The sequence below is a fragment of the Molossus molossus genome, unplaced genomic scaffold (assembly GCF_014108415.1).
Source record: "Molossus molossus isolate mMolMol1 unplaced genomic scaffold, mMolMol1.p scaffold_m16_p_30, whole genome shotgun sequence".
In the NCBI taxonomy this organism is placed as follows: Eukaryota; Metazoa; Chordata; class Mammalia; order Chiroptera; family Molossidae; genus Molossus; species Molossus molossus.
In genome coordinates, this window is record NW_023425367.1 from 1,715,215 (window position 1) to 1,859,393 (window position 144,179).

Consider the following 144,179-nt stretch of genomic DNA (forward strand, 5'->3'; position numbering starts at 1 on the left):
GGGGATTGTGCTCACAACCTGGGCATGTGTCCTAACCGAGAATCAAACCGTCAACCTCTTGGTGCATGTGTTGATGCTCAACCATTGAGCCACACTGGCTGGGTGGCACTTTTTTTTTCAGTCCTCACCTGAGGGCATTTTTACATTTATCTTTAGACAGAGCAGGAATGAGAGGGAGAAAGAGAAAGAGAGAAACATCGATATGAGAGACACATCATGTGGCTGCCACCCACATGACCCCAACAGGGGCCAGGGACAAACTTCACCAAGTTACATGTCCTTAGCAGGAACTGAACCTAGGAAACATAGTGCTTAGTACAGAGTGAGGATAGACAGAATGGACACTGAAGAAAATACTGTATAAAGGTTGTCTCACAAACCACACAGCTGGGCAGAACTTGAGCTGCCAAGAATTTGATTTCATAAACTACTGAAGGGCAGTAACTCATCAATTCTAACAAGGAATAAATTGAAAGGTGAAGTGGAAGGAAACCATACAACCACATTGTCTCAGGAAGGGTTTGAGGGCTTACTATATCTAGGAAGTGAGCAAAGGGGAGACACTCTCTAGAACACTCTGCCTTCCTACATACAGAACTTTCTGCAAGAATGGAAATGTTCTCTACCTGCACTGTCCTGTCTGATTAGCCACTGGAGGCTAATGAGCATTTGAAATGTGGCATATTTGTCTGCAGAACTGAATTTGAAATTTTATTTAATTTTAATTTATTAAAATTTAAATAGTCACGTGGCTCATGGCTAGTGGACTGGACAATGAAGTTCTATAACAATGACCTGATTTTTTCTTTAAGTTCTGGGATCTCCATTTTCCCTCCACCCATGAAGTATTACTTAAATTCCAATATATAATGCAAATATTACAAATATAGCAAATGCTGTTTGTGTGAGTTGTATATGTCTGCCTAACTTTCCCATTACCTGAAATAGGGGCCCTTCAAGCATCCCCAAGAAAGACTAAGTTTTGAGGTATGGAGGAGGGAGCTACACAGAAGTTGGCAATGAATTAAATGGTGGATCTGGGGGAACTGAGGATGTTTCCAAATGTCTAACTGAAGTGATCAAGCAGAATATCAGGATGTGATGCTATTAATGAAGAAAAGAAATAAGGGAAGAAAGGGAGATGAAATGAACATGTTAGTTTTGAAAATGTGGTGGTAGCCAGAATAGCCCCCTCTTACACACCAAGATGTACACATCCTAATCTTGGGAACATGTGAATGTTAATTTACATCAGCTGATCTAAAGATACAAAGATGATCCTGGACTATCCAGGTGGGCTCTATGCAGTTTAAAAGTGGAAGGGGGGCACAGAGAAATGTGACTATAGGATAGTCACAAGATGCAACATTGTTGGCTTGTGGCCACCAGTCACAGAATATGGGGGGCCTCCAGAAGCTGGAAAGGACATAGAAACAGATTCTCCCAGAGAACCTCCAGAAAAGAATAAGACTCTCCTGATACATGGATTTAAGTCCAGTGAGACCCATGTTGGACTTGTATGCTAAGAACTGTAATGCAATGCACTTGTATTGTTTTAAGGGACTAAATTTGTTACAATAGCGGTAGGAAACAAATGTCAAATCTGAAAAAGAAAATCTTGCAGGTATGAGAAAAAAATACTTAAGAAAGTGTCAGCAAAATGGTAGAAAGTGCATTCTGTAGAGTGGAAATAAAGGGAGTTCATTTACCATGGCACATGGGTTTCAAAGCACCAAGTGAAAAGTTGGAGCAGGGCAGTCAATGGTGCATCAAGATGAAACTACTTAGAGCAATATGGGGATGACAGCACTGACAAGAACAAGGGCTGTGGTTTTTTACAGCCTGAGTACCTACCCCCAAGCCCAGTATATAATAAAGGCTCAATTTTTGTAGAGTGGAACTGTGAGGAGGGGGCTGTAATTTAGATAGTGTGAGATGACACTGAGCTATAGAAAAGGGAATGCAGAAATGAGGCATGATGGGATTAACCAGCTCAAATGAGGCCCTGTGGAGGTGGGAGGTTCTCAGAGGCCTGGTGGCTGAAGTCAAGTGATTAACAGCACTTTGTGAGAAGCTGCTTAAGTGATAAAGTACACACATAAAGAAATCTTCCATTCCAAGGGACAGGGCTTGTTGCCTGAGGTAGGGCAGTCACGACTGACCTGTAGTGAAAACAGCAGCTGTCTCTGGTGCTGCGACCTGCGTAGCCAGTCAAACCAGAACTGAGGAGGGGCGATGGGGGATTAAGAAAGACACAGAGAGCCCTGGCCGGGTTCGCTCAGTGATTAGTGTCGGCCTGCAGACCAGAAAGTCCCAGATTTGGTTCCTGCTAAGGGCACATACCTCGGTTGCAGTTTGTTCCCAGCCCTGGCTGGGGTCGTGTAGGTGGCAACCACTCCATGTGTCTCTTTCACATTGAAGTTTCTCTCTCTCTTCCTCCCTCTCTCCCTCCTGCTCCATCTGAAGATGAATGCAGAAATGTCCTCAGGTGAGGATTTAAAAAAAAAAAAAGAGAGACACAGAGACATTATACAGATAAAAGCTGGGACCAGGTGGGACACTGCTCTCAAATGGAGGAACAGTGACCCAGAGCTATTTCACCATGTTTATTATATATCATGATAAAGGGAGAAGAAGTTCAAAAGCTTCATTGTCTCTAGGCAAGAGATGTTTCCACTGGTGTCTGAGCTCAAGGTCCAGGCTGTCAACACATTCTTACCTGTGGCACAGAATGTTCCTGGGTGGGCCTTGCCATTGCCACAGGACCAACAAAAGACTTTAGCTCAGCTGCCCTCCACACTCTGGTAGCTAAGGTAACTTGAGCTGCTTTTGGGAGAGAAACTAAATAAATCAAGGTGGTGCTACAAGGAGCTCTGGACTACCTTGAACTGAAAAAGGACACGTACATAACATAAGAATTAGGACACTAAGTAGTAAGGAACAGAAAAATGGGGCCTGGGACCAGAAACTCCGGAGGCTAGCATTAAAAGGGCAAACACCCAAAATGAGCTGAAATATATGGAATATGTTAAGAGAAACAAAGTTTTTTTAGGCTAAAATCTGGAAAAAGAAAGTGGGAAAGGTCAACTGCTTCAAGCACCTGGTGTACATATAATAGAGGACACAGACTGGCTGAACTTCAGTTTTCTCAGAGAATGATTTTCAAACATCAAATGTGAAAGAAGCAAGGTCAGGCAGGCTATGAATTGCAAGATGGATATATTTTAAAAAATCTGGACATTTCAATAAATACAAGTCTTCAATAAATACAACTACTTATCTTGGATTAACAAATGTGATTATATATCTACTGATCAGTGACATTTGAGACGTCACAGAAACAGAAAATAGCCATATCATCAGTCTTAGTTCTATTTTCAGAAACAAAAAGGCTTATTTCCTAGTCTATAATTGGGTACTTTCAAATATATTAAAACACCAACAGAAATATATAGTAAATGGCTTTCTTTTTTCAGACACCATACTAGAAACTTTTATCACATATTAAGTCATTTAAAGTGAACTCCTAGACAAAAATAGAGTAGGTTATTCTTCATTCATGTACTCCTGGTTATAGTGAGAACAATCATGTCAAACTTAAATTTTCTGTTTTGGAAGGGAAATACAGGAAATAGTAAGTCCTTTTGGGAAGTAATTTGGTATCTATCTAAAAACAACTGAAGACTTTTGGCTTGGATGATAACAGTTTGTGGTATCTCCAGGGTTACAACAGTGCCAGGACCAAGGAAGCACTCATTTTATGTTGAATAAGGGAGGCATCTCATAGCTGATTTCAATATTAAAGTGTTTACCATCACAGCCTAGGGTCTCTGGGGAGCCTTAGACTGTGACCTTAACTTAGTCCAGCTCAACATTTGAATCAGTAACTGTGAAGTGAAGCAAATTTATCACATACAAAGATAACATGCCAAGGCAACAAATTTATCAGAAGGCAACATTCAAAATTAAAAAAATATGCCCATGGCTAAGAGAATTAAGTGTGAAATTAACCATATATAATTTAATAGGATGCAAAATAAAGTGTTGTACTTGTACTTAAAAAATGAACTGTACAATTGGGTTTGAAAACCTAGCTTAATAGCAGTTCATCTTCAAGAACTGGGAAATTTTCATTTATTACAAGCTCAGTTAAAGAGGCAGCACTTTGATACAGTGGTCAAAAAAGCTAATGTGATTCTAAGCTGCATTAAGAGAAGACAATTTACTAATAATTCACCTCTGGGGAAGTACTCAGTTCTGGGCATTGTATTTTAAAAGAATCAATAACTGAACTGTGTGTATTGGGAGGAGGGTGGGGTGTATGCCAGGGATTGCTCTGGACAAAAGGTACTGAAGGAACTGAGGAGGGGAAAAGACACTTTGGCAGGGCGGTTTACAGCACAATCTTATCTATAAAGATGATATGCTGTCTAATAGAAGAAGGCTTTGACTAGGGATGGCAAACTGGGTTTCCTTTCCTGTGCCAGTTCTAACAAACCAGTAGTGACTACTAAGAAATCTGAGTCTAAACAAGGCCAGATCTGGGAAAAAAATCACTATGATCAATTATCCACTGTGATGGGTTTGGGGGAGGGCAGTGCCTATGTGAGTGCCAAGTATTTACTCTTTTAGCCACCATCCAAATCATACCCATTAAGTCCAAGACGAAGTCACAGTTTTTCCAGAGATGTTCCTGAGGGTTTCCATTTTCAACCACTTTTTTTTTTCAATCCTCACCTGAGGACATTGCATTTATCTTCAGATAGAGCAGGATGGAGGTGAGGGAGGCATCTATGTGAAAGAGATACATCACTGGTCACCAACCACATAACCCCAACCATGGCCAGGAACAAACTGTGACCAAGGTACGTGCCCTAAGCAGGAACAGAATCCAGTACTGTAGTTATTTTTTTGTTTGTTTCTGTAGTCTGGGCCTATATGTTATAGCTCACTGTCCTTAGAATCCAACTTGTCTTTAAGCTGCCCTAATTAACCACCTCAGAGACAGCAAGACGAACAATGGGGAATATTATAGAGGGCTTTAGCCCCATAAAAATTAACTAGAGTTTGACCTTCACTGGGAATTTGAAAAGCAACATCCTTCAAGAAAAGGGAGGACAGAAACGGCCCCAAGGCCAGAGTGTCCTGCATGCTCTGTAAAGAAACTGATAGGGAGAAACTGAAGCTCCCTTTACTCCATAGAACTGTAACTGTTCAACATGTGTGTATTGCACCTGACTGACCGCTGATATCTGTCTCGAATTTGTTAGTTTTTAAAATTTGGATAATGGAATGAACAGCAGGACAGATGTATGCATTTGTTAGTTTTTAAAATTTGGATAATGGAATGAATAGCAGGACAGATGTATGCAGACCCAGTTCCCTTTCGTCTCAGCTCCTTCCCCCCTCCGTTCCCTCCTGCTTCTCACGAACTGCCTCGGCTTCTGTACAGGCAGCTTGCTTGCTCTGCTAAACTCTTGAATGACCCTGCCCTATATAAGCAACCCTCCCCCTGAGCTCGGGGCTGCAGTTCTCCTCTGTGTAGGTTGGCTGCAGTCCCTGCGCAGGTAATAAAACATCCCCCAAAACTGAAAAATGGAGTCTGAGTGGGGTCGATCTCCTGGGTTACAACATATAAAAGCCAGAGAACAAAGAGATTTTGATGCTGAGCTCAAAATTTGCAATTCAGTATGCCTGTACGTACGCAATAAAGCCATTTTGCTCTACATTGGCCTTGTGTTATGGATGTATCTCCCACCTGCTCAGACCTTTCATCTGGTCCACAGGCTGATACTCTAACCACTACCAAATTGGCCAGGGTTCTTTTTTCTAAACTCTTTACTCAGTCTATAGTGCATCTTAGTTCTTATCTAATTTTCTGACTGTTTTCAGAATGCAGTTGTCCCTGGCCACTTTGTGCTCCAAAGCTTCACTCTATCTCTGTTTTTTTTCAAATACTACTATACTATATTTGATAAAAACCGCGATAGTGAAGCACGGGTACTCAAAGTTTAGCTACCTGAGTTCTGCCTCCCCAGGGCATCTGGAAATGTCTGGAGTCATTCAAGATGGTCAGAACGGGGGTGGTGGGGTGGTGGGGTGGTGGGGGTGGTGGGGAAGAGCAGCTGCTGGCATGTGGTGGGTAGAGGCCAGGGATGCTGATAACCACCCGTGCACAAGGCTGCGCCCACAACAAAGACTGCCGGCTCCAAGTGCAACAGTGCCGGGTTAAGACACCCTAGGTTAGCTGGGTAACCTAATGAAAGGCAAAAGAAGCAAACCCCAGAGTTTGAGGACTTTTTCCGGTTGCAATGCGTGGGCTGTGATGGAATCAGCCGGCCAGGGATTAGCCGGGTTGGGCCCTGCGCCCCAGCCCAAAAAAAAATAAACAGGGTCTACACCCAGGTCACGCAAGGATTGGGTATCTCCTGGAACGCCCGCCCCCCAGCTCCCTACCGAGGCCCCTTCCCCCAAATCTCGCTCTAACCCCTCCCGCGCCGAGACGCAGACGACGTAAATATCGTAAATATCCAGTGAGTTCCCGAGGCAGAGACCCTCGCTCCGCAGCTTGTTAGGACGCATCGCGAGACTCTGAATTGACGCTCTCGCGATATGTGGGTGGGGCTTCCGGCGGTTGGGTGGGGCGCGCTCAGTCAGGCGTCCTAACGCTTCACACTAGGATGGCTCGGTTTGGCGGGCTTCTGGGAGAGGGCGGGACCGGCTCTCAGCTGTGGGGACTCACGTGGTGCTTCGCATCCTAGGCCCTCGAGGTTCCCGGCTTCTTCCCTCCAAGTCGCTACAGTGCGGTTGCCGGTGAGAGTCGCGCTCGCGCCGAGTACACGACCCCGCCCACCGTTAGGAACCCGCAGGAAGGAAGTGCGTTTTCCTGTCAGAGTTCCTAGTTCGGAGTGGGCGGCCGAGCGTTGAGTATCCTAGTTCCTGCCGCTTCCCGGTCGCCCAGGTTAGACTCCCAGCGCAGGGATTCCCCTCGTCCCCGCCGCGACGCGGTGGGCGGGGCCGGCTTGGCGGCCGGCGGACGCCGGAGGCTTCACCCGGTAGAAGCGCGGCCCCGCAGGGGGCCCCGGAGGGGAGGGAGCCGCTGGTTGGTTTTCCTTAAAGGGCCCGTCCCCGCCCGGCCTTTTCGGGCTTTCCCGAGACAGGCTCTAGTCGGTTTCCCGAAATTCACATCCCCCTGCCTGCCCGGTAACCCGCCAGCGTCCTCGACCCACCATGCCCCCCAAATATGACGTGTTGAGTCAAGACGAACTGCGCAAAAGGCTGTACCAGACGTTTAAGGACCGGGGTGTCCTGGACACGCTCAAGGTATCGGATTCAGGCCTCTCTCTGGTCTCTGACTGGGACAGGTCCCCTGAGCACGGAGCCCGCCGTGAAAGCCTCCGCGGCTCGGTGGGGGAAAGAATGGGATCCGTGGACGGACTGGTGAGGACGTGGGACGCTTTGTGTGCCTCGTGGTCCCGGGACCGTGTCTCCAGTCCTTGAGCGTTGAAGGGGCTCAGAAATGCTCCAGCACAGGGAACTGACAGGAGGATGGGAGCCAGTCACTTTGGAGCAGGAACACATTGTAGTCAACTTAGGCTTGTTTTATGAAACTGGTTTATAGGTTCCTGAATAGGTGGTTTTCTAACAGTCACGAATGAGGGAAGGACATTGGCACCTCAGAAAACATTAAGTGTACTGCTTACCGTAGAAGAGTTTGACCAATGAGAAGTTTCTTTTTTTTAAAATATTCATACATCGGTGTTTCTCTCTCTCATTTTCTTTCTCTAAAAAAATCAATAAAAACATTTAAAAAGTGTTTAATATATTGAAAATAATAAAGATTTCCTTTGGGCAGCAAATACTTATTAACAGCAATAAATACGGTTATTTCAACTGTGTTTTCTTACTATTTACATTTCAGAAGTATAGTTTGCACTTAAAATGGGTAATTAAGGAAAAGTGAGCTTGTTTTTATTTTTCTTCTCCCTCCATTGTTTTTTTTAATTTAAAAAATAATACTTAAGATTCATCTGAAAAATGCAGAAACACATAAAGGAGGAAAGTTATCTCTGATACAACTACTCATTGGCATAATGGATGTGTGTATGTGTGTGTCTTAATTTGTAGTTAAATATTATGTGGTGAGCATATTCCTGTGTCTTTATTTATTTTTTATTAATTTTTGTTACAGAGGGTTCTCCTTTTCTCCCCACTGATTCCCCCTGCCACCTCCCTGCCTCTGCTTTCCCCAGTTTATTGACCAAGTCCACTATTCATGCACACATGCGTATAAGTTCTGTGGTTTATCTCTCCCCCAGCATCCCCTCTTCTGGGGATTGTCAGTCTGTACCCCACTCCCACTTCTCTGGGACTACCCCATTCCTCAGACTGTTATATTCATTATATTCCACAAAAAAGTGACATCATATGATACTTGTCTTTCTCTGTTTGGCTTGTTTCACTTAGGATAATACTTTCCAGGTCCCTCCATGTAGTCTCAAAGGATAAGAGATCTTTCTTTCTTACAGCTGCATAGTACTCCACTGTGTATATGTACCACAGCTCTTTTATCCATTCGTCTACTGGTGGACACTTGGGCTGTTTCCAGATCTTAGCTATTGTAAATAGTGCTGCTATGAACATGGGGGTACATATATCCTTTCTGATTGGTGTTTCAGGCTTCTTAGGGTATATTTTTAGAAGTGGGATCACTGGTCAAATGGCAGTTAAATTTTTAATTTTTTGAGGTAACACCATATTGTTTCCAGACTGGCTGCACCAGTCTGCATTCCCACCTGCAGTGTATTAGAGTCCCATTTTCTCCACACCCTCACCATACTTGTTGTTTGATGACTTGTTGATGGTGGCCATTCTAACAGGTGTGAGGTGATACCTCATTGTTGTAGTAATTTTCATCTCTTCGATGATTATTGATGGTGAGCATTTCTTCATATGTTTCTTAGCCATTTGTATGTCCTGTTTGGAGAGGTGTCTATTTAGTTCCTCTGCCCATTTTTTAATTGGGTTGTCTTCCTTTTGTGGAGTTGTATGAGCACTCTATATGTATTGGAAATTAACCCCTTATCTCATATATCATTGGCAATTATGCTCTCCCATACAGTGGGTAGCCTTTCCGTTTTGATGATTGTATCTTTCGCTGTGCAGAAGCTTTTGAGTTTGATGTAGTCCCATGTGCTCATTTTTTCCTTTGTTTCTATTGCTGTAGGTGATGTATCAGAGAAAATTCTGCTGGGTATGATGTCTGAAATTTTCTTGCCTACAGTTTCTTGTAGGATTTTTATGGATTCATGAGTCACATTTAAGTGTCTTATCTATTTTGAGTTTATTATTGTGTAGGGTGTAAGTTGATGGTCTAGTTTCATTTATCTGCATGTAGCTGTCTAATTTTCCGGCACCATTTATTAAAGAGGCTGTCCTTACTCCACTGTCTGCTCTTGCCACCTTTGTCAAATATTAATTGAGCATATTGCCTTGGGTCCATTTCTGGGTTCTCTGTTCTGTTCCACTAGTCTATATGCCTGTTCTTTTGCCAGTAACAGGCTGTTTTGACTACAGTGGCTTTAAAGTATAACCTGAAATCTGGTATTGTGATCCCTCCAACTTAGTTCTTCCTTTTCAAGATTGCTGTGGCTATTCAAGGTCTTTTTTGGTTCCATATGAACTTTTGAAGTAATTGTTCTAATTCTGTGAAGTATGCCGTTGGTATTTTGATGGGGATTGCATTAAATCTATAGATCGCTTTGGGTAATATGCACATTTTAATGGTGTTAATTCTCCCAATCCATGAACAGGGTATTTGCTTCCACTTTTTTATATCTTCCTCTGTTTCTTTTTTCAATGACCTGTAGTTTTCTGCGAATAGGTCCTTTATTTCTTTGGTTAAGTTTATTCCTAGGTATCAATTTTTTTGCCGCAATGGTAAATGGGATTTTTTGCTTAGTTTCTCTTTCTGTGAGTTCATCATTGGTGTATAAGAATGCCATCGATTTCTTGACGTTAATTTTGTATCCTGCTACTTTGCCAAATTCATTTATTAAGTCTAGTAAACTTTTGATGGAGTCTTTGGGGTCTTCTATGTACAGTGTCATGTCATCTGCAAACAATGACAATTTCACTTTCTCCTTTCCAATTTGGATCCCTTTTATTTTTTCTTCCTGTCTGATTGCTGTGGCTAAGACTTCCAGTACTATGTTAAATAGGTGTGGTGAAAGTGGGCCTCCTTGCCTTGTTCCTGTTCTTAAGGGAAATGCTTTTAGTTTTTGCCCATTGAGTATGATGTTGGCTGTAGGTCTTTCATATATGGCCTTTATTATGTCGAGATATGATCCCTCTATTCCCACATTTTGAGCGTTTTTATTAGAAATGGATGTTGGATTTTGTTGAAGGCTATTTTGACATCTATTGATATGATAATGTGGTTTTTATTCTTCATTTTATTTATGGGGTGTATCACATTTATGGATTTGCAAATATTGTACCAGCCTTGCATCCCTGCAATGAATCCCACTTGGTCATGGTGGATAACTTTTTTGGTGTATTGCTAGAGCCAATTTGCTAGTATTTTGTTCAGGATTTTGGCATTTATGTTCATCAGGGATATCGGCCTGTAGTTTTCTTACTTTGTAGTGTCTTTTTCTGGTTGTGGAATTAGAATTATGCTGGCTTTATAAAACGAGTTTGGAAGTCTTCTTTCTTCTTGAATTTTTTGAAATAGTTTGAGGATAATGGGTGTTAGTTCTTCTTTGAATGTTCGGTAAAACTCCCCCGTGAAGCCATCCAGGCTTGGGCTTTTGTTTGCTGGAAGAGTCTTGATTGCATCTTCAGTTTCTTCTGTTGTTATTGGTCTGTTCAAGTTTTCTATCTCTTCCTGATCCACTTTTGGGAGACTATGTGTTTCTAGAAATTTGTCCATTTCACTTAAATTGTCCAATTTGTTGCCATATAATTGCTCATAGTAGTTGTTAACGATCTTTTGTATTTCTGTGGTGTCAGTTGTTACCTCTCCTCTTTCATTTCTGATTTTGTGTATTTGGGTTCTCTCTCTTTGTTTCTTGGTGAGTCTAGATAAGGGTCCATCAATCTTGTTTATCTTTTCGAAAAACCAGCTCTTTGTTTTATTGATCCTTTGAATTGGTTTTTTGTGGTTTTTTTTTTTGGTTGCTATGTCATTTATTTCTGCTCTGATCTTTACTATTTCCTTCCTTCTACTTGCTATGGGATTTTTGTTTTGTTTGCTCTCTAGTTCTTTAAGTTGTGAGGTTAGATAATCTATTAGAGATTTTTCTTGTTTTTAGAGTTACGCCTGTAGTGCTGTGAACTTCCCTCTCAGAACAGCTTTTGCTGCATCACATAGATTTTGTGTTGTTTTGTCTTCATTTTCATTGGTTTCCAGGAAGTTTTTGATTTCTTCCTTGATCTCCTTGGTGACCCATTCATTGTTTAATAACATGCTATTTAGCCTCCATGCATTCAAATATCTTTGTATGTTCTTGCAATTGATTTCTTGTTTCTTGCCATTGTGATCTGAGAAGATGTTTGATATGATTTCAATCTTCTTGAACTTGTAGAGACTTAGTTTGTGCCCTAACATGTGGTCTATCTTTGAGAATGTCCCATGTGCACTTGAGGAGAATGTGAATTCTGTAGTTTTGGGGTGTAGTTCTCTGTAGATGTCTATTAAATCCATTTTGTCTAGTCCTTCATTTAGAGTCTCTGTTTCCTTGCTAATTTTTTGTCTAGAGGATTTATCCAGTGATGTCAGCGGGGTGTTGAAGTCCCCTGCTACGAGTGTATTTCTATCAATTTCTCTTTTGAAGTCCTCCAGAAGATTTTTAATATATTTTGGTGCTCTTATAGTGGGTGCATATCTTTCTGTTGGATAGATCCTTTCAATATGATGTAGTGGCCTTCTTTGTCTCTAGTTATGACCTTCATTTTGAAATCTATTTTGTCAGATATGAGTATTGCTACCCCAGATTTTTTTTTTCCCTTTTGCTTGGAAGATTTTTTTCCATCCCTTCACTTTCAATCCACGTGAGTCTTTTGTTGTGAGGAGGGTCTCTTGTAAACAATATATAGATGAGTCATGCTTTCTTATCCAATCAGCTACTCTGTGTCTTTTTATGGGTGCATTCAATCCATTTACATTTAAGGTGATTATAGATATGTAGTTATTTATTGCCATTTTTGTTTAGTGTGGTTCTATTTTTCTTCCTATTTCTCCTGTTAATTATAGCAGTCCTTTTAACATTTCTTGCAGTGTTGGTTTGTTGCTAATGTAACCCTTAGCCTTTTTTTTTGTCCGTGAAGCTCTTTATTTGACCTTGTATTTTGAATGATAGCCTTGCTGGATAGAGTAATCTTGGATTCAGATCCTTGTTTTTCATGACCTTGGTTACTTCATGCCATTCCGTTCTGGCCTGTAGTGTTTCTTGTGAGAAGTCAGCTGAGAGTCTTATGGGATTTCCTTTGTAGGTAACCTGTTGCTTATCTCTTGCTGTTTTTAGGATTCTCTTTTTGTCTTTAATTTTTGGCAGTTTGATTACTATGTGTCTTGGTGTGGGCCTATTTGGAGTCTTCTTGCTTGGGCCCCTGTACTTCTTGAACTTTAATGCCTTCTTCCTTCACCAAATTAGGAAAGTTTTCTGTCACTATTTCTTTGAATATATTCTCTAACCCTTGCTCATTTCCTTCTTCTTCGAGGACTCCTATGATGCGAAAATTATTACGTTTCTAGTTGTCCCAGAGTTCTCTTAAGCTGTCTTCCTGTTTTTAATTGTTTTTTCTTTGGTTTTCTGATTGGTTGATATTTTTCTTCCCTGTCTTCTAATTCACTGATCCGGTCCTCAGCTTCCTCTTCTTTGCTTTTTAGACCTTCCAATGTGTTTTTCATTTCTGATATGTCATTTTTTATCTCTTCTTGGTGGTTTTTAATTTCCAATTGGCTTATTTTTAGCATCTCTATTTCCTTACACATGCTGTTGAGCTTCCTCAAGATCATGGCTCTGAATTCTAGTTCTGTTAACTTGCTTAACTCTACCTCATTTATCTCATCTTTGGTAGAGGTCTCTTGTTCTTTCATTTGGCTTTTGTTTCTTTTTCTCACCATTTTGGCTATCACAGTGGGCTTTGGAGTCTGTCAATTTTTCCCTGTGGGTCTTGGTGTTCTGCTGTTTGTGGCTCTCTCTCCTGGGTTTGGATGAGGCAGGGAGGACCCACTTTAAACATCACTGTCAAGTCGTAACTTTCCTGGTTAGAGTTGCCATCCTAGGGAATGGTAGTTATCCTCTAGCTTTTTTTGCCTGGAGGCTATTAGTAGAGGTCACCTAAAGAACCTTGGTTTCTGAGTTGCCTGAAAAACTCCCTCAGGTGCGCAGAGTAAGAGGATTTCCTGAGGGTGGGGCAGATGCTAGTTGTTAATGGGCCTCAATTAGCATTTCAGTGGCCACCAGGTGGGGTTGAATCTCGGAGGGAGGGGCTGCCGCCTCTCCCCAGGGCCCTGGGGAGGAGTAAGATGACCACAGTTCTGCGTGGCTGCACTCAGCAAAAGCTCTGAGCACCCTTCAAATCCCGAGTGTCCTCACACAGTTCCATTCCATCTGCCCTCCCTCTGCCGGAGCCCAAGGTGATTGGCTGCTGCCAATCTAGCCTCCGTCCTAACTGTGCATTGTGGAGCCGCCTGGGACTTTTAACCTGAGGGCGCTACTTCCAGCTAAGGGCAGCCGAGTCTGCACCCTAGCCCAGGGTGTAGCACCCAGCCAAGTTCACAGGAGTCAGCTGCGGTCCCTGGATCAGCCACGGAGGCAGCAGCTTCCAGCCGAGTCCCCTGGTCCTAGCCAAGTGTGCTGGCCCAGCCCAGGGCGCTGCCGACCCTGGGCTCCCAGCCCCCTCTCGCATCCTCACAAGCCTACCAGGATTGAGTCAGTGTCTCTGGTTATGTGGTCCTCCAAGCTGCCTTTCCATGGCCCCTTCCTGATGATTTGTCTTTATTTTCGTTGTAAATCCAGTTTAGTCCTGGGAGATGGTCTGTGTAGCTTCCATTCACTCTGCCGCCATTTTTTCTCCCAGTGTCTTTAAAAGTTTCTCAAATTTCTTATTTTCAGTGGCACCAGGCTCATGTTTGGGTGTGTGTGTTATTTATGTAGCATTTCCCTGTTGAATATTTAACTTGGGCAGCAAATATTTATATGTAAATTAACAGCAATGAGTTGGATTAGTTCAAACATTATTATATATATTTTACACTTAAAATGTTGAATAGGTTATACCCAGGTCTACACATTCTTCAGTTCCTTTTCTCATTTTTTGCCTCAGATAGATTAAGTGGCATTACTTATATTCTTGTATGACTCTTTATCCTGGAAAATCAAGTCAAACAGCATAGGCATTTGTTTTTAAGGCTCTTGTTATCTCGTTCTAGAAAGATTGTAATAGTATATATTCCACCAACAGTTTGAGAATGCTCTTCTTTTTCTAATATTATTATCACCACATTTTAAAAAATCAGTCTATTTTAAAAAACTCTTATTTTAGTGTTTATTCCTGTGATTATTAATGAGGTTGCACATATTTTCTGGTCATTTGTCAGTTTTCTGTGGATTGGCAGTTAATGTTCCTTGCTCATTTTTTTTTTTTTTTTTAGAGTGTTAGTGTTTTCTTATTAATATATAAGAACTTTCTAAACTATAAATCTTTTTTCAAACATTTTTGTAGCAATACTTTTATCTTGATGTGCAGTTTCAATTTGGTTCTAAAAATGTTGATGTTATATTTTTATATGGTCTATGAATTTTTTTTTTTTTTGCTGATTATTCACAGCAAATTTTTCTCCCCTAATAGTATGAATATTCATTTACAAGTTTTTACAAAGGCCTCAGTTTTAATAATTAACATTTTAACCCACCTGAAATTAATTCTAGTGTATAATGCATTAATATATCTTCTAATGTAGGGTGGTCATTATATTCCTGGGTGTGGCATATTTTACTTTTCTGTGTTTCTGGATTAGATTTAATAGTGTTTCACTTCCTGTCAGTAGTCACAATTAACAGTAATTTATCATTTTTGAGCTATCAGCTTTGGTATCAGGATTATGCTAGCCTTGTTCACTATATATATGCAGTATATTCTTGGGAGAAATGTTTGCTGTTTGTAGCTGGCTGTTGTTTCTGGAATTCCAGTTTGATCAAAGGCAGGGCAGAGTTTTTACTCTCTCAGTCCGAACTAATTTTTATTTTCTCAGTTCAGTGACAGTGGGCTGGGTGAGTTTTAATTTTTAAAATGTATTTTTAAAATTGAATTTTTTAATGATCTAACTCATATTCTAGTTGGATTTTTGAAAATAATATGTATTTATAGTTAAATACAACGTCATAGATATCTATTAAGTGAAGTTGATCAAATTTGTTTAATATTTTGAGTCTACTCAATTTATCATATTCTGAGAGAAATGTGCTGAGGATCCGCAAGTCTTTTCTCTCCCACTTCCCCTCCTGTTACAATAATTTACATATTTTTAACTTAGGGACCCTGCAAGGTTTAATTCTGAATGGATTTCTCTCTTTTCATTGGCTGTCTCCACCCTGTCTTGCAGTTTCTTCTTCAAGTGCTAGATGGCATGCTTTTTGTATTTGTTCAGGTGGGAATTCATCTATAATGTTAATTCATTGTTTTCTACTCTTATTTTTTTTTTCAACCTGCTTATATCACTCTTAAATTTTATCTTATTTCTGTACTTGTTTGCATGATCCTGAATTACATTTATCAATTAAGCTCGATCTAAATATGTTATTTCTTTAGCATATTACAAATCTCATTAAACTATCTCTCAATTTTATGGATAGAGAATGATATAATTCCTCTTTTCTTGTTTTATTATTTCTGTCACTGGACTGTATTAGATGAGGCAGAGCATGTGTGTTCTGCTCAGAGTATCTGGTACTTATCTTATTGTTCTTTCTAGCTGAAGACTAGAAGGTATGTGTATTTGTTTCTTGCTTTTATTCTAATACAAATACATTAGATATTATTTAGTGTTGAACCTCATGGGTATAAGCAATGTACCGTTAAGTTCAGCCCAATTATATGTTTCCAGATATCCAGTAGTTCAGTTAATTTTGAGATTTTCTTAAAACCTAAAGGCTTAATAATAATAATAGTTATAACCTTGAAAAAATTACTCACCTTGTACCTAAATTCCCTTATTTATAAAATGTCTTGAGATGTAAACACTAGATACGAAAGTGTATCTTAGTAAGTCTTCTTTGGGTTTATTGATTTGTCTCTTGCATATGTTATTTCTTTTTGCTCAGTAAAACTCAGTAGTTTTATCCAGTATTATTTTCATATCCTCCAATAATCCATAGAGAAGGGAGGAGGCACCAGAATTTTCTGCTATACTTGCTTCTGAGCAAAAGTTGCTGAAATGGCTTATAGAGAAGACAAGTTAGTCTACGTGTGTTCTGGCTAACCACCAGTTCCCTTGGAACCTGGTGAAAGCTGCCTTCTTTAGCCAGAACCCGTGGGCTCCTTGTCTCACAGGAGAAGATAGAATATGCAACAAAGAAGTTCTAACTTCTGGTCAAGGATCTAGGAAATAAAAAGAAGGATTCTATTTCATGTGGCAAATTTGTGTACTATACCTCCAGTGCAACAATCCTGTTGAAAAATTTTTCCCTGTTGTGTCTTGTCTCTTTTGTCTTTGAGCTAGACACAGCTAAGAAAGCAACTGGTTTGCGAGTTGATGCAGCCTGTATTGAGTGGAGAAATGCAGCCCCCATCCATTTCAGTGGAAGGAAGTGCCTTCTTAATAGGCGCTTCTAACTCTCTAGTGGCAGATCACTTGCAAAGATGTGGCTATGAGTATTCACTTTCAGTTTTCTTTTCGGAAAGTGGCTTGGCAGAAGAAAAGGTAAAGTTTTTACTTCCCATTTCTGAATTTTCTATTAACAGCCTATTTTTTCCCCCCAGATGATAGTAAGTGCTCCATAATAGCTGAGTGCTCCTAGGCTGGCTTGGTCCATTTCTCAGTCATCTTTTATGTAGGGCAACAAAGGAGGACTTGCTTTGAGATTCCAGTTTTTTGGAATCTTCATTAGTCTTTTATTAAATTATGGTGTGTAGAATTATGAAATGCTTTATAGCTAGAATTAATATTATGTCCCACGTACTTAACTAAGATTTATAACTGCCATTGATGACTGTCTCTTGCGAGCTTGGCACAGGTATGTATGTCCCAGATGAGGAACCAGAGTCTACAGAGGTGGGTGATTTGCTCAAGGTCACGAGATTTTGAGGTGGAAACACAGGATAGTAAATCTAGATCTCTAAAAGGTGTTCTTTTTGCAAAAAAAAGGCAGTCTTTAGATAAGAGAAGTAAAGAGTACATTAATTTTTGTAAATCTCCATTCTCAAATATTAAAATACATGATTTCTCTCTTCTTTCATTATTTTAGCTATATTCCTATGCCATTGAACATATTCGTAACACTTTTTGGTTACTTTAAAGGCATATATAGAAATCTTTTAAAATATTTTTTTAAATAGACTTAGTGTTTTAGAGCAGTTTGGGTTCATGACAAAATTGAGCAGAAAGTGGGAGTGCCTGTATGCCTGACCCCCTCACATGTGCACATCTTCCGCCATTGTCAACACTTTTACAATCAATGAATTTACACTGTGGCATCATTATCACCTGAAATCTGTAGTTGACATTAGCATGCACTCTTTGTGTTGTCCCTATGTTTTAACTCTCTTTATCTTATCTATAATTGTCTAAAGTTTCACATTCAGAAGTTTTAAGAAGTCATAGCCAGTGTTAGTGTTTGGAAAACTTAAAATTTAAATAAACTGCATTTATTCGTTAACAGCCAAATTTTGTTTATCAACAGTAGGAATTATTCTTTGGTCCATTAGTGTCTAAGATTAATTACATTGCACAATTTTGTTTATTGAATGAGCAGTGGTCAGTTATATAGGATTACAACAGTAATTAATCTAGTTCACACACTTAAAGGGTTTTACTGCTATAAAATGCCATGTAGAAAATATTTTCTTTAAAGGAAAACCAATAGAAATTCATATCAGTATTCTCAGAGTAGATATAGTAAATCATAAATACTATATTGGGAATATATATTGAGAATAACTACCCAAAATGTTTGTTTAGAACTATTTTCAATATACTTTAGTCATTCATAGTTGTAAGGACAGTAAAAATTTAGTTTATTTACATTTTGAAGCAAAGTACTACTGTATTTTGAAAAAATTCATTGCTATTGAAACACTCTAGAAATACTCTTATTTAGATTTGAGTATTTATTATCTGTAAGACATTAACCATTTCTGTGGTGTCTGGTTGGCATGTCATCTTCATTATAAACTATTTGGATGTTTATTACATGATCAAGAAAAGTATTTTAGCCCTGGCCATTGTGGTTCAGTTGGTTGAGTGTCAGCCCATGTACCAAAAGATCTCCAGTTTGATTCCTGGTCAGGGGTTGTAGGCTTAGTCCCCAGTAGGAGGCATGCAAGAGGAAGCCATTCGGTTTCTCTCTCACATCTGTGTTTCTCTTTCTCACTCCCTTTCTCCCTCTCTAAAATCATATAAAAAATTTATGTTTTGACCTCAGTATGTTTATTATAATCTATTTAATAGTGTAAGAAGAGCTTCAATTTTATATTATTAGCATAGTTACAATCTTATTTCCTATTTAATCACGTTAAGAAGCATCACTCTTAGTCTGATATTTAGAAACAATTTATTATTTAAATGTTGATGTAAAATATGTTTGCTTAATTTTTTTTTTCCCTGTAAGGTATTGACTATGCAGGATCTATTACAACTCTTTAAAATTAACCCTGAATCCAGTCTCTACAAGTCACTGGTAGGATTTTTAAATTATTATAACTTGCTTTGATTTGTTTATTTCACATGAATAGCCTCATAAAGGTAAAATATTTTCTTTAACAGATTTCAGGATTTGACAAAGAAAACAAAAAAGGTAAGAGCCTTCATCTTTATAGAAATACAGTAACATTTTTGTCATGTAGTTACCTTATAAAAATATGAAACCAGTCATTTTTAGGGAGAAGAAAAGGTAATCTAATTTGAATTAAATTATACTTTTTTTTTTTGCTGACAATACCTAACCTTTTAAATAAACAGAACAATAGTACATCTGCTGTTTTGAGAAATATAGATCATTTCCTCGAAACTCATCATCAAATACGATAGTTGTAGACACTATCAGTAGCCCTACAAATGGACTAAAAGGTTCTCTTTGGAAATAATACCCATTATCTGGAACATTTCTGCACAAAAAAACAAACTAATGTTTGGTCTGTGTATCTTTATATCCCAGATATCTCCCTCAAGTACAATTTATAGAGTATTATATTAATATTAAACAGTGAAATATCTGTTCAGTAATGTGTTTTTTATTCTGAAGTGTTTATATAGAGCAGAGAAGTTACTTTAAATTTGGTCTTGATAATCTGTAACTGCTGTGGACTGCAAGAGAAAACATGTATATTGGTCTCTGCCCCCAGTTCCTGGCACAGAGCTCTGAAAACCCTTGCCATTTGCTTGGAGACAGTAGTGTCTTTCGTTCTTTTCTTTCACCCTCACAGGTGCCAGGAACAATAATCACCAGGTGCCCACGTAGCAAAAAATTATGCTTCTGAAATCTTGGCTGTGGATTTTGCACATAGAGTAATCAAGTTGTCATATGTGAGCCACTCGTGACAATAGTCCTTCTTAGGAGTGTCTTTTTGTTTTAATGAAGCACCTCTGGGTGGGTTCCTAGATAAGGGATGATCTCCTGAAAAACCAATCCATGATTAGAAGGTTGGACTTTTCATCCATTCTCTTGAGAAAGGAGCGGGGCTGAAAAATAGAATTGACAATTGATCACACATACGTGATGAAGCCTCTATAAAATCCCCAAAACCTGGGGTTCAGAGAGTTTCTGAGTTGGTGAACACATGAAGGTAGTGGGGGAGTGGTATGCCCAGACAGGACATAGAAACTTTATGCCCCTTTCCATATACCCTTTTACCCTACGCATCATTGTCATCTGGTTGTTCATCGTCATGTTTTTTAATAAACTGGTAAACGTAAGTAAATGTTTTCCTGAGTGGGACTGAGCCCTTTACCTGTGGGATCTAATGCTATCTCTAGATGGTGTTAGAATTTAGATCAATTGAAAGACATCTAGCAGATGTCACAGAGAATTGCTTGGTGTGGGGAAAAACCCCACACATTTGGTGACCAGAATGTTGGAAGTGCAGTGTCGTGTAGTGTTCTGTATGAAAGTAAAGGAGACTCCAAGGGAGGAAAGATATAGTAGGGAAGAGCTGGTTTTTCCTATACAGAAGGTGGAAGACAGTTTTTATTTTTTCCTTCACAGCTACTGGGGGTGCTAAATCATGTACCAGAGTAACGATAGACTTTGTAGCATGAGTATAAGCTGGTAACTTGCCTGTATTGCAGAATTATTCTCTCAGTTTTTTTAAATGATCTGCAACATTATGTAATGGTCCTTTTGTGTTGTGTACTCTTGGATATCTTTTGCTAGCATTGCTGCTGCCCCCACTAGGACATTCATTCAGAACTTAACCATTCAGCAAACATTTGTATATCTACTTTCTGCCTACCAATAGTGTATGACTTAGTTGCCTGGTCTCTTGGGAGTAATGCTAGCAGAGGACAAGTAAATTGGATCACAAGATAGCCTGCAAAGTAGGTCATCCATATGGAAGTTCAGTTTGGTAAGTGATTCTGTACTCTGGATTCTAAGCCAGTGCTGTCTTGGTAGTTCTCTGGGTCTCTGCTGTCCACTGTGGTAGCCAGCTGACATATATGGCTGTTGAACATTTGAAACATGGCTAGTGTGACTGAAGAACCAAAATTTTAAATTTAAATAGCTATGTGTGAATAGTGGTTATCATATTGGACAGCACAGGTCTAAGGTGTACAGCTAGTGTAATTCACTTATTATAGGTATTTATATTATCCTTAAAAATAGCTTTCTACCTTTGCATACTCTCTTTAAGTGCTTCTGGTTCAGAAGGCCATCTGGCTAACAGCTCTCCAGCTTCACCCAGCATCCTAGTGGCAAAGTTTGGATAGAACTCTGTGCTAACAGTAAAATAGCTACTGTTAAAGTTGTCTTAAAAATTGGTGTCTTCCAGTTAAGAGAATAAGACCATCACAGAACATGAAGGAAGATATTTTATACCTAACTGTTGTCAATTCCCTGACAGGGACCTATGGTCTTTACTTCCTATGTCTGTACTCCATGGGTGCTGCAGATATATGGAATGACCATAGTACTTTTACCTTAGATTTCAATCACCTGTCCCCTCACCACTAATTTTTCCTTTTGGAGATAATGCTACCCAGAAAATAGTTGGTTAGAAATTTTGGATTAGGCCAGAAAACTTGGACACTGGTTCTTTGCTTTTTGGAAGTTAAAATCCTTAACCTGTGATTGGCAGAAGAATAGATATATGGATTAGTGGGACAAAACAGAGAGCCCAGAAATAGATTTGTACATATAGAGTTAACTGGTTTTTGACAAAGGACAAAGCCAATTCAGTAGAGGAAGGATAAGACGGTCTTTTCAACAAAATAGTACTGGAATAATTAGACATCAGTATGCACTGAAATTAAATGAGACCACACCTTACACTTTATACCAAAATTAGGTCAAAACAAACCACAGATCAAAATGTAAAAGGCAAAAACTGTAAAGTTTTGGGAAGAAAAATCTAGGTAACCTTGAGTTTAGTGATGAGATAAAACACCAAAAACATGATACATGAAAGAGAAAGAATGGATTAGTTGGCAATATTAATATTAAAAATATCTGCATTATGAAAAGCACGGTTGAGAAAATGAAAAGACAAATTATAGACTTGGAGAAAATATTTGCAAAAGATACATTTGATAAAGAACTTATATCAGAAATACACAGCCCTGGCCAGTTTGGCTCAACGGTTAGAGCGTCGGCCTGCGGTCCGGAGAGACCCGGCGGTTCCCGCTAAGGGCACGTACTTTGGTTGCAGTTTGTCCCCGGCCCTGGTTGGTCGTGCGGGTGGCAGCCACTCGATGTGTCCCTTCACGTCGATGTTTCTCTCTCTCCCTTCCTCTCTCTCCCTCCCACTCTATCTGTACAAAAAATGGAAAAGTATCCTCGGGTGAGGATAAAAAAAAAGAAATACACAGGATGTCTTAAAACTCAGTACTAAAGAGACAATGCAATTTAAAAATGAGCAAAATTTATGAAGCACTATCACACCAAGAAAGATACCCAGATTATAAACATATGAAAAAATGTTCCACATTTGTCATTAGGGAAATGTGAATTAAAACAATAAGCTGCCACTACACACATATTAGAATGAACAAAACCCAGAATACTGACAATGCTACATACTGGCTGGAATGTAGAACACCAGGAACTCTTTCTTTGTTTTGAGGAGTGCAAATGTTGCAACCACTTTGGAAGACAGTTTGGCAATTTCTTATAAAGCTAAATGTAGTCTTACTATTATGCTGACAATCATACTCTTATGTATTTACCCACCAGATTTGAAAACTTGTGTCCACACAGATACTAGCACATATGTTTGTAGTAACTTTATTTGTAATTGCCAGAAAAGGGGAGTAATGAAGATGTCCTTCATTAGGTGTGATAAACAAGCTATGGTACATTCAGACAATGGAATACTATTCATTGTTAAAAAGAAAGGAACTATCAAATAATACAAAAATAGCAATGAATTTTTTATTAATTTATTAATTTTATTAATTTATTTTTGTTACAGATGTTTCTCCTTTTTTCCCCCACTAATCCCCCCTCCCTCTCCTTCCCCACCCTGTCTCCAGCTTTGTTCTCAATGTCCATTGTTCATGCACACATGCATATAAGTTCTGTGGTTTATCTCTCCCCCATCACACCCTATTCTGGGGATTGTCAGTCTGTACCCCACTTCCACTTGTCTGGGACTACCCCATTCTTCAGATTGTTATGTTCATTATATTCCACAAATAAGTGAGATCATACGATACCTATCTTTCTCTGTTTGGCTTGTTTTGCTTAGGATATACTTTCCAGGTCCCTCCATGTCCTCTCAAAGGATAAGATTTTTCTTTCTTACAGCTGTGTAGTCCTCCACTGTGTATATGTACCACAGCTTTTTTTCTTCTTTTGTCTACTGATGGACATTTGGGCTATTTTCGAATCTTAGCAATTATAAATAGTGCTGCTACGAACATGGGGGTACATGTATTCTTTCTGATTGGTGATTCAGGCTGCTTAGGGTATATTGCTTGAAGAGGGATCACTGGGTCAAATGGCAGTTTAATTTTTAATTTTTTCAGGCAACACCATATTGTTTTCTCTAGTGACTGCACCAGTCTGCATTCCCACCAGAAGTGTACTAGAGTCCCCTTTTTTCTACACCCTCACCAACACTCCTTGTTTGATGATTTGTTGATGACAGCCATTCATAGAGGTGTGAGGTGATACCTCATTGTTGTTTTAATTTGCATCTTTCTGATGATTACTGACGTAGAGCATTTTTTCATATGTCTCTTAGCATTTGTATGTCCTTTATGAAGAGGTATCTATTCAGCTCTTCTGCTCATTTTTTAATTGGGTCCCTTGTCTTCCTTTTGTGGAGTTGTATGAGCACTCTATATATATTGGAAATTAACCCCTTATCTGATATATCATTGGCAGTGATGCTCTCCTATACAGTGGGTTGCCTTTCCATTCTGGTGGTTGTTTCTTTTGGTGTGCAGAAGCTTTTGAATTTTATATAGTTCCATGTGTTCATTTTCTCCTTTGTTTCTGTTGCCTTAGGTGATGCGTCAGTGACAATTCTGCTGTCTACAGTTTCTTCTATGATTTTTATGGATTCATGAGTCACGTTTAAGTCTTTTATCTATTTTGAGTTTATTCTTGTGTATGGTGTAAGTTGATGTTCTAGTTTCACTTTTTTGCATCTAGATGTCCAGTTTTCCCAACACAATTTATTAAAGAAGCTGTCTATGCTCCACTGTATGCTCTTGCCCACTTTGTCAAATATTGATTGGGCATATTGCCTTGGGTCCATTTCTGGGTTCTCTGTTCTGTTCCACTGGTCTATGTGCCTGTTCTTGTGCTAGTACCAGGCTGTTTTGATTACAGTGGCTGTGTAATATAAAGTGAAATCTGGTAATGGGATCCCTCAAACTTTCTTCTTTTGCAAGATTGCTGTGGCTATTCAAGGTTTTTTTTTTTGGGGGGGGGGGGTTCCATATTAACTTTAGACGTATTTGTTCTAGTTCTGTGAAGTATGTTGTTGGGGAATGCATTGTATCTAGTATGGACATTTTAATGATGTTAATTCTTCCAATGCATGAATAAGGTATGTGCTTCCACTTTTTTATATCTTCCTCTATTTTTTTTTCTAATGACCTGTATTTTTCTGCGTAAGGGTCCTTTATTTCTTTGGTTAAGTTTATTCCTAGGATCTTAATTTTTTTGCTGCATGGTAAATGAGATTGTTTTCTTAGTTTCTCTTTCTGTGAGTTCATCATTGGTGTATAAGAATGCCATCGATTTCTTGACGTTAATTTTGTATCCTGCTACTTTTCCAAATGCATTTATTAAGTCTAGTAAATTTTTGATGGAGTCTTTGGGGTGTTTTACATATAGTATCTTGTCATCTGCAAATAGTGACAGTTTCACTTCCTCTTTTCCAATTTGGATCCCTTTTTTTTTCTTCCTCTCTGATTGCTGTGGTTAAGACTTCCAATACTATGTTAAATAAGAGTGGCGAAAGTGGCCATCCTTGTTTTGTTCCTGTTCTTAAGGGAAATGCTTTTAGTTTTTGCCCATTGAGTATGATGTTGGCTGTAGGTCTTTCATATATGGCCTTTATTATGTCGAGATATGATCCCTCTATTCCCAGATTGCTGAGCTTTTTTATCAGAAATCGGTGCCAGATTTTGACGAATGTTTTTTCATAATCTAATGATAGGATTATATGATTTTTATCTTTCATTTTGTTTATGTGGTGTATCATGTTTATTGATTTGCGAATATTGTGCCAGCCTTGCATGCCTGGGATGAATCCCACTTGGTCATGGTGAGTAATTTCTTTGTTGTATTGCTGTATTCAATTTGCTAGTATTTTGTTCAGGATTTTGGCATCGATGTTCATCAGGGATTTGGTCTGTAGTTTTCTTTCTTTGTAGTGTCTTTTTCTGGTTTTGGATTTAGAATTATGCTGGCCTCATAAAATGAGTTTGGAATCCTCCTTCTTGAATTCTTTGAAGTAGTTTGAGAAGAATGGGTAGTAGTTTTTCTTTGAATGTTTGATAAAATTTCCCCCTGAAGCTGTCTGGGCCTGGGATTTTGTTTGCTGGGAGAGTCTTGATTACATCTTCAGTTTCTTTTGTTGTTACTGGTCTGTTCAAGTTTTCTATCTCCTCTCACTTCAATTTTGGGAGACTACGTGTTTCTAGAAATTTGTCCATTTTGCTTAGATTGTCAAATTTGTTGCCTTACAGTTGTTCATAGTATTTGTTCTCAATCCTTTGTATTTCTGTGTTGTCAGTTATTTTTTCTTCTCTTTCATTTCGGATTTTGTGTATTTGGGTTCTCCCTCTTTGTTTCTTGGTGAGTCCATCAATCTTGTTTATCTTTTCAAAGAATCAGCTCTTTGTTTCATTGATCCTATAAATTGTTTTTTTTTTTTTTTTTTTTTTTTTTTGGTGTCCATGTCATTTATTTCTGCTCTGATCTTTACTATTTCCTTTCTTCTACTGGCTCTGGGGTTTTCTCTATGTTTGCTTTCTAGGTCTTTATGTTGTGAGGTTAGATAGTCTATTAGAAATTATTCTCGCCTCTTGACGTAGGCCTGTAATGCTATGAATTTCCTTCTCAGAACTGCTTTGCCTGCATCCCATAGATTTTGTGTTGTAGTGTCTTCATTTTCATCGTTTTCCAGGAAGTATTTAATTGCTTCCTCAAGCTCTATGGTAACTCATTCATTGTTCAATAACATGCTATTTTGCCTCCATGTTTTCAAATGTCTTTGTATGTTCTTGTTGCAGTTGATTTCTAGTTACATACCATTGTAATCTGAGAAGATGCTTTATATGATTTCAGTTTCCTTGTACTCAAAGAGACTTAGTTTGTGTGCTAACATGTGGTTTGTCTTTGAGAATGTCCCATGTGCACTTGACAAAAATGTGAATTCTGCAGTGTAATTCTCTGTAGATATCTATTAAATCCATATGATCTAGCGCTTCATTTAGAGTCTGTGTTTCCTTGTTAATTTTTTGTCTAGAAGATCTGTCCAGTGATGTCAGCAGGGTATTGAAGTCCCCTGCTATGATTGTATTGCTGTCCATTTCTCTGTTGAAGTCCTCCAAAAACTTTTTAATATATTTTGTTGCTCCTACATTGGGTGCATATATGTTTACCAAGGTTTTATCTTTCTGTTGGATAGATCCTTTCAATATTACATAGTGGCCGTCTTTGTTCTAGTTATGGTCTTCATTTTGAAATCTACTTTATCTGATGTGACTATTGCTACTCAAGCTTTTTTTTTTTGCTTTTCATTTGCCTGAAAGATTTTTTTCATCCCTTCACTTTCAACAAACGTGAGCCTTTTGTTTTGAGGTGGTCTCTTGTAAACAACATATATGTGAGTCATGCTTTCTTAGCCAGCCAGCTACTCTGTGTCTTTTTATCAAGCATTCAAACCATTCACATTTAAGGTGATAATTTATAGGTACTTATTTATTGCCATTTATGTTTAGTGTGGTTCTATTTTTCTCTGTATTTCTCCTACTAATTACAGCAGTCCTTTTAGCGTATCTTGCAGTGCTGGTTTGGTGTTAATATATTCCCTTAGCCTTTTTTTTTTTTTTTTTGTCTGGGAAGCTTTTTATTTCACCTTCCATTTTGAATGATAGCCTTGCTGGATAGAGTAGTCTTGGATTCAGTTCCTTCTTTTTATGACCTTGATTACTTCATGCCACTTCCTCTGACCTGTAGTGTTTCTGTTGAGAAGTCAGATGAGAGCCTTATGGGGGTTCCTTTGTAGGTAATCTTTTGTTCATCTCTTGCTGCCTTTTGGATTCTTCATCTTTAATTTTGGCATTTTAATACTATGTTTCTTGGTGTGGGCCTCTTTGGGTTCTTCTTACTTGGGGCTCTCTGTGCTTCTTGAACTTGAATGCCTTCGTCTTTCACCAAGTTAGGAAAGTTTTCTGTCACTATTTCTTCAGTTATATTTTCTAACCCTTGCCCATTTTCTTCCTCTTCGGGGACTCCTATGATGAGAATGTTATTACCTTTGCTTTTGTCCCACTGTTCTCTTTAGCTGTCTTCCTGTTTTCTAATGGTTTTTTTCCTTTTGGTTTTCTGATTTGTTTGTTTTTTTCTACCCTGTCTTCTAATTCACTCATCTGGTCAGCAGCTTCCTCTACTCTGCTGATTAGTCCTTCCAGTGTGTCCTTAATTTCTTCATTTCCACTTGGGTGGTTTTTAGTGTTTCTGTATCTTTAGTCTTGGTGCTGATGTCCTTACTCATGCTGTTGAGCTTCCTCAAGATCATGACTCTGCACTCCACCTCTGATAATTTGCTTAGTTGCATTTCATTGTTCTCATCTTCGATAGAGTTCTCTTGTTCTTTCATTTGGGATTTTTTCTTTGTTTCGCCATTTTGGCTATCAGTGGGTTTTGGAGCCTGCCAAATTTTCCCTATGGGTGGTGGTGTTCTGCTGTTTGTGGCACCCTCTACTGGGTTTGGATTAGTCTGGGTGGGCCCACATTAAACACTACTGTCAAGTCTTCCTTTCCTATGTAGATTTGCAAGCCCAGGAAAGGTTCACTTATCCTTTTGCTTTTTCCTGGTTGCTAGTAGTCTCAGTTACTCAGTTCCTTGTAATGTAGCCCTGGTATTCTACATAAGAGGATTTCCAGAGTATGGGATAGATGTTGGTTGTTAATGAGCCTCAGTTTATTTTCTTTACCTCACCTGGGAAAGGCTGAATCTCCAAAGGGGAGGCGGCTGCTGCTTTTCTCCACAGCTTGGGCTAGGAGCACACTGGCCAGTCTTTTGTGGCCACAACTCAGCAAGAATTCTGAGTGCCCTACAAATCTCGGTTGTCCCCACAGAGTTCCAGCCTAGTCTGCCCTTCCTCTGCCGTAGCCCCCATGTGAGTGGCGTTGGCTATTTTAGTGCTCTGTCCCAGCTCTCTGCACTGTTGAGCGGGCTTGGTCTTTATTCCGCAAGGGCTCTGTTCATAACTAAAACTGCTGCTGTCTGGGCTGCCAGTTCTCCACCTACTTGCACCTCTGCAGATCTTACCACTGTCCCTGGTTATATGGTCCTGTCCTGCTGCTTTTCTGTTGCTTTTTTCTGAGGATTTGTGTTTATTTTAGTTGTAATTCCTGATTGGTCCTGGGAGATCATCTGCATAGCTTCTATTCACTCTGCCTCCATTTTCACATCCTTTATGCCTGTGTTGTGCGCAGCTGTGTTGCATAGGCCTTTCTGGTACCCTTACATCCTGCGGGTCCCACGGGTAACTGGATGGCACAGTCCCTTTGGGGACTTGGCTCTATGCCTATGTTATGGACTGCTGGTTGCACAGGATTCTCTGGTGCTTCGCGCTGCGCACTTTCCGCAGGTAACTAGATGTCACAGTCCCTGGTGGGTAGTGCAGGCCTCTCAGGTGCTTCAGCACCCCACAGGCCCTGTGGGTAACTAGGTCGCACAGTCCCTGCTGGTTCCCATTGTCCCCTCTGATGCTTTAGCCACAGGTAACTGGCATGCACAGTCCTCACGGGGTCACGCATGCCTCTCTGGTGCTTCAGGACCCCACAGACACCGTGGGTAACTAGGTGGCACAGTGTCTGCTGGGTCACACAGGCCTCTCTGGTGCTTCAGCATGCCACGGGCCCCTTGGGTAACTACATGGCACAGTCTGTGCTGGGTTACACAGGCCTCTAGTGCTTCAGCATCCCACAGGTCCCACTGGTAACTGGATTGCACTGTTGCTGCTGGGTCACACAGGCCTCCCTGGTGCTCCTGCATCCTGCAGCTTCCGTGGGGAGGTAGCTGGATAGCACCAATTTTCCTGGGGATCAGGCTCCCAACTGCTTTTGTGAGCTACTCGAGTGCACAGGCTTCTGTGGAACTCCAGATTCTGCCTCTGGCAGCTTGGGAATGCTGCTGCCCTGTGGTGCTCAACTTCTGCTCACCTTTTGTTGTTGTTGTTGGGGCATGGGTCTGAGCTGCTGGTCTGTGCTTCTGTTGCCTGGCAATGGATATCTACTCCCTAGCCTCTGTTGCTGCTGGTTTATCTGAACTCTGATTTGGCTCCTACTATGCTGGGCTCCCGGCTGTCTTTGGCATCTTTGGCACCTTGGGAGCTCCACTACTGTGCACTGGTCTTTGTTGACACAGAGTGTCTACTGGTCTGATGTTGCCAGGTGTGGTGGTGTGCTCACTTTGCTGCGCCCTTGCTGCTCTCATTGCCTCCTCCCAGGGAAGACCCAGGATCTTCCAAAATGGTGGGACCCCACTGTGGCGCAGGGAGAAGCACCTTGGAGGGCCACTTACAGCAGTAGCTGCTTGCTCCTGTCCACAGCACAGGAATTTTTTGTTCCATGGCTCTGCACTGCTCGGGTTGGTCGTCCACCTTCATGTCTACTCACACTCTCTCACACACTAGCTCATTCTCTTACACACTCACCCTCCCTCCAGTCCTGCCTGCCGCCCTCTACCATTATTTTTTTTTTGTTACAGATGTTTCTCCTTTTTCCCTCCTTGACACCCTCCTTGCCATCCCCAGCCCCATCCCCAGCTTTTTTGTTTTTGTCCACTGGTCATGCATACTTGCGTATAAGTTCTGTGGTTTATCTCACCCAACCCAAACACCCTCCCTTGAGGCTTGTCAGTCTGTACCCCACCTCTATGTCTCTGTGTCCGTTTTGTTAATCACTTTATATATTCCACAAATAAGTGATATCATGTGATATTTGTTTCATTGGTTGGCTTGTTTTGCTTAGCATAATACTCTCCAGGTCCTTCGATGCCATCTGAAAGGATACGAGATCTTTCTTTCTTACTGCTGCATAGTACTCCATTGTGTACTTATACCACAGCTTTTTTATCCACTCATCTACTGATGGACACTTGGGCTGTTTCCAGATCTTAGCAATTATAAATAGTGCTGCTATGAACATAGGGGTACTTATATTCTTTCTGACTGGTATTTCAAGTTTCTTAGGGTATATTCCTAGAAGTGGGATCACTGGGTCAAATGGCAGTTCAATTTTTACTTTTTGAGGTTACACCTTTGTGTTTCCCAAGTGGCTTCACCAGTCTGCATTCCCACCAGCAGTGTACTAGAGTCCCTTTTTTTCCACATCCTTGCCAACACTTGTTTGATGATTTGTCAGTGGAGGCCATTCTGACAGATGTGATGTGATACCTCATAGTGTTTTAATTTGCATCTCTCTTATGGTTAATGATGTTGAGCATTTCTTCATATGTTTCTTGGCATTTGTATGTCTTTTTTGGAGAGGTGTCGATGGGTTCCTCTGCCCATTTTTAAATAAGGTTCTTTGTCTTCCTTTCATTGAGTTGTATGAGCACTCTATATATCCTTATCTGGTGGTGCATCATTGGAAATTATGGTTTCCCATATAGTGGGATCCCTTTTCGTTTTGAGGATTGTTTCTTTTCCTGTACAGAAGCTTTTGAGTTTGATGTAGTCCCATGTTTCATTTTTTTGTTTGTATTCTTGCCTTCGGGGTGTATCAGTGAAAATTTTACTGTGTATGATGTCTAGAATTTTGTTGCCTACATTTTCTTCTAGAATTTTTATGGATTTATGAGTAACATTTAAGTCTTTTATCCATTTTTAGTTTCTTCTTTTGTGTATGGTGTAAGTTGATGGTCTAGCATCATTTTTCTGCATGTAGTTGTCCAGTTTTCCCAGCACCATTTATTAAAGAGGCTGTCCTTACTCCACTATATGCTCTTGCCACCATTGTCAAATATTAATTGAGCATATTGCCTTCGGTCCATTTCTGGATTCTCTGTTCTGTTCCACTGGTTTATATGCCTGTTCTTGCGCCAGTACCAGGATGTTTTGATTACAGTGTCTGTAGTATAACCTGAAATTTGATAATGCGATCCGCCCTTTTTTTGTTCTTTTTCAAGATTGCTGTGGATATTTGGGGTCTTTTTTTGTTCCATATGACCATTTTAAAGTGTTTGTTCTAGTTCTGTGAAATATGTCGTTGGTATTTAGATGGAGATTGCATTGAATCTATACGTTGCTTTGGGTAGTATGGACATTTTTTTTTTTTCATCCTCACCTGAGGACATTTTTCCATTTTTTGTACAGATAGAGTGGGAGGGAGAGAGAGGAAAAGAGAGAGAGAGAGAGAGAAACATCGATGTGAAAGGGACACATCAAGTGGCTGCCACCCGCACGACCAACCAGGGCCAGGGACAAACTGCAACCGAGGTACATGCCCTTAGCGGGAACCTAACCCCGGTCTCTCTGGACCGCAGGCCGACTCTCTAACCGCTGAGCCAAACCGGCTAGGGCTGGACATTTTAATGATGTTAATTCTTCCAATCCATAAACAAGGTATATGCTTCCACTTTTTATATCTTCGTCTATTTTTTTTTCAGTGTCCTATAGTTTTGTGAAAATAGGTTCTTTACTTCTTTCGTTAAGCTTATTCCTAGATGTCTTGATTTTTTTGCTGCAGTGGTAAATGGGATTCTTTTCTTAGTTTCTCTTTCTGTGAATTCATCATTGGTGTATTTTGTATGCTCCTACTTTGCCAAAATCATTTATTAAGTCTAGTAGATGTTTTAATAGAGGCTTAAGGGCTTTCTATGTACAAGAGACATTTTTTATTGTCGTATAGTATTTTGTTGTATAAATGTACCACATTTTTATCCACTCATCTACATACTTGGGTTTTTAGATCTTAGCTACTATAAATAATGCTGCTGTGACGATAGGAGTGCATATATTATTTCTGATTGGTGTTTCAGGCTTCTTAATATATATTCCTAGAAGTGAAATCACTGGGTCAAACAGCAGTTTCATTTTAAATTTTTTCAGGAAGCACCATATTGTTTTTCATAGTAGCTGCACCAGTCTTCATCCCTACCAGCAGTGTGCTAGAGTCCCCTTTTGTCATCCTCACCAGCACTTGTTTGAAGATTTGTTGATGGCAGCCTTTCTGAAACATATGAGCTGATAACTCATAGTCTTTTTAATTTGCATCTGCCTGATGATTAGTGATGTTGAGCATTTTTTGAAAGGTCTCTTGGCCATTTCTATGTCCTGTTTGGAAAAGTGTATAGTCAGGTCCTCTGCCCATTTTTTAATTTGATTGTTTGTCTTCTTTTTGTTTAGTTGTATGACTACTTTATATATTTTGTATATTAACATTTATTTGATGTATCTTCGGCAAATATGTACCCCCCAAAAATTGGGTTCCCTTTTCATTTTGTTGCTGGTTTATTTTGTCATGCAGAAGCTCTTTATGTTATTTTCTAATTTTTTAATTACTTTTATTTTTTTATTGATTTTAGAGAAGAGAAAAAGGGAGAGGGAGAGATAGAAACATTGATGAGAGAGAACATCAATTGGCCACTCTCTGCATATCCCCCACTTGGGGATTGGGCCCACAACCTGGGTATGTGTCCTTGCCAGGAATTGAACTGGCATCCTCTTGGTGCATGGGTCAATGCTCAGTCATTGAGCCACACTGGCCAGGATTGCATGCAGAATCTTTTTATTTTGATATTGTCCCATTTAGTAATTTTTTCCTTTGCTTGTCTTGCCCTAGGCAATGAATTGGTGAAAATTCTGCTACATGTGATTGTCGAATTTTCTGCCTACATTTTTTTCTAGGACTTTTATGGTTTCATGAGTTACATTTAAGTCTTTTATCCATTTTTAGTTTATTTTTGTGTAAGGTGTAAGTTGGTGGTCTTATTTTATTTTTTTGTGTATACCTGTTCAGTTCTCAACACCATTTATTGTCTTTTGTGCAACATATGTTCTTGTGTCCTTTGTCAAATAACAATTGCCCATAATGTGTGGGGTCACTTCTGGGTTCTGTTCCATTGATCTATATGCCTGTTGTTGTGCCAGTACCAGACTATCTTGATTACAGTTGTTTTGTAGTGTAACTTGATATCGGGTATTGTGATCCTTCCCACGTTCTTCTTTACAAGATTTCTGTGGCTATTCAGGGTCTTTTTTGGTTCTATATAAACTTTTGTGTTATGTGTTTTAAAACTCTGAAATATTCCATTGGTTTTTTAATGGGGATTGCATTGTATCTGGAGATTGCTTTTAGGGTAGACATTTTAATGATGTTGAATCTTGAAATCCATGAATATGATGTAGTTTTCACTTTTTATATCTTTCTTTATCTTTTCAATGTCCTGTAGTTTTCTGCAAACAGGTCTTTTACGTTCTTGGTTAAGTTTATACCTGGGTATGTATATTTTTTGTTGCAGCAGAAAATGGTATTGTTTTTTTAGTTTTCTTTTCTGAGTGTTCATTATTGGTATATAAGAATGCCATCTAGCCCTGGCCGGTTTGGCTAGGCGGTTGGAGTATCAACCTTCAGTCCAGGGAGATCCAGGTTTGGTTCCCACCGGGGGCACCTGCTTCGCTTGCGATTTGTCCCTGGCCCTGGTTGGTCGTGCTACTCAATGTGTCCCTTTCACGTTGATGTTTCTTTCTTTCTCTCTCTGTTCCTCTCTCTCCCTCCCACTCTACCTGAACAACAACAAGAAAATGTCTGCTTGTGAGGATAAAAAAAAAAAAGAATGCCTTTGATTTCTGGATGTTGATTTTATATCCTACTAGTTTTCCAGGTGCATTTATTAAATCTAGAAGATTTTTTATTGAGTTTTTAGGGTTTCCTATGTACAATATCATGTCATCTGTGAATAATGACAGTTTCACTCCTTTCTGATTTGGGTCCCTTTTATGTTTTTTTCTTGTCTAATTGCTGTTGCCAAGATTTCCAGCACTATGTTAAATAAGAGTAATGAGCCCTGGTTGATTTTGCACAGTGGTTAGAGCATCGGCCCATGGGCCAAAAAGTTGAAGTTTCAGTTCCGGTCAAGGGCATGTACCGCGTACCTCGGTTGCAGTTTAGTCCCCAGCACAGAGTGAGATCAGGTGGGAGGCAACCAGTCAGTTGTCTCTCTCACATCAATGTTCTCTCTTTCTCTTTTTCTCCCTCCCACTCTAGCTGAGGATAAATGGAAAAATAACCTTGGGTGAGGATTAAAATAAATAAGACCAGTGAAAAAGGGCATCCCTTTTTGTTCTTGTTCTTAAAGGACATGCTTTTAGTTTTTGTCCATTGATATGATGTTGGCTGTAGGTTTGTCATATATAGTTGTTATTATGTTGAGATATGATCCCTCTATTTGTACTTTGCTGATTGTTTTATCAGAAATCGGTGTTGGATTTTGTCAAATGCTTTGTCAGCATCTGTTGATATTATCATGTGACTGTTTCTTTTATTTTATTTATGTGGTGTATCACATTTATTAATTTGCAAATATTGTACCCGCCTTGGCATTTCTGAGATGAATCCCACTTGGTCATGGTGAGTAATTGTTTTTAATAATATTGCTGGATCCAATTTGCTAATATTTTTTTAGGATTTTGGCATCTGTCTTCATCAGGGATATGATCTGTAGATTTCTTTCTTTGTAATGTTAAAAATTTTTTTTGCCTTGGTCGGTTTTGCTCAGTGGTTAGAGCATTGGCCCATGGACCAGAGAGGCCTGAGTTTGGTTTCCACTAAGGGCACATACCTCTGTTGTGTGTGTGGCAACCACTCAGTGTGTTTCTCTCCATCGATGTTTCTCTCTCTTCCTCCCACTCTCCCTCCCGCTCTATCTCAAGATAAAAATGCAAAAAAAAAATTTTTTTTTTTTTTCTTTATTGGTACTTGAATGAAACAGGGGACCAGTGATCTCTTGGTGCATGGGTTGATGCTCATCCAGGGAGCCACATAGGCTGGGATCTTTGTAGTGTCTTTATCTTGTTATGGAATTTAGAATTATGTGGCCCTCATAGAAAGATCTGTGAAGTCTTTTTTTCTCTTGAAGTTTTTGGAATAGTTTGAGGAGAATAGGTGTTCTTTGAATGTTTGGGAAAACTGTGTGAAGGCATCCAGACCTGGGCTTATGTTTGCTGAGAGTTTATTGATTACAGTTTCAATTTCCTTAGTTGTTATTGGTCTGTTCAAGTTCTCACTCTTCTTGGTTCAGTTTTGGGAGACTGTGTGATTCTCAGAATTTGTCCATTTAACCTAAGTTGTTGAATTTGTTGGTGTATAATTGTTCACTGTATTTCTTAACCACCCTTTGTATTTCTGTGGTGTTAGTTGTTACTTCTCTTTTGTTTGTGTGTGTTTATTTGTGACCTCTCTCTTGTTTCTTGGCGAATCTGGCTAAAGGTTCATTAATCCTGTTTATCTTTCAAAGAACAAGCTCTTGGTTTCATTGATGTTTTAATTTTTTGTTGTTGTTTTTTCAGTCTCCGTGTCATTATTTATTCTCTGACCTTTATTATTTCTGTCTTTCTACATTGTAGCTCTGGGGTTTTCTTTTTGTTTCCTTTCCAGTTCCTTAAGTTGTAAGGTTAAATAGTCTATTAGGAATTTTGCTTGTGTTTTTATGTAGGCATGAACTTTCCTCTCAAGATTGTTTTTGTTGTGTCCCATAGATTTTATGTTGTTGTGTGTTCATTTTAATTGAGTCCTTGGACAATTTTTATTTCTTCCTTGATCTCCTTGGTAACCTACTCATTGTTTAATATCATGCTATTTAGCCTACATGTGTATGAATGTTTTTGAGTATTTTTATTGTAACTTATTTCTAGATTTACACCTTGTGATCTGAGAGATGCTTGATATGATTTCAAACTTCTTGAACGTGTATAGATTTAGTTTGTATTCTAATATGTTCTGTCTTTGAGAATGTCCCATGTGCATTTGAGAATAATGTGTATTCTGTAGAGCTGGGGTGTAGTTCTATGTGTCTATTAAATCCATCTGATCTAGTGTATCATTTAGGGTCTCTGTTTCCTTGTTAATTTTTTGTCTAGAGGAGCTACCCAGAGATGTCAGTGGGGTGTTGAAATCTCCTTGTATGTTTGTATTGCTGTAGATTTCTCCTTTGAAATCCCCCAGAAGTTTTTAAATATATATTGGGTGCATGTCTGTTTACCAAAGTTATATCCTTCTGTTGGATTGATCCTTTTAATATTGTTGGACATTTTGTCTATAGATATGGCCTTCATTTTGAAGTATATTTAATCAGATGTAAGTATTTCTACCTCAGCCTTTTTTTCATTTCCATGCTTGGAATTTTTTTTCTATGTCTTCATTTCCAACCTATGTGAGTATTTTGTTGTGACGTGGGTCTCTTGTAGACAACATGTATATGGGTCATGCATTCTTATCCATTTAGCTACTCTGTGCCCTTTGATTGGAGCATTAATCTATTTACATTTAAGGTTATTATTAATATAGTAGTTAGTTATTGACATTGTTCATTATGCCTATGTTTCTCTTTTGCTTTACAACAATCTCCTTAACATTTCTTGCAGTGCTGGTTCGGTGCTAATATATTACCTTAGCATTTTTGGTGGGGGCTGGGTAACTATTTATTTCTTCTTCTATTTTGAATGATAATCTTGATGGATATACTACTCTTGGATTCAGATCTTTATTTTTCATTACCTTGAATACTGTATGCCATTCCCTTCTGGCATGCAGTCTTTCTGTTGAGAAATCAGTAGAAAGCCTAATGGGGACTCCTTTGTAAGTAACTTGTGGCTTTACTCTTGCAGCTGTAAGATTCTCTCTTTGTCTTTAGTTTAACTATGATGTGTCTTGCTGTGGGCCTCTTTGGGTTCTTCTTCATGGGCTCTCTATGCTGCCTGAACTTATATGCCTTTTTTTCTTCACCAAGTTAGGGAAGTTTTTGCCACTGTTTCTTCCAATATATTCTTTAACCCTTTCTCATTTTCTTCTTCTTCTGGAATTTCTATGATGCAATATTTTTACATTTCATGTTGTCCCATAGCTGTCTTAAAGTATTTTTCATTTTCTTTTTGGTTCTCTGATTGGGTGTTTTCTGTGTGTTTTGTTTTTCTCATTTTTATTAATTTATTTTCCCCTCTAGACACCCTCCTTCCCATCTCATCCTTTCATTTTTTGTCTACGTTCATTAGTTATGTATACCTGCATATAACTTTTTTGGTTCATCTCATCTATCTCCCTCCACCCCCAACTCTGAAGTTTGTCCATCTGAACCATACTCTTTTCTGTATATCTCGGTATATTTTGTTCATCAGCCCACCTTGTTCATTATATTCTACAAATAAGTGAGATCATGTGGTATTTGTCTCTCTCTGATTGGCTTATTTTGCTTAGGATAAGACATCGTTTTTTCTTACAGCTGCATAGTATTCCATTCTGTATATATACCACAGTTTTTTTATCCACTCATCTATTAATGGACACTTGGGCTGTTTCCATTTCTAAACAATGTAAATATTGCTGCTATGAACATGGGGGTACATATACTTTTTCTGATTGGTGTTTCAGCCTTCTTATGATACATTCCTGGAACTAGGATTACTGTGTCAAATGGCAATTCAATTTTTAATTTTTTGAGGTAACACTGTATTGTTTTCCATAATGGCTGTACCAGTCTGCATTCCCACCAGCAGTGTACTAAAGTCCCCCTTTTTCCATGTCCTTGCCAGCACTTGTTGTTTGATGATTTGATAATGGTGATACCTCATAGTGGTTTTAGTTTGCATCTCTCTGATGATTAGTGACATTCAGCATTTCTTCATTTCTCTTGGCCATTTGCATGTCCTGTTTGGAGAGGTGTCTGTTTAACTCATCTGCCCATTTTTAAATTGAGTTTTTTGTCTTCCTTTTGTTGAGTTGTATTAGTACTCTATATGTTTTGAAAATTTACCCCTTATCTGATGTATCATTGGCAGTTATGCTCTCCCATACAGTGGGTTCCCTTTCCATTTTGATGGTTGTTTCTTTTGCTATGCAGAAGCTTTTTAGTTTGATGTAGTCTCATGTGTTCATTTTTTTCTTTTTTTCTGTTGCCTTGGGCCTTGAAAATTCTGCTGTGTATGATATCTGAAATTTTTTTCCTATGGGATTTTTATGGATTTACAAGTCAGATTTTAGTCCTTCATTTACTTTGACTTTATTATTGTGTAGAGTGTAAATTGATGCTCTAGTTTCTGTTTTTTGCATGTAGCTATCCAATTTTTCCAGCAGCATTTATTAAAGAGGCTGTATTTACTCTATTTTATGCTCTTGCCACCTTTGTTGAATATTAATTGAGCATAATGTTTTGGGTCAATTTCTGGGTTCTCTGTTCTATTTCATTAATCTATATGCCTGTTCCTGTGCCAGTGCCAGGCTATTTTGATTATAGTAGTTTTGTAGTATAACCTGGTACATTTTGGTATTGTGATCCCACCTATTTTGTTGTTTTGCAACATTGATTTCTATGGCTGTTTGGCATTTTTTTGTGGCGGGGTCCATATGAACCTTTGAAGTATTTATTCTAGTTCTGTGTAATATGTTGTTGGTATTTTGATGAGGGTTGCTTTGAATTAATAGATTGCTTTGGGTAGTATGGACATTTTAATGTTCTTAATACTTCCAATCCATGAACAAGGTATGTGCTTCTACTTTTTTATATCTTTCTCTATTTTTTTTTCAATGTTCTATAGTTTTCTGAAAATAGGTCCTTTATCTCTTTGGTTAAGTTTATTTCTAGATATCAAATTTTTTGCCACAACGGTAAATGGGATTTTTTTTTTTAGTTTCTCGTGAGTTTATTATTGGTGTATAAGAATGCCATCGATTTCTTGATGTTAATTTTGTATCCTGCCAAATTTGTTTATTAAATCTAGCAGATTTTTTTATTGGAGTCTTTATAGTTTTCTATGTATAATATCATGTCATCTGTGAGTAAGGACAGTTTCACTTTGTCCTTTACAATTTGGATCTTTTTATTTTTTCTTTATGTCTGTTTGCTGCGGCTAAGACTTCCAGTATGATGTTAAATAAGAGTGGCGAAAATAGGCATCCTTGTCTTGTTCTTGTTCTTAACGGAAATAGTCATGGTAAATAATTTATTTAATGTATTCCTGAATCTGATTGGTATTCAGGATTTTGGCATCTATGTTCATCAGGGTTATTGGCCTGTAGTATTTTTTCTTTGTCGTATCATTCTCAGATTTTGGAATTAGAGTTATGCTGGCCTCATATAATGAATTTGTCGGTCTTTGTTCTTGAATTTTTTAGAATAGTTCCAGGGAATATGTGTTAGTTCTTCTTTGAATGTTCGGTAAACTCCCCCATGAAACAATCTGGGCTAGGACTTTTGTTTGCCAGGAGAGTCTTGATTATATCTTTAATTTCCTTAGTTGTTATTGGTCTGTTCAAGTTTTCCATCTCTTTCTGGTTTAGTTTTGGGAGACTGTGTGTTTCTAGAAATTTGTCCATTTCACTTAGATGGTCAAATTTGTTGCTGTGTAATTGTTCATAGTATTTGTCAAAGATCCTTTGTATTTCTGTGGTGTCAGTTTTTACTTTTCCTTTTTTGTTTCTGATTTTTTCATTTTGGTTCTCTGATTGGGTGTTTTTTCAACTTTTTCTTCTAATTCACTGATCTGATTCTTAGCTTCCTCCAGTCTGTGGTTACTTCTTCCAATGTGTTCTTTATTTCTGCTGTGTCATTCTTCATTCCATTTGCTGTTTTTTCTTTTTCAGAAACAATGATTTTCGTTGTTTCTGTATCTTTACTCATGCTGTCAATCTTCCTCATAATCATTACTCTGAACTCTACATCTGATAATTTGCTTATCTTCATTTTATTTTATCCTCTTCTATAGAATTCTCTTGTCCTTTCTTTTGTGATTTGTTTCTTTGTTTCATCATTTTGTCTGTCTCAGCAGGGTTTGGAACTTGCCAGAATATCTCTGTGGTTACTGTGGTCCTCAGATTGTGGCTCCCTCTGCTGGGTTTGGATGAGTATGGAAGGAACCAAGCTGAACACCAGTGTCCGGTGTTACTTTCCTGGATAGAATAGCAGGCCAAGCAAAGATTTAATGATCCCAGATCCTTTGCCTTCAGTCTGAGTGTTAATCTCGGTCAATTAATGGGCTTCTGGATGTAGCCTTCAGCAGAATACAAAATCCCCCAGGTGGGCAGGGTAAGAGGATTTACAGTAGGTTCGGCAGTTGCTGCCCTCTGGGTTAATGCTACTTTGTCAGAAAAACTCTTCCTGAAGAGAACAGTTTTTGCACTGTGGTTTAATGACTCAGCACAGGGGTTCAGGCAGCCACCTTCACAGCTCTGACCCCAAATCCTGGAATCCCAGTGACCAATGACCATGAGCTAGGCCCAAGGCTCAAAGTACTCAGAGACTGATCTTTACCTGCTGGCTGGCTGGTATTCTTTTATATGATCTTCAAGTTGCAGTTCTGTCCTAGTCTCTGATTTCTCCTGGCTGGCGTTAAAATCCTGTGAGTGGGGCAGTTGCTTTGCTCCCTGACTATAGCTGAAAAATAGCCTATTTTCAAATCAACACAAAAGAAAATCCCCAACTTGGCTGATGCAGAAACAGGAGTCCATTTAACTCTTAACGTACTTCCAAAATATTCGCTAGTTAAGGTTTTAAAAAATGTTTTCAAGTACCAGAGGGGTATAAAGTGAAAGAAAATAAATTTCTGGCTGTATTCCAATCTCACTTTCTGCTTGTAGCTAGAATGAAGTTTGGTGGCTAGAATGATGCCGATGTAAACTAGAATTTAGTTTATGAACCTAAAATCTAGGTCTATGTAATGAAAACCAACACTCAGAAATGAGGTCATATTATAGATAACTGTTTTCTAGTTTGCTTTCTTTAACCACCGATATGTCTTTCTTTAGCCATATATTTAGACTACTTTTTAGTGTATTTAACCACCTATATTGATGGAGCTGTTATTGTTTTATTATTTGGGCTTTACCACTATAAGCAGTGTGCAGTGTTCAACCTTTGTCCCCCTGTGGAAGTATATCTGTGTATATTCCTGGAAGTAGAATGACTAGGTTAAAAGACATGTGCTGTTTGAATACATATAAACATTGACAGATTTCCCTCCTAAGTGACTGAGCCTACTAATTTCCCCACTCCGTTGTCAGCACAAGTATGATCAGAGTTTTAATCTTACAATCATATTGGGATAATAGGATCTCTCTGTTGTAGTATTAATTTGCATTTTGTTTTATTTGACATTAAAATTGTTTTGATACACTCTGTTTATGCCCTGTTAAAATATTTCTTACTGATTTGTAGGAGCTTTTGATATGAAAATTAGTGCTTGCTGTTTATTGCTTCTAGATTTTTGTGTCATGCTTGGGAAGGATTTCCCTCAGAAGTTACTCTTAAATAAGATACATGATGTAAAACCCAGGATTTATAAACAGTGACTGAGTAATGGTTGAATGAAAGAAAGTTGTGAGATGAAAGTATATACTTTTTTTTTTTTTTTTTTTTTTAGGTTTTCTCGTGGAATTTTTAAAAGAGATGGCAGAATATCATCAGGCTAAAGAGACTTGTGACATGAACACTCAGACAAATCCAACATTTCCTAGCAAAGACTCTCTTGGTAATTTCAGGCATCTTTCATAACTTCAGATTTTCTGTTTTCTTTTTGAATGAAGGAAATCGCCTGCTTTTCTGAGTTGTGTGTGTTCCTAGACTGAAAGAGATGTAAGCTGCAGGCAGGGTGCCCATTCCCTTTGATGTCATTGCTGGAAGAGACCAAGCCCTCCTCTCCAGTGCTGCCCCTCCCTTCAGGACCACCAGGGTGGCACTTTGTAAAATTCATGGGGATGCAGAGGCTCACATTCTTGTTTGTTGAGTCAACCTTCTCAACCAGAAGGCTCTTCCCTGGTTTCATCGAATTATTTTATAGCCACTAACATGAGAAGATCCTAGGCTATTTTAATTGCAGAGAACTAGAGAAATTGGTAGCCTATCACTTCATTTTATAGTTGAGGAAACTGAGGTCGCCAGAGGAAGGAAAAGCAACTTGGGAACAGCCAGTGTGGGTCAGAACTGATACTAGAGTCCAAGTTTTCTGGTCCATGATCCAGAGCCTTTTCCACATGTACAGCCTTTCTACAATAGCATCCTGCCCTTTCATTGTATGTTCAGCTAAACATTGTATGTTTAGCTGGCCAAAATGCTATGATTAATCCTGGTTCTTCCTTACTGTTAAGGAGCAATAGTGCCTTTCAACTTGAGACAGTAAGTTCAAATACCTTAATCTACTTCTGCTAGCTTTTTACTCCCGTGCATACTTTTTGGTGGGCACTGTTGTTTACATGACTGATTGTACTCTTCATCTGGGTTTGCATCCTGCTGCCTGATTGATTCTGATCCACGTTTGGTTTAAAGGCTGCAAGGCTGCTGGAGAGAGACAATCAGTACACCTGGCTTTAGTCCCAGTTATGCCATTGTGTAGTTGGTTAGACCTCTGAGAGTCAATGAGCATCTGTGCCCTCTGTAAAACTCATGATGTTTGATTCACTTTAGGGCAATGTTTGGGCCGTGTGACTCAACTTTCACCAAAGACCAATAAAAGAACTCTCTGCTTGGCACTTAGAGAATAGAAAGAATGCTAGTGTTTTTGTTTTAACATGTCAGTGAGATAACCAGAGATGCACAGCTGAATTGTAAAGGAGCACTTTATTACAACGGTGGGCTGTGGGGATACAGTTTCCCCAGATAACCATCCCTGATTATTTTTGCTCATTGGATTTTAAAGAGTCTGTTGGCCTCTCCCTCAGGGGATCAGTACAACAATGGGTGTGACATCGATTACAGAAGTCAAAATTAGAATTATTCACTGGGTTCACTTGACGTAGCTCATGTGAATGCAAATACCTCCCAGCACGTAGGGCAACTATAAATTCAGGCAAAATTTCTTTACTTCTAGGGGTAATTAACCTATTATTGGAAAAATAGCAAGGAAGGTCCATTGATGATAAAAAAATGGAGTCATTTAATTGCCTTAGTCAAGGGGTCTACATAAAAATGGAACCTAGTCATGTTAAGCCTCGGGGCCCAGGTCATTTTCAACTTAAACTTTGCTTTCTTTTTTCTTGACATTTTATGATAGTTTTCAAACATTCAAAAAGTTTAAAGTTTTACAATTTGCCATTAAATTTGTACTATACTTGCTTGATCACTTTCTGCCCATCCATAATCTACCTTAATTTTTAAAATTATTTCTAGTTAAACTCCAGACATCTCTGCACCTGACCACATTTCTCTACCCTAATTTTCTCTGAGTGTGTGTGTGTGTTTTTTTAATAGCTGAGAAGTTTCAGGATATTGATGATCAGTTTGCACGTGCTTACCCTCAGTGTCCAAAGTTAGAATCTTTAGAAATGAAGTTAAATGAAAAGAGAGAAATAGAACAGCAACTTCAGGCAGAGATGCATGAAAGGGTAAGTTTATCTTGTTGCTATTAACCAAATGATATTTTTGTTTGTGTTTTCATCTTAATCTTAGGTATATAGGAAAATATCTAAAATTTATATTAATGAATGTTTATACTATTGTGCATATTATTATTTTGTCAGTTGATGTTATTTCTTTTTACCATTTGAGTGAATCTCTACAGGTTCAGTGAATGAGATGAAACTAAAGAATTATATTAAATATATTTAGAGCATGAATGGTAAACCTAACTGTGGAGAATTTGTTACTACTCTTTTTAGTATTGTTATTGCGATTTACAATTAGCAGTTAAAGCATTTAAGAAATACTAAAATAATAAAAATTAAAATGGAAGATAAAAGAAAGTCTGAGAAGGTATTAGTGAAGTTCTGGAATGATGTTGAAAGAACTTGTCAAGCAAAATCAGAAGCCTCCTTTCTCAGGAAAAAGATAATCCCTTGAGAGAATTCAAAAGTACCAGGAGGTAATATTTTAAAATCATTTACTGGGTGGCTCTTTCCTGCAGCTATTAGAGTTTACTTCCTTCCTCAGAGACTGTTGGGAGGAAAGGGGATATGAATGTCCATGTCATGAATGTGAGGAACTTTCCCTGAATTAGTGGCAGGCGTGAGGATTAGGTGGCCACCTTGAGGAGAGGGCCAGAGCTATGGGATGACTGCTGGGGGTCAAGGAAGAATAGCAGTTCTCTGAAGCAGGCAGGACTACGTGAGCTGTTTTGGGGGCTCTGCTGAGGTGGGCAACCTGGAATTGAAGTAAAGCAAACCGATTGCTTGTAGGTGACTATTGTTGTAGCTCTTGGGAGGACTTGGAAGGTCAGTGAAGGCAGAAGGATAGTGGTGATTGGGGAGTGGAGCTTTATAGAGCTGAATTTACTTCATTTGAGAAAGCAGCCTATTGAAGACATAGGGGTTTGGCTTGATGGTGAAGGGAACCAGAGCAGAAGGTGGGTGGCTACTAACTTAGGGTACAAGGGAGAGCTACGTGGCAGTCTCAGACATCAAAGAATAGGTGTGGGGATATTGACAAGTGGAAGAATAAGAGTGGACCAAGAGAACACAGTTACCAGTTGAGGTTCCTGGTGACGTTGGAAAGCAAATGCAGTGTGCTTCCATCGAGCCAATTAAAGGTCCCTGGAGTAGAGGAATCCAGGGCTGCAAGCATCATCCATGTGGCCATTTGATCTTATCACCTGGGAAGTGACTGGGCAGGAAGTTGGAGAAGTTGAATGGTGGGATATGCATGTCAGCAGGGGGCATTGGATCCAGTCCTTTAGGAAGATCAGGTTCCTTTCCCAAGGGTATGTCAGATCAGATTATTTGGGGCACGGTTTTCTGTGTACAGCCAGAACAGCTGATAGCAGGAGATGGTGGAAGTAAGAGACTTCCTTCCGCCATCAACCCTTGCCTGGAGCTTCTCAGTAAGACCCAGTTGCAGCCCCTTTATGATTTTGTGTATAATTTGTGGGGCTTGGACTCATTTTAGCTACAGTAAATGTTAGAAGTGTTGTTCCGTGTCAGCGAGATAAACAGAGACTCACACTCGAATTGTAAAAGTACTTCATTACACTGGCAGGCTGGGGGAGGGAAGATACAGCTTTCCCAGATCCTCAGCCCCAATTCTTCTTGCTGGTCCACTTTTAAAGACAGAAGCCTCATCCCCCTTTTGACAACCCCTCCCCTCCCCAATAGTGGTGTGACAGTGATTACAGAAGTCAAATTTAGCATTAATCATTGGGCAAATACCTCTCAACACGTGTGGCAACTATAACTTTAGGGAAAATTTCTTTGCTTCTAGGGATATTTAGCCTATTATTGGAAAAATATTGAGGAAAGTCCACTGATGATAAAAATTGAGTTATTTAGTCGCCTTAGCCAAGGGACTCAGGTGAGAAGCACTGATCTTTGAGATGATTGGTGTTCAGACTAACACTTGCATCTTCAAGATAGGTGACTTGACTAGGTAAGATTGTTATAATGTGTCAGCGAAATAACCAGAGATGCACAGCCAAACTGTAAAGGAGCGCTTTATTCTCACCAGCAGGATGCAGGGGGCATAGTCTTCCCTCAGATCAGCAGCCCCGATTCTTCTCACTTGTCCAGTTTTAAAGACAGAAGCCCCATTCTCCTTCCCACCACCACACCTCCCTCCGAGGACTGGTACAATAGGTCCAGTAGTGGGCATGACAGTGATTACAGAAGTCAAAATTAGCATTACTTACCAGGCTCATGAGTACCTTCAAATGTCTGCAATTACTGGTACTTAGTAACTGCAAATGCCTGCAGATATCGATACTGGAAACTGCAAATGCCTCCTAACTCATGGGGCAACTATAATCTTAGGCAAAATTCCTTTACTTCTAGGGGTAATTAACCTATTATTGGAAAAATATTGAGGAAGGGCCATTGATGATAAAAATGAGTTGTTTAGTCACCTTAGCCAAGAGGCCTACACAAGAATGGAATCTAGTTGCCTTAGCCTTGGGGCCCAGGTCACTGTGACTCAGACAACTATCCAACCATGGGGATTCTATTTAAGTTGTATTACTTGAATGTACATTTTTGTCTTCTTTTCTTCCTGAAAAACATACCAAAATTTTAAATAAGTGTCTGAGAGGTGTTACTTAAGTAGAATACCCAGGGAATGTTAGGAATATAAGGTAATGTAGCTTAACAGTCATTGGGGGAAGGAGTAAATTTTTATGTAACTAGAATAGGAAAAGGCATACCCACAAGGTGTGGAGTCTTTTGAAAGTGAAATCGTTACTCTAAATGACCATACTTTGATTGTTTTCTGAAATTTAGAAAGTAGTCTGTTAGTTCAAATCTGTTTCATTTAGCTTTTTCACCAAAAATGAATGCTTTTCTGTACAGAGGGAAATAAGAGGAATTTATGCTCAGAGGCAGCTTCTACTAAAAGATATAAGAGGCAGAGAAGCAGAGCTGAAGCAAAGAATTGAAGCTTTTGAATTGTAAGTATAGTAACTTTTGTTTTGGATATTCAGTCTCTGAGATTAAAAAGAACTAAATAATTCCGTATTTTTATGTTAATTGTGAAGTAGTTCTTGGTTGTAAAGGTGCCATCACCTACTTTTAAAAGGCACAAGTTAAGGGAAAGAAACAGTAGGATTTCGCTTTTGAAAGGTTAGACATTGGGATGCAAAGCAGAATGAGACACCATCATCAGGCTGCAGTGAAACCAGACAGGTAATCCGAACAGATTCTGTTGCACACTTTCATTCAGTCATTGAGACCTGGTGGTCACATGTACATATAATGACTGAATTTCAGGTACATTCACCTACTCTCCTGTCAAGGGAAATCAGTGGCTTGACTTGTACTGGGTGAAACTGTCTTGTGATGTGTGTATACTTTCTCTAAGTGCTAACCAGTGTTTCATTCTTCACATCTACCTGAGATTAATAGCAAGCTCACTAGTATAGTTCTATGGAGTAGGTTCTACTATTATTTAACACTCACAGATACTCTTATTTCATTAAAGGATTTATCTCCATCTTCATTTATACTCTCATTATTATAGGATTGATTCATTTGATATCTCCTCTGCCTACTTTACTCTTTTTTTTTTGGCAGTACTGAAGTGGTAAATTGAGCATGGGAGAGAAAAGGAAAGTGACAAAATTTGGAAAATAGCTCATGATGACCTCATCACTTTACCTTCACTTCCCCTAACTGGTTCCAGTCTTCCTAGCCTACTGCATAGCTAATGTCCCTAGTTTACTGTGCCTTTGTTTTACTGATTAGCTAGCAGAGGGAGCTAACACATAGAGCTTTTGTCCTTTGCTTAGAATGCTCAGTGTTCCCTAGCACTTTTCATGGCTTGATCTAAGTACCCCTGAACCTGATTCCCTTACTTTGGGATTGATTTGTGGTTGATTTAAGGTCTCACTTGAAGACCATTCCAGTCTTCAGTATTTGAAAGTTCTGACTGATTCAATTATCTGTTGCTCTCTCTTGCAATACTCTTCAGTATTCAATGACTAGATTAATAAATGCCAAAACAGATCTTCTATCTTTAATACATATTGGCTAATCAATTAAATATCACAGAAACAGTCTTATAGAAGATGCAAGCACTAAAGTACACTAATTTAAATTTGGTTTGTAGCTTTGTAACTTAATAACATTGTTTTTCTTGTCTGAATTGGTGATGGCCATTTATCACTTGTAATCACTTTTTAATTGTGAATCATCTGTGAAAAAGCACTTTAGTCTCGACACTTTCACATCCCTCCAGCCTGTTGCCACCGTATAGCTCCTCCTTCTGCTACTTCAGATTCCTCAAAACTCAGTCCTTTCATAAAATACATGGAGGACTTCTGGCTCTTTCTGTTTATTTCCCAGCAGTGACAGTCATATAACAGTTTTAGTCTGTGGAGCAAAAATCACGTTATTTTTTTTCTCCTGAAGTGTTTACGTCAGATATTATAGTTTTTATTTGCTTTTTATATTTTTGCTAATTTCAGGGCCCAGAGGTTACAAGAAGAAAAAGATAAAAGCCTGGCTGATGCACTTAGGATACGGGAGTTGAATATAAAGAGCCTGGAGGAGACCTATGACCAGAAGCTCAAGAATGAAATTCTAAAGTAATTGTTTGGTGGCTTTAAAGGAGTAATACATTTGAATTAGGTTTATAGAAACATGACAACACTAATGAAGTAGATAAAACCAGCATTTTACGGTGAAAGTTTTTAAAAACATGTTTTCACTGTCAGTCAAACCTTTCCTAAGATATATGAGTTAATATAGATTTAAAAAGATACAGTACAGAGTCTAGCACCCTCAGCTTGTTCTTACTCATAGCTTCTGTAACATGTATTGAGCACATATGATTTGCTTTCCTTTTTAGGGCACCTTGTAGCTTGCTCAGCTTACAATGCTGATGAGCTGTGAAAGTGGAATTATAATCACTTTTTAAAAAAATTGATTTTGGAGAGAGAGGAAGGGGGAGAGAGGGATAAACATCAATGTGAGAGATAAACATTGATCAGTTGCCTCCCGAATGTGCCCCGAGCAGGGCGATTGAACCTGCAATCTAGGTGTGTACCCTGAGCAGAAATTGAACCCTTAACCTTCTGATGCATGGGACTATGCTCCAGCCAATTGAGCCACACCAGCCAGGGCTGGAGTTATAATCACTTTTATAAATTATCCTACCTAATTGTTATAGTATTTATCAGTGAGCATGTGTGCATGTGTCTTGAATTTCTTCAAGATTCTGCAAAACCAGAATCAAACAAACTGAAATGAACTATATGAAGCCAAAAATTATACAGGCAAAGGAAAATATGGATAACTGTGATTACTATGGCTTTTCTATAGCCTGAGTTTTACTGTGTTATAGTGACTAATATCTTAGTGCAAAGACATTAAGTCCATATGGTAATATTTCTTTCTAGTGCTCAGGATAGTAATAAGTGATTCATTGAGTAAATGAATTGGTGAAGAGATGACTCAACTGAGCTGCTCTGGTATTTATTAACCATTGGCCTCTTTTTACTGCCTTGCCCACAATTTGCCACTGATATTCCATAACTTGGTACTTGTGAAGGTTTTTTGAGCTTATTTAAAAGAATTCTAATAAAAAAGAAATACAATACCTTTCCATGTATCAATTTTGAAATGGATGTTATCTCTACACATTTTTATGTCAGCTCCTCGAAAATAGTAGCAAATACTGACATCTGACATTGTTAAACTTTTAGGAATAGATGAATGAGTGTGTATGTTAACTTTCATCTCCACAGCAATTGTGAAGTGTTTGATATTATCTGTCTGCTTTGGATATCCTCTATGACTTTGGCAAGTGTTGGAGTTTGGAGGACATTCACCACAGGAGTGTTTCTCTTTTCTTTCTCTCATCTCTAAACAAAAAAGTCTGCAAGTAACAGTTGGGGGAGATAAATAACACTACTCGAAAGTGTGCCTTTTGGTTTTGCTAACCTGAATATAAAGTGTTGGTAGTTGGCTGTCAATACTATGCCCAACCCCTGAGACAAAAGTTCTTCTGCTGAAGGCGGGGGGTGGGGGGAAAGGTAGAGCAGACATAATTTAGTTTTTCTTTTGGGATGTAGAGTCAGTTGTATACGGTGTAAATTTAACTTACTTTTTTATGTCAGTCCAGACCAATGTGAAATAATTGTTCTTAGTAACCTCACAATAACACAAGTTTTAGGGACCCACTTTAAAGCATTGCCACAGGCTTTTATTGTACCTTGTATATTCTGAATTTGGATCTCTGGCCTTAGTACTGAGAGAACTTGAAGTTATGCATGCCATATCCAGTGCCCTTGGAGCCCGGATGCCACAGGTAAGCCCACACATTGATAAGATTCAGACATTGAAAGTGACACACTCATTTTAGACATTCTTATTCTCAGGTATCAACTTGAGCTGAAGGATGACTACATTGCCAAAACTAACAGACTGGTTGAAGAGGAAAGGAAGATTAAAGGTAATTCTTGGGGAGGGAAAGCTGTGTTTTTTATTTCTAATTACAAGTTATTAGCTTCCTAAATTAGGCCTGTTGTAAATTTAATATATACTTCTATAATTATCTCTCTATATAGCTAATACTTAATTATTACTACAAAACTACACATATTTTGTCTTTTTAATTTTACAGAGTTTGAAGAATAATCATTATGTTTTACTGTGTTTTGTAAATCTTCCTAATTAACATTTGGTATATTCACAAAGGTCAGTGATTTACTGGGAGGATTTTATCCAATTCTATCTGTCTATTTCAAACAAAAAAATTAATATGTCAAAAGTAACCCTTGAGAGGAAGATGGTAGTGGGCAGACCGGAGGGAGGTTGAATGTGTGAGAGAGTGAGCTAGAGTGTGAGTGGATGTGAGGGTGGATGACCAAACTCTTGCAGTGCAGAGATGTGGACCAGAAAGTTCCTGTGCTGTGGATGGGAGCAGCCAGCCACTGCAGTAAGCTGCTGTTCGGGGAGCTTCTCCCTGTGTCATGAGGAGGTCTCACCATTTTGGAAGATCCTGGGTCTTCCCTGGGAGTAGGCAGTGGGAGTGGATAGGGCCCAGCAACCTGAGCCCACCAGTGCACCTGACACCATCAGACCAGTGGACACTGTGTCAACACAGACCAGTGTACAGTATAGTGGAGCTTCCAATGTCCCGGACATGAAAGCCATAGACAGCCGGGAGCCCAGCACCATCCCCCATAGTAGCAGCCCAATCAGAGTTGAGATATATTCCCAGTGACAGAGGCTGGGGAGCATACATCCATTCCCAGGCACCAAAAACACAGACCAGCAGCTGAGACTCATCCCCAAAAACTATAGCAAAAGCTGACCAGGAGTTGAACCCCACAGAGCAGCAGCACTCTTCAGCCATAATTGACAGGACCTGGGGCTCAACAGAGGCCTGTGAGATCCAGCAGCTCACAAGAGCAGTGGGAAGCTGGAGCCCAAGAGGGGCTGGTGCAATCCAGCTTCCCGCTGGTGAGACCTGCAGGGTTCAGAGGCACCAGACAGGCCTGTGCGACGTAGCAGCAACTGTTTGATCCAGTGACCCACAGGACCTGAAGATTGCTGAAGTACCAGAGAGGCCTGTGTGACCAAGCAGGGACTGTGTGATCTAGTTACCATGGGACCTGCAGGATGCTGAAACAACAGAAAGCCTGTGCCACCCAGCAGCCCATAACATAGACACAGAGCCGGTTCACAGAGAGACTGGGTGATCCAGTTACCCACAGGACCTTCAGGGTGGGGGGCCACCAGAGAGGACTGCGCGACCCAGCTGTGCAAGAGATAGGCGTAGAGGATGTGAAAATGGAGGGGGAGAGACTGGAAACTACACAGACTACTTCCCAGGACCACATGAGAATTAAAACTAAAATAAGGACAAATACTCAGAAAAAAGCAACAGTAAGGTAGCAGGACAGGACCATATAACCAGGGATACTGGTAGGATCTGCGGAGGTGTGAGGGGGTGGCGGGTTGGAAGCCCATGAACAGTAGCAGTCTTAGCTGTGAGCAGCACCCTTGGGGAATAAAGACCAAGCCCACTCCACAAAGCGCTAAAATAGTCATAGCCACTCACCTGGGGGCTACAGGAGATGGAGGGCAGAGTGGGCTGGAACTCTGTGGGGACACCTGGGATGTGGAAGGGACTCAGAGTTTTCGCTGAGTTGCAACTACAAAGGATGGTGGCTAGTGTGCTCCTTCCAGAGTTGTGAGGAAAAGCAGCATCCCCCTCCTCGGAGATTCAGCCAGGTGAGGCAAGGAAATGAAAATTGAGGCTCATTAATAATCAGCATCAATCCCACCCTCTGGAAATCTTCTTATGCTGAACACCAGAGCTACATTCCAAGACACTAAGTAAATGAAAATACTAGCCACCAGGAAAAAGAAGAGGATAATTAAACCTTTCCTGGGCTTGCAAATCTACCCAGGAAAGTAAGAATTGACAGTGGTGTTTAACATGGGCCCATCAATGCTCATCCAAACCCAGCAGAGGGAGCCACAAACAGCAGAACACCAAAACCCACAGGGAAAATTTGGAAAGCTCCAAAATCCACTGAGAAAGCCAAAATGATGAAACAACAACAACAAAATCCCAAATAAAAGAATAAGAGAACTCTATTGAAGATAAGATCAATGAACTGCAGCAAGGCATATAAGCAGAGGTAGAGTTCAGACCCATGATTTTGAGGAAGCTCCACATCATGAGTAAGGATATCGGCACCAAAAGTAAAGATAAAACAAACAAACAAACAAACAAAAAAACCTGAAAACCAACCAAGTGGAAATGAAGACTGACATAGCAGAAATTAAGAACACATTGAAAGGACCAACCAGCAGAGTAGAGGAAGCTGAGGGCTGGATCAGTGAATTAGAAGACAGGGTAGAAAAAAATCAATTGGAAAACTAAAAGGAAAAAACAATTAGAAAACAGGAAGACAGCTAAAGAGAACTGTGGGACAATTGGAAACATAGTAACATTCACATCATAGGAGTCCCTAAAGAGGAAGAAAAAGGGTTAGAGAATATATTAAAGAAATAGTGACAGAAAATATTTCTAATGATGAAGGAAGAAGGCATTCATGTTCAAGACACACAGAGAGCCCCATGTAAAAAGAACACAAGCAGGTCCACACCAAGACACACAGTAATTAAAATGCCAAAAATTAAAGACAAAGCATTCTAAAGGCAACAAGAGATAAGCAATAGGTTACCTACAAAGGAAACCCCACAGGACTTTGAGCTACTTCTCAATAGAAATACTACAGGCTGGAAGGGAGTGTCATGAAGTAATCAAGGACATGAAAAGCAAGGATCTGAATCCAAGACAACTCTATCCAGCAAGGCTATCATTCAAAATAGGTCAAATAAAAAGCTTCCCAGACCAAAATATAATATAATAAAATAAAATAAAATAAAATAAAATAAAATAAAATAAAAGGCTAAGGGAATATATTAACACAAAACCAGCATGGCTAGATATGTAATTAGTAGAAGAAATAGGGAGAAAAATAGAACCACACTAAAATAAAATGGCAATAATTAGTATATATCAATTATTACCTTAAATGTGAATGGTTTCAATGCTCCACTAAAAAGACACAGAGTAGCTGACTGGATAAGAAAGCATTACTCACATATACATTGTTTACAAAAAAACCCACCTCACAACAAAAGCCTCACATCGGTTGAAAGTGAAGAAATGGAAAAGAATCGTTAAAGCAAATGGATAGGGAAAAAAAGCTAAGGTAACAGTCCTCATATCTGATAAAGTAGATTTCAAAATGAAGGCCATCACTAGACACAAAGAAGGCCACTACATAATACTGAAAGGATCTTTTCAACAGGAAGATATTACCTTCGTAAACATATATGCACCCAACATAGGAGCACCAACATATATTAAAATTTTCTGGAGGACTTCAAAGGAGAAATCAACAGCAATGCAATCATAGCAGGGGACTTCAATACTCCCCTGACATCACTGGATAGATCTTCCAGACAAAAAATTAAGAAGGAAGCAGTCTCTAAATGCAGTGCTTGATCAAATGAATTTAATAGATAGCTATAGAGAATTATACCCCAAACTGCAGAATTCACATTCTTCTCAAGTGCACATGGTACATTCTCAAATATAGACCGCATGTTAGGGCACAGTCTAAGTCTCTACAAGTTCAAGAAGATTGAAATCATATCATGCATCTTCTCAGATCACAATGGAATGAAATTAGAAATCAGTTGCAACAAGACTGTGAAGGACATTTGAAAACATGGAGACTAAATAGCATGTTATTAAACGATGAATGGGTTACCATGGAGATCAAGGAAGAAATTATAAACTTCCAGGAAACCAATGAAAATGAACACACAACAACACAAAATTGGTGGGATGCAGTAAAAGCATTTCTGTGAGGGAATTTTGTAGCAGTACAAGCCTACTTCAAGAAACAAAAAATTTGTAACAGACTATCTACTCTCACAACTTAAAGAAATAGAAAGCAAACAAAGAAAACCCCAGAGTAAGTAGAAGGAAGGAAATAGTAAAGATCAGAGCACAAATAAATGACATGGTGACCAAAAAAACAATTCAAAGGATCAATGAAACAAAGAGTTGTTTCTTTGAAAAGATAAACAAAATTGATGGACCCTTAGCTAGACACATCAAGAAACAGAGAGAACCCAAACACACAAAATCAGAAATGAAAGAGGAGAAATAATAACTGACACCACAGACATAAGCAGGGTCATTAACAAATATTATGAATTATTCCTAATAAATTCAACAATCTAAGTGAAATGGACAAATTTCTAGAAACACAGTCTCCCAAAACTGAACCGGGAAGAGAGAGAAAACTTGAACAGACCAGTAACAAAAAAAAAAAAAAATAGAAGATGTAATCAAGACTCTCTCAGCAAAAACAAACAAACAAAAAAACCAATCTCAGGCTCTCATGACCTCATGGGGGAATATTATCGAACATTCAAAGAAGAACTAATACCCATTCTCCTCAAACTATTTCAAAAAATTCAAGAAGAAGGAAGACTTTCAAACTCGTTTTATGAGGCCAGCATAATTTTAATTCCTTAACCAGAAAAAGACACTACAAAAAAAGAAAACCACGGGCCAGTATACCTGATGATCATAGATGCCAAAATCCTGAACAAAATACTAGCAAATTGAATACAGCAATACATCAAAAAATTATTCACTATAACCAAGTGGGATTCATTCCAGGAATGGAAGGCTTGTACAATATTCTCAAATCAATAAATGTGACACACCACATAAAGATAATGAAAGATAAAAATCATATGATCATATCAATAGACACGGAAAAAACATTAGACAAAATCCAGCACCCATTCTGGCAAAAACACTCAGCATTCTGGGAATAGAGGGATCATATCTTGACATAATAAAAGCCATATGTGAATGGCTTACAGCCAACATCATACTCAATGGGCAAAAACTGAAAGCATTTTTCTTAAGAATAGGAACAAAACAAGTATGCCCACTTTCATCACTCTTATTTAACATAGTACTGGAAGTCTTAGCCACAGCAGTCAGACAGGAAGAAAAAAAGATCCAAATTGGAAAAGAGGAAGTGAAACTATCACTATTCACAAATGCCATGATACTATATGTAAAACACCCCAAAGACTCCATCAAAAATTTACTAAATGAATTGTGCAAAGTAGCAGGATACAAAATTAATGTCAAGAAATCGATGGCATTCTTATACCCAATGATGAATTCACAGAAAGAGAAACTAAGAAAACAATCCCATTTACCATGCAGCAAAAAAATTAAGATACCTAGGAATAAACTTAACCAAAGAAATAAAGGACCTAGTCACAGTAAACTGCAGGTCATTGAAAAAAGTAGAGGAAGTTGTAAAAAACTGGAAGCACATACCTTGTTCATGCATTGGAAGAATTAACATCATTAAAATGTTCATACTACCCAAAGTAATCTATAGATTCAATGCAGTTCCCTTCAAAATACCTATGACATACTTCACAGATCTAGAACAAATACTTCAAACGTTCATATGAAACCAAAAAAGACCATGAATAGCCACAGCAGTCTTGAAAAAGAACAAAGTTGAAGGGATCACATTACCAGATTTCAGGTTATACTACAAAGCCATTGTAATCAAAACAACCTGGTACTGGCACAAGAACAGGCAGATTGATCAATGGAACAGAATAGAGAACCCAGAAATAGACCCAAGGCAATATGCTCAATCAATATTTGAGAAAGGGGCAAGAGCATACAGTGGAGTAAAGACAGCCTCTTTAATAAATGGTTTTGGGAAAATTGGACAACTACATGCAAAAAAGAAAAAAGAAACTAGACCATTAATTTACATCATACACAAGAATAAACTGAAAATGGAGAAAAGACTTAAATGTAATTCATGAATCCATAAAAATCCTGGAAGGAAATGTAGGAACAATATTTCAGACATCATACGCAGCAGAATTTTTATTCATACATCACATAAGGCAAGAGAAACAAAGGAAAATATGAACACATGGGACTACATCAAACTCAAACGCTTCTGCATACCAAAAGAAACTACCACCAAAATGGAAAGGCAACCTACTGTATGGGAGAGCATAATTGCCAATGGTACATCAGATAAGGGGTTAATTTCCAATATATAGAGAGTGCTCATACAGCTCAACAAAAGGACAACAAAGAAACCAGTTAAAAGTAGGTTGAGGTACTAAATAGACACCTTTCTTCCAAACAGGACATACAAAAGCTAAGAGACATGAAGAAATGCCCAACATAACTAGTCATCAGAGAGATGCAAATTAAAACAATAATGAGGTGTCACCTTACACCTGTCAGAATGGCCACCATCAATGTATAATCAAACAAGTGTTGTTGATACAGTGGAGAAAAAGGGACTCTAGTACACTGCTGGTGGGAATGCAGACTGGTGCAGCCACTGTGGAAAACACTATGGTGTTACCTCAAAAAAATAAAAAATTGAATTGCCATTTGACCCAGTGTTTCCACTTCTAGGAATATACCCTGAGAAGCCTGAAACACCAATCAGAAAGACTATGTCTGAGTAGCACTATTCATAATAGCTAAGGTCTGGAAATAACCCAATTGTCCATCAGTAGACAAATGGATAAAAAAGCCATGGTACATATACCCAATGGAGTACTATGCAGCTGTAATAAAGAATGATCCCTCATCCTTTGAAAAGACATGGAGGGACCTGGAGAGTATTATCCTAAGTGAAGCAAGTCAAGCAGAGAAAGATAAGTATCACGTGGTTTCACTTATTTGTGGAATATAATGAACATAACAGTCTGAGGAAAGAGGTAGTCCCAAAGACGTGGAAGTGGGGTACAGACTGACATTCCTCAGAAAAGGAGGTGGTGGGGGTGAGATAAACCACAGAACTTATTTGCATGTATGAATGAACAGTGGACATGGACAACAAAGGTATGGACAGGGCCCAATGGGAGGGGGAGGGAGGAATCAGTGAGGGAAAAGAAGAAATATCTGTAACAAAAATAAATTAATTAATAACAAAATAATTTTTAAAAAAGCAATTACAGTTTCAAAAAAAAAATAGAGTCTTCCCCTGTAGAAAGGCTTGGAAAATACATGGTTCAGAGTTTTTGATATGAACCAACCATTGTGTTCCTACTGGGAGTTCACCAGTGCCTGAGGGTCATAAACAGTTACTATTGAAAAGATACATACTAATTGACTTCAAAATAAATAAAAATTCAACGGTGATAAAAAGTAAATAAATAAATAACCCTTGACCTGACAGGAAGTAGAGTATTTAGAATTTTTTCCTGCCTATGACCACCTTCACCTTGTTATCTATGTTTATGAGTCTGGTTTTGTTTATTGAATTTTTTTTTAATTCCACATATGAGTTAAATCATGCATTTGTCTTTCTCTGTCTGATTTAATTCACTTACCGTAATGCTCTCTAAGTTCATCCATGTTGTCTGAAATGGCAAGATTTCCTTCTTTTTATGGCTGAGTAATATTTTATTGTGTACATATGCTATATTTTCTTTATTCATTCATCTTTTGATGGACATCTAGGTCACTTTCAAATCTTGGCTGTTACTGGGGGTGCAAATGTATGTCTTTTTAATACAGTGGGTTTTTTGTTGGAGGGGGGGGCTTTTGGTTATATGCCAAGCAATGGAATTGCTGAATAATACGGCCACTTTTAAAATTTTTTTTGAGGACTCTTGATACTGTTTTTCATAGCATTGCACTAGTCTGCATTTCCATCAACAGTGTATGAGGATTCCATTTTCTCCACATCCTTGCCAGCATTTTGTTGTCTGTTGATTTATTGGTGATAGCCATCCTGATAGGTATGAAGTATGATATCTCATGCTGGTTTTAAGCATGAAAGACTTTATATTTATGCTTATGGGAAATTTTATTTTAACTTTTCTTCCTGTGACCTGGTTCCTTATTTCTTTTACTTCTAATATATTTTTATGCTTCATAATTTTTTCAGTTGACATAAAACTGTTATATATAGTAGCACAGTACTAGGAAAATTGGATAATTATTCTCCAGTATTTTACATTTCAGTACATTTCTTGGAACTTCTTGCCTGTGACAAGAAGTTGAATTTTAGAGGAAATTTCCAAGGAATTCTTGGAGTAAACCAGGTCTGGATACTTGATATTGACCTGTAAGGTCGCCCATGGTGTGACTGCTCCTTTGTGACTATCTTGTGAAGACTAATATTTCTTTAGGGATTAGTATGTAGTAAGCAAATTAGTTTTTGATATCTGTATAGACTTGTATTAGATGAAGTGAAAATGACAAAATAGTGACTATAAAATCAGGAGACAAATCTTTGTGTTTAAGGAAATTCAGATCTGTTGGCATGAGAGCTCTTGAATATGATGTGACTGGTTGGTGTCTGTAGCGAAGGAAGTTCACCACATATGTGACCATTTTGACTAACTTCTTATCACCTTTTAGGTAACAGGGCTTAGTTCTTACTTGCCCTGCTGATTTTTGACTCTGACATCTGCTATTTTAGATTATGAAATAATAGTTATTAGGTTTGACATGTTGCCCCTAAATTTTTTTTTCTCTTCTAATTTTTTTATTTTATTTTTTTACCCTTACCCAAGGACATTTTTGCATTTATCTTCAGATAGAACAGGAGGGAAAAAGGGAGGAAGAGAGAGAATGAAATATTGACGTGAGAGACACATTGAATGGTTGCCACCCACATGGCCCCAGCCAGGCCTGGGACAAACTGCAACCAAAGTACGTGCCCTTAGCAGGAACCAAACCCTGGACTCTAGTCCACCGGCTGATGCTCTAACCACTGAGCAAAACCGGCCAGGGCCTCTTCTGAGTTTTTTCAATTTATCATTTTTGTTGAAAGTATTACAGATGTCTGCCCTTTTTTCCCCCATTGATTCTCTCTCTACCCCATTCCTGCCTGCCCCCAGCTTTCCCCATTCTGTTGTCTGTGTCCACTGGTTATGTATATATACATATATATATGTATATATGGTCTTTGGTTTATCTCTTTCTACCCCCATCCCTACCCTGTGAGATTCCTCAATCTGTGTCTCTGGGTCTGTTTTGTTTATCAGTTTATTTTGTTCATTAGATTCCATATATAAGTGAGATCATGTGATACTTATCTTTCTCTGACTGGCTTATTTCATTTAGCATAATACTACCCAAATCCATTCATGCTATCTCAGAGGATAGATCTTTCTTTTTTACAGCTGTATAGTATTCCATTGTATAAATGTATGTCAACTTTTTTTTTGAGGAAGGGAGAGAGAGAGAAACTTCAATGTGAGAGCAAAACATCAGTTGGCTGCCTCCTGCACACCCCCTGTTGGGGAATGAGCCTGCAACCCAGGCATGTTGCCCTGACCAGGAATTCAATTGGGACCCCTCAGTCCATGGGATAATGCTCCAATGGCTGGGCTACCAGAGCATTTTTATCCACTCATCTACGGATGGACACTTGGGCTGTTTCTAGATCTTAGCTCTTATTAGTAGCACTGCTATGAATGAAATGGTGCATAAATGAGTTTTGTTCACTGGAAAATATGATGTGTAATTGGTTGACTTCCTTTTTCAAAAAAAGCTGTACTTGTGCAAGAGCAGCCCACAACTGTTAATTCAAGAAAGGAAGAACTCAGTCATCCTGCAAACCATGTGAAAGAACTTGAGGTAATTACTAAGCCTGTAATATTTTTTTAAATTGATGTTAGGCAATATATGAAATTTTAGCGTGTCATCCTCTTGATACGTTTAGACTATTTACTGTTTGACTAAAACGTGATGGCCGAACTTAAGTTAATTAAGCAATTCTTTTTAATCTTAGTCTCATAGAGAAGCATAGGGAGAGTACGTCCTTTGGGGTCTAGAGTTTTGCTTGAATCCTGTGTCATTTCTTTCCCTTACTACTTGTGTGCTTCCTGACAAGTTTTTTAAACATTGAGATGTTGTCCACAGTATGTGGTGTTGAACTCATAACTGTGGCCAGTACATTTTAGTTTCTACCTCAGCCTCTTCTTCCTTCTCATAGCAGAAGGTAAAAATTCCTATTATTTCATCAGAATCTTACAGGTTTTTCACATGCCACTGTGACTTCATTTCTGTTCTTTTATTTATGCTATCTGAAGGACAGAGCTGGAACTTTACCTACCTAAATACATTCTGCATATAAAATGTATTTTTGCTGCTGTAACGACTTAATTATTTGAGATCTTTGTAGCTTTTGTATGCAAACATGAGATGTGCAAAAGACAGCACACACAGCACGTTTGTGATAGCTCACCTTTTTGTATTTAAAAGCATATATTGCTACAGTCTGTGATTGCTGTTGGGATCTTGGTTGTATATGGAAAACAGGGTGATAATCTTAATCAGAAGCACTCTGTAGGACAGGATACTACATAAGTATAAAGTTGGATATATGTCCCCTTGCCCCAACTCTTGGGCAAACAAGGACTTTAGTGGTTGTAGTCAGGTTTCTTACTACAGGGAGCCAGACTTGTTGAGGGACCTGAATTAAAGTGGGACTCCCCACTCAAAGCAGCCAGCCAGCTTTTACAGAAGCAGTGCTGCAAGCAGTGCTCCAATACAGGTTTCACTTTTTCAATTCCAGCTTGAGCTCGAGTCTCTCAAGGCCCAGTCTTTGGCGATAACAAAGCAAAACCACCTGCTGAATGAAAAGATAAAAGAGATGAGTGACTATTCACTGCTAAAAGAAGAGAAACTAGAGCTTCAGACACAAAATAAATTACTTAAACAACAATTGGAAGAGAGCAGAAATGACAACTTTCATCTCTTAAACCGTATGTCTTTTCTGATTTGCATGTCTTTGTAATTTGTATGTGCTTAGTATTGTGAAACTGTTTTGTACCTGTAAGGGAGGCTTCAATTGGGAGAATTTTATAAAATTAAGGTCTTAGTTTGCAGAAGCACTTTGCTATTTGCTTTTTGCTTGCTATTGGTATTGCATGATTACTAGTGTCATTAAGAAGAAATACTTTTAAACTGCACAAATCTGCCTCTCTGGATTGTACCAGTCTCCCTTTGCTCTCTGCTGCTCAGGTTTAGTGAGTGGGTTCACCTTCAGGCCAGGAAGGAGGGATGATAGTGAGATTGAGGCTGCTGTTATCCCCTTCCCAACATACCTGTACCTCCTACACCTCTACTGTGGGCTTTGGGCTGGTCCTGTGCCTCTCAGCCAGGCATGATCCCAGTGCTTTGCGGGATGGCCTCTCACTGTGCTCTTAAGCCTGAGCCACCCCTTTCTATTTTGGGGGATTCTTTCCTCCCTGACCCTCTAGGCACAAGGAGTGTTACAGTATGGCCCCTCTACTAGCCCAGGGAACTATACCATCTTTTGTGGCTACCTTACATGAGTTGCCTTTAATTGAGGGTCCTCCAGTGACTGAAATGGGGGAACTCGATCTGCTGTCTGCCTGGACTCTGAGTGCCGCTGACAGAAGCACAGATCAGATGGGACTTCAGGGTAATCAGCAGGCTTGGATGAGGGCTCCTTCTACATCTTCTGTGTGTGGCAGAGAAAAGAGGCAGATGTTCAAGTTAATTTGAGGATTGAAAATAATTTTTTCACTTGGAGTGGACAAGGAAAAGTGAAATATACATTTACATGCATTAAATTCTTAAATCTGTGAGTCAAGATTGCTCTTAGTCCATTTTAGAATTAATAGATATTAACTACATGTGTACAAAGAAAAGAAAGCAATTTAAAATCTCTTTAGCTGCTTTTGCTACGTGAAATGAGAAAACTTATGGTTGGTAATCACCGGGCTTTTTTACCTTCTTTGCTATAGCTCAGCCATCTCCTGAGCTGCTAAATTCTCAGAAACAATTAAAGAAAGCAGGAACTGCTAACGTGTTGGAGCATAAGGAATTCGAAACCCACAAGGAAGCTCTGCACAAACAGCTGCAAAGTGAAGTGAGTACTGCACTCTGCTTGCCAGGTGTTAGACCGGCCCATTTTGTACATGTGTAAACTTGCCATATGTCACACCGGCGTAAATCAGATCAATTTTAACATAAAAACTTACTCCTCCAATATGCTAAGATTATCTTTCTTATCTGAGAAAATCCTGGAGTGAAGGTATGACTTTATATTTATAATGGTAATAAAATCCAGAGGAAAGCAAACACACATACACACAAAATTGTCCAAGTCCTGATGGTGCCCACTATTAGTGTCTCTTGATCCTCTCCTTGTAACTTATAAATATTGACAATCTCTTTATGGTGTCTGCCGCATGCCCTGCAGTAGCTATTCTTTGAGATGAATGAAAAAGGAGGTGGGAAATATGTTTGTGTACTTTGTTGTTTTCTAGGGACTTGTGGATCACAGACAAACCTGCTTAGAATAGGCAAAGCAGAAAAAGAGAATAAGCCCAATAAGAGACTTGTTCCTTTTGAAGTAGATGAGGATTTCTTTTATACTGATTTCTTTTTCTTCTCTAAATCTTTTCAGATTGAGCATTCTGCAAAGCTGAAGGCCCAAATATTAGATTATGATGCCTCTGTAAAGACATTAACTATGCAGGTGGCTGATTTAAAATTCCAACTGAAACAAACCCAGACAGGTTAGAGACATTTTTAACCTATAAGTGTGTGCATGTATGTGTAAAACTTCTGATGTTTGTGGGAATATCATTACTCACTGAAATTTTATTAATTCTCATAGTAGCAAAGAAAGCCATAGAAATATGTCATCTTAAAAGTACATTTCCTATTCATTTCAGGAATACCAGTGAAGTCATCAGCTAACCTGACTTGCTTTTACAGGTGTCCCATGGCTTGAGAGAACCTCATACCACAAATAAGAAAGGTGTGGTGATGATGCACCTCAAACTCATTGTGGACCTAGGCTTTTCTTTTGTATTTGTACCTCCAATAATAAGATCAATCTGACTCTTCAGTGCTGTTTCACGTTCCTCAAGAGATGAGTAAGCATAAGAGAGAAGCAGGGTGGTTTATGTTACATTATTGTAAATCACATTGATTATATATACTGTTTTTGTACTGCGCTTCTGAAATTAGTTGATTGATCTTGGGCACATTTAACATTCTTGAACCTCAGTTTCCTCATGTGTAATGGGGATGAGAGTATCTCCTGTGCCACAGGGAAGATGAAATGAAATGGATCCCAGTGGAGCACCTGGGACACATCAGACACTCGGAAGGGTTGCTGCTATCAAGTTATTGCATGTCTTCACTGAGGATGCATATCTGGCCTTTCCTGCTTCATAGGAAGTGTACTTTTTTTGCTGCCTTCAAGCTCAGAAAGAAGGAACTTTCTGTGTGTTAGCAGTTGAATTGGTTTCTCATGCTTCCTGATGCTGAACCTTCCTCAGTTCCCATTTGCACTCTTTCCTCATCAGTTCTTTTTTAAAAAATTTTTTTATTAATTTATTTTAGCTACAGATGTGTCTTCTTTTTTTTACCCATTACACCCTCCTCCCCATACCCTCTACCCCATACCCAGCTTTGTTCATTATATTCCACAATTAAGTGAGATCATGTGATACTTGTCTTTCTCTGCTTGGCTCGTTTCCCTTGGATACTACTTTCCAGGTCCCTCCAGGTCATCTAAAATGATAAGAGATCTTTCTTTCTTACAGCTGCATAGTACTCCATTGTGTATATCCACAGCTTTTTTATCTATTTGTCTATGAGGGACACTTGGGCTGTTTCCAGATCTTAGTTATTCTCCCCATCCCCCCCATCCTGTCCCCAGCTTTGTTGTCCGTGTCCATCAGTTATGCATACTGCATATAAGTTCTATGGTTTATCTTTTCCTCCCCCCTTTCCCCCTCTCTCTTCTGAGGGTTGTCAGTCTGTACCCTATTTCCATGTCTCTGGGTGTACCCTGTTCCTCAGACTGTTATATTCATTATATTCCACAAATAAGTGAGATTATGAGGTATTTGTCTTTCTCTGCTTGGCTTGTTTCACTTAGGATAATACTCTCTAGGTCCTTCCATGATGAACTCACAGAAAGAGAAACTAAAAAAACAATTCCATTTACCATCCTGGCAAAAAAAATTAAGATACCTAGGAATAAACTTAACCAAAGAAGGAAAGGATCTATTTGACCCTTATTTTCTCTCAACAAGTCTATTTGCCAAACTGCGCACAGCTGAAATCATGGTGATCTCCAATGATGAAAAATATTTTGAGGATAGAACCTTTTCAAACACATGCATGGTTCTGGAGGCATTGCTGGAGAGCAGCGGCCACATGGAATGGCTGTACATGGACTGGCTTGTGTTAGGTATTTCCAGTATCTGTACACCTTTTTACCTGTGTGACCCAGCCTCAGCCCCAATCTGTAATGTGGGAGGAGGGAGAGGTCCCAGACTTGTTATAACTGTAGGTCCTCACTTTCTTATCTGATTCTTGGACCCAACAGTGGATTTGTCACAGCCCTGGGAGTTCTGGGGAATCATCCTTTAGCAAACCAAGTGTACAGTCAGATGTTTGACTATCTGTGCTGGGTAGAATAAATAAAGATTATGAATGGGTTTGCATCAGTTCAGGTCTCAAGTTTGCTTAGGCTTTGTGACCAAATAAATTACGAATCAATGTTCAGTTCTCAGAGTTTTTTGGATTTCAAGACTGTGTATTATGGATTATGAAATAATATCAGGTATTAAGAAAGACAGCATGTGAAGCTATGGTTGCTACATAAAAGTTCTCAATAAAGGCCAGTAAATAACTCAGTATCAGCATGGCTTCAGAAATGGCTTAATGTAAATGTTTCTTTTTATTAGTACCTCCTTTCGTTTTTCAAAAAAATTTCCAAGCATATTTGAATTTTCTTTTATTTTAAATACATTTTCTGTGATCTTTTATTTTTATTTTTTTATGTTTCTTATTTTTTTAATTAATTTTTTTACTTTTGTTACAGATGTTTCTCTTTTTACCCCATTGTTTACCCTCTCTCCCTCCTTCCCCACCTTGTCCCCAGCTTTGTTGTCCATGTCCATTGTTCATGCATACGTGCATATAAGTTCTGTGGTTTATCTCTCTGCCACCACATAGTCTTCTAGGGATTGTCAGTCTGTATGTCACTTCCATGTCTCTGGAACTACATTCCTCAGACTGTTATGTTCATTATATTCCACAAATAAGTGAGATCATATAATACTTTTTTTTCTCTGTTTGGCTTGTTTCGCTTAGTATAATACTTTCCAGGTCACTCCATGTCATCTCAAAGGATAAGAAATCTTTCTTTCTTACACCTGCATAGTACCCCATTGTATATATATACACCACAGCTTTTTTAACTATTCGTCTACTAATGGACACTAGGGCTGATCCAGATCTTAGCTATTGTAAATAATGCTGCTACAAATATGGGGGTACATATATTCTTTCTGATTGGTGTTTCAGGGTTCTTAGGGTATATTCCTAGAAATGGGACCACTGGGTCAAATGGCAGTTCTATTTTTAATTTTTTGAGGTAACACCATATTGTTTTCCATAGTGGCTGCGCCAGTCTGCATTCCCACCAGCAGTGTACTAGAGTGCCCTTTTTTCCACACCCTCACCAACACTTGTTGTTTGATGATTTGTTGATGGCGGCCATTCTGACAGGTGTGAGGTGATACTTCATTGCTGTTTTAATTTGCATCTCTGTGAAGATTAGTGATGTTGAGCATTTCTTTATATGTCTCTTAGCCGTTTGTGTGTCCTTTTTGGGGAGGTGTCTGTTTAGTTCCTCTTCCCATTTTTTAATTGGGTTCTTTGTCTTCCTTTTGTTGAGCTTTATGAGCACTCTATATATATTGGAAATTAACCCCTTATCTGATATATCATTAGCAGTGATGCTCTCCCATACAGAGGATTGCCTTTCCATTTTGAAGATTGTATCTTTTGCTGTGCAGAAGGTTTTGAATTTCATGGAGTCCCATGTGTTTATTTTCTTCTTTGTTTCTGTTGACTTAGGTGAGGGATCAGTGAAAATTCTGCTGAGTATGATGTCTGAAATTTTGTTGCCTACAGTTTCTTCTAGGATTTTTATGGATTCACAAGTCACATTTAAGTCTTTATTTATTTTGAATTTATTCTTGTGTATGGTGTAACTTGATGTTCTAGTTTCATTTCTTTGCATATAGCTGTCCAATTTTCCCAACACCATTTATGAAAGAGGCTGTCCTTACTCCACTATATGCTCTTGCCCCCTTTGTCAAATATTGATTGAGCATATTGCCTTAGGTCCATTTCTGGGTTCTCTGTTCTGTTCCACTGGTCTATATGCCTTGTGCCAGTACCAGGTTGTTTTGATTACACTGGCTGTGTAGTATAATCTGAAATTTGGTAATGTGATTCCTTCAACTGTGTTCTTCTTTTTTAAGATTGCTATTCAAGGTCTTTTTTGTTTCCATATGAACGTTTGAAGTATTTGTTCTGGTTCTGTGTATCTTGGTATCTTGATAGGAACTGCATTGAATCTATAGATTGCTTTGGGTAATACGGACATTTTAATGATGTTAATTCTTCCAGTGCATGAACAAGGTATGTGCTTCCACTTTTTTATATCTTCTTCTATTTCTTTTTTCAGTGACCTGTAGTTTTCTGCAAATAGGTCTTATATTTCTTTGGTTAAGTTTATTTCTAGGTATCTTAATTTTTTTTGCTGCATGGTAAATGGGATTTTTTTTTTTAGTTTCTCTTTCTGTGATTTTGTCATTGGTGTATAAAAATGCCATGATTTCTTGACGTTAATTTTGTATCTTGTTACTTTGCCCAATTCATTTATTAAGTCTAGTAAATTTTTGTTGTAGTTGAGGTTTTCTACATATGGTATCAGGTCATTTGAGAATAATGACAGTTTCTCTTCCGCTTTCCCATTTGGATCCCTTTTACTTTTTCTTCCTGTGGCTGAGACTTCCAGTACTATGTTAAATAAGAGTGGTGAAAGTGGGCATCCTGTCTTGTTCCTGTTCTTAAGGAAAATGTTTTTATATTTTCCCATTGAGTATGATATTGGCTGTAGGTCTTTCATATATGGCCTTTATTATGTCTAGATATGATCCCCCATTCGCCGATTGGTGAGCATTTTTATCAGAAATGGGTGCCGGGTTTTGTCGAATTCTTTTTCAGCATCTATTGATATGATCATATGACTTTTTATCTTTCATTTTTTTCATGTGGTGTATCACATTGATTTGTGACTACTGTACCAGCCTTGCTTAGATGCATCTCACTTGGTCATGGTGAATAATTTCTTTGATGTATTGCTGGATCTGATTTGCTAGTATTTTGTTCAGGATTTTGGCATCTATGTTCATCAGTGATATTGGTTTGTAGTTTTCTTTTTTAGTAGTGTCTTTTTCAGGTTTTGGAATTCGAAATATGCTGGCTTCATAAAACGAGTTTTAAAGTCTTCCTTCTTGAATTTTTTGGAATAGTTTGAGGAGAATGGATAGTAGTTCTTCTTTAAACGTTTAATTAAATTCCCCCATGAGGCCATGGGAGCCTGGGCTTTTTTGTGCCGAGAGAGTCTTGATTACATCTTCAATTTCTTTTGTTGTTACTGGTCTGTTCAAGGTTTCTTTCACTTCCTGGTTCAGTTTTGGGAGACTATGTGTTTCTAGAAATTTGTCCATTTCACTTATATTGTTGAATTTGTTATGAATTACTTATAATATTTGTTAATGATCCTTTTTATGTCTGTGGTGTCAGTTATTATTTCTGCTCTGTCATTTCTGATTTTCTGTATTTGGATTCTCTCTGTTTCTTGGTGAGTGTAGCTAAGGGTCCATCAATCTTATTTATCATTTCAAAGAACCAGCTCTTCAGTTCATTGATCCTTTGAATTATTTTTTGATTTCCATGTCATTTATTTTTGCTCTGATCTTTACTATTTCCTTCCTTCTACTTGCTCTAAGGTTTTCTTTCTGTTTGCTTTCTAGTTCTTTAAGTTGTGAGGTTAGATATTCTGTTAGAAATTTTTATTGTTTCTTGAGGTAGGCCTATTGTGCTATGAATTTTCCTCTCACAACTGCTTTCTCTGCATCTCAGAGGTTTTGTGTTCTTGTGAGGGTTTTTAATTTCTTCCTTGATCTCCATGGTAACCTACTCATTGTTCAATAACATACTATTTAGCCTCCATGTTTTCATATGTCTTTGCATGTTCTTATTGCTTTTGATTTCTAGATGCATGCCATTGTGATCTGAGAAGATGCTTGATATGATTTTAATCTTCTTGAACTTGTAGAGAATTAGTTTGTGCCTTAACATGTGGTCTGTTTTTGAAAATGTCCCACGTGCACTTGAGAAGAATGTAAATTCTGTGATTTTGGGGTGTAATGCTCTGTAGATATCTATTAAATCTATTTAATCTAGTGTTTTATTTAGAGTCTTGTTAATTTTTTGTCTAGAATATCTATCCAGTGATGTCAGTGGGTTATTGAAGTCCCCTGCCATGATTGTATTGCTATTGATTTCTCCTTTGAAGTCTTCCAGAATATTTTTAATATATGTTGGTGCTCCTAAATTGGGTACATATATGTGTACCAAGGTTATATTTTCCTGTTGGAAAGATCCTTTCAATATTATGTAGTGTCCTTCTTTGTGTCTAGTGATGGCCTTCATTTTGAAATCTCCTTAATCAGATGAGTATTGCTATCCAAGCTTTTTTTTTTTTTTTTGCTTTCTGTTTGCTTGAAAGATTTTTTTCTATCCCTTCACTTTCTTTTTTTTATTAAAATTTATTTTATTTACTTTTTAATTTTATTTTTGTTACAAATGTTTCTCCTTTTTTACCCCATTGGCACCCTCCTCCCCATACCCTCCACCCCGATCCTGGCTTTGTTGTCCATATCCATTGGTTATGTTTACATGCATATAAGTTCTGTGGTTTATCCCTTCCTCCCCCACCTCTTCTGAGGGTTGTCAGTCTATACCCTACTTTTATGTTTCTGGGTCTACCGCATTCCTCAGACTGTTATGTTCATTATATTTTGTATATAAGTGAGATTATCTCTTCACTTTCAACCTATGTGAGTCTTTTGTTGTGAGGTGGGTTTTTTGTAAACAACATGTATGTGAGTCATGTGTTCTTACTCAGTCAGCTGCTCTGTAGCTTTTTATTGGAGCATTCATACCATTCACATTTAAGGTGATAATTGATACATACTTATTTATTGCCAATTTTGTTTAGTGTAGTTCTATTTTTCTCCCTATTTCTTCTACTAATTACAGCAGTCCTTTTTTTAACATTTCCTGAAGCGCAGGTTTGGTGCTAATGTATTCCCTTTTTTTTTTGTCTGTGAAGCTCTTTGTTTGACCGTCTATTTTGAATGATAGCCTTGCTGGATAGAGTTGTCTTGGATTCAGATCCTTGTTTTTCATGACCTTGATTACTTCATGCCACTTCCTTCTGGCCTATAGTGTTTCTGTTGAGAAGTCAGCTGAGAGCCCTATGTGGGTTCCTTTTTAGGTAACTTGTTATTTATCTCTTGCTGCCTTTAGGATTCTCTATTTTTCTTTAATTTTTTGCATTTTAATTACTATATATCTTGTTGTGGGCATGTTTGGGTTCTTTCTACTTTGTATTCTCTGTGCTTCTTGAACTTGAATGCCTTCTTCCTTCACCAAGTTAGGAAAGTTTTCTGTCACTGTTTCTTCAAATATATTCTCTAACCCTTTCCCATTTTCTTCCTCTTTAGGGACTTCTATTATATGAATGTTAGGTTTGCAGTTGTTCCACAGTTCTCTTAAGCTGGCTTTCTGTTTTTTAATTGTTTTTTTTTCCTTCTGATTGGTTGATTTTTGCTACCCTGTATTCTATTTCACTGGTGTGGTTCTCAGCTTCCTGTCCTCTGCTGGTTAGTCCTTTCAATGTGTTCTTAATTTCTGCTATGTCACTCTTCATTTCTACTTGGTTGGTTTTTAATGTTTCTGTATCTTTACTCATGGTGCTGATGTCCTTACTCATGCTGTTGAGCTTCCTCAAGATCATGGCTCTGAACTCTACCTCTGATAATTTGCTTAGCTGCATTTCATTGCTCTCATCTTCAATGGAGTTCTATTATTCTTTCATTTGGGATTTGTTTCGTTTCACAATTTTCGCTATCTCTTTGGGTTTTGGAGCCTGCCAAGTTTTCCCTTTGGGTGGTGGTGTTCTGCTGTTTGTGGCTCCCTCTGCTGGGTTTGGATGAGCCTGGGTGGGCCCACATTAAATACCATTGTCAAGTCTTACTTTCCTGGATAGAATTGCAAGCCCTGGAAAGGTTCAGTTACCTTTTGCTTTTTCCTGGTGGCTAGTATTCTCATTTACTCAGTGCCTTGGAATGTAGCCCTGGTGTTCTGCGTAAGAGGATTTCCAGAGGGTGGGGTAGATGCTGGTTATTAATGAGCCTTAATTTGCATTTCTTTGCCTCATCTTGGAAAGGCTGAATCTCCAATGGGTGGCTTTGCTTTTCCCCACAGCTTGGGGAAGGAGCACAGTGGCTACCGTCTTTTGTGGCCTTAACTCAGCAAAGACTCTTAGTGCTCTCCAAATCCCAGGTGTCCCCAGAGTTCCATCCAGCATAGTCTCTCCTCCCTCTGCCGTAGCCCCCATGTGAGTCCCTGTGGTTATTTTAGGGCTCTGTTCTGTCTCTCTGCACTGTGGAGTGCGCTTGGTCTTTATTGCCCATGAGTGCTGCTTGCAGCTAAGACTTCTGCTGACTGTGGGCTCCAAGCCCACCACCCTATTGCACCCCCACAGATCCTTCCAATGTCCCTGGTTATATGGTCCTGTCCTGCTGCTTTTCTGTTGCTTTTTCTCGAGGATTTGTCTATTTCAGTTATAATTCCCATTTCGTCATGGGAGATCGTCTGCCTAGCTTCTATTCACTGCGTTTCTATTTTTCGCATCCTCTATGCTTGTCTTGTGCACAGCTGGGTCGCATAGGCCTTCCTGGTGCCCCAGCACCTTGCGGGTCCCGCAGGTAACTGGATGGCACAATTTCTTTGGGGTCCCAGCTCTATGCCTGTGTTATGGTCTGTTGGGTTGTAGAGGCCTCTCTGTTGTGTCAGCACCCCTCAGGTCCCATAGGTAACTGGATGGCACAGTCCCTACTAGGACACATAGTCTCTCAGGTACTTCAGCACCCCGAAGGTCCAGTGGGTTCTTGGATTGCACAGTTCCTGCTGTGTTACATAGGCCTCTCTGGTGCTTCAGCATCCCGCAGGTGTCTCAGGTAACTGGATAGCAGAGTACCTGCTAAATCGCACAGGCCTGTCTGGTGCCCTGAACCCTGCAGGTCCCGAGAGCAGGCAGCTGGATAGCACCAGTCTCTCTAGGGCTCTGACTTCCCACTGCATTTCTGAGCTACTGGATTGCACGGGCCTCTATGGAGTCCCAGGTCCATGGCAGCTGAGGAGTGCTGCTGCCCTATGGGGTTTAACTCCTCAGCTATTGTTGTAGTTTTAGGGGATGGGTCTCAGCTACTGGTCTGTGCTTCTGTTGCCTTGGTGTCTGCCTTCTGATGTCTGCTCCCAGCTTTGTTGCTTTTGGGGGGATTTATGTAGAATCTGACAGGGCTGCTACTATGGGGGATGGTGCTGGGCTCCGGACTGTCTGTGGCATTTGCAACTGGCACTTTGGGAGCTCCACTACTGTGCACTGGTCTGTATTGACACAGAGGTCCACTGGTCCGATGGTGCCAGGTGCGCTGGTGGGCTCAGGTTGCTGCGCCCTAGCCACTCCCACTGCCTTCTTCCAGGGAAGACCTGGGATCTTCCAAAATGGTGGGACCTCCCCGGAGCACAGGGAGAAGCGCCCTGAAGGGCAGCTTACCGCGGTAGCCAGCTGCTCCTGTCCACAGCACAAGAAACTTCTGTTCTGCATCTCTGCACTGCTCGGGTTTAGTCGTCCACCTTCATGTCCACACACACTCTCTCACATATGCGCTCACTCTCTCACACACTCACCCTCCCTCTCATCATGCCCTTGCCATCTTTCTATTTTTTGCATATTTGAATTTTATTTTCTGCTCATTTATCACATCATCTCTGTAATCCACAGCGCTGGAGAATGAAGTATACCGCAATGCAGAAACGTCTCTGTTCCCTCGTTCTGCCATCAAATTGATGGTATCTTCTGACAGTGAAATAAGCAGGGATTTCCTGAAAAATCTCAAACAGGAGAAGCTGATGTCAGGCACAGTCACACCAAAAATCACAAATTATCCATGTGCAAACACGGATGCTAGCTCCCCTGATTCTGACCTTGAGTTTATAGCCACCACCAAGGCAAGAATGAAAGAACTAGAGCAGGAGGCCAAATGTTTAGAAAAAGCTTTCCTTGATTACCATCAGAGAGTTAGTCAGTACCCTGCCACTAGAACACCACTAGCATCCAAGAACCCACCACCTGTGCACATGCATGGACCTCTCAAGAACATGACTTCAAGTTCCTCGGAAAGGCATAGCCTTGCAGAGGAAGGGGCTGTACCCAAGCAGCTTCCGGTGGGTAACATGGCAGAAGTGTTGGGCAAAATAGCCTCATGGATCCACAGAGGTACTGGCAGATGCCTCTCTTCCACTCCCATAGAGAAAGCTAAACAAAGTGTTGATGGTGAAATGCATCTGGAAGGTAAGCTGCAGAAAGAGTTGCAGGATTCTCTGGACTTGGATGGTCCTTAGTGGACTTCTTATCTGATTAAGAGTGAGCCCTAGACCGCATGAAGGAGCAGAAAGCACATGCTTAGCTGGGCCCAGAAAAGCTTGGGCCTGGGATATCTCTAGCCTGATCACTTGTGTCCTGCTTACTAGCAGCTTTTCCACTATGGCACAAGGTTGGTGTGGGAGGCAATTGGATAGAGTGGCAAGCTCCCATTATACTTATTAGCATGTGAACATGCTCAGAGTGATAATGACTTTTCTCTTACTGCTGATTAGTTTTGTACAATTTACCGTAATCACTGCAGTGTTGTTGAGGTATTTGAATCATTAATGTTGTGAATCATTTATACATACTCAATTATTTACAAGGATAATAGATTTTTGAAACTAGTAGCACTCCTTAGAAACCACATTACTTTTTTCTCCATGTAATTTGTAATGTTTTTGCCCTGATACCTTCTGCCCCTTAGGTCTAGCCCAATTCCACGTTGCTGCCACTAGTCCTTCTGAAAGAATGCGCCAGCCTTTACCAACTGAGTGTAGGCACAGCCTTTCCATTCATTCACTCTCTGGCCCTCTGGAGCGGAAGGCTGAGTAAGTCCTATATTCTGGTTGGACCCAGCCAAGTCTAGTGAGCTGCATGGGGTCTCAGCCTTGACTTGTTGGGTATGTTAAGGTGATGTTCAAGACCACATGAGATTATAGAATTTACTGTCAGATTGTGAGATGAGGTGTTGTCTTTGAGACTCTTCTGAATTATGTGGGGAAAATTTCTTTTAAAAGATAAGTGATTTCTCCTTGCATGCTAAACCTAATGTGTATAATATGCACTATGGTAGCAATAAACGTCTTTATAGTTCCATGAATAGAATTGTATTTTAAAGATCAAAAAGTATTCTACAGAATCTGCAAAAGCAAATAAATTGTTTATTTTTAAACTTCCAAGTAGTTTCACATATGAAAAAGTCATTTAAAAAATATTTTTATTGAGATGAATTCTAAAGTAGTAATGGGTCGTAGGGTCTGATTGCTGAAGTAAGATAGAGTAGATGTATAGAGCTCAGCGTTGGGTCAGCCAGGCTGGGATTCAGGTGACGTGGGACTCCTGCCTGTGCCTGATTCTTATGGTAAGAGACTCTGACTCCTTAGTTCTGAGCTCCGGGATGGACATCTGGCAGCATATTAATTCACAGTTGAAAACTACCACATGTCCTAGTGCATGTAATATGTATATATCTTATATCACTCGCTCTTGTGATAAAGCCAAGAGACAAGACACTCACACGGTGAGTTAGGACACTTTAATGCACGTGGGGCTTGTAGTATTACATCTTCAGCTGAGTCATGCAGATGGTGTGTAGAATTTATTTTTTTCAAAAATGTTTTGTGGTTCTTGAAAAAATAAGCTCCTAGGAACAGCATTGAGAGTGCAACATTACCCCTTGTCTACAATGGTAGTTCCTATCTGACAGTGTAAGGTGGTTATGAGGAGTATCTGAGCTGGAATGATGCCTGGTACATGGAGAACACTCAGTGCAGGATATAATAATAATAAGTACAGGATTGCTCTTATTCTCAGTGAGCACAGTTCATTCTCTAAAGCATTTTCTTTAGTTACAAAAGGCATTTTATTATCCTATGTTCTTGTGTTTTACGTTATTCCACCTGCACACTCACAAATTTTATTCTTCCAATCCAGCTTTTATCAGAGAAAAACTGAACTTCAAGACAGAAATGAATTTTTAATTTTGGACAAACTATCTTATAAGGCTAATGAGGAATTAGAATCATCATTTCAATGTAAGTTCAAATATAAGTACTGGTTTTTTATAAGTTAAAAATGTAGAAAGCTTACTTTTGATAAAACATATCCATTGTTAATCAAAGTAGTTAAAACCATAAATGCCAATGTATTGCCTCATTTTTCTGTCACAAAGATTTTCAGGGTTACCTTTGAGTTCCGTTTGTAAAATTTAGTATGATCAGTACTTTCAAAGGGTTAGCCATGGCCAGAAGTAAACCCTTAACTTAAAATACCAAGTTTGAGATTGCCTCAGATTTCAAATAAGTGATTTTATAGTTTTTCTTTTGTTGTTTTTTATGGAATATAAAGATGCTAAGTTTTCAAGTTGTACAGATTCTGTTAGCAGCCTCAGATTTAGAAAACCCCTTCTTAGTGAAAGAATGGAGGTGAAAATATATTAACTTCATTGTCCAGAAACTAATGTCCTGGCTCTGGCCTTACGATAGCTTGTTCTCTGGGATCCGACTGGCTAAGTATAAAACCAGGATGCAAAGTGAACTGTTTCTGAAGTCTTTATATTTGAATATAACTTATTGTGCACCTAGTGAGCTTCATCACTAAGTCTGAAAGTGTACTTTGAACATTTAAATGAGAGGACTTAGTAAAATTTGCAAATTCTTTGCAATTAACTTGGATAACTTGATTAACTAATTCTTTGCTATTTAAACGGAGTTCAGATGATTATTAGCAAACCAAGTAAATTCTTCTGTCACTTTCCTGCTGGGTTAGGAATCTAATTTAGGAAAAAAATGTAATTCTTTAAAATGTAAGAAAGCTTTGAGAAGTGAATACATTGGCAAGAGGTTATGCTAAACACATCTTAGAATTAATTCTCTAGGGAAAGGCCTGGCCTGGTTGCTTTGGCTGACACTTGAGCGCTCCATGATGAGCTGCACTCCCTTTCTTGCTGTTGTTAAAGACTCATGGGACACTCATTGGTACCTCATGTAGATTCAGGGGACACAGCAATGCAGTTTAAAATGGAGGGCCTCCAACCTCCTGGTGACATGCCTCACTTGGACACTGCTGCAGCTGCACTTCCTGCCAGATCTGTCTCCTCTTACTACCCAAGTAAGTTCCTTGGCTGTAGCTACAGGGAATATGACCATGTACCAAATGCCAGTCTGTGCCCTGTAAATTATTTCATGTATCATTGCAGGATTGTTTGTAAGCATAAATTATTCAAAGTCAAGGTTGTGATGATGCCATCAATAATGACATTTGTTAGGTAACTCTCAATCTGGACATATAAAGAGGAGAAAACTGGGAAACAAAGGCTTCTCATTTAGTCTTCCTGGGTCAGTGGCTTTTACAATTATTTTTTTACTTGTCCAGAGTCTGACAGAGAAGTTACCTTTTTTGCATAAGACACTTCTGAGAAAACTATTCCTTTTGGAGAAATCATAGTGTAAAACTGAAATGATGATTAATACCCATATACATATTTAGTGTGATTGTAGTTATGTTAATATTTCTTTGTTTTCTTCCTTCGTGTTTTAAAAATTAGGACAGAAAATTTTTATATTTAGGAAGAACTGATGACACTGGAGGAAACTGGTCATTAGACTTGTCTGGCCCAGTTTCTCCTTTCTCTTACCTTATTCAGATTGAGTCCCTCATCGGTGTGGACTCAAAAGGAAGAAGCGGTAGAGGGAGACTGGAGCTTCATTCTAGCCATGTATCTTTCTCCTTGAACAAAATTATTTAAGCCTCAAGCTTAAAAGGAAATTCCTCAAGTAAAATCACTTACTGTTTTCCCAGTGTTTTGTCAGGACTGTCATACCCCAAACCTACGTATGTATACGAAGCCTCTTACAAGCAGTTTATTGGTTTAAGTTAGCAAACTCAGGGATATGAGGAATTACTGAAAGAAGCAAGATACTTTGAAATGGTTGATGTTGCTGATTTTCAGAGTAAATCATTCTGGAAAGCACTCATTCAGTGAGACTTGACAAATAACTTTCTCTGTTCTGGGCGCTTTCCTTGGAGCTGGGCATATAGCAGTAAGCCAAACCAAGTTCTTACTTCACGGAGCTTTTAGTGGGAAAGTAAGTTAGCAAGCCATCACCAAGGACTGACCACCAGTGGGATAGGTACTAAGTAAGGGCAGTGGCCAATCAAGAGTGAATATGATAAGGAGCCATTTGGCAAGAGACTTGGGTGAGTAGGGAATAAAAATAATGTAAGACAGTAAGGGAAACTGAGTTGTTAGGTGTTCTACCTCTGAGATATAATGTAAATTATAACAATGACTCTTAAAATTCTTCTTAAATAGTGTGTTTACATTTTGATCATTGGAAAATTCTCTTAGTCATCATTTCTACTCTTCATATGGGTACAAAGGGAAATGAAAAAGGGCAAAACTTGGTATCTTTGAGGCACCCAGTGGAAACACTGCTTTTCTTGGCTCTTAATATCCAGAGAGTTTACTCTGTAGCTACAAAGTACAGTCAGATGCCCTTTAACTACAAGAGATATATTCTGAAAATTTGTCCTTCAGAGATTCATCATTGTGCAAACATTATAGAGTCACGTAAATTAGATGGTACATCCTCCTATACACTCAGGTGTGTGGTTTATTTAGCCTTTTTGGTTTTAGGCTACAAGTCATGTTATTCTACAAAACATGAAATTAAATCAAGCACAAGAGAAAATGATGGCCTGAAGAGAGATGATCAACATGAGGTGTATGAGGGTGCTGTCCACATAACATAGCATGCCATTTTACAGTAATTTTTTTTTTATCAGTAGAAAGAGAACACTATAAAATAATGATAAAAAGTATAGTGTAGTGAATACATAAACCAGTGACAAAATTGTTTATTACTATTATCAAGTACTGGATACTGGCCATAGTTATATGTGCTGTACATTTAAATGACTAACTGCAGTGGGTGGGTTTGCATTAGCATTTCCACAAATATGTGAGTAATGTGTTGTGTTACCATGTGATGATGACAGCATCACTAGGAAGCAGGAACATTTTAGCTCCATTATAATCCTAGGGGACCAGTATCACCAGTGCAGATGTTGTTATGCAGCTCATGACTGTATAACCCACAGCAAAGAAGTAGCCCCTTTTTTTTTCCTTTATGTTTTAAAATCAGTGACCAAACAGCATTTCTGTTTTTTTTTTGTTTTGTTTTGTTTTTAATGAATTTTTATTTATTTTTTTGTTACAGATATTTTACCTTTTTACCCCATTGGCACCCCCCACCCCACCCCCTCCACCCTGTCCCCGGCTTAGTTGTCCATGTCCATTGGTCATGCATACATGCATATAAGTTCTGTGGTTTATCTCTTCCCACCCCCCCACCCCCCATCCCCTCTTCTGAGGGATGTCAGTCTGTGCCCTACTTCCATGTGTCTGGGTCTACTGTATTCCTCAGACTGTTATGTTCATTATATTCCGTATATAAGTGAGATCATGTGGTATTTGTCTTTTTCTGCTTGGCTTCTTTCACTTAGGATAATACTTTCCAGGTCCCTCCATGTCGTCTCAAAGGATAAGAGATCTTTCTTTCTTACCGCTGCATAGTACTCCATTGTGTATATGTACCACAGCTTTTTGATCCATTCGTCTACTGGTGGACACTTGGGCTGTTTCCAGATCTTAGCTATTGTAAATAGTGCTGCTATGAACATGGGGGTACATATATTCTTCCTGATTGGTGTTTCAGGCTTCTTAGGGTATATTCCTAGCAGTGGGATCACTGGGTCAAATGGAAGTTCAATTTTTAATTTTTTGAGGTAGCACCATATTGTTTTCCATAGCGGCTGCACCAGTCTGCATTCCCACCAGCAGTGTATTAGAGTTCCCTTTTCTCCACACCCTCGCCAACACTTGTTGTTTGATGATTTGTTGATGGCGGCCATTCTGACAGGTGTGAGGTGATACCTCATTGTTGTTTTAATTTGCATCTCTCGGATGATTAGTGATGTTGAGCATTTCTTCATATGTCTCTTGGCCATTTGTATGTCCTGTTTGGAGAGGTGTCTATTCAGCTCCTCTGCCCATTTTTAATTGGGTTCTTTGTCTTCCTTTTGTGGAGTTGTGTGAGCTCTCTGTATATATTGGAAATTAACCCCTTATCTGATACATCATTGGCAATGATGTTCTCCCATACAGTGGGTTGCCTTTCCATTTTGATGATCGTTTCTTTTGCTGTGCAGAAGCTTTTTAGTTTGATGTAGTCCCATGTGTTCATTTTCTCCTTTATTTCTGTTGCCTTAGGTGATGTATCAGTGAAAATTCTGCTCCGTATGATGTCCGAAATTTTGTTGCCTACATTTTCTTCTAGAATTTTTATGGATTCACGGGTCACATTTAAGTCTTTTATCCATTTTGAGTTTATTTTTGTGTATGGTGTAAGTTGATGGTCGAGTTTCATTTTTTTGCATGTAGCTGTCCAATTTTCCCAACACCATTTATTAAAGAGGCTGTCTTTACTCCACTGTATGCTCTTGCCACCTTTGTCAAATATTAATTGAGCGTATTGCCTTGGGTCCATTTCTGGGTTTTCAGTTCTGTTCCACTGGTCTATATGCCTGTTCTTGTGCCAGTACCAGGCTGTTTTGGTTACAGTCGCTTTGTAGTATAACCTGATATCTGGTAATGTGATCCCTCCAACTTTGTTCTTCTTTTTCAAGATTGCTGTGGCTATTCGGGGTCTTTTTTGGTTCCATATGAACTTTTGAAGTATTTGTTCTAGTTCTATGAAATATGTCGTTGGTATTTTGATGGGGATTGCATTGAATCTATAGATTGCTTTGGGTAGTATGGACATTTTAATTATGTTAATTCTTCCAATCCATGAACAGGGTATATGCTTCCACTTTTTTATATCTTCCTCTATTTCTTTTTTCAATGACCTGTAGTTTTCTGCAAATAGGTCCTTTACTTCTTTGGTTAAGTTTATTCCTAGGTATCGTAATTTTTTTGGAGCGATGGTAAATGGGATTGTTTTTTCAGTTTCTCTTTCTGTGAGTTCATCATTGATGTACAAGAATGCCGTCGATTTCTTGACGTTAATTTTGTATCCTGCTACTTTGCCAAATTCATTTATTAAGTCTAATAGATTTTTGATGGAGTCTTTAGGGTTTTCTATGTACAATATCATGTCATCTGCAAATAATGACAGTTTCACTTCCTCCTTTCCAATTTGGATCCCTTTTATTTTTTCTTCATGTCTGATTGCTGTGGCTAAGACTTCCAGTACAATGTTAAACAAGAGTGGCGAAAGTGGACATCCCTGTCTTGTTCCTGTTCTTAATGGAAATGTTTTTAGTTTCTGTCCATTGAGTATGATGTTGGCTGTAGGTCTTTCATATATGGCCTTTATTATGTCGAGATATGATCCCTCTATTCCTACATTGCTGAGCGTTTTTATCAGAAATGGATGCTGGATTTTGTCGAATGCTTTTTCAGCATCTATTGATATGATCATGTGGTTTTTATTCTTCATTTTGTTTATGTGGTGTATCACGTTTATTGATTTGCGAATATTGTACCAGCCTTGCATCCCTGGAATGAATCCCACTTGGTCATGGTGAATAATTTTTTTGATGTATTTCTGGATCCGATTTGCTAGTATTTTGTTCAGGATTTTGGCATCTATGTTCATCAGGGATATTGGCCTGTAGTTTTCTTTCTTCGTAGTGTCTTTTTCTGGTTTTGGAATTAGAATTATGCTGGCCTCATAGAACGTGTTTGGAAGTCTTCCTTCTTCTTGAATTTTTTGAAATAGTTTGAGGAGAATGGGTGTTAGCATTTCTGTTTTGAGATTGCTATTTCCCTTGAGAAAGTGTTGGCATTTGAGTATAATCATTCTTCCACCAGCAAAGAGAATATCGCCCTTCTGCCTGTGGAAATGATCATTTGCCTCCGCTGGTATTTGAATTTCATTACTAGGAGCAGAAAATACAGAGGCTGTGCCTCTGTCCTGTTAGTAAAATTATCTCAGTTTCTGCCAGGGACTTAGAACAGGGCAGAGTAAAAACATTCCAGGTCCTTGGGTGAACCTATGAATTGGTCTCTTGGCACTGTTGAGGGGAAAAGGTTTAGCCTAGAGAAAATTTGAGTTCTTCCAGAGCTGGAGGAGAAAGGTCAGCATCTGTGAGATTGAGATTGAGTTAAACCTGTCAGGTAGGGACTTGTGCAAGCTGTAGGGAGTAGACAGCTCATTAAAACCTGGGTCTACAGATAAGGACCAATAGATATATATGGTTTGGACAAGGCAGGTACAAAATACTGAGTGAGTGTGGTGGTGGAGAGGTAACTGTCCCTTAAGGAATAACGAAGGCCTCGTTGAGGAGGAGGTGGCGCTTAAGAGGGGGCTTGCTCAGAGGAGGAGTTCTGTTGGGGAGGTGGGAGGAAAGGAGCACATCAGTTAGGGAGATAGTGAAAGCACAGGCACAGACCAAGGAAGGTACAGCTGTATTCAGCAAACAGTGAGACTGCTGCTAGGGACGCCGTGTTTGCAATGAAGAGGTATGGTGCTGTAGGAAGTTGGTCTGGAAAGAAACAGGTCGATTGTCAGAGCAGAGACAGCACACAGCAAGTCTAGGTCTTCTCATCAGGAAATAATGGGTACTGATGAAGAGGGGTGGCTTCAAGGCAGAGAGACTGATGTCAGGGAGAGTTTTTAACTAGGTTACTTCAGCTGCAGCTGTCCAGCTAAATTGTGGTAGGGACTCTAATGCAGCAGCAGGAGGAGTTAGAATGTGTAATCCCTGGTGGCCAAGTGAACATAGCAGTAGAAAGAACATGATTAAAGGGACAGAAATGATAATTTCAGGTATGAAACTGATGCCATAGTATTTCCATGAGTTAATGGCAGGGAGCTCGCCCTAAATGTGGATGTAAGATTGGGGAAGGCATCAGGACAAGAGAAAAAGATATGGGAATGATCAGGACAGAGGTTCTAGCCACAACCCTAGGAAGGGATCAGCCTTGAGGAAGTAGGGAATGATGGCTAGGAGGAGTGACTAGGAAGATGACTAGGAGGGATTCAGGGATGGGGTGCTGGTTTTGTACTGTTCTGGGCAGGAGAAACTTGAGTGCCTTTGTGGGAGTCAGTGGAAGGGTTATGAAACTTTGGTGGTGGCCCTGGCTTGGTAGCTCAGTTGGTTAAAGTGTTGTCTCACACACCAGGGTTGTGGGTTTGATCCCCTGTCAGGGCACAGACAAGAATCAACCAATGAATGCATAAATAAGTAGAACAACAAACCAATGTTTCTTTCTCTCCCTTTTTCTAAAAGTGAATAAATAAAAGTTTAAAACAAAACTGTTGTGGCAATAAATAGGAACTAATGATTAAGTCAGAATCTTAAAAAGAGTGGAGGGATTATAACCAAGTATAGAGGCAGGGCTTGGGAAGAATGAAGGAGAGACAAGGGGTGAAGAGGATAAGAAAATGTGATATGGAGGGGAGGATAATTGAAGTTGTTTGTGGTAAGGGTAACTTGTGTTTATCTCAGTAAAGTAAAAATCAGGTGCTGTGCTAGAAGCGGGGCTGGGGGTTGCAAAACCATTGATCAGCAGGCCAACATAGTCAGCTAAGTAACTGGCTATGAATCGAGCAGTCTTCCTGAATTGCATCAGGGGTGCCTGTAAACCAGTCCCACATTAGTTTGAAAAATGATGCTGAAAGTTACTAGCTCATTATTTTCTGTCTCTTCAGGCGTAGATGAGAAAGAAATTGGAGAAGAGAGTGAAGAAGAAAGAATATGGAATTTGCTGAAAGAAAAGCACAGAGAGCAAAGAAGGCAGAGTGAACATGAAGCTTTAGAAAGGAAACGAAGAGATCTAGAAAAACTGGATCAAGAAAGGGTAATAACTATAAAAATAGCTCAATTGTCCATGTTAAGCATCTGCATGGTACACCTTCAGTAAGTACCTTGCTGTCAGGGAAGTCAGTCCTTAGTATGTCCCGAAATCATGGGGTAGGTAGCTTTTGAAAAGCCTTCTGTAGGCATCGGGAATCTCCTCTTTGCTAAGCGCATTGAGAAGGGTTGCACGTGCACACCTTAGGAGACTCAAAGGAAAGGCATTTTCATGTGGTCCTGACAACATACTTGTAAAGGAGATTGACTGTGCTTTGCTATGGATCTTCCTTGTATAAGGGGGGTTTCCGGGTCAGATAACTGGGGCCAGAGGAACCCTGGAGAGGTGACTGCCAGTTCATGGGGGCTTCCTCAGGCCCCTCTGCCCTCCTCCTTTCTGATTCTCTGGCCTTCTATGTCCTGATTTTGGTCCCAGACAGATGGATTACTCTGCCACTTCACAAATCTGCTGGACCTTACATAAATTAATCTTCCATATTGATGTTCTTTGAACTCTAGCACAAGATCTACATTTGATCGTACAGCACGAGACACTAGACAAAGTAACCCCTTATTTCTTTGACATGACATTTTTGTCTCACTTTGATGGTACCAATGACTTCAGAAAATGATTTTCTCGCATGCAAGTTTTACATTAAGGATCAGAGTTACAGTACTATGTGTTTTTAAAACATATATATGTATTTGTTATTTGGGGCCATCTTATTTGACAGCGGATTATTGAAGAGTCTTTGAAGACTGAAATGGAGAAAGAGTCAGAAGTGAGTGTTCAAGAAATGAAAGAAAAATCTGTTTGTGGTGCAAATTTTTTGGAGAAATACATAAAAATTACTCAGGAGGACCAAAACCAGAAGTCAGATAAGGTGCTGGTGCCGTGGACCAGTGGTCTAGGTGTGGGGTGGGGGTGCAGGGGCTTGGGTGGTTTGTTAGAAAACCTGGCAACAGGAGTCTGCCTTCTCCACTGGAAACAAAAAGGTAAAAACAGAGGAAATCCAAAGTTCAAATGGAGCTTTAAATTCTTTAAGTACATTGCACTCTTGACAAAATTTTATCATTTTGTTTGGGTAAAAGATTGAACATACTTTGATTTTTCAGAGTTTGTAAAGGTTGAGTTGTCCCTTATTATTTTCAGAACAAGAATGAAATATAATGAAGGTCCTATCAGTGAATAACAAACGCATTGGTACTGAGTCATTAATATGTTACATAATTTTGAAATACTATGGCTACTGAGAAGGCACACTGGATAGAGCAGTGTGCTTGCTAAATTTCATGTTTAAAGTCACTTCTTTTTGGACCCTTAAATGATATTTATATTTCAAAAAGTTTTTAGAGAAATCAAAAGTGTCTAATAAAGTTAATACATATCTAATTTCAAAATGATTCTCCCCGCCCCTGTTTCAGAGCTCAATAAAGAGTGTCAGAGAAGGTTCACAAGTGGACACACTGCCCTCCAGTGACAAAGATGAGAGGTATGCTCTCTCCAACGTTGTTCTTATGCAAACAGTTACTATATTGCTGGCTTTGTCAGTCAAGGGAACCCTTCAGATGTTGTAGTCTGCCTGTAATAAATGATTGAGTTAATCAAAATTACTGGCTTTAAAACAAATGTTGCATTTCTAAGTTGTGAATACTGGTACTGATTCAAGGACAAAAACCCCACTGGGAAAGAAAGAACATTAGAAAGGTCCCCAAATCTACAGGGTAGGAATTTAACAAATTTTTTTCAATTTGTCTCTTCCTAATTTAGTTTCGCAGGTCTTTCTCATGAAGAACCAGACGACTTTTGTTAACCACATGTGCCGCCCAGGTTCCTTCTCATATAACTCAACAAAAGGCTTATGAGTTCTCTGTAGTAAGACAGAATTCTCAATAAAAATTGCTTGTGCATTTCAGTGTGGTTTCTTTTTCATAATTGTATTTTGTACTCAAGTGTATAAACCATTATCTAGTCAAGTGACACATTTTTCAGAATTTCTCATTATTAGGCCTTTCATTACACTGATGAAGCTGCTATTTTATTTGATGTTTTTGTGTTACATTACATTTCTTTGAAAACTATCTTTCTGGTCAAATTCCAGTCTTGCACTTTGGATGTTTCTTCTTTGTTCCTAGGTCTCTAAAGTTAGGCTACCACACAAACAGGAGGCCATCTTTCCCAACCCTGTTCTGATTTGCCACTCACAACAGTTTTTTTTTCATTCTCAGCTCTTCAAATAGTACAATATCACCACTAGTCTTTACTTTTTGACATTTTTTTCTAGAGAACCAAACCAAATTTTTAGATGATAAGAGAGGGTAACATTTACTGGGCACTTAATGTGTGTCAGGTACAGTGTTAAACTTGCACCTGTGTTAACTCAGTGCACTTACAGCCACATGAAGTGTCTGGGCTATGACTCCACATTCTACAGATTAGGAAAAGCAAGGCACAGAGAGGTTGGAGACTTGAACAAGGTCTGTGACTGTCCAGTTGTGGAGCCAGGACACCCAGATGTCGAGACAAGCATTCCCTCTAGCCTTGGCTGTACTGGAGCTGCTCTGGTAGAAGACATTTCAGGACTTGGAATGGCTCACTCATTAGATGCTTCTCTCCAGAGTGACTTTTAGAAAATACACATCACCCAAATCAAGGTAACCACACTCAAATGCGGCACCAGCATAACTTATAGATAAGAAGAGTGCCTTTTGCTCTCGCCCCTATGTTGTCACCTTTGTACACCTACAGCTGTCAGTCCAGCATCTTGCTGTGCAAGCATCTTGGGGAAAGTTCTTTCATGACTGCCATTGTGGTAACCAAAAGTGCACCCAGACTGCTTTGAGGGTGAACAACTGTCCCAGTTAGCCTGGGACATGAGGCTTCATTGCTAACCAATGGCCACCCGGTTCCTAACACAGGAAGGATTTCTCTGATCAGTATCTCCAGGAAAATCCCAGAGCAGATCATTTTTCTTTACTAATACCAGCTGGGCTGAATTATTTTTGCCAGTGATACCTGTCTGGCTCTTGAGTTCTATAACAAAGAGGGAAGACTTTAGTGTTTATTCCTGGGCTTCTAAGGAATTTTTTATTGAAATGTACTTTCCTTTTAATCCTACCTGAGGATATGTTTTTTTAGTTTTAGAGACAGGGATAGAGAAAGAAACATTGATATGAGGGAAACATTAATAGGTTGCCTCTCACACAAGCCCCAACCAGGGACCAAACTGGGGATTTTCCCTGACCAGGAATCAAACCTGCAGCCTTTTAGTACATAAGACAAGCCTCACCAACGATGCCTCTGAAAGAAGTAGGCACAGTGTATTGACACACTAAACATAGCAGATATTGATTCATATTGCCACCAAGAATTTGGCATCTTCTCTTGCAGTGGCATCTCAAATGTTTTTTGCAAAATGATTACCACCGTAGCATACACTAACACCTGCATCTCATCACATAAATACCACATACTTGCAGTGAGAATGTTTAAGATTTACTCTTATAAATTTCCAGCTATACAACACAGTAAAATAAGTATAATCACTATGCTGCACATTAGATTTCCCAAACTTATTGATTCCATAATAGGGAGTGTGTGTGTGTGTGTGTGTGTGTGTGTGTGTGTGTGTGTGTGTTTTGTTGAAAGTATTATAGATGTACTTCTTTTTTCCCCATTGATTTCCTCATTCCCACTCAACCCTGCTTGTGCTGTTCTCAGCCTAGTGTTCTTTTTGATTGGTTGTACATATATGAATATAAGTTCATTGGTTTATCTCTTCTTATCCCTTGCACCCCACTCACCTCCCAACCCTCTGAGGTTTATCAATCTGTTTCCTACTAACATAATTCTGGATTTCTGTTGGTTGACAGTTTATTTTGTTATGTTCTACAAATAAATGATATCATGTGGTACTTGTCTTTCTCTGGCTTATTTTGCTTAGCGTAGTACTTTCTAGGACCCTTCATGTAATGCCAAGTGACAAGAGATTTGTCTTACAGCTGCATAGTATCCCATTGTGTAAATGTACAACAGCTGTTTTTTTACCCCTTCATCTACTGATGGGTATCAGGGCTGTTTCCAGATCTTAGCTATTGTAAATAGCAATGTTGGGTTCTGGAAAATGGCAACAGAGTGAATGGGAGCTCAGAGACCATCTCCCAGGATCAAACTGGAATTTATAACTAAAAAAGTCATTGGGGAAAAAACTGAAGAGCTGCTGAAGAGAACCCTTATAACCAGGGATGTAAAGGGGACCCCCAAATTGAGACTGCTAAAAGCGGCGGAGGTGTGGGAAGGCTGGCTGGATGTCCACAGGCAACAGTTGAAGGCTGTCTTAGTTGTGAATAGTTCTCTTAGAGAAGTCAGGGATTAAAACCCAGTTTCCCAGGACAGAGTGGTGAAACAGGGAAAGGCTTCCACATAATCTCTGGCTGAGAAAAACAAGAGTTTTTTTCTGGCAGGGAGAGCACAGGGAACACTGGCACTTTCCTGAAAGACCAGTGCACTAAATCAGCTGTAGCTACTCACCATGGGCTCACAGAGGGAAGGCAGACTGAATAGGAACTGTGTGAAGAGGACTGTGTGGCACTGGTCAGAGAGCTGGAAAAGAGGTCATCAGAAGTTTTGTGCCAAATTACTTTCTCATAGGATAGTAGCTATCTCAGAGCCCTGGGCAAGAGCAGTGATCCCTCCCTCAGGAATTTAACACCACCCTGCAGGAGAAATGCAAACTGAGGTTCATTAATAGCTAGAGACTACCAACAAGCAAGGAGGAGAGGGATAAAAAATTATTTATATATATATATTTTAAAGATTTGAAATTTGGACCAGTCTCTCAGTGTTGGAGGCCCTGCCTCTGAGAATTGAGCAAAAAAAGCTAAGGTCTGAATTCCTATATCTAAGTGTCCTCCCCGATGGCTTCAGTGGCTATCTCTATCAAGTAGCCCATCAGAGGGTTTTAGCCTGGGAGAAAAGCAACTGCCCCTCCTAAGAAATTTAACACAAACATGTGGCTCTGGGGACTGGACTCTTGTGCTGAGCCAGAAACCACACTCTTCAAAGCAGTTTTAACCCAGGGGAAAGCAATTGCTCCACCCACTAGAATTACTTTTACTTTTTCCAGCTGAGGGCTACAACCTGAGGCTTATTAAGTAACTAAGATTAATAGTCTGTAGGCAAAAGCTCTAGGATAACAATCTGGTTGGCCTGAAATTCTACTCCGGAAAGTAAGATTAGACATTGGCATGGTCCCTACCACAGTCATCCAAACCCAGGAGAGGGACCCACAATCAGTGGGATACCACCATACAAAAGGAAAATTTTGCAGGCTCTCAAACCTGAGACTGCCAAATAGTGAAACAAAGAAACACATCTCAAATGAAAGAATAAGAAAATTCTACGGAAGAAAAGGGGATAAATGAAATGGAATTAAGCAAGATTTCAGAGGTAGAGTTTAGAGTAGTGATTATGAGGAAGCGCAGTTGCATGAGAAAACAAACTGAAAACCAACTGGAAAAGAAAAAAATGAAAAAGAATAACGACTTAGCAGAAATAACGTATTGGAAAAAATAACTAGCAGATTAGAGAAGCCAATGATCAGATCAGTGAATTAGAAGAAAAGGTAGATTAAGGAACCCAGTCAGTCAAAAAGAAAAAAGAGAAGAGAGTTTAAGAGAGCTGTGGGACAACAGGAAATATAAAAACATCTGCATTATACAAATTCCAGAACAAGAAAATGAGCAAAGGTTAGAGAATATATTTGAAGAAATACTTGCAGAAAACTTCTGTAACTTGATGAAGGAAATAGGCATGTAAGTTCAAGAAGCACAGACAGCTCTAGGAACAACCCAAAGAGGTCCACACCTGACCACATCATAATTAAAAGGCCAAAATTTAGAAATGAACACATAAAGCAAAGCAACAGGTAGCCTACAAAGGATCCCTCATTTAACTATCAGCTAATTTCTCAACATAAATACTACAGGCCAGAAGTGAGTGGCATGAAGTATTCAGGGTAATAAAAAATGCATCTGGATCCAAGGCTACTTAATCCAGCAAGACTAGCATTCAAAGTAGAAAGAAATGAAAGCTTCAAGGCAAAAAGAAAAGGAAAAATATATTAGCACCAAACTAGCACTGCAAGAAATGTTAAAAGTACTGCTGTAACCAGTAGAATAAATCAGAAGAAAAATATAACGACAGTAAACAAAAATGGCAATAAATAAGTACATGTCAATAATAACTTTACATGTAAGTAGATTAATGCTCCAATCAAAAGACACAGAGTTGTCCTGGCCCTTTTGGCTCAGCAGTTAGTGTCGGCCTGCAGTTCAGAGAGACATGGGTTTGGTTCCCACTAGGGGCATGTATCTCGGTTGCAGTTTGTTCCGGGCCCAGGTTGGGTCGTGTGGGTGGTAGCCACTTGATGTGTCCCTTTCACATTGATGTCTCTCTCTTCCTCTCTCTCTCACTCGATCTGAACAAAAAATGAAAAAATGCCCTTCAGTGAGGATTAAAAAAAAAAAAAAAAGTTGCTGAATGAATAAGAAAGGATGACTCACATATGTTGTTTACAAGATACCCATCTCACAACAAAAGACTCACATAGGTTGAAGGTGAAGGGATGGGAAAAAAAATTTTCCAAGTAAGTCAAAAGGGAAAAAAATCTGGGTTAGCAGTACTCATATCTGATAAACTTCAAAATGAAGGCAATAACTGGAGACAATTACTACATAATTTTGAAAAGATCTATCCAACAAGAGAATATAACCTGGGTAAACATATGCACCCAATATAGGAGCATCAAAATATATTTTAAAACTTCTGGAGGATTTCAAAGGACAAATCATCAGCAATACAATCATAGCAGGGCACTTCAACACCACACTGACATCATTAGATAGATCCTCTAGACAGAAAAGTAAGAAAACTGAATCTAAATGGTGCACTAGATCAAGTGGATTTAGTAGATATTTACAGAGAATTAACACCCCAAAACTTCAGAATTCATATTCTTCTCAAGTGCACATGGGACATTCTCAAAGATATACCATATGTTAGGGGAAAAAAATGAAGTCTTTAAAAGTTTAAAAAGATTGTAAGTTGGTGGCCTAGTTTTATTTTTTATTTTTTATTTATTTAGTTATTTTCCATGTAGCTGTCCAGTTTTTCAACACCATTTATTAAAGAGGCTGTCTTTACTCCATTGTATGCTCTTGCCACCTTTGTCAAATATTAACTGAGCATAATGTCTTGGGTCAATTTCTGGGTTCTCTGATCAGTGGAAGCATTGATCTATATGCCTATTTTTGTGTTAGTACCAGGCTATTTTTATCACAATGGATTTTTTTTAGTATAACCTGATATCTAGTATTGTGATCCCTCCTACTTTGGTTTCCTTCCTTCCTTCCTTCCTTCCTTCCTTCCTTCCTTCCTTCCTTCCTTCCTTCCTTCCTTCCTTCCTTCCTTCCTTCCCTCCCTCCCTCCCTCCCTTCCTTCCTTCCCTTTTGATTGCTGTGGCTATTCTACATCATTTTTGGTTCCATAAAAACTTTTGGAACGTTTTTCCTAGTTTGTGATATATGCTATTGGTATTTTTATAGAGATTGCGTTGAATCTGTATTTGAATCTATAGACTCAATAGATTGCTTTGGGTAGTATGGACATTTTAATGATGTTAATTCCTCCCATCCATGAACAAGGTATATGCACCTACATTTTTTACATCTTCCTCTCTTTCTTTTTTCAATGTTCTCTAGTTTTCTGTGAACAGGTACTGTACTTATTTGGTTTATTTCTAAGTATTTTAATTTTTTTTCAGTTGTAAATGAGGTTGTTTTCTCTTTCTGTGTGTTCATTAATGGTGTATAAAAATGCCAGTGATTTTTGGATGTTGATTTTATATCCTGCTACTTTGCCAAATTTATTTCTTAAATATAGGAATTTTATTAGGGAGTCATTAGGGTTGTTTTTTTTTTTTTTTTTTAATGTACTCTTGAGTTCATAAAAATGTTGGAAGAAAATGTAGGCAACAAAATTTCAGACATCACATGCAGCAGAATTTTTACTGATACAACACCTAAGGCTAGAGAAACCAAGGAAAAAATTAATACATGGGATTACATGAAGCTAAAACCTGCACCACAAAAGAAACAAGCAGCAAAATGGAAAGGAAACCCACTAAGGAAAGGGAGAGAATTGCCAACAATACATCAGATAAGGGGTTAATTTTCAAAATATATAGAGTACTCATACAACTTATACAACTTGGGTCAAAGACAAAGGACCCAATTTAAAAATGGGCAGAGGGTCCAGTCGGTGTGGCTCACTGGTTGAGCATCAACCCAAGCACCAAGGAACTGCCAGTTTGATTCCCAGTCAGGGTACATGCCCAGATTGTGAGCCTAATTCCCAGTGGGGTGCATGCAGGAGGTAGCTAATCAATGTTATGTTTTATCAATGTTTCTATTTATCTCCCTCTTTCTCTCAAAATCAATAAAGAAAATATATTTATTATTATTATTTTTTATCCTCACCCGAGGATATTTTTCCATTTTTTGTACAGATAGAGTGGGAGGGAGAGAGAGGAAGGGAGAGAGAGAGAGAAACATCGACGTGAAGGGACACATCGAGTGGCTGCCACCCGCACGACCAACCAGGGCCAGGGACAAACTGCAACCGAAGTACGTGCCCTTAGCGGGAACCCAACCCGGGTCTCTCCGGACCGCAGGCCGACGCTCTAACCGCTGAGCCAAACTGGCCAGGGCAAGAAAATATTTTTTTTTAATGGAAAGAGGAACTAAATCAACACCTCTCCAAACAAACATACAAATGGCCAGAGGACATATAAAAAAAAAAAATGCTGTGTCACTAATCATCAAAGAAACGCAAATTAAAAACAACTATGAAGTGTCACCTTACACCAGAATGGCTGCCATCAACAAATCATAGCACAGCAGATGTTGCTGAGGATGTGGAGAAAAGGGGACTCTAGTATTCTGCTGGTGAGAAAACAGACTGATGCAGCCACTATGGAAAAGAGTATCATTCCCTCAAAAAAATTAAAAATTGAACTTCCATTTGACCCAGTGATCTCACTTCTAGAAGTATATCCTAAGAAGCCTGAAACACCAATCAGAAAGAATATATGTAGCCCCTTGTTTGTAGCAGCACTATTTATATAGTTGGTAAGATATAGAAACAGCCTAAGTTCCCATCACTAGATGAGCCAGTAAAAAAGCTGTGGTACATATACACAATGGAATACTATGCAGCTGTAAAAAAAAAAAGAGAGAGAGAGCTCTCATCCTTTGAGATGACATGGTGGGACCTGGAGAATATTGTGCTAAATGAAATAAGCCAGTCAGAGAAAGACGAGTATTTCATGACCTCACTTATTTGTGACATGTAATGAACAAATAAGGTGATGAAAAAAATAGATCCAGAGACACAGAAGTAGGGTTCAGACTAACAAACTTAAGAGGTGGTGGGGGAGATAAATTTAAAAAGTATGCATAAAAGTACAGCCAAGGAACATAGACAACAATGCTGGTGGTGGGCCAGGGATAGAAAGAGAGTATCAATGGGGGGTGGGGGGGGTGGGAGGACCATCTGTAACAAAAATTAAATAAAAATTAGAAACACCCAAAAACATTTAAAAATATAAAGGCTAAATTGTATGTTATTAAACAATAAATGGGTTACCAAAGAGATGATTGAAGAAATATAGAACTTTCTGAAAATCAGTGAAAATGAGCACAAAACAATTCAAAATTTATGGGATGCAGCAAAAGCAGTCCTGAGAGGGTAGTTGATAACAGGCTTACCTCAAGAAACAAAAAATATTTGTAATTCACTATCTAACCCTACAACTTAAAGAACCAAAAAGTAAAGAAAAAGCAAAACCCAGAGCAAGAAAAGAGAAAGAAATAGTAAAGGTCAGAACAGAAATAAATGACATAGAGACTAATAGAATAACTCAAAAGATCAATGAAACAAAGAACTGATTCTTTGGAAAAAAAAATGAACAAGATTGAAGAACCCTTAGCCAGACATAGCAAGACACAGAGAATCCGAATATACAAAATCAGAAATAAAAGAGGATAAATAACAACTGACACCACAGAAATACTCAGTATTACAAAACAAAACAAAACAAAACATGAATACCTGGCCTGTGTGGCTCAGTGGTTGAGCTCTGATCCATGCACCAAGAGGTCAATGGTTCAATTCTTGCTCAGGGCACATGCCCTGGTTGTTGGCCAAATCTTTAGTGTGGGGCATGCAGGAGGCAGCCAGTCACTGTTCTCTCTCATCAGTGTTTTCATCTCTCTCCCTTCCTTTCTGTCTAAAATCAATGAAAACAAACAAACAAACAATGAACAACTACATACCAACAAATTGGACAACGTAAGCAAAATTGACAAATTTCTAAAGCCACAGTGTCCGAAAATTGAACAGTGGGAAGAGATAGAAAACTGGAACAGACCAATAACTAACAAAATTGAAGATGTAAACAATAAACTCCCAGCAAACAAAAGCCTGGGCCAGGACAGCTTCCAGGGGAGTTTTACCAAACGTTTGAAGAACAAACCCATTCTCCTTCAACTGTTTAAAAAAATTTAAGAAGGAAGACTTCCAAATTTATTTTATGAGGCCAGCATAATCCTAATTCCAAAACCAGATAAAGACATTACAAAGAAAGAAAACTACAAGCCCATATTCCTGAGTAATATAGCACTGCTATGAACATAGAAGATCATATATTCTTTCGGATTGGTATACCAGGCTTCTTAGAATACATTTCTTTAAGCAGGATCACTGGGTCCATTGGCAATTCTATTTTTAACTTTTTGAGGAAGCACCAAATTGTTTTCCATAGTGGCTGCACCAGTCTGCATTTCCACCATCAGTGTACTAGAGAACAATTTTCTCCATATTCTTTCCATCACTTGTTTGAGGATTTGTTGATGGCACCCATTCTGGCAGGTACAAGGTAATATTTCATAGTCTTTTTCATTTGCATTTCTCTGATGATTAGTGATTTTGAGCATGTTTTTATGTGTCTCCTGGCTGTGTATACATCCTTTTAAAGAAGTGTCCCTTTAAAAAATTTTATTGTTTGTCCTCCTTTTATTGAGTTATATCATTTATATATTTTTTATAGTAATCCCTTACCCATTGTATTTTGGCAAATATGTTCTCCCAGAGAGTGGTTTACCTTTTTGTTTTGAGGTGCAAAAGCTTTTTAGTTTGATATAGTCCCATTTGCTTTTTTTTTCTTGTATTTCTCTTCCCCTTAGGTGATGTATTGATATAAAATTTACTACATATGATGTCCTAGATTATGCTGCCTACATTTTCTTCTAGGATTTTTATGTTTTCACGTGTCACTATTAAGTCTTTTATACATTTTGAGTTTGTTCTTGTGTGGTGTAAGTTGGTGGTCTAGTTTAATTTTTTGTGCATGTACCTCTCCAATTTTTTTCAACACCATTTATGGAAGAAACTGCCTTTTCTTCATTATATTCTCTTACCTCCTTTGTTGAATATTAAATGCACATATTGTCTTGAATCTGTTTCTGGGTTCTCTGTTCTGTTCCCTCAATCTATATGCCTATTCTTCTAACAAGACTAGACTGTTTTCATTATAATGGCTTTAGTAGTATAACTTGATATCTGGAATTGTAATTCGTCCCACTTTTATGGTTCCATGTAAATTTTTGAGTATTTATTCTAGATCTTTTGAAATACACCATTGGTACCTTAATAGGGATTGCATTAAATCTACAGATTTCTTTGGTAGAATGAACATTTGTAATGATGTTAATTTTTCCAATTCATGAACATGGTAAATGCTTCCATTTTTTAATATCATCCTCTGTTTTTCTTTTTTTAATAAAATTTTTATTTTTTTGTTACAAATGTTTCTCCTTTTTTACCCAATTGACACCCCTCCTCCGCAACCCACCCCCGCCCCGTCCCCGGCTTTGTTGTCCATGTCCATTGGTCATGCATACATGCATATAAGTTCTGTGGTTTAGCTCCTCTCACCCCCTCACCCCCTCTTCTGAGGGATATCTGTTTGTGCCTACTTCATGTTTCTGGGTCTACCATATTCCTCAGACTGTTGTGTTCATTATATTCCATATATAAGTGAGATCATGTGGTATTTGTCTTTTTCTGCTTGGCTTATTTCACTTAGGATAATACTTTCCAGGTCCCTCCATGTCATCTCAAAGGATAAGAGATCTTTCTTTCTTACCGCTGCATAGTACTCCATTGTATATATGTAACACAGCTTTTTTATCTATTTGTCTGATGGACACTTGGGCTGTTTCCAGATCTTACCTATTGTAAATAGTGCTGCTATGAACATGGAGGTACATATATTCTTACTGATTGGTGTTTCAGCCTTCTTAGGGTATATTCCTAGAAGCGGGATCACTGGGTCAAATGGAAGTTAAATTTTTAATATTTTGTGGAAATACCATATTGTTTTCCATAGTGGCCGCACCAGTCTGCATTCCCACCAGCAGTGTACTAGAGTCCCCTTTTTTCCACACCTTCTCCAACACTTGTTGTTTGATGATTTGTTGATGGCAGCCATTCTGTCAGGTTTGAGGTGACACCTCATTGTTCTTTTAATTTGCATCTCTCTGATGATTAGTAATGTTGAGCATTTCTTCATATGTCTCTTAGCCATTTATTTGTATATCCCGTTTGGAGAGGTGTCTATTCAGCTCCTCTGCCCATTTTTTAATTGGGTTCTTTGTCTTCCTTTTGTTGAGTTGTACAAGCACTCTCTGTATATATTGGAAATTTACCCCTTATCTGATACATCATTGGCAATGATGTTCTCCCATACAGTGGGTTGCCTTTCCATTTTGATGATTGTTTCTTTTGCTGTGCAGAAGCTTTGTAGTTTGATGTATTCCCATGTGTTCATTTTTTCCTTTGTTTCTGTTGCCTTAGGTGATGTATCAGTGAAAATTCTGGTGCACATGATGTCCGATATTTTATTGCATACATTTTCTTCTAGAATTTTTATGGATTCACAGGTCACATTTAAGTCTTTTATCCATTTTGAGTTTATTTTTGTGCATGCTGTAAGTTGATGGTCTAGTTTTATTTTTTTGCATGTAGCTGTCCAATTTTTCCAACACCATTGTTAAAGAGGCTGTCTTTACTCCACTGTATGCTCTTGCCACCTTTGTCAAATATTCATTGAGCATATTGCGTTGGGTCCATTTCTGGGTTTTCAGTTTTGTTCCACTTGTCTATATGCCTGTTCTTGTGCTAGTACCAGGCTGTTTTGATTACAGTCGCTTTGTAGTATAATCTGATATCTGGTATTGTGATCCCACCTACTTTGGCCTTCTTTTTCAAGATTGCTGTGGCTGTTCGGGGACTTTTTTGGTTTCATATGAACTTTTGAAGTATTTGTTCTAGTTCTGTGAAATATGTTGTTGGTATTTTGATGGGGATTGCATTGAATCTATAGATTGCTTTGGGTAGTGTGGACATTTTAATGATGTTAATTCTTCCAATCCATGAACAAGGTATGTGCTTCCACTTTTTTATATCTTCTTCTATTTCTTTTTTCAATGTCCTGTAGTTTTCTGCAAATAGGTCCTTTACTTCTTTGGTTACGTTTATTCCTAGGTATCTTAATTTTTTTTGCCACAATGGTAAATGGGATTGTTTTTTTCAGTTTCTCTCTGTTCATCGTTGGTGTACAAGAATGCCGTTGATTTCTTGAAGTTAATTTTGTATCCTGCTACTTTGCCAGATTCATTTATTAAGTCTAGTAGATTTTTGATGGAGTCTTTAGGGTTTTCTCTGTATAATGTTGGTTTGTTTTTTCAATGTCCTGTAGTTTCCTCAGAAGAGGTTCTTTATCTCCTTGATTAAGTTAATTCCTAGGTATTTTTTGTTGTTGCAATGGAAATGGAAGTTTTTTGTTTTGTTATTTAGTTTCCCTTTCTGAGTGTTCATTATTGCTGTATAAATTACCATAGATTTCTGGACATTAATATTGTAACCTGTTATATTGCCAAATATGTTTATAAAATCTAGTCAATTTTTATGGAGTCTTTAGGGTTTTCCATGTACAATATCATCTCATCTGCAAATAATGACAATTTTACTTCTTTCTTTCCAAATTGAATCCCTTTTATTTTTTATTTTTGTTTAACATCTGTGGCTAAGACTTCCAGTACTGTCTTAAATAAGAGTGGTAAAAGTGTGCATCCTGTCTTGTTCCTGTTCTTAATGGAATTGCTTTTAGCTTTTTCTGGTTAAGTATGCTGTTGGATATGATTTTGTCATATATGACCTTTATTATGTTGATCCCTCTATTATCCCTCTATTCCCACTTTCCTAAGTGTTTTCATCAAAAATGGGTGCTGCATTATTTCAACTGCTGTCTTTAGGTACAATCATATGATTTTATCTTTTATTTTGTTTGTATAGTGTATTATATTTATTAATTTGCAAGTATTGCACAAGCCCTGCATTGGAGGAATCCCACTTGGTCAAGTTGCATAATTTTTCAATATGTTGCTGGATCTAATTTGCTAATATTTTGTTAAGGATTTTGGCATCTATTTTTATTAGGCAATTGGCCTATAGTTTTTGTTTTGTTTTTTCTTTTTTCTTTTAAGTGTCCTTGTCTGATTTTGAAACTAGGATTATGCTGGCCTCCTAGAAAGACCTTAGATGTTTTTCTTCCTCTTAAAATTTTTGGAAAAATTTGAGCAGAATCCACATTCTTCTTTGAATATTTGGTAAAATTCTGCTGTGAAGCATTTTGACTTGTGTTTTGTTTGTTTGTTTTTCTTTTTCTGAGAGTTTATTGAAAACAACTTCAATTTTCTTAATTGTTATTGGTATGTTCAAGTTTTCTGTCTCTGCCTGGTTCAGTATTTGGAGACTGTGTGACTCTACAAATTTGTCCATTTCATGATCATTGTTCATTTAAGCCATTAACATTTAAGTTTATTATTAATAGGTATTTATTTGTCACCATTTTAATTATTTATGCCTATGTACTTCTCTCTTTATTTTCTATTCTTTTTATAACAGTCTTTTTATCATTTCTTTCAGTGCTGGTTTGGTGGTAGTACATTTCTTTAGCCTTTTTTTTTTTACTGTGAAGATCTTTATTCACCTTCGTTTTTGAATGATAGCCTTGCTGGATAGAGTAATCTTGTATTTAGATCCTTGATTTGCATTACTTTGTATACTTCATTCCACAACTATCTGACCTACATTTTTTCTATTAAAAAAAAATCAGCTGAAAAATTAATAGGAAGCTTCCTTATAGTTAAATTTCTGTTTCTCTTGTTGCCTTTAGGATTTTTTTCTTTATCTGTATTGTTCGACATTTTATTTTATGTTTTATTAATTAATACAATTATTTTTGTTACAGGCATTTCTCCTACCGCCCCGCCCCCCCCGATTTCTCCCTCCCACTCCCTCCTCACCCTGTCCCCAGCTTTGTTGTCCATGTCCATTGTTCATGCATATAAGTTCTGTGGTTTGTCTCTTCCCCACCAACCCCTTTTCTGGGAATTGTCAGTCTGTATCCCACTTCCACGTCTCTGGGACTACCACATACCTCAGACTGTTATGTTCATTATATTCCACAAATAAGCTAGATTATGTGATACTTGTCTTTCTCTGTTTGACTTATTTTGCTTAGGATAATACGTTCCAGGTCCCTCCATGTAGTCTCAAAGGATAAGAGATCTTTCTTTCTTACAGCTGCATAGTACTCAATTGTGTATATGTACCACAACTTTTTATCCATTTCTCTACTGAGGGATATTTGGGCTGTTTCCAGATCTTAGCTATTGTAAACAGTGCTGCTACAAACATGGGGGTACATATATTATTTCTGATAGGTGTTTCAGTATTCTTAGGGTATATTCCTTGAAGTGGGATTACTGGGTCAAATGGCAGTTTAATTTTTAATTTTTTGAGGTAACACCATATTATTTTCCATAGTGGCTGCACCAGTCTGCATTCCCACCAGCAGTGTACTAAAGTCACTTTTTCCACAACCTTGCCAACCCTTGTTTGATGATTTGTTGTTGGTGGCCATTCTGACAAGTGTGAGGTGATACCTCATTGTTGTTTTAATTTGCATCTCTCTGATGATTAGTTATGTTGAACATTTCTTCATATGTCTTTTAGCCATTTGTATGTTTTCTTTGGACAGTTGTCTATTTAGTTCCCCTGCCCATTTTTTAACTGTTTTTTTGTTTGTTTGTTTGTTTTCTTTTTATTGAGTTGTATGAGCACTCTATATATATATTGGAAATTAACTCCTTATCTAATATATCATTGGCAATGATACCAACCCCCCCTTACAGTGGGTTGCCTTTCTGTTTTGATGATTGTATCTTTTGCTGTGCAGAAGATTTTGAGTTTGCTGTGCTCCCATGTGTTCATTTTCTCCTTTGTTTCTGTTACCTTAGGTGATGTAACAGTGAAATTTCTGCTGTGTAAGATGTCTGAAATTTTGTTGCCTACAGTCTCTTCTAGGATTTTTATGGATTCAAGAGTCACAGTTAAGTCTTTTATACATTTTGAGTTTATTCTTGTGTATGGTGTAAATTGATGGTCTAGTTTCATTTTATTCCATGTAGCTGTCCAGTTTTCCCAACACCATTTATTAAAAAGGCTGTGTTTACTTCACTGTATGCTCTTGCTACCTTTGTCAAATAATAAGTGAGCATATTGCCTCGGGTCCTTTTCTGAGTTTTCTCTTCTGTTCCACTGGTCTATATGTCTGTTCTTGTGCCAGTACCAGCCTGTTTTGATTATAGTGGCTTTGTAGTATAACCTGAAATCTGGTAATGGGATCCCTCCAACTTTGCATGTCTTTTTCAAGATGGCTGTGGTTATTTGGAGTCTTTTTTGGTTCCATATGAACTTTTAAAGTATTTGTTCTAGTCTGTATAGTATGTTGTTGGTATTTTAATGGGGGATTGCATTGAATCTATAGATTACTTTGGGTAATATGGACATTTTAATGATGTTAATTCTTCCAATCCATGAACAAGGTATGTGTTTCCACTCTTTTATATCTTTATTTTTATTTGTAATAACCTGTAGCTTTCTGCAAATAGGTCATTTATTTCTTTGGTTAAGTTTATTCCTAGGTATTTTAATTTTTTTTGCCATGATGGTAAATGCATTGTTTTTTTTCTGTTTTCTTTCTGTGAGTTCATTATTGGTGTATAAGAATGTTATCAATTTCTTGACATTAATTTTGTGTTGTGCTACTTTGCCAAATTCATTTATTAAGTCTAGTAAATTTTTGTTGGAGTCTTTGATGTGTTCTATGTGTAATATCATATCATCTGTGAATAATGACAGTTTTACTTTCTTCTTTCCAATTTGGATCCCTTTTATTTTTTCTTCCTGTCTGATTGATGTGGTTAAGACGTCAAGTACTATGACAAATAAGAGTGGTGAAAGTGGTAATTTTTGTCTTGTTTCTGTTTTGAAGGAAAATGTTTTTAGTTTCTGCCCATTGAGTATGATGTTGGCTGTAGGTATTTTATATATGGCATTTATTATGGCAAAATATGATCCCTCTAATACCAGATTGCTGAGCATTATTATCAGAAATGAGTACTGGATTTTTTCAAATGCTTTTTCAGCATCTATCGATATGGTCATATGACTTTTATCTTTTATTTTGTTTACATGGTGTATCACATTTATAGATTTGTGAAGATTGTACCAGCCTAGCATCCCTGGGATGAATCCCACTTTGTCATGGTGAAAAATTTCTTTGATGCATTGCTGAATTTGATTTGTGAGTATTTTATTGAGGATTTTGGCATCTATGTTCATCAGGGATATTGGTGTATAGTTTTCTTTCTTTGTAGTGTTTTTTCAGGTTTTGGGTTTAGAATTATGCTGGCCTCATAAAACAAATCTGTAAGTCTTCCTTCTTGAATTTTTTGAAATAGTTTTAGGAGAATGGGTATTAGTTATTTGAATGTTTTATAAAATTCCCCCATGAGGCCATGGGAGCCTGGGCTTTTTTTTTTTTCCCCCTGAGAAAGTATTGAGTACCTCTTCAATTTCTTTTGATGTTACTGGTCTGTCCAAGTTGTTTTTATCTCTTCCCAGTTCAGTTTTGGGAGACTATGTGATTTTAGATATTTGTCCATTTTGCTTAGAGTGTCAAATTTGGTTCTATATAATTGTTCATAATATCTGTTAACAATCCTTTGTATTTCCATGGTGTCAGTTATTATTTCTCCTCTTTCATTTCATATTTTGTGTATTTGGGTTCTCTTTCTTTGTTTCTTGGTGAGTCTAACTAAGGGTCAACCAATCTTGTTTATCTTTTCAAAGAACCAGCTCTCTATTTCATTGATCCTTTGAATTGTTTTTTTTTTTTTTTTTTGGTCTTCATGTCATTTATTTCTGCTCTGATTTTTACTATTTTCTTTCTTCTACTTGCTGTGGGGTTTTTTGTTTGTTTGTTTTCTTGCTTGCTTTCTAGTTCTTTAAGTTGTGAGGTTAGATAGTCTATTAGAGATTTTTCAAGCTTCCTGGGGTAGACCTGTAGTGCTATGAAATACCCTCTCAGAACTGCTTTTGCTGCATTTTATAGATTTTGTGTTGTGTGTTCATTTTTACTGGTTTCCAGCAAGTTTTTGATTTCTTCCTTCATCTCCATGGTAACCCATTCTTTGTTCTATAACATGCTGTTTAGCCTCCATGTTTTCAAATGTCTTTGCACATTCTTGTTGCAATTGATTTTTAGTTGCGTGCCATTGTGATCTGAGAAGATGCTTGATTTGATTTCAATTTTCTTTAACTAGTAGAGACTTAGTTTGTGCCCTAACATGTAATTTATCTTTGAGAATGTTTCATGTGCACTTGAGAAGAATGTGAATTCTGTAGTTTTGGAGTGTAATTCTCTGTAGATATCTATTAAATCCATTTGATCTAGCACTTCATTTAGAGTCTGTTTTCTTGTTAATTTTTTTGTCTAAAAGATCTATCCAGTGATGCCAGTGGGGTATTGAATTCCCCTGCTGATTGCATTGCTGTTGATTTTTTCTTTGAAGTCCTCCAAAAGATTTTTAATATATCTTGGTGCTCCTATATTGGTTGTATATATGTTTACCAAGGTTATATCTTCCTGTTGCATAGATCCTTTCAATATTATGTAGTGGCCTTCTTTGTTCTAGTTATGGTCTTCATATTGAAATCTATTTTATCAGATATTTATATTAGTATCCAGCCTTTTTTTGCTTTTCATTTTCTTGAAAGAATTTTTTAATCCCTTCACTTTTAATCTCTGTGAGTCTTTTGTTGTGAGATGGGCCTCTTGTAAACAACATATATGTGAGTCATGTTTCTTATCCAGTCAGCTAGTTTATGTCTTTTTATCAGAGCATTCAAACAATTCACATTTAAGGTGATAATTTATATTTATTTATTTATTTATTTCCATTTGTGGTTAGTGGGGTTCTATTTTCCTTCCTATTTCTTCTACTAATTACAGCAGTACTTTTAACATTTCTTGCAGTGCTGGTTTGGTGCGAATGTATTCCCTTAGCCTTTTTTTTTTTTGTCTGGGAAGCTCTTTATTTGACCTTGTACTTTGAATGATAGCCTTGCTGAATAGAGTAGTTTTGGATTTAGAGCCTTGTTTTTCATAACCTTGATTATTTCATGCCACTCTCTTCCAGCCTGTGGTGTTTCCATTGACAAGTCAGCTGAGAGCCTGATGGGGTTTTCTTTGTAGGTCACCTGTTGCTTATCTTTTGCTGCCTTTTAGGATTTTCTATTTATCTTTAATTTTTGGCATTTTAATACTATGTGTCTTGGTGTGGGCCTGTTTGGTTCTTTTTACTTGGGGTTCTCTGTGCTTTTTGAACTTGAATGCCTTCTTCCTTCACCAAGTTAGGCAAGTTTTCTGTCACTATTTCTTCAAATATATTCTCTAACCCTTTCCCATTTTCTTCTCCTTCGGGGACTCTGATGATGCTAATGTTATTATGTTTCCAGTTGTCCCACAGTTCACTTAAGTTATCTTCCTGTTTTTAAATTGTTTTTTCCTTTTGTTTTTCTGATTGGTTGATTTTTGCTACCGTGCCTTCTATTTCACTGATCTGGTGGTCAGCTACTCTGCTGTTTAGTCCTTCCAGTGAGTTCTTAATTTATGCTATGTCATCTTCACTTCCACTTGGTTGGTTGGTTTTCAATGTTTCTATATCTTTACTCATGGTGCTGATGTCTTTACTCATGCTGTTGAGCTTCTTCAAGATCATGGCTCTGAACTCTACCTCTGATAATTTGCTTAGCTGCATTTTATTCATCTCATCTCTGATAGAGTTCTCTTGTTCTTTCATTTGGGATTTGTTTCTTTGTTTCATTATATTGACTATCTCAGGGCGTTTTCAAGTCTTTCAAATTTTTCTTGTGAATGTTAGTGTTCTGCTGTTTGTGGCTTTCTTTGCTGAGTTTGGATAAGCCTGGGTGAAACCATGTTAAACACCACTGTCAAGTCTTACTTTCTTGGGAAGATTTACAAGCCCAGGAAATGTTAAGTTATCCTCTAGCTTTTTCCTTGTGGCTAGTAGTCTCAGTTACTCTGTACCTCGGAATCTAGCCCCTGTGTTTTGCCTAAGAGGATTTCCAGAGTGTGGGATAAATGTTGGTTATTAATAAGCCTCAATTTTCATTTCTTTACCTCACCTGGGAAGGGCTGAATCTTCAAGGGGGATGGGGGGGGGGTGCTGCTGCTTTTCCCCACATTGGGAAAAAGGAGCATACTGGCGACCATTTATTGTGGCCACAACTCATCAATAACTCTGAGTGCCCTCTTAATCCCAGGTGACTTCACAGAATTCCAGCCCAGTCTGCCCTCCCTCTGCTGTAGACCCCAGGTGAGTAGCTGTGGCTATTTCAGTGCTCTGTTCTGCTTCTCTGCACTGTGGAGCTGGCTTGGTTTTTATTCCCCAAGGGCACTGCTCACCACGAAGACTGCTGCTTTCCATGGGTTTTCTGCTTGCCACCATCTCACGCCTTCACAGATTTTACCAATGTCCCTGGTTATATGATCCTGTCCTGCTGCTTTTGTATTGCTTTTTTCTGAGGATTTGTCTTTGTTTTAGTTGTAATTCCTGTTTGCTCCTGGGAGATTGTCTAGGTAACTTCTATTCACACCACCTTTGTTTTTCACATCCTTATGCCTACCTTGTGTATAGCTGGGTTGCACTGACATTCCTGGTGCCTCAGCACATTGCCGGTCCCACAGGTAACTGGATTGCATAATTTCTTTGAGGACATATCTCTGTCTATGTTATGGGCTGCTGGGTTGTACAGGCCTCTCTGGTGCTTCAGCACCCCGCAGGCCTCGTGGGTAACTAGATCACGCAGTCCTTGCTGGGTCTCAGTTTTCTCTGGTGCTTCAGCACCCCACAGGTTTCTTGGGTAATAAGATGGCCCAGTCCCTGCTGGGTTGCACAGGCCTCTCTTGTGTTTCAGCGCACCTCATCTCTTATGGGTAAGTGGATGACACTGCCCTACTGTGTTGTGCAGGCCTCTCTGGTGTTTCAGCACTCCACAGGCCTCGTGTGTAACTAGATAGTGCAGTCCAGCTGGGTAGCACAGGCTTCTTTGGTGCTTCAGCACCCTTGCGGGTAACTAGATGGCACAGTTTCTGCTGGGTCACACAAGGCCTATCTGGTGCTTCAGCATGCCACAGGTCCTGGGGGTAACTACAGTGCAGTTTCTGATGGGTCACACAGGCCTCTAGTGCTTCAGCATCCTGAAGATCCTATGGGTAACTGGATCACAGTTTCTGCTGGGTTGCAAAGGCCTCTCTGGTGTCCCTGCTGGTTCTGGGGTGGGAAGCTGGATTGCACCAGCTTCCAGGTCTTTGGCTTCCACTGCTCTTGTGAGCTACTAGACTGCACAGGCCTCTGTGAAGCTGTAGGTCCTGCTGCTGGCATCTGGGGAGTGCTGCTGCCCCATGGGGCTCAACTCCTGCTCAGTTTTTGTTGTAGTGTTTGGGGATGCCTCTCTCAGCTGCTGGTCTTTGCTTCTGTTGCCTGGGTATGGATGTCTGCTCCCCAGCATTTGTTATTGGGGGTATATCTTGACTCTGATCGAGCTCCTACTATGGTGGATGGTGTTGGGCTCCCGGCTTCTGTGGCTTTCCATACAGGCACTTTGGGAGCTCCACTATTGTGCACAGGTTTGGGTTGACACAGAGTGTCCACTGTTCCGATGGTGCCAGGTGCACTGATGGGCTCAAGTTGCTGGGCCCTAGCTGCTCCAACTGCCTCTTCCCAGGGAAGACCTGGCATCTTCCAAAATGGTGGGACCTTCCCGTGGGGCAGAAAAAAGTGTTCTTAAGGGCCACTTACCATGGTAGGTGGCTGCTCTGTCCACAGCACAGGAACTTTCTGCTCCGTGGCTCTGCACTGCTCGGGTTGTTCATCATTCTTTCACACACTCACCTTCCTTTCAGTTTTGCCTGCTGCCATCTTCTCAGTTAGTTCTCACTGCTTGACACTTTAATTATAATGTATCAAGTTTAGGGGCTTTGGATGTTCATGTTGTCTCTGTCTTTTCTGGGCTTGTTTGACATTTTTGCTTTACCAGGTTAGGAAAATTTTCAGTGATTATTAATTCAAATAAGTTCTCTATTTCTTTCATGATTCTTTTCTTGTACCCCTATGATGCATATGTTTTGTTTTGTGTTGTTCCTAACCTCATTTAAATTTTCCTGCTTCTTAATTTTGTTGTTCTCTATTTACTACTCTCTTTGGGCCTTATAACTCTGCATTGTCTTAAAACTCAGTGATTTGGTCTTCAGCTTCTTATAATCTATTATTGAATCCCACAAGATATTTTTTATATTAGTTATGTTATTATTCATTTCCAGTTAATTTTTACTCATAGTTTCTACCTCTTTTTTATGTTGTTGTAGTTCTAAGTTTCTTGTGATTCTCACTAAGTTGTGAGCACCCTTAAAATCATTGCTTTGAATTCCTTATCAGACTAATCACTTGCCTTTATTTTATGTAGTTTCTTTTCTGATGTTTTCCCATTTTCTTTTATTTGGTGATGGTTTCTGTCTCCCCACTTTATGAGCCTGGTACTTTGGGGCCAAATAGGTGTGTTTGGCCATGTAGTCATGTCAGTGGGTATCAGATAAAACTGCTATGGTTCCCAGTCTTGATGTGCTAGCCCTCTTGTGGGATCCAATGGGGTATTTTTTTTTTTAATCTCTGAGTTAAGTGCTCTAGAATAGACCCTATGTGAGATATGTGGGGTCTCCTCTTGAAACTGTGTCATAATTAGTGTTATGTCTTTGTGGGTGGGCATACTCCTAAGGGTTGTTAACTATTAACTGCAACCCTGGCCTTGTAGACCATGTCATGTCAACCATTATATAGGTGTTATATAAAGCAGCCAGACCAAACCAAAAAGAACCTCCAAAAAATATTTACCCGAGCAATAAAAGAAGCAAATGCCTCAACAAAAAGACTAAAAGACACACAGATAATAAAAAATAAAAATAAAAATGTACCCACACAATGCACAATAAGAAGTATAAGGAAAAACCAATTTAGAAAAAGATGTCAGAGGGCAGGACGAAAAAGAGGGTGAGTGTGTGAGAACTGAACTGTGTATGAGGAAGTGTGGGTGGATATAAAAGTGGACAACCAAACTTTTGCAGTGCAGAGATGTGGAGCAGAAGGTTCCTGTGTTGTGGATGGGAAGCAAATGGCTACCATGGTAGGTGGCACTTTAGGGCACTTCTCCCTGCATGGCAGAAAGTTCCACCATTATTGGAAGATCCCAGGTCTTTTCTGGGAGGAGGCAGTGAAAGCAGCCACTGCCCAACAACCTGAACCCTTCAGTACAACTGGCACCATTGGACCAGTGGACACCCTCTATCAACACAGACCAGTGCACAGTAGTGGATCTGCCAAGGTGCCAGTTGTGGAAGCCACAAACAGCTGTGTGCCCAGCAACAACCCCCACAGTAGCAGCCAGATCAGAGTCAAAACATATCCCCAGCAACAGAGGAAGGAGAGCAGTCATCCATCTCCAGACAACAGAAGCACCGATCAGCTGAGACTCATCCCCCAAAACTATAGTAAAGGCTGAGCAGGAATTGAGCCCCACATAACAGCAGCACTTCCCAGCCTACAGCAGCAAAACCAGGGACTCTACAGAAACTTGTGCTACCCAATGGCCCAGAAGAGCAATGGGAATCCAAAACCCAAGAGCGACTGGTGCAATCTAGCTGCACACAGAATCTGCGAGGTGCTGAGGCACCAGAGAAGCCTGTGTGACTCAGCTGCCAACAATAGAGGTGTAGAACTGGGTCTCCAAAAAGACTGTGCAACCCAGCTTCCAACAGGACCTGTCAGGTGATGGGGCACCAGAGTAACCTGTGCAACCCAGCTGCCTACAATATAGGCATAGAGCCAAATCTCCAATGAGACTGTGCCATCCAGCTGCCCACAAGAACTGTGGGGTACTGGAGCAAGAGAGAGGCCTATACAACCCAGATGCCCACAAGATACATGTGAAGTTGGATCTTCAAAGGCACTGTGCAATCCAGCTGCCCATGGTAATGGCAGGAAGTGCAGCTTCAACAAGCCTGAGCTACACAGCTACAGGTGACACCAATGACCTGCTTGAAACATAGCTTCAGAAGACCAGTGGACCAGTGGACCCATGTGACCTAGCAGCAGCACCCACCAGGACACACCAATACCAGCTCCCAAAGTCAATCCTCCAGGATCCACAGCAGGCAAGAGGTGACATGCAACAAAAGAGTCTGGGAGACACAATAGCCTTATTTGATATACATTGAGTTGCATACACATCCAAACATCCCTCAGCAGGTCTAGAGCTACCAGATGGCTAAAATGGAGAGACAAAGAAACAACAACAGAAGAAAAGAAAAAGAGGAATCACCACAAAAGGAACTTTTCTGACAGCAACTTGACAAATAAAAAATTCAAAGCAATGATTTTAAGAATGCTCAAATAATTTGGTGAGAACTACAAGCAACTTAATAAGAATTATGAAGGGCTCACTGGGAACTACTTTAGCTTTAAAAAAAAAAAAGGTAAAAGCTATGCATAAAAATCAAGAGAAAATAAAGAATGACATAGCAGTTATTGAAAACACATTAGAGGGTTCAATAGTAGATTTTAAAAGCTGAAGACTGAATCAGTGACTCAGAAGACAAGGTAGAAAAAAACACTCAAGTAGACCAGCCAAAAAAAAAAGCAGAAAAAAGTTTCAGAAAGCTATGGGACAACACAAAATGTAGCAACATTTGCATTATAGAGGTACTGTAATGAGAAGAATCAGAGAGAGAAAGAGAGAACCTGTTTGAAAAATTAATGATAGAAAACTTCCCTAAACAGGTGAAGAAAAAACTCACACAAGTCCAGGAAACAGAAAGTCCCAAGCAAGATGAACACCAACAGGCCCACAACAACACATATCATAATAATAATGGGAAACATTAAAGACAAAGAAAAAAATCTTTTAAAAAGCAAGAGAGAGACAGAAAGTTACCTACAAAGAAGCTCCCATTAGACTGTCACCTGACTTCCCAATAAAAACTCTGCAGGCCAGAAGGGAGTGGCATAAAGTGTACAAAGTAATGCAAGGCAAGGGTCTGAATCCAACACTACTCTATCCAGCAAGGCTATTATTCAAAATTGAAGGAGAAATTTAAAGCTTTATGGATAAAAAATAAAGCTAAAGAAATTTACCGACACCAAACCAACACTTCAAGAAATGCTGAAGATATTGTTATAAGAAGAAGAAAGAGGAGAGAGAGAGAGAGAGAGAGAGAGAGAAACACAGGCATAAAATTAAAATGGCAACTAATAACTATCAATAATTACCTTAAATGTAAAAGGCTTAAATGCTACAATCAAAAGACAAGATTAAAGGAAAAATAAAACCTTCCTGGAAACCAATCAAAACAAACACACATCAACACAAAATCTATGGGACACAGTGAAAGCAGTCCTGATAGGGAAGTTCATAGCACTACAGACCTACCTCAAGAAACAAGAAAAGTTTCTAATTGACTTTCTAATTCTACAACTTATAGAACTAGAAAGTAAACAAAAAGAAAAACCCAGAGCTAGTAGGAAGAAGAAAATAGTAAAGGTCAGAAAAATAAAAGACATAGAGATTTAAAAAGAAATTCAGTAGATCAATGAAACAAAAAGCTTGTTCTTTGAAAAGATAAACAAGATTGATGGACATTTAGCCAGACTCACCAAGAAACAAAAAAAAAGAAAGAAAAAAGAAAAAACAAATAAACAAAATCAGAAATAAAAGGGGAAAAATAACAATTGACACTACAAAAATACAAAGATAATTAAAACATACTATGAACAATTATACACAAAAAAAATTGGACAATCAAGGAGAAATGAAAAAAATTTTAGGAACACAAAGCCTTCCAAAACTAAACCAGAAAGAGAAAAAAAGAAAAACAAACAAACAAACAAACAAAACAAAAAAAGAACTTATAGAACTTATAGAACAGAACAGTAACAACAAAAGAAATTGAAGATGTAATTAAGAAACTCCAAGAAAACAAAAGCCATGGCCCAGAGAGCTTCATGGGATAGTTTTACCAAACATTCAAAAAAGATCTAATACTACTTGTCTCAGACTATTTGATAAAATCCAAGAAGATGGAAGACTTCTAAACTCATTTTATGAAGCCAGCATAATCCAAATTCCAAAACCAGATAAAGACACTACAAAGAAAGAAAACTGCACCCCAATATCTTGGATAAACACAGATGCCAAAATCTTTAACAAAATATTGTCAAATCAAATCCAGCAACACATCAAAAAAAATTATTCATCCTGACCAAGTGGGTTTCATCTGAGGCATGCAGGCTGGTACAATATTTACAAACCAGTAAATGCGAAAATATGATAACCACATAAACAAAATGAAAGATAAAATGTGGGAATAGAGAGATCATATTTCAACATAATAAACACCATATATGAAAAACCTACAGCCAACATTACACTCAATGGGCAAAAACTAAAAGCATTCCCTTTAAGAACAGAACAAGACAGGGATGCCCACTTTTGCCACTCTTATTTAATGTAGTACTAGAAGTCTTAGGCACAGGAATCAGATATAGAGATAAGAAAAGAGGAGACAAATTGGAAAGGAGGGAGTAAAACTGTTATTACTGGCATTTGACATAGTAATGTACTTAGAAAACTCTAAAGACTACATCAAACATCTACTAGACTTAATAAATGATTTAGGCAAAGTAGCAGGATACAAAATTAACGTCAAGAAATCAATGGCCTTTTGTTTTGTTTGTAGTTGTAGTTCTTTTTATTTATTTATTTTTATTAATTTATTTTTGTTACAGATGTTTCTCTTTTTTTCCTCATTGACATGCTCCACCCCATCCTCCCCACCCCATCCCCCGCTTTGTTGTTCATGTCCATCGATTATGCGTACATGCATATAAGTTCTGTGGTTTATCTCTTCCCTCCCCCTACCCCTCTTCTGAGAGTTGTCAGTCTATCCCTACTTCCATGTCTCTGGGTCCACCCTGTTCCTCAGACTGTTATGTTCATTGTATTCCACAAATAAGTGAGATCATGTGGTATTTGTCTTTCTCTGCTTAGCTTGTTTCACTTAGGATAATACTCTCCAGGTCCCTCCATGTCATCTCAAAGGATAAAAAATTTTTCTTTCTTACAGCAGCACAGTACTCTATTGTGTATATGTACCATAACTTTTTTATCCATTTGTCTAATGATGGACATATGGACTGTTTCCATATCTTAGCTATTGTAAATAGTGCTACTATAAACATGGGGGTACATATGATTTTTCTGATTGGTGTTTCTAGCTTCTTAGGGTTATATTCCTAGAAGTGGGATGACTGGATCGAATGGAAATTCAATTTTTAATTTTTTGAGGTAACACCATATTGTTTTCTATAGTGGCTGAACTGATCTGCATTCCCACCAGCAGTGTACTAGAGTCCCCTTTTCTCCACACCATCGCTAACACTTGTTGCTTGATGATTTGTTGGTGGTGGCCATTCTGACACATGTGAGGCGATACCTCACTGTTGTTTTAATTTGCATCTCTCTGATGATTAGTGATGTTGAACATATTTCATATGTCTCTTGGCCATTTTTATGTCCTGTTTGGAGAGGTGTCTATTTGGGTTCTCTCCCCATTTTTAATTGGGTTCTTTGTCTTCCTTTTGTTGAGTTGTATGAGTATTCTTTATGTTTTGGAAATTAACCCTTTATCTGATGTATCATTGGCAATTATGCTCTCCCATACAGTGGGCTCCCTTTGCATTTTGATGGTTGTTTCTTTTGCCGTGCAGAAGCTTTTTAGTTTGATGTAGGCCCATGTGTTCATTTTCCTTTTTCAATGGCATTTTTATACACCAATGATGAAATCACAAAAAGAGAAACTAAAGAGAAAATCCCATTTACCATCACAGCAAAAAATTAAGATACATACGAATAAACTTAACTTGAGAAATAAAGGACACAGAAAACTACAGGTCATTGAAGGAAGAAATAGAGGAAGATATAAAAAAGTGGAAGAGTATACCTTGTTCATGGATTGGAAGAATTAACATTATTACAATGTTCATACTACCCAAAGCAATCTATAGATTCAATGCAATCCCCATCAAAACACCAATGACAAACTTCACAAAACAAGAGCAAACACTCCAAAAGTTTATATAGGAAACCAAAAAAAGACCCCAGATAGCAACCGCAATCTTGAAAAAGAAGAACTAAGTAGAAGGGATAACATTATCAGACTTCAGGTTATACTACAAAGCCACTGTAATCAAACAGTCTGGTACTGGCACAAGAACAAGCAGATTGATCAATGGAATGGAATAAAGAACCTCTCCAAAATGGACATACAAATGGCCACATGACATATGAAGAAATTGACTCAAGACAATATGCTCAATTAATATTTGACAAAGGGGGCAACAGGATACAGTGGACCAAGACAGTCTCTTCAATAAATGGTTTTGGGAAATTTGGACAGCTACTTGCAAACGGAAGAACTAGAACACCAACTTACACCATACACAGGAATAAACTCAAAGTGAATAAAAGACTGAAATGTAACTCATGAATCCATTAAAAGTTTAGAAGAAAATGTAGGCAACAAAATCTCAGACATCATGCACAGCAGAATTTTTACTGATACCACACTTAAGGCAACAGAAACAAAAGAAAAAATTAACACATGGAACTACATCAAACAAAAAGCTTCTGCACAGCAAAAGAAATAACCATCAAAACAAAAAGGGATCCCATTATATGGGAGACCATAATTGCCAATGATATATCAGATAAGGGGTTAATTTCCAAAATATGTAGAGTGCTCGTACAACTCAACAAAAGGAAGACATAGAACCAAATTGAAACATGGGTAGAGGACCTAAATAGACACCTTTCCAAACAGGACATACAAATGGCCAAGAGACATAAGAAGAAATGCTCAACATCACTAATCATCAGAGAGATGCAAATGAAAACAACAATGATGTATCACCTCACACCTGTCAGAATGGCTACCATCAACAATTTAAAGTGTTGGTGAGGGTGTGGAGAAAAGGGGCCACTAGTACACTGCTGATGGGAATGCAGACTCATGCAGCCACTATAGAAAATAATATGATGTTTCCTCAAAAAATTTAAAGTTGAACTGTCATTTGATCTAGTGACCCCACTTCTAGGCATAAATGCTAAGATGCCTGAAACACTAATTAGTAAAAATTATATGTACTCCTATGTTTATAACAGCACTAATTACAGTTGCTAAGATATGGAAACAGCTTAAATGTTTATCAGTAGATGAGTAGATTAAAAAAGCTGTTGTACATACACACATAAAATACTATGCAATTGTTAGGAAGAAAGATCTCTTATTATTTGAGATGACCTGGAGGTCTTTGGAGAGTATTATGCTAAGCAAAATAAGTCAATCAGAGAAAGACAAATACTGCATGATCTCACTTATTGTGGAATATACTGAACAAAAAAAACTAATGAACAGAAAGCATGCAGAGACATGAATGTGCAGTAGAGACTGACAAACCTCAGAAGAGAGATGAGGGAAAAGAAGAGATAGACCATAGATCTTACATGCATGTATGCATAACCAACTGGCACAGACATCAATACAGAGAAGGCAAGATATGCAAGAGGGTGTCAATGTGGTGATAAGGAGATTTATTTGTAACAAAAATAAAAATAAATTTAAAAAATTTTTTAAAGAACACATTGGCAGGAATAACCAGCAAAGTCAAGAAAACCTAAAATCAGATCTGTGAATTAAAGTTCAGGGTAGAAAAAATTACCCAATCAGAGACCTCCCCCCCAAAAAATTAAACATAAAACAGGAAGACAGCCTAAGAGAACTGTTTGGCAGTATGAAACAAAAACAGTATCTTCAACATAGAAGTGCCAGATGAAAATAAGCAGAGATTAGAGAATGTATCTGAAGATATAATGGCAAAGAATGTCTCTCACTTGGTGAAGAAAAATGTCATACAAGTTAAGAAGAACAGAGAGCCCCAACTAAGAACAAAAATAGGCTCACACCAAGATATCTAATAATTAAAATGCCAAAAATTAAAGACAAGGATAGAATCTTTAAGGCAGCAAGAAATAAGCAACAGGTTACCTACAAAGGAAACCCTATAAACCTCTCAGCTGAATTCTCAACAGAAACACTACAGGACAGAAGGGAATGACATGAAGTAATCAAGGTAATAAAAACAATGATCTGATTTCAAGACTATCCTATCAACAAGGCTATCCTTCAATATACAGGGTGAAATAAAGAGCTTCCCAGACCAAAAAACAAAAGGCTAAAGGAATATATTAGCACTAAGCCAACATTGCAAGATATGTTAAAAGAACTGCTGTAATTACCAGAAAAAATAGGAAGAAAAATATAACCGCACTAAACAAAAATGGCTATAAATAAGTATATATCAATAATAAGGTAAATAGGTTAAATGCTCAGATCAAAAGTCACTAAAAACATGACTCATACTTATGGTGTTTATAAGAGCTCAACCTCAACAAAAATACTCACATACATTGAAAGTAAAGGATAGAAAAACATCTCCCAAACAAATAGAAACGATAAAAAAAAGTGGAGTAACAGACTAGGAAAATGGTGGCAGAGTGAATGGAAGCTACACAGATCATCTCCCAGGACCAAACTAGAATTACAACAAAAATAAAGACAAATCGTCAGGAAAAAGCAACTGAAAAGAAGCTTGGAGGACCACATAACCAGGAAAACTGATTCAATCCTGGTAGGCTTGTGAAGACATGAGAGGGGGCCAGGAGCCCACGGTCTGTAGCAGCCTGATCTGGGATACGCAGTGGTCTCAGCTGGGACCTGCAGTGGTCTCGGCTGGGACCTGTGCCCTGGGCTGGAACCTGCAGCTCTTACTGGGACTTGAGCCCTTGGATGGGACCTGTGGCCTCTGCTGGGTCCTGAGGCCTTGGCTGAGACCTGCAGGCTCAGCTGGGACCTGCAGGTTTGGCTGGGACCTGCGACCTCAGCTGGGACCTGTGCCCTCGGCTAGATGCTACACCCTCAGCTGGAAGCTACCACAGCCTCAGCTGGGAGCGAAGGCCTTAGCTGGGGGTGGCACGCTTAGCTGGGAGCAGTGCCCTTGGGTTAAAGTCCCAAGAGGCTCCACAGCGCAGAGCCAGGACAGAGGCTAAATTAGCAGCAGCCACTCACCTTGAGCTCTGGCAGAGGGAAGGCAGACTGGACTGGAACTGTGTGGGGACACGGGATTATGAGGGCACTCAGAGCATTTGCTGAGTTGCAGCCACGCAGGACTGTGGTCATCTTACTCCTACCCAGGACCCTGGGGAGAGGTGGCAGCCCCTCCCTCAGATATTCAACCCTACCCGGTGGCCATTGAAATGCTAATTGAGGCCCATTAATAACCAGCATCTTCCCCACCATCAGGAAATCCACTTACACTGAGCACCTGAGGGAGTTTTTTAGTCAACTCAGAAACCAAGTTTCTTCAGGTCACCTCTACCAATAGCCTCCAGGCAAAAAAGCTAAAAGATAAGTACCATTCCCTGGGTTACCAACTCAAACCTGAAAAGTAAGACTTGACCATGGTGTTCAAAGTGGGTCCTCCCTGCCTCATCCAAATCCAGGAGAGGGAGCTACAAACAGCAAAACACCAGTACCCACAGGGAAAATTTGGCAGGCTCCAAAGCCCACTTTCATAGCCAAAATGGTTTAACACAGAAACAAAAGCCCAGTAAAAGAACAAGAGACCTCTACCAAAGAGGAGATAAATTAGGTGCAGTTAAGCAAGTTAACAGAACTAGAATTCAGAGCAATGATCTTGAGGAAGCTCAATAGCATGTGTAAAGACATGAGCACCATGAGTAAAGGCATAGAAATATTAAATATCAACCAAATTAAAATTAAAAACCAAAAAGAAGTAATGAAGAATGACATACCAGAAATAAAAAACACATTGGAAAGTCTAAATAGCAAAGTAGAGGAAGCTGAGAACTGGATCAGTGAATTAGAACATAAGGTAGAAAAAATCAACCAATCAAAACACCAAAAGGGAAAAGTAATTAAAACGCAGAAAGACAGCTTAACAGAACTGTGAGACAATTGAAAATGTAATAACATTCGCGTCATAGGAGTCCCCGAAGAAGAAGAAGAAGAGGAAAATGTGCAAGGAGGATATATTTAAAGAAATAGTGACAGAAAACTTTCCTAATTTGGGGAAGGGAAAAGACATTCACATTTAAGAAGCACAGAGAGCTTCAAGAAAGAAGAACCAAAACAGGCCCACACCAAGACACATAGTAATCAAACTGCCAAAGATTAAAGACAAAGAGAGAATCTTAAAAGCACCAAGGTATAAGCAACAGGTTACCTACAAAGGAAACATCATAAATCTCTCAGCTGACTTCTCAACAGAAACACAACGGGCCAGAAGGGAATGGCATGAGGTAATCAAAGTCATGAAAAACAAGGATATGAATCCAAGACTACTCCACACAGCAAGGCTATCATTCAAAATAGAAGGTCAAATAAAGAGCTCTACAGACCAAAAAAAAAAAAAAAAAAAAAGCTAAGGGAATACACCAGCATCAAAACAGCACTGCAAAATATGTTCAAAGGACTGCTGTAATTAGCAGGAGAAATAGAAAGAAAAATATAACCACAGTAAGCAAAAATGGCAATAAATAAGGACATATCAATAATCTCCTTAAATGTAAGTGGATTGAATCAGAGAGATGCAAATTAAAACAACAATGAGCTATCACCTCACACCTGTCAGAATGGCAGCCATTAACAAAACATCAAAGTACAAGTGTTGGCGAGGTTGTGGAGAAGAGGGTACTCTAGTACACTGTTGGTGAAAATGAAGACTGGTGCAGCCACTATGAAAAACAATATGGTGTTACCTCAAAAAATTAAAAATTGAATTTCCATTTGACCCAGTAATCCCACTTCTAGAAATATAGCCCGAGAAGCTTGAAATACCAATCAGAAAGAATACATGTACCACCATGTTTGTAGCAGCACTATTTACAATAGTTAAGATCTGGAAACAGCCCAAGTGTCCATCAGTAAACAAATGGATTAAAAAGCTATGATACATATACACAATGGAGTACTATGCAGCTGTAAGAAAGAGAGATCTCTTATCCTTTGAGACTACATGGAGGGACCTAGAAAGTATCATCCTAAGTGAAACAAGCCAAACAGAGAAATACAAGTATCATATGATCTTACTTATTTGTGGAACATAATGAACATCACAGTCTGAAGAATGAGGTAGGCCCAGAGACATGAAAGTGGAGTACAAACTGACAATCCCCAGTAGAGAAGGTTGTCGGGGAGAAATAAACCACAAAACTTATATGCATGTATGCATGAACAATTGACATGGACAACAAATCTGGCAACAGGGCAGGAAGTGAGAGGGAGGGGGAAATCAGTGGGGGAAATAGGAGAAACATTTGTAAAAAAAAATAGTTAATAAAAACATGTAAATGGATTAAATCCTTCCATAAAAAGACACAGATGAGCTGATTGGATAAAAAAGTATGACTCATCTATATGTTGTTTACAAGAGACACACCTCAAAACAAAAGAATCACATAGGTTGAAAGTGAAGAAATGGAAAAAAAATCTTCCAAGCAAACAGAAAGAAAAAAAAAAACTGGGGTAGCAATACTCACATCTGATAAAAGAGATTTCAAAACGCAGACCATAGCTAGAGACAAGGAAGGCCACTATATAATACTGAAAGGATCTATCTAACAAGAAGATATAACCTTAAACATATATAAACCCAATATAGGAGCACCAAATATATTAAAAATTTCCTGCAAGACTTCAAAGGAGAAAGCAATAGCAATACAATCATAGCAGGGTACTTCAACACCCTGCTGACAACACAGGATAGATCTAATAGACTAAAAATTAGCAAAAAAATAGAGACTCTAAGTGAAGTACTAGACCAAATGAATTTAATAGATATCTACAGAGAATTACACCCTAAAACGACAGAATTTACATTCTTCTCAAGTTCACATGTGACATTCTCAAAGATAGGCCACATGTTAGGACACAAACTAAGTCTCTACAAGTTCAAGAAGACAGAAATCACACCAAGCATTCTTCTCAGATCATGGTGTCATGAAACTAGAAATAAATTGCAACAAAAACAGGCATAGATATTTAAACACATTAAAGCTAAATAGCATGTTACTAAACAATGAATGGGTTACTGAGGAGATCCAGGAAGAAATTAAAAACTTCCTGGAAACCAATGAAAATGAAGACGCAACAACACAAAATCTATGAAATGCAGTGAAAGCAGTTCTGAAAAGGAAGTTCATAGCACCACAGGCCTACCTTAAAAAACAATAAAAATCTCTAGTAGACTATCTAACCTCACAACCTAAAGAACTAGAGGGCAAACAAACAAACAGACAAAAAAAAAAAAAAACCAGAGCAAGTAGAAGGAAGAAAATGGTAAAGATCAAAGAAGAAATAAACAACATAGAGTCCAAAAAAATAAAAATAAATAAATAAAAGGATCAATGAAACAGAGAGCTGGTTTTTTGAAAACATACACCAATGATGAACTCACAGAAAGAAAAACTAAGCAAAAAATCTCATTTACCATTGCAGCAAAAAAATTAAGATACCTAGGAATAAACTTAACCAAAGAAATAAAGGACCTATTCGCAGAAAACTACAGGTCTTTGAAAAAAGAAATAAAGCAAGATATAAAAAAGTGGAAGCATATACCCTGTTCATGGATTGGGAGAATTAACATCATTAAAATGTCCAAATTACCCAAAGCAATATATAGATTCAACACAATCCCCATCAAAATACCAACAGCATACTTCACAGAATTAGAACAAGTATTTGAAAAGTTCATATGGAACCAAAAAAGGCCTTGAATGGCCACAGCAATCTTGAAAAGGAAGAACAAAGTTGGAGGGATCACAATACCAGATTTCAGGTTATACTACAAAGCCACTATAATCAAAACAGCCTGGTACTGACACAAGAACAGGTATATAGACCAGTGGAACAGAATAGAGAACCCAGAAATGGACCTGAGGCAATATGCTCAATTAATATTTGACAAAGGTGGCAAGGGCATACAGTGGAGTAAGGACAGCCTCTTTAATAAATGGTGCTGGGAAAATTGGACAGCTACTTGCAGAAAAATGAAACTAGACCATCAACTTACACCCTACACCAAAATAAAATCAAAATGGATAAAAGACTTAAATGTAACTCATGAAACCATAAAAATCCTAGAGGAGACTGTGGGCAACAAAATCTCAGACATCATACGCAGCAGAATTTTTACTGACACATCACCTAAGGCAATAGAAACAAAAAAGAAAATGAACACATGGGACTACATCAAACTCAAAAGCTTCTGCACAGCGAAAGATACAATCATCAAAATGGAAAGGCTACCCACTGTATGGGAGAGCATAATTGCCAATGATACATCAGATAAGGGGTTAATTTCCAATACATATAGAGTGCTCATACAACTCCACAAAAGGAAGACAAATAATCCAATTAAAAAATGGGCAGAGGAACTAAATAGACACCTTTCCAAACAGGACATACAAATGGCTAAGAAACATATGAAGAATGCTCATCATCACTAATCATCAGAGAGATGCAAATCAAAACAACAATGAGGTATCACCTCACACTTGTCAGAATGGCCGCCATCAACAAATCATCAAACAAGAAGTGTTGGCGAGGGTGTGGAGAAAAGGGGACTCTAGTACACTGTTGGTGGGAATGCAGACTGGTGCAGCCACTATGGAAAACAATATGGTGTTACCTCAAAAAATTAAAAACTGAATTTCCATTGGACCCAGTGATCCCACTTTTAGGAATATATCCTAAGAAGCCTGAAACACCAATCAGAAAGAATATATGTATCACCATGTTTATAGTATTTACAATAGCTAAGATCTGGAAGCAGCCCAAGTGCCATCAGTAGACAAATGGTTTAAAAAGCTGTGTTACATATACACAATGGATTACTATGCAGCTGTAAGGAAGAAAGATCTCTTATCTTTTGAGAGTACATGGGGGAACCTGGAAAGTATTATCCTAAGCAAAACAAGCCAAACAGAGAAAGACAAGTATCATATGATCTCACTTATTTGTGGAATATTATGAACATAACAGTCAGTGGAATGGGGGAGTCCCAGAGACATGGTAGTGAGGTTTAGACTGACAATCCCCAGAAGAGGGGCGGGGGAGATTAAATTATAGAACTTATATGCATGTATGCATAAACAATGGACATGGACAACAAAGCTGGTGACAGGGCTGGGAGGGATGGGTATGGGGGAATCAGTGGGAGGAAAAAGAGAAACATCCGTAACAAAAATAAATTAATTAATAAAAGAAAGTGAAGTATCAAAACTCATATCCAATAAAATAAACTTCAAAATGAAAGCCATAACTAGAGACAAAGGAGGCCACTACATAATATAAAAAGGATCTATTCAACAGAATAATATACCTTGTTAAACATATATGTACCTAACATATGAGCACAAAAATACTTTTAAAAATGACTTGAGTAAAATTCAACAGCAATACAATCAAACAGGAGACCACAGCACCCCACTGACATCATTGGATAAATCCTCTAGACAAAAAACAACAACAACAAACAAACAAAAATGAAAGATTGCAGCAGGCAGGACTGGAAAAAGGGTGAGTGTGTGAGAGAGTGAGCAGGTGTGTGAGAGAATATGAGTGGACAAGAAGGTGGATGACCAAACTCAAGCAGTACAGGGACCCGGAGCAAAAGGTTTCTGTGCTTTGAACAAGAGCAGCCAGCTACTGCAGTAATCTGCCCTTCAGGGAACCTCTCCCTGCATCATGGGGAGGTCCCACCATTTTGAAAGATTCCTTGTTATCCCTGGGAGGAGACAGTGGTGCAGCTGGGGTCCAGCAACCTGAGCCCACCAGAACAACTGGCACCATCTGAGCAGTAGACACTTTGTGTCAACAGAGACCTGTGCACAGTAGTGGAGCTCCCAATGTGCCAGTCATAAAAGCTGTGGACAGCCCGAAGCCCAGAACAATCTGCCATAGTAGCAGCTCAATCAGAGTCCAGATATACCCCCAGCAAAAGAGGCTGGGGAGCAGAAATCTTATCCTCAGGCAACAGAAACACAGAGCAGCAGATGAAACCCACCCACAAAATCTACAGCAAAAGCTAAGCAAGAGTTGAGCCTGTGGAGCACAGTACTCTGCAGCCACCAGCTGTTGGACCTGGAACTCCACAGAGGCCTGTGAGGTTCAGTAGCTCACAAGTGCGGTGGGAAACCCAGGCCCCAGAGAAACTGGTGTGATCCAGCTGCCTGTCTGCTGAAAGAGCAGGGTTCAGGGGCATCAGAGAGGCCTGTGCCACCAAGCAGGGACTGTATGATCCAGTTACCCTCTCAACCTGTGAGGTGCTGAAGCAACATAGTGGCCCCTGCAACGCAGCAGAGACTGTGCCATCCAACTACACATGCAACCCAGCAGGGACTGTGCCATAAAATAACCCATGGGACCTGCAGAGTGCTGAAACACCAGACAGACCTGTGCAACCCATCAAGGACTGTGTGATCTAGTTACCCTTAGGGCTTATGGGGTGCTGAAACATGAGAGAGGATTGTGTAACCCAGCAGATTGTGTAACATAGGCATACAGCCTGGTCCCCAGAGGCACTGTGAGATCCAGTTACCCAGGAGATCTGTAGGCTGTGGGGACACCAGAAAAACCAGTGTAAGATAGGATTAGAGAATGTGAAAAAGGAGGCAAAGAAAATAGAAGGCATGAAGATGATCTCCCAGGACCAAATGGGAATAAAAACTAAAATAAAGACAAATACACAGGGAAAAACAAAAAACAAAAAACAGAAGAGCAGCAGAACAGGATCATATAACCAGGACAGTGTTAGGATGTGCAAACGCATGAGAGGGTGGTAGGCTGGGAGCCCATGGAGAGCAGCCAATCTTAGCTGTGAGCAGCGCACTTGGGGAATAAAGACCAAACCTGCTCCACAACCCAGGGAGCCAGGACAGAGCACTAAAATAGCCACAGCCACTCACCTGGGGGCTACAACAGAGGGAGGGCAGACTGAGATGGAACTCTACAAAAATACCCGGGATTTGGAGGTCACTTAGAGTTTTTGCTGAGTTGTGGCCACAAAGAAACAGGGCCCTGTGTGCTCCATCCCAGAACTGTGGGAAAGAGCAGCAGCCCTCCCTCCCCCCCACAAAGATTTTGTCTTTCCCAGGTGAGGCAAAGAAATAAAAGTTGAGGCTCATTAACAACCAGCATCTATTCCACACTCTGGAAATTCTCTTACTTAGAACACCAGGGCTACATTCCAAGGCATGAAATAACTAATACTAGCCACCAGGAAAAAAGCTAGAGGATAACTGAACCTTTCCTGGGCTTGCAAATCTACCCAGGAAAGTAAAACTTGAGTGGTGTTTAGTGTAGGCCCACCAGGCTCATCAGAACCCAGTACAGGGAGCCACAAACAGCAGAACACCAACACCCATAGAAAAAAATTTAACAGGCTCCAAAACCCACTGAGATAGCCAAAACTGTGAAAGAAAAAAAAATAATAAAAAATCTCAAATAAAAGAACAGGAGAACTCCATCAAAGATGAGATCAATAAAATGCAGCTAAGCAAATTATCAGAGGTAGAGTGCAAAGCCATGATCTTGAGAAAGCACAACAGGATAAGTAAGGACATTGGCACAATGAGTAAAGACATAGAAACATTAAAAACCAACCAAGTGAAAATAAAAAATGATATAGGAGAAATTAAGAATACATTGGCCCTGGCCGGTTTGGCTCAGCGGTTAGAGCATCGGCCTGCGGTCCGGAGAGACCCGGGTTCGGTTCCCGCTAAGGGCATGTACCTTGGTTGCAGTTTGTCCTCGGCCTGGTTGGTCATGCGGGTGGCAGCCACTCGATGTGTCCCTTTCACATCGATGTTTCTTTCTCCCTCCCACTCTGTCTGTACAAAAAATGGAAAAATGTCCTCGGGTGAGGATAAAAACAAACAAACAAACAAACAAACAAAAAGAACACATTGGAAGAACTAAACAGCAGAGTAAATGAAGCTGAGAACCAGATCAGTGAATTAGAAGACAGGGTAGAAAAATTCAACCAATCAGAAAACCAAAAGAGAAAAATGATTAAAAATCAGGAAGATAGTTTAAGAGAACTGTGGGACAACTGGAAACATAATAACATTTGCATCATAGGAGTCCCCAAAGAGGAAGGAAATGGGGAGGGTTAGAGAATATATTTGGGAAAATAATGACAAAAAACTTTCCTAACTTGGCGAAGGACAAAGGAATTCAAGTTCAAGAAGCACAGAGAGCACCAAGTAAGAAGACTCCCCCAAAAACCCACACCAAGACACACAGTAATTAAAATGCCAAAAATTAAAGACAAAGAAAGAATCTTAAAGACAACAAGAAATAAGCAACAGGTTAACTACAAAGGAAACTTCATAAGGCTCTCAGCTGACTTTTCAACAGAAACACTACAGGCCAGAATAAAGAGGCATGAAGTAATGAAGGTCATGAAAAACAAGGATCTGAATCTAAGACTACATTATCCAGCAAGGCTATTATTCAAAATAGAAGGTCCAATAAAAAGCTTTCCAGACCAAAAAAGGCTAAGGGAATACATTAACACCAAACCAGCAATGCAAGATATGCTAAAAAGGATGGTCATAATTAGTAAAAGATATAGGAAGAAAAATATAACTACACTAAAAAAAAAAAAATGGCAATAAATAAGTACATATCTATTATCACCTTAAATGTGAATGGTTTGACTGGTCTTATAAAATAAACACAGAGTAGGTGACTGGATAAAAAAGTGTGACTCACATATATACTATTCACAAGAGACCCACCTCACAACAAAAGATTCACAAAGATTGAAAGTGAGGAGATAAAAAAAATCTTTCAAGCAAACAGAAAGCAAAAACAAAAACTGGGAAAACCATACTCATATTGGATAAAGTAGATTTTAAAATGAAGACCATAACTAGAGGCAAAGAAGGCTACAACATAATATTGAAGGTATCTATCCAACAGGAAGGTAAAACATTGGTAAACATATATGCACCCAATTTAGGAGCACCAACATATATTAAAAATCATTTGTAAGACATCAAAGAAATACAATCATAGAAATCACTCGACAGAAATACAATCATACCAGGGGACTTCAAAACCCTGCTGACATAACTGGATAGATCTTCTAACAAAAAATTGACAAGAAAACACTGACTAAATGAAGCGCTAGATCAAATGGATATAATAGATATCTACAGAGAATTACACCTTAAAACTGCAGAATGCATATTCTTCTCAAGTGCACATGGGACATTCTCAAAGACAGACTGGAGGTTAGGACACAAACTAAGTCTCTACAAGTTCAAGAAGATTTAAATCATATCAAGCATCTTGTTTTGTTTTGTTTTGTTTTCATTTTTTATCCTCACCCATGGACATTTTCGTATTTTTTGTTCAGATAGAGAGTGAGGAAGAGAGAAAGAGAGAAACATTAATGTGAAAGGGACACAACGAGTTGCTGCCACCCTCATGACCCAACCAGGGCCGGGGACAAACTGCAACCGAGGTACATGCCCTTAGCGGAAACCAAACCTGGGTCTTTCTAGACCGCAGGCCAATGCTCTAACCACTGAGACAAACTGGCCAGGGCTCAAGCATTTTGAAAAGCACAATGGCATGCAACTAGAAATCAACTGCAGCAAAAACATGCAAAGACATTTAAAAACATGGAGAATAAATAGCATATTATTAAACAATGAATGGATTACATGGAGCTTGAGGAAGAAATTAAATACTTCCATGAAATCAATGAAAATGAACAAACAACACAACATCTATAGAATGCAGCAAAAGCAGTTTTGAAAAGGAAGGCCTAGGTCAAAAAGCAAGAATCATTTCTAACAGATTATCTAACCTTACAAATTAAAAAAAACTAAACAGTAAACAGAAAGAAAACTCCAGAGCAAGTAGAAGGAAGGAAATAGTAAAGATCACAGCAGAAATAAATGACATGGAAACCAAAAAACAATTCAAAGAATCAATTAAAAAAACAACAACAACAACAAAAACTGGTTCTTCAAAAAGATAAACAAGAGTGATGGATCTTTAGCTAGAGTCACCAAGAAACAGAGAGAGCACCCATACACAAAATCAGAAATGAAAAAGGAGAAATAATAACTGATACGACAGAAATACAATGAATTGTTAACAAATATTATACAGCAACAAATTTGACAATCTAAGCAAAATGGACAAATTTCTCAAAACACATAATCTTTCAGTACATAACCATAAAGAGAAGGAAAACATGAACAGACCAGGAACAACAAAAGAAATCGAAGATGTAATCAAGACTCTCCAGTGCACAAAAGCCCAGGCCCAGCGACTTTACTGGGGAATTTTAATGAACATTCTAAAAAGAACTAATACCCATTCTCCTTAACTATTTCAAAAAATTCAAGAAGAAGGAAGACTTCCAAACTCATTGTATAAGGCCAGCATAATTAAGTTTAAAACCAGAGAAAGAAACAACAAAGAAAGAAAACTACAAACATGATAAACATAAATGCCAAAATCTTGAACAAAATACTAGCAAATCAAATCCAGCAATACATCAAACAAATTATTCACCATGACAAAGTGGGATTCATCTCAGGGATTCAAGGCTGGTACAATATTTGCAAATCAATAAATGTGATACATCACACAAACAAAATGAAAGATAAAAATTATATGATCATTATCAATAGACGCTGAAAAAGCATTCAACAAACTCCAGCACCCATTTCTCATAAAAATGTTCAGCAATCTGGCAAAAGAGAGATCATATTTTGACATAATAAAGGCCATATATGAAAGACCTATATCCAACATTATACTCAATGTGCAAAAACTGAAAGCATTTTCCTTAAAGTCAGGAACAAGGCAAGGATGTCCACTTTCTCCACTCTTATTTAACATAGTACTGGAAGTCTTAGCCACAGCAATCAGACAGGAAGAAGAAATAGACGGGATCCATATTGGAAAGGGGAAGTAAAACTGTCATTATTCACAGATGACATCAATGTAGTTTTATTATTTATAATATTATAAATGAGATTTTTATTTCTTACTTTAGATATTTTATTGATTTTATGTTTAATATGTAGACATCAACTTTTTTTTTATCCTCAGTCAAGCACACATTTTTCTGCAGGAGGGTGAGACGGGGGAAGAGTGAGAGAGAAACATCTATGTGAGAGAGAATCATTGACTGGTTGCCACCCACACAACCTCAACTGGGGATGGGGCAAATGCAACAGAGGTACTTGCCCTTAGCAGGAACCAAACCCAGGCCTCTCTGGTCCTCACGCCAACAGACTAATTAGTCAGGGCAGTAGCCTGCAACATTAAGGTATTAATTAATTTATTTTTATTTCTGTTTTAGAGAAACAGTGAAAGAGGAAGAGAAAGAGAATTTATTTAAATGTGCCTTATTTTGATGAAGTCTTTAGGATTTTGAATATAAAGATCATAACTACAAATAAAGACAATTTTACTTTTTTTTTTAGTTTGAATATTTTTATTTATTTATATTGCCTGATTACTTAGCTAAGGCTCCCAGTTGAATAAAAGTGATGAGAATGGGCATCTCTGTCTTGGATCAATTGCTGAAAGTGAGAAAACAAATTTTCCTACTATTATTCTATTCTTGTCTATGTGCTGTCAGATATGTTAGAATTTGCTTAATATGTTTAGATGCTCCATTATTAGGTATGTGTGTATGTATAAGTGTTGCATTTTATTAGAAATATCCCCTTTATGTGTATAAAGTAAGTGTTGCTGTTTTGACTTAAATTCTAGTTTCTCTAATGTAAATATAGCTACATCTGCTATACATAGAATATGTATGTGCCCTTAGTAGGAACCAAACCCAGGTCTCTCTGAACCACAGACAGACACTCTAACTGCTGAGACAAACAAGCCAGAGTGGGAGTGAGACCTTTTCTTTATTCATCTAGCCACTGCCTTTTGATTTAAAAAAATGTAATCCATTTATATTTAAAGTAATTGTTGATGGGTAAGGACTTAAAATTGTCATCTTATATATTGTCATTTGGTCATTTTATGGTTCCCTTGATATCTTTCTCCTTTCTTACTGCCTTACTTACTGAAGTGATAATTTTTCATGATGGTATGCTCTGATTTTTTTTTCTCTTTATTTTTTGGTGAGTCTGCTATATGAAACTTATATAAACAACAGTCTATGACAACATCAATACCATATATTAATACCATCTTTTATGAGCTTAATGTCATAATTTATCCTTTTTATACTATGCATTTATTAACAAATTAAAAGACCTATGGTAGATTTTAATACTCTTGTTCTTTAACTGTATAACTAATTAACACACCACAATATTACAATATTAGAGCAATCTGACTTTGACTAGATAACTTCACGATTCTGGTGTATAGATTAATTCTATTCATGTCACTAATAAGCATGTTTTTATTACCGCCTAAAGAATTCATTTCAGCATTTTTTAAAAATTTATTTTGTTACACGTTTTTTTTAAACCATTTCTTTTTACACCATTGACACCTCCTACACATCACCCCACCCCATCCCCAACGTTGACATCCAAGTCCATTGGTTATGCATACATGCAAATAAATCCTGTGGTTTATCTTTTCCCTCCCACCACCACTGCCTCTTATGAGGGTTGTCAGTCTGTACCTTACTTTTACATCTCTGGGTCTACCCTATTCCTCAGACTGTTCATTATGTTCCACAAATAAGTAAGATCATGTGGTATTTGTCTTCTTTTGCTAGGCTTGTTTTACTTACTTTCCAGGTCCCTCATGTCATCCCAAAAAATAATGTCCATCAGTAAACCAATGGATAAATAACTGTGGTACATATACAGAATAGAGTACTATGCAGCTGTAAAAAAGAAAGATCTCTTATCCTTTGAGACTACATGGAAGGACCTGGAAAGTGTCATTCGAAGTGAAACAAGTCAAACAGAGAAAGACAAGTATCATATGATGTCGCTTATTTCTGGAATATAATGATCATAACAGTTTGAGGAACGGGGTAGTCTCAGAGACATGCAAATGGAGTCCAGACTGAAAATTCCCAGAAGAGGGGGTGGTGGAAGAGAGATAAACCACAGAACTTATATGCATGTATGCTGAACAATGGACATGGACAACAAAGCTGGGGACAGGACGGGGAGGGAGGGAAAGGAGGGAATCAGTAGGGGAGAAATAAGAAACATCTGTAACAAAATAAATTAATTATTAAAAAATAATTTAAAAATAAAATAAAATCAATAAAAATATTTTTAAAAAGATAAGAGATCTCTTTTCATACAGGTGCATAGTACTCCATTGTGTATATGTACCACAGCTTTTTTAACCATTTGTCTACTGATGGACATTTGAGCTATTTCCAGATCTTAGCTATTGTAAATAGTGCTGCTATGAACATGGGGGTACATATATTCTTTCTAATTGGTGTTTCAGGTTTCTTAGGGTATATTCCTATAAGTGGAATCACTGGGTCAAATGGCAGTTCAATTTTTAATTTTCTGAGGTAACACTATATTGTTTTCCATAGTGGCTGCACCAGTCTGCATTCCCACCAGCCGTGTACTAGAGTCCCCTTTTCTCCACACCCTCGCCAACACTTGTTTGATGATTTGCTGATGGTGACCTTTCTGACAGGTGTGCGGTGATATCTCATTGTTGTTTTAATTTGCAATTCCTTGATGATTAGTGATGTTGAGCATTTCTTCATATGTCTCTTGGCCATTTGTATGTCCTGTTTGGAGAGGTGTCTATTCAACTCCTCTGCCCATTTTTTAATTGGGTTCTTTGTCTTCCTTTTGTTGAGTTGTATGAGCACTCTCTATATATTGAAAATTAACCCTTTATCTGATGTATTGTTGGCAATTATGCTATCCCAAAGAGTGGATTGCCTTTCCATTTTAGTGGTTGTTACTTTTGTTGTGCAAAGCTTTTGAGTTTGATGGACTCCCATATGTTTATTTTCTCCTTTATTTCTGTTGATTTAGGTGATGTATCAGTGAAAATTCTGCTGTGTACGATGTCTAAAATTTTTCTGCCTACATTTTCTTTTAGGATTTTTTATGGATTCATGAGTCACATTTAAGTCTTTTATCCATTTGAGTCTATTCTTGTGTATGATGTGAGTTGATGGTCTAGTTTCATTTTTTTTTTACCTTACCTTTTTGTCAAATATTACCTTCTTCGTCAAATATTAATTGAGCATATTGCCTTGGGTCCATTTCTGGATTCTCTATTTTGTTTTATTGAACTATTTGCCTGTTCTTGTTCCAGTATGAGGCTGTTTTGATTATTGTGGCCTTGTAGTATAACATGATATCTGGTATTTTGATACCTCCAACATTGTTCTTTTTTAAGATTTCTGTGGCTATTCCGGTCTTATTGGTTTCATATGTACTTTTGTAGTATTTGTTCTTGTTCTGTGAAATATGTCATTGGTATTTTGATGGGGATTGCTTTGAATCTATAAATTGCTTTAAGTAGTATAAATATTTTAATGATGTTAAGTTTTTAATCCATGAACAAGTTATATGCTTCCACTTTTGTATATCTTTCTCCAATTATTTTTTGAATATTCTGTAGTTTTGGCAAATTGGTCTTTTACTTCTTTGGTTAAGTGTATTTCTAGGAAGCTCAATTTTTTGCTGTGATGATAAATGGAATCTTTTTTTTTTTTTTTTTTAGTTTCTCTTTCTGTAAGTTCATCATTGGTGTATAAGAATGCTGTCAATTTCTTTATGCTAATTTTGTATCCTGCTACTTTGCCAAATTCATTTATTAAGTCTAGTAAATTTTTAATGGAGTATTTAAGTTTTTTTATGTATAATATCATGTCATCTGCAAATCCTGACAGTTTCTCCTTTTACCAATTTGAATTTTTTAAATATTTTTATTTATTATTTTTGTTACACGTTTCTCATTTTTCTTCCACTGATATCCCCCTTCTCCACCCTTCCTGCCCTGTTTCCTGCTTTGTTGTTCATGTCCATTATTCAAGAATACATGCATATAATTTCTGTGGTTTATTCCCCTCCTCCCCCTCTACTAGGGATTGTCAGTCTGTACACAACTTCCACATCTCTGAGACTATCCCATCCCTCAGACTGTTATGTTCATTATATTTCACAAATAAGTGAGATCATGTGATGTTTGTGTTTCTCTGCTTGGCTTGTTTTACTTGAATAAAACTCTTCAGGTTTCTTCATGTCATCTCAAAGAATAAGAGATCTTTTTTCTTGCAGCTGCATAGTACTGCATTGTATATATGTACTACAGCTTTTTTATCCATCTGTCTACTGATGGAAATTTGGGCTGTTTCCAGATTTTAGCTATTGTATATAGTACTGCTACAATCATGGGGTACATATACTCTTTCTGATTGTTGTTTCAGGCTGCTCAGGGTATATTCCTAGAAGTGGGATCACTGAATCAAATGGAAGTTCAATTTTTAATTTTTTGAGGTAACACCATATTGTTTTCCATAGTGGCAGCACCAGTCCACATTCCCACAAGCAATGTATTAGCGTTTCCTTTTTTCCACACCCTGGCCAACTCTTGTTGTTTGATGATTTGTTGATGATGACCTTTCTGACAGTTGTGAAATGATATCTCATTGTTATTTTAATTTGCATATCTCTAATGATTAGTGATGTTGAGCATTTATCCCTATATTTCTTGGTCATTTGTATGTCCTGTTGGAAAGGTGTCTATTTAATTCCTGTGCTTAGCTTTTACTTGGGTCTTTGTCATCCTATTGTTTAGCTGTATAAGGACTGTATATATATCAAAAATTAACCCCTTATCTGATATATCATTGGCAATTATGCTCTCCAATAGAGTGGGTTGCCTTTTCATGTTGATGGTTCATTTGTTTACTGTGCATAAGCTTTTGAGTTTGTTGTTTTCCCACATGTTCATTTTCTTTCTTTTTTTTCTGTTGACTTAAGTGATGTATCAGTAAAAATTCTGCTGCATATGATGTCTGCAATTTTGTTGCCTACAGTTTTTTCTAGGATTTTTATATATTCATGAGTCACTTTTAAGACCCTTATCCATTTAGAGTTTATTTTTTTGTGTGGTGTAAGTTGATGGTCTAGTTTTATTTTTATCATGTAGCTCTCCAATTTTCCCAACACCATTTATTAAAGAGGCTGTCTTTACTTTATAGTATGCTCTTGCCACCTTTGTCAACTATTAATTGAACATATTGTCTTGGGTCCGTTTCTGGTTTCCCATTCTGTTCCATTGATCTATCTGCCTGTTTTTGTGACAATTTCAGGCTCTTTTGAGAGTACAGTGGCTTTGTAGTATAACCTGAAATCTGGTAATGTAATCTCTTCAACTTTGTTCTTCTTTTTAAAGATTGCTGTGGCTATTCAGGGTCATTTTGGTTTCAGATGAACCTTTGAAGAATTTGTTCTAGCTCTGTGAAGTATGTTTTTGGTATTTTTATGGGCATTGTATTGAATCTATAGATTGCTTTGGGTAGTATGGACATATTAATGATGTTAATTCTTCCAATGCTTGAACAGGGTATGTGCTTCTACTTTTTTATACCTTCCTCTATTTCTTTTTTTCAATGACCTATAGTTTTCTACAAATAAGTCCTTTATACTTCGGTTAAGTTTATTTCTAGGTATCTTAATTTTTTTGCTGCAGTGACAAGTGGAATTGTTTTTTTAGTTTCTCTTTCTTTGAGTTCATCATTGGTTTATAAGAGTGCCATTGATTTCTTGATTAATTTTGTATCCTGCTACTTTGACAAATTTATTTATTAAGTCTATTAGATTTTTGAAGGAGTCGTTGGGGTTTTCTATGTATAATATTATGTCACCTGTGAATTATGACAGTTACACATTTTTTTTCTTCCAATTTAGATCCCTTTTATTTTTCTTCCTGTCTGATTGTTGTGGCTAAGTCTTCCAGTACTATGTTAAATCAGAGTGTCAAAAGTGAACATTCCTATCTTGTACCTGTTCTTATAGAAAATGTTTTCAATTTTTGCCCATTGATCATGATGTTGTCTAGATTTTTCATATATGACCTTTATTATCTGAAGATATGATTCCTGTATTCCCATATTGCTGAACATTTTCAGGAGAAATGGGTGCTAGATTTTGTTGAATGCTTTTTCAGCATTTATTGATATGATCATGTGGTTTTTATTTTTCATTTTGTTTATGTGGTGTTTTGCTTTAATTGATTTGAGAATATTGTACAGCCTTGCATTCTTGGAATGAATTTCACTTCTTCCTGTTGAATAATTTTTTTGATGTATTTCTGAATTCAATTTGCTAGTATTTTTTTTTTTCAGAATTTTGGCATCGATATTCATCAGGAATATTGGCGAATAGTTTTCTCTCTTTGTAGTGTCTTTTTCTGGTTTTGAAATTAGAATTATGCTGGCCTCATAAAATGACTTTGGAAGTCTTCCTTCTTCTTGAATTTTTTGAAATAGTTTGAGGAGAATGGGTGTTAGCTTTTCTTTGAATGTTTGGTAACAATCCCCCATGCAGTCATCTGGGCCTGGGCTTTTGTTTGCTGAGAGAGTCTTGATTACATCCTCAATTCCTTTTCTTGTTATTGGTCTGTTCATGAGATCTATCTCTTCCCAGTTCAGTTTTGAGAGACTATATGTTTGTAGAAATTAGTCCATTTTGCTTAGATTATTGAATTTGTTGCTGTATAATTGTTCATAATATCTGTTAACAATTCTTTGTATTTCTGTGGTGTCAGTTATTATTTCTTCTCTTTTGTTTCTGATTTTGTGTGTTTGGCTTCTCTCTCTTTGTTTCTTGGTGAGTCTAGCTAAGGGTTCTTCAATTTTTTTTAATTTTTTTTTTTATCTTTACAAAGACCTAGCTCTTTGTTTTATTGATCCTTTGAATTCTTTTTTTTTTTTTTTTTTTTTTGGTCTCCATGTAATTGTTTCTGCTCCAATTTTTACTATTTCCTTCTTTCTACTTGTTCTGGGGTTTTCTTTTTGTTTGCTTTTTTAGTTCTTTAATTTCTGGGGAGAATAGTTTATTAAAACTTTTTATGTTTCTTATGGTAGGCCTGTAGTACTATAAACTTTTCTCTAAGAACTACTTTTCCTGAATCTCATAGATTTTGTGTGGTTGGGTGTTAATTTTTATTGGTTTCCAGAAAATGTTTAATTTCTTCTTTGATATTCTTGGTAACCAATTTATTGTTTCATAACATGATATTTGTCCTCCATGTGTTCAAATATCTTTGCATGTTTTTGTTGCAATTGATTTCCAGTTTCATGCCATTGTAATCTGAGAAGATGCTTGATATGATTTCACTCTTCTTGAACATGTAGAGACTTAGTTTGTGTCCTAACATGTGGTCTATCTTTGAGAATATCTTTCCTGTCCCATGTGCACTTGAAAAGAATGTGAATTCTACAGTTCTGGGTTGTAATTTTTTGTAGATATTTATTAAATTAATTTGATTTAGTGCTTCATTAAATTTTTTCTTGCTAACTTTTTGACCAGATGATCTATCCTGTGATGTCAGTGGGGTGTTGACATCCCCTACTGTGATTGTATTGCTTCTGATATCTTTTTTAAAGTCCTCCAGAAGATTTTAAAAAGATTTTGGTGATCCTGTATTCAGTGCATATATGTTTACCAACATTATATCTTCCTGTTGAATAGATTCTTTTAACATTATGTAGTTGCCTTCTTTGTATTTAGTTACAAACTTCATTTTAAAATCTATTTTATCAGATATGAGTGTTGGTACCTTGGGGTTTTTTTTCTTTTTATTTGCTTGAAAGATTTTTTTTTTCATCCCTTCATTTTCAACCTATGTGAGTCTTGTTTTGAAGTGGATCTCATGTAAAGAACATATATGTGAGTTATGCTTTCTTATCTCACAAGCTACTTTGTGTCTTTTATCAGAGCATTTGATCCATTTAAATTTAAAGTGATTATTGATATGTATTTATTTTTTGCCATTTTTGTATAATGTAGTTCTATTTTTCTTTCTATTTCTTCTACTAATTACAGCAGTTCTTTAACAAACCACTGCTGGTTTGGTGCTAAAATATTCCCTCGGCCTTTTTTTGGTCTGGGAAACATTTTATGTGACCTTCTATTCTGAATAATGGCCTTGCTTCATAGAGTAGTCTTGGATTCAGATTCTCATTTTTTATGACCTTGATTTCCTCATGCCAATTTCTTCTGGCCTCTAGTGTTTCTATTGAGAAGTCAGATGATAGCCTTATGAAGGTTCCTTATTAGATAACCTGTTGCGTATCTTTTGCTGCTTTTAGGATTCTTCCTTTGTCTTTAATTTTGGCATTTTAATTGTTATGTGTCTTAATGTTGGCCTGTTTAAGTTCTTCATAGTTGGGGCTCTCTGTGCTTCTTGAACTTGAATGCCTTTTTCCTTCCCCAAATTAAAGAAGGTTTCCCACACTATTTCTCCAAATATATTCTCTAACACTTGTTCATTTTCTTCATTGGGGACTCCTATGATGCAAATATTATTACATTTCCAGTTGTCCCACAGTTCTCTTAAGCTGTCTTTCTGTTTTTTAATTGTTATTTACTTTGGTTTTCTGATTGGTTAATTTTTTTTTACTCTGTCTTCTAATTTACTGAATCTGGTTTTATCTTCCTTTACTTTGCTCTTTAGTCTTTACAATGTGTTCTTATTTTTGTTATGCCATTCTTATATTTATTATTATCATTATTATTATTATTATTTTATTCTCACCCAAGGACATTTTGCAATATTTTGTTCAGATAGAGTGGAAGGGAGGGAGAGAGAGAGAGAGAGAGAGAGAGAGAGAGAGAGAGAGAGAGAGAAAGCGAGAGAGAGAGCATGCACAACATCGATGTGAAAGGAACACATCAAGTGGTCACCACCCACATGACCCAACCATGGCCAGGGACAAACTGTAACCGTGGTACATGCCCTTAGTGGGAACCAAACCCAAGTCTCTCCAGACCGCAGGCTGACACTCTAACCACTGAGCCAAACTGGCCAGGGCCCATTTTTCTTTTTTCTTTTTTTTTTTGGTGTTTTTTAATTTGTAATTTGTTGAGTTCTAATGTTTCTAAGTCTTTACTCATGGTGTTGATGTCCTTACTCATACTGTTGAGCTTCCTCAAGATCATGGCTCTGAATTCTAGCTCTGTTAACTTGCTTATTTGCAGTTCATTTATCTAATTTATGGTAGTGTCTCTTGTTCTTTCATTTGGGATTTGTTTCTTTGTTTCACCACTTGGGCTATGTCAGTGGGTTTTGGAGCCTGCCACATATTCCCTGAGGGTGGTGGTGTGCTGCTGTTTGTGGCTTCCTGTCCCAGTTTGTATGGGCCTGGAAAGGCTTGTGTTAAACACCACTATCAAGTCTTACTTTTCTGGGTAAATTTGCAAGTCCAGGAATGGTTCAGTTATCTTCCAACTTTTTGCCTGGAACCTATTATTCTGGTACCTTGAAAATCCTTGGGTTCTCACTTGAAGAAAAACTCCCTCAGGTGTCTAGGGTAAGGGGATTTTCAAGGGTATGACAGGTACTGATTGTTAATGAGCCTCAATTTGCATTTCAATGGCTCACTGGTTTGGGTTGAATCTCCTAGTTAGGGGCCTCTACCTCTCTCCAGAGTCCTGGAAAGAAGTAAGTTGCCCACTGTATTGTGTGGGTACAACTGAGTAAAATCTCTGAGCTCCATCTAAATCCCAAGTGTCCCCACACAGCTCTAGTTTAGTTCACCCTCCCTCTGCCAGAGTCCAAATTGAGTGGCTGTGGCTATTTTAGTGCTGTGTCCCAGCTCTCTGCTATGAAGGTGCTTGGGACTTTAACCCTGAGAGTGCTGCTCACAGCTAAGGTTCTGCTGTTTGTGGGCTCCCAGCCTCCCTCATGCCTCCACAATCCTACCAGGATCAATTCAGTGTCCCTGGTCATATGGTCCTCTCAAGCTGCTTTTCTGTTGCTTTTTCCTGATAATTTGTCTTTAATTTAGTTGTAATTTCAGTTTGGTCCTGGAGAGTGTCTGTGTAGCTTCCACTGACTCCGCTGCCATTTTGGAATCTCCAAATAATGACTTTTAAAATTGGCGCATATTCTGCTTACGTGGCCATATCAGAACCCTGGAGCCCCTCTAGAAAAGGCTGTCCTTCTGTGGCTGAGTCCCAATTCCCCAAGAAATTTATTCCAGTGGCTCGTGGAGGAGGGTTGAAGCAAAAGAGCCAGAGGAGGTGAAAGGGAAGAGAAGGTTTCACAGTGATCTGGGCACAAAATTTGGCACAGGGGCTCACAGAGCAGGAGAAAAGGAGAGCCACCTGAGCCCGAGGGTGTCCCACCTGATCAAAATTTCAGTTATTAAAGGCACAATTTTTTCCTGAAATGGTTCATATCTAAATAATTACCTCACAGAACATCAAGAAATTACTCTTTATTTGCATACCTATTTTTACTTGCAGTTACTAATTGTATATTTAAATAAATCAAGACAAGCCTGTGGTGATATTAATTCATAATTACTATTATTTTTTAAAATTTAATTTTTTTACTGTTTTTGTTTCTTTCTTAGCTCTGTCTACAGGTGGACAAGGAGGGCTACAACTGAGCTCATTTATTACTTCCATTAAAGAGTAAGTGACAATGGTGAGGAACAACAAAACAAGTACTTGGGAATGTACTCAAACAGCAAGAATAATATAGGCTATGTATTAGTTTTTTATTGCTATGCAATAAATTTGCATAAAGTTAGTGGCTTAAAATACACCTATTTATTAGCTTATAGTTTTATAAATAACAAGTATAGTTATAGGTTAACACTCTTCTCAAGATCTTACAGGTTAAAACTAGGGTGTTATCTAGACTTTAAAAAAATGGTGGCTGGAAAAATATCTAAATTTTTTTGAAGTTGTTTGTCAGATTATTTGCTTGCAGTTGTAGTACTGATGTTACCATTTCTTTGATGGTTATCAGTCAGGGACCACTTTCAGCTCCTAGAGATCACCCATATTTCTTACCACCTACATTTTTAGAGTTAATAATAGAGACTATCTCTTATGTTAAATCCTCTACTGCTCTAAATTTCTTTCACTAGGAAGCCCATTTCCTTTAAGAGTTACTTATTTTGATCAAAATCACAAGAATAATTTTCTTTATCTCAGGTGACTTGATTTAGAACCTTAATTATAATTAGAAAATGTCTTTACTGCAATATTTGAATAATATTTGACTCAGTAATTGATGAAAGGCACCAACTTGGCTGAGCCATGACACTTCATATGTAGTTGTTGAGGAAAACTCTAAATTCAGGATTGATTCTGAAGAACTAAAACATAGCCTTATCCAAACTTATAGGAGCTTTAATAGGAGAAACTTACAAACATGAGTAAAATACCCACGATGCCAGTGGTGACCAGCTGGGAATTATCCACACCACTCCCAAGACAAGGTTTTGTTTTTTTTGCTAATTCTCACCCAAGGATATTTTTCCATTGTTTTTTAAATGGGGCGGGGGGGGGGGGAGATAAACATCAATGTGAAAGATACACATCAATTGGTTGCTTCCAACTAGGGGTGGGGATTGCACCTACAACCCAGGTATGTGCTCTTGACTGAAAATTGAATCCATGACCCTTCAGTCCTCAGGCTGATTCTTTAATTACTGAGCCAAACCAGTCATAACCATGGTTTCTTTTTCTCAGGAGGTAAATAGTAAAACTATATGGTGGCTCATTACATAGGCAACCAGAAAATATAATGCATATCTAAGTTAGATGATTCAGGCTGTTATAACACCCTACACATGTATTAACTTCTCTCTTGAGGGCATAACATTTATCTCTGGGTGACATTCCAGTTTCCTGGGTAATCAGCCAAGCCTGAGGCTATAGAGAGTTAAACAGTCGCAAAAGATTACACTGAGTCCAACATTTCCCATGCTGGGAAAGCTATTTTGCTATTGAAGCTATTTGCACTTCAATGGGGTACCCTACTATGGCCAAAACTGATTCTGGGTCTTTCTGTGAGAGTGTTTTGGGGTGATATTTACTCTTACTTTAGTGAATTTTGAGCAAAGCAGATTGCCTTCCATAATGTGGTTGAGCTTCATCAAATTAGATGAAGACTACCCTAGCCAGTGTGGCCCAGTTTGTTGAGAGTTCTACCATGCACCAAAAGGTCACCAGTTTGATTCCTGGTCAAGATACATACACAGGTTCAGGTCCAATGCCCAGTTGGAATGTTTATAGGAGGCAACCAGTCTATTGCTCTCTTTCTCGTTCTCCTTCCCACTCTGAAATCAATTTTAGGACATTGGTTTAAGACCTACATTGAATAAAAGACTAACCTCTTAGTTGGAGTATTGTTCCCATAAACAAAAATGTGGTGGATTTGATTCCCTGTCAGGACACATACCCTCAATCAGGGCATGTATGATAGGCAATTAAGAGTTGCTTCTTTGTCATATCAGTGATACTCTCTCTTCAAACAAGAACATTTTTAAAGACTAACTTCTTTAGAGCAAAAGCGAATGCTGAAGAAATGGCCTTGGACTTGAAATGCAACATCAGTTCTTCTGTAGTTTCCTGGGAAGCCATCCAAATCAGGGCTTTTATTTGCTGGAAGTTTATTGATTACTGATTAAATTTTCTTAGCTTTTATTGGTCTGTTCAGGTTTCTGACTCTTCCCAGTTAGTTTTGGAAGACTGTGAGATTCTAGGAATGTGTCCATTTTGCCTAGGTAGGTGAATTGATTGGCGCATAATTGGTCATAGTATTTTCTCATAATTCTTTGTGTTTCTGTAGTGTCAGTTGTTACTTATCTACTTTTGTTTTTTATTTTATTAATTTGGGTCCTCTCTCTTTGTTTTATGGTGATTCTGGCTAATAGTTGATAAATCTTGTTTATGTTTGCAAAGAATCAGCTCCTGGTTTCATTAATGTTTTGATTTTTTTTGTTGTTGTTTATATCTACATCATTTATTTCTGCTATGATCTTTATTCTTTCCTTTCTTCTACTAACTCTGGGTTTTTCTTTTTGTCTTGTTTCTAAATATTTAAGTTTAAAATATTTAAGTAGGATTAGATAGTTTATTTGAATTTGTTTGTTTGTTTGTTTGTTTTAGGAGGTCTGTACTGCTATGATTATCCCTCTCATTGTATCACATAAATTTAGTATTGGTGAGTGTTCATTTTCATTTGTTTCCAGGAAGTTTTTTTATTTCTTCCTTAATCTCCTTGATAACTTATTTGTTGTTTAATAACATGCTCTTTAGCCTCTATGTGTTTAAATGTTTATGAGTGTTATTATAATTGATTTCTGATTTTATGCCATTGTGATCTGAAAAGATTTTTGATATGATTTTAATCTTCTTGAACTTGTAGGGACTTGGTTTATGTCCTAATACATGGTTTATCTTTCAGAATGTTCCATGTGCCTTTGAGAAGAATGTATATTCCAAAGCATTCAGTTGAAATGTTTTGTAAATTTCAATTAAATTCAACTGATTGAGTGTGTTTTTGAGGTGTCTGTTTCCCTGTTAATTTTTTTGTCTAAAGATCTATCCAGTGATGTCAGTGGGTGTTAAAGTCCCCTACTATATCCCTGGCTGGTTTGGCTCAGCAGTTACAGCATCGGCCTGCAGTCCAGAGAGACCCGGGTTTCGGTCCTGCTAAGGGCATGTACCTTGGTTGCAGTTTGTCCCCGGCCCTGGTTGGTCGTGCGGTGGCAGCCACTCAATGTGTCCCTTTCACGTCGATGTTTCTCTCCCTCTCTCCCTCCCTCTCCATTTCCCCCTCTCCCTCCTCTCCCTCTCTCCCTCCCTCTCCATTTCCCCCTCTCCCTCCTCTTCCTCTCTCTCTCTCTCTCTCTCTCTCTCTCTCCCCTCCCTCCCTCCCTCTTCCTCTTTCTCCCTCCCACTCTATCTGAACAAGAAATGGAAAAATGTCCTCTGGTGAAGATAAAAAGAAAAAAAATTCCCTCTACTATAATTGTACTGCTGTCATGTTCTCCTTTGAATTCCTCCAAAAGTTTTTGAATATATTTTGGTACTCCTATAGTAGATTCATATATGTTTACCAGGGTTATATTCTATTGCAGGATCAACCCCTTTAATATCGTGACCTTCTTTTGTCTTTTATTATGGCCCTGACAAAATCTATCTTGTCAGATATGAGAATTGCTACACCTGCTTTTCTGTTTGTTTCTATTTGCATAGAAAAAAGTTGTTGTTTTTTTTTCATCCCTTCACTTTTATCCTGTGTGAGACTTTTGTTCTGTGGTGAGTCTGCTGTAGACAGCATATATATAGGTCATGTTTTCTTATTGAGTCTGTCTTTTAAAATTATTGTTAATACATACATATTAGTTGACATTTTTATTTTATGCCTGTGTTCCTCTCTCTCTCCCTATTTCTTCTTTGTACAGCAGTCCCTTTAGCATTTCTTGCAGTGCAGGTTTGGTGGTGATAAATTCCTTTAGCTTTTTTTCTCACTGTGAAGTTCTTTATTTCACCTTCAATTTTAAATGCTAGCCTTGCTGGATAGAGTAGTCGTGGATTCAGACCCTTTACCTTTCATTACCTTGTATACTTCATGCCACTCCCTTCTGGCCTACAGGGTTTCTATTGAGAAATCAGCTGACAGTCTAGTGAGAGCTCCCTTGTAGATAACTTTCTGTCTCTCTTTAGTTGCCTTTAAGATTCTTTCTTTGTCTTTAACATTTTCCATTTTAACTGTGATATGTCTAGCTGTGGGCTTTTTAAAAATTTTTTATTCATCTTTGTTGAGATGCTTTGTGTTTCCTTGTCTCTAACTCTTTGATTTGGTCTTCACCTTCTTTGAATCTACTACTGAATTCTTCCAAGGTATTTTATTATACATCAGTTATGTCATTCTTCATTGCCACTGATTTTTATTTATAACTTTTACCTCTTTTTTATGCTGGTGTAATTTTCTATTGAGCTCTTACAATTATCATTAAGTTGCTTATAATTCTAAGTTGTTTAAAACCATTGCTTTGAATTCTTTTTTAAGCAAACTGGTTGCCTCCATTTCATGTGGTTCCCTTTCTGATCATTTTTCTTTTCCTTTCATTTGGGAGTTGTTTCTTTGTCTCATCATTTTAGTATTCTGGTAATTCAGGGCCAAGTGAGGCATGCTGGGCTGCATAGGCAAGTTGGTGTGTATCGGATAAAACTGCCTGCCTCCCAGTCTTGGTGTGGTGACTTTCTTATGGGAACCAGTAAAGTAGTCTCTTTGGTCTTCTCACCTGGGTTCTCTAAGACTGATTCTTGTTTGTGTTATGTGGATTCATTCTCCTGTTGAATTTGGGTCTTGAATGCTGTTGTATATTTGCAGCTGGGCTCAGACCTCTGGGTTGTTAACTATGCACCTCAACCTTGATTGTATTGACCCTGTCATACCAACCATATATAGGTATTGACAGAACAAAACAAAGAAACAAGACAAACCACAAAGAATCTCCCCTCCACCAAATATCAGCCTAAACAGTAATAGAAGCAAGCACTTCAACAAAAAGAAAAAAAGACATACAGACACACACACATACACACAGAGAGAATACTAGGAGCTTTGAGACCAAATGAATTAGAAGAGGGAGAAAAATTTTAAACAAACAAATTAATTAATTAATTAATTGATTGATAATGAATAAATAATAATAAAGGCAACACACAACCAGACTAAATAAAAAAGAACCTGAAAAATACATCAGCATCAACAGTGATAAAAACTTCAGTCTCACTAAAAAGCTTAATAGACAAACAACCAGAAAACACACGTGCACACTGACACACAAGAATACTACTAGAAAGGCCCCTCTCCTTACCTTTACCCTCTCAGTCTCCAGCTCCTCTCTTTCTCTCTCTCTCTTCTCTCTGTTTAGCAGAGGCACTCACTACTGCCAACCCAATGTTCGGGGCACCTTTCCCACGCTGTAGCTGCAGAGAAGAGACCCTCATTTAGGTGGGGGCAGCAGACAGGGACAGTATTACTCCAGCGTGGTGGAGACAGGGTGTTTGTAGAGCCAGGAACCACGTTTCCCAGAACTTGTTCATGGCGGGTGTGGGGCTGCATATTCCGGGTGGGGATACTAGTGCCCTTCCACAGGGTGGGGGTGTCACCAGCAGCCAACATCCTCAGCCCTTTTGGCGTAATGCAGGGTGTATGGAAGGCTGGGAAGGGTGTCTCCTGGGCACTGAGGAGACAAGAACAGCCCAGCCTATCTGGGGACAATTCCCTTCTGTCCTTTTCTACCTTGGCCCCTGACTTCCTGTGTCTGGGTCTCCTCTTCTGTCTGCACATCTCTCAAGGGTTTCTGCCCTACAGTGTAGCTGCCTCTCTGAGGTTCGTTCCCTGTATTCCTCTCTCACTCTCTTCTTTATTATGTTTTTGGTACATGCCCTTAGGGGGAACCAAACCCAGGATTCTCTGGTCCACAGGCCAATGTTACAACTGCTGAACTCCAAACCAGCCACTCTCTTCTGGTTCAAAAATATTAATAAATGATAAAAGAAGGCATGAGACTAAAAGGGTCAGAGAGGGAAAACATAGAAAAATAAAATAAATAATATGAAAGCAAAGAAGGCAGAGATTAGAAATAGGGTAAGTGTAAAAAAGAACAGGTAGAAAATAATGACAGCAATAATAATAAAACTTTTAGAAGGTAATAATGCTAAATTGAATAAAATATAGAATAGAAAAGTAAAAAGTGAGAAAAGAAAGGATGGAGAAAATAATTGAATTGAAAGTGAAAAATTACACACACACACACCACCACCACCACCACCACCACCACCACCACCACCACCATAAAAATTCTTGGATTTTCTCTTTATGGAGCTCACTAGAGTTTGCTTCGATGTAGTTGCATCTGGCCCTTTGGGTGTGGGTCCCTGTCTTCCTGGCTAGTTCTCAGGTGCAGGCCAATGTGGATCACTATCCTTGCCTGGTCTTTGGCTAATGGACTGAAGTCCTAAAGGGCGAGGTCCCAGGTAGTCCCATGGGTGGGGCTTCCCTAGATGAGGGGCTAGGTTTTCTTCGGGGTTTTCCATTTGTATGTATTTGTGCTGGGCTCTGTGGGTTATCAGGTCCAGTCAGAGTGGTTTACACAGATTTGTGTTGGGGTGGTTCCTGTAGATTACAGGAGGGGTGGGCTATCTCTTCCTCTTTGTCCAGTGCCCCACATATGCCAGAGGTGGCTGGCACCCCCTGGTCATCACTCCAAGCAGGGGAGAAGAGAGAAACAAGGTGGGGGGCAAGAAAAAAAAAGCGCCCTGTTTTCTCTAATTTTTTAGAAAGACTGCAGATGCTAAGTGGGGCATCCTCCAAGGCTCCTTCACAGCCAGACATCTAATTCCCTAAGATCATCAGGCCCTGCCACTGTGGTGCTGATTTTCAGCTTAGAGCCATTCCATAGGTGGGGAGATGGGCACTTCTACTTTGCTAAAAATGGGGAGAAATGCACCTTTTCCCCTGTGCACTATATGGGGCTGAATTACCTCTCTCCCTGGGGGCAGGAGCTGCATTCCTGCACCTTCCTTTCATTTTCCAAGCCACACTAAGCAACTGCATGAATTCTCTTACCTACTTTGAGTCTTCTCTCTCTTCTTTATGCTTCTGGTTCACAGAACTTCCAGTCAGCTCTTTACAGGTGTTTTTTCAAGTTGAATGTCTGCAGTTTAGCCTCAGGTCTAGTCCTCTGCTTGGAGCAAGTGGACAGAACTTCCTTGGGCTTCAGCCATTTGCCTCCAACCCCTGCAATATTATTTTATTGAAAGTGGGGGTGAGTCTTTTAATATATTTTTTAAATTTGTTTTGTTTCTTGATTTTTCAAATATATTTATTTTTAAATTTTTCTTAAATTTTTTTATTGTTGAGATTTAATTTTTCTTTCTTTTTTCCAAATAGATTTTTTCCTGTATTGATTTAAGAGAGAGGAAGAGAGAGAGAGAGAGAGAGAAACATCGATGATCAAGAACATTGATTGGCCGCCTCCTGTGTGTCCCCCATTGGGATCAGGCCCACAACCTGGGTATATGCCCTGACAAGGAATCAAACTGGCGACCTCTTGGTGCATGGGTTGATGTTCAACCACTGAGACACAGTGGTCTGACAGGATTTAATTTTTCAAATACAGTTTACTTTTAGTATAATTTTGTATTTGTTTCAGCAGCACAGGACAGTGATTATACAATCATATACTTTACCAAGTCATCACCCCAATACTTCCAATACCCACCTGTCACCCTACATAGCTATTACATGTTATTGACTATATTCCCTATGTTGTACTTTACATCCCTATAACTGTTTTCTAACTACCAACCTGTACTTCTCAATTTCTTCCCCTTTTTCAACCAGCCCCCCAAAAGACTCCCCTCTGACAATAATCAGTCTGTTCTCTATATCTATGGTCTGTTTCTATTTGTTTATTAGATTCTACAAATAAATAAAATCATGGTATTTGTCTTTTCTCTAACTGACTTACTTTACTGAGCATAAACCCCCTAGGCCCATTTACACTGTCACAAATGGCAAGATTGTATTATTTTTTATGGCTGAGTAGTGTTCCACTGTGTAAATGTAACAGTTTTTTTATCCCCTCATATACTGATGGGCACTTGGGTTGCTTCTATATCTTGGCTACTGTAAATAATGCTGTTATGAGCATAGGGGTTCATATATTCTTTTGAATTAGTGTTTTGGGTTTCCTCAGATGAATACCCCCTGGGTCTAAAGCAGTTCCATTTTTAATTTTCTGAAAAACATCAATATTACTTTCTACAGTGAATGCACCAGTCTGCATTCCCACCAACAGTGCACAATGGTTCCCTTTTTCTCCACATCCTTGCTAG

At 38.4% G+C, this 144,179-nt stretch overlaps 1 protein-coding gene across 4 annotated transcripts; it reads left to right on the forward strand.

Moving 5' to 3' along the window:
- The first annotated feature begins 7,049 nt into the window (after nucleotides 1–7,049).
- Nucleotides 7,050–84,335, forward strand: LOC118643112 (oral-facial-digital syndrome 1 protein-like). Of its 4 annotated transcripts, XM_036281016.1 has the most exons (19): nucleotides 16,387–16,930; nucleotides 18,837–18,905; nucleotides 18,992–19,022; nucleotides 41,705–41,812; nucleotides 43,528–43,661; nucleotides 46,545–46,642; nucleotides 48,158–48,277; nucleotides 50,072–50,145; nucleotides 59,816–59,901; nucleotides 60,842–61,031; nucleotides 62,040–62,164; nucleotides 62,705–62,816; nucleotides 72,257–72,826; nucleotides 73,326–73,449; nucleotides 74,555–74,655; nucleotides 82,342–82,490; nucleotides 83,218–83,265; nucleotides 83,909–83,976; nucleotides 84,255–84,335. In XM_036281016.1, the coding sequence occupies exons 1-19, from the start codon at nucleotides 16,763–16,765 to the stop codon at nucleotides 84,295–84,297; spliced, it is 2,418 nt and encodes an 805-aa protein (XP_036136909.1). In that variant the 5' UTR covers nucleotides 16,387–16,762; the 3' UTR covers nucleotides 84,298–84,335. The 4 variants fall into 4 exon arrangements, with proteins under 4 accessions (XP_036136913.1, XP_036136909.1, XP_036136911.1 ...); XM_036281018.1 differs by lacking the exon at nucleotides 83,218–83,265; XM_036281019.1 differs by lacking the exon at nucleotides 48,158–48,277.
- Nucleotides 84,336–144,179: the final 59,844 nt, after the last annotated feature.

Bases quoted from the DNA above. Each gene is read 5' to 3' on its own strand.
- LOC118643112 (XM_036281016.1), top strand. From the start codon at position 16,763: ATGCAGCCTGTATTGAGTGGAGAAATGCAGCCCCCATCCATTTCAGTG. The intron at 16,931-18,836 runs GTAAAGTTTTTA...TTTCCCTGTAAG, and splicing joins GTGGCTTGGCAGAAGAAAAG to GTATTGACTATGCAGGATCT. The intron at 19,023-41,704 runs GTAAGAGCCTTC...TTTTTTTTTTAG, and splicing joins TGACAAAGAAAACAAAAAAG to GTTTTCTCGTGGAATTTTTA.